Source organism: Peromyscus leucopus, chromosome 6 (assembly GCF_004664715.2).
Source record: "Peromyscus leucopus breed LL Stock chromosome 6, UCI_PerLeu_2.1, whole genome shotgun sequence".
Classification (NCBI taxonomy): Eukaryota; Metazoa; Chordata; class Mammalia; order Rodentia; family Cricetidae; genus Peromyscus; species Peromyscus leucopus.
Genome location: NC_051068.1, coordinates 90,557,376 through 90,673,195, shown reverse-complemented (window position 1 = coordinate 90,673,195; position 115,820 = coordinate 90,557,376). Strand labels below are relative to the sequence as shown.

Below are 115,820 nucleotides of genomic sequence, written 5' to 3'. Positions count from 1 at the left end.
AATGGTCTTAGGAAGCACCAACCATAAATTTATTTCACTGCTACTCCATAACTGTAATTTTGCTACTGAGCAGTGTCTCTGTTCCTCAGACCATCAGAAATATGTATTCTCCTATGGTGGCCACTCACAGGTTGCAAACCTCTGCTCTAGAGGCAAAAAGAGGTAAGGACAGTAAGTCCTCTCAGGAAGACAAGCATTAGCCCATGAAGCTGTCTCCCATGAGTTGTTTTCCAAAGGCCAGCTGTTCTCTGGCAGGAGAGAGCTCCTTCTGCCGGCCTGGAAGATTCTGGGCAACCAAACGGTTTACATTGCTGAGATCATCTCAAAAGATACCCTACTCTGGGTTCAAGGGACTCCTTCATTTCATGGTTCTGGTTTTAGCATGAGTGAGTGACCTGCTAATTAGCCTTGTGTGGTCCTGCCACTTCCAAGCTTGAAGTATGAGTTTTATTTTAAACACAGTCTGCAACACATGATGCTAGGTATGCCTTGGAACCTCTCCGGCTTCCTGGCATTTCCCAATAGTTGGCCAGTCTCGCCTGAATTCTTTTACTTCAAGATTTCTGAGACAATTATCAAGAAGTAGATAACTTTGAATTGCATACAGGTCAGTCCTTGGCAATGCATTTGTCCCGACCAGTCAAATTCAGAGCTGCTACAGATCTAACTGTTCTGGGTTTGCCCCCATCATCCCAATGCAGTGCAGGTGTGGTTCTTGGGAACTGTCACAGCACAGCCCGCCAGGGGCTGTCACCATCTACTTACCACCTTCATTGCCATCTGACCAGTGACTAGACACTCCTCCTGGAACTAGTGATGTCTTGAAGAAATGATCTCAACAGCAGGAAGAAAGACACAGGGGAGAACGGCCATTTGTAGGGCAAGATGGCGCTGCAGGCAGCCAGGCTGGCTCGGACCTTCACTCCAAACCCTGAATTGAATACATCTATGTCTGTCTGAATGGGGGGATGCTGGAAACCCGACCCACAGCTCCGCTCCCTTTTGAGGGTCCCTACTGTCGGGGCTGACTCTCCCACACTTTCGGATTGCACGTCCAATGAAGACACGCCGGCTCCTGCAGCCTTGGAGATGGTTCCGAGTGAGAAAAAAGACACGAGCACAGGACATGTCGTGGAGACCATGGCAGCGCATCAACCTTCTCGGGGCGGTCCGCTGCAATCGTGGCAGAGACACCAACAGCACCCGCCACACTCGCTGTTATCACTCGGGCAAACAACCTTCCTGAACTTGGTCTCTTATCTCGAAAATGAGGCCAGTTTATGTCACATGCCCAGCAGGGTTGTCTGAGGACTCGGTAGGTCAGTCAGTGGACTATATCAAGTGTCCCAGCCATAGTCACTTTTGGCTGAGAAGCCACATCTCTAAGGCTAGCCCCACAACACCCCCTCGTTGTACGCTTTGATGTTTTATAGGTTTATATGCTTACGTTAGAAAAATAAATGTTTATGGAAGGGTAAATAAAACAAGAGGTAGGGCGAGCCAGGTGTGGGGCACAAGCCTTTGGTCACAGCACTCAGGCAAGCAAGGCAGGGGCACCTCAAATTCAAGGCTAACCTGGGCTGCCGTGTGAAACTGTCTTGAGAAATTTTTTTAAAAATCAAATGAATTTTAAAAATAAGAGAGATTAAGGTAATTTTCCCCAAGAGGTATTCAGTTGCTGTCTCATTTAGGGTTTCTATGGCTATGAAGAGACACCATGACCATGGCAACTATTATAAAGGGAAACACCGAAAGTGGGGTCGGCATGCCTTTCAGAGGTTTAGTCCATAATCATCATGGCAGGAGGCATGGTGGACATGGTGCTGCTGAGGGAGCTGAGAGTTCTACTTTTGGATCCACAGGCAGCAGAAGAGAGAGACACTGGGCCTGGCTTGAGCTTCTGAAAACCCCAAAGTCCACCTCCAGTGGCACACTTTCTCCAAGAAGGCCTCACCTACTCCAAAAAGGCCACACCTCCTAAGAGTGCCACTTCCTACGCGTCTATGGGGGCCATTTTCATTCAAACCACCATAGTTGCTGCAGCTCTGATTACTTAAAAACTGTATTTCCCACATTGAATTACTTTGACATTTTTGCTCAAAATCTATTTGCTTTTTAAGTGCTGACCTTCAGACAGATGGAGTCTCTAGCTTCATTCAAGTATATCCATCATGCCACATTTTACCTCTAGTTGCTAATACTATACCTTTGTAGCTGGGCGGTGGTGGCGCACGCCTTTAATCCCAGCACTCAGGAGGCAGAGCCAGGCGGATCTCTGTGAGTTCCAGGCCAGCCTGGGCTACCAAGTGAGTTCCAGGAAAGGCGCAAAGCTACACAGAGAAACCCCGTCTCGAAAAACCAAAAAAAAAAAAAAAATACTACACCTTTGTAATAAGAACACAGATCAAGCAGGGCAGCAGTGGCACACGCCTTTGATCCCAGCGCTCAGGAGGCAGAGCCAGGCAGATCTCTGTCAGTTCAAGGCCAGCCTGGTCTACAGAGCGAGAGGCACCAAAACTACACAGAGAAACCCTGTCTCAAAAAAAAAGAGAAGAAGAAGGAGGAGGAGGAGGAGGAGGAGGAGAAGAAGGAGAAGAAGAAGGAGGAGGAGGAGGAGGAGGAGGAGGAGGAGGAGGAGGAGGAGGAGGAGAGAAGAAGAAGAAGAAGAAGAAGAAGAAGAAGAAGAAGAAGAAGAAGAAGAAGAAGAAGAAGAAGAAGAAGAAGAAGACAGATCAAATAATGGTGGGCCTTCCAAAACAACAAAACTTGTTGGGCTCAATCAATCAAATCTATCTATCTGCCTCTCTGTGTGCATCTCTTTCTCTCTCTCTCCCTCTGTCTCTCTCTCTCTCCCTCTCTCTGCCTCTGTCTCTCCATTCTCCCCCTGCTCCCCACACACCTAGTCTGGGCTGTGATTGACTTTGTATGTTTCCATTGTACATCTGCTGTAATCAGTGTCTTATAGCACACCGTTACTAGGGTCACATGGTTCTTTCAGATAGTCTCAGTTTTTGCATAACATTCTTTTATATCTCAGAACCCATCTAAAAAGCCACAATGTTTTTAGTTAGTATGTGTCCTTGGCCTCCTCTTGGCTGTGACCATTGGTTCAGACTTCAGCTGTTTTAATGACACCGGCAATTCTGAAAATTGCTGGCTAGGTATTTTGTAGGACATGCCTCCATTACGTACTTTCTGATTTTTGTTTTTTTGGGGTTTTTTTTTGGGTTTTTTTTTTTTTGGTTTTTTTTTTTTTTTTTTTTGAGTTTAAGCTGGGGCTGTGGATTTTGGAGAACCTTACAAATATAAAATGAAATTTTCATCACATATCAAGGGCACACGTTCTTTCAACATGATTGACAACTGCTGATGTTCCCTTTGATACGCTGGAATCATCAGAAGAGTGTTGGACTATCATCAAAGCTATTCTCTTCCCCTTTGGGAGGAAGACTGTCTGCTTTGAAGGAGTAGAGTCTGAGTCCTCTCCTGGAGATCTGAGACACTACACAATATTCATTTACAATTCTTCTAGGCAAATTTAGCTGTTTTTATCAATATTTTCGTTAGTTTATTTAAGTTACTATGAACAAATAAATCATTTATCAGCTGAGATATTTTACTGCTCAAATTGTTCAAGTTTTGGCCATTGAAACCTCTTACCATTGTATGTTGTAATCCTCCCGTAGTAGAGACAGCTCTTCTACCAGGACCTTGAAGCTCCGCCCCTACAGATGTAGCAGGTAACTGCCCTTCCTACCTATGACCTTGACGTACCTGCCCCTAAGGCGTGGCTCAGGGCTACCCTTATGACCTAAGATGCATGCAGGCTTTCCCTTCTCTCCCTCCTGGGCATGGATGCGGGACTGACTCAGGTGACTTGAATAGCATTCCAGAACCTGCAACAATTCTGTTCTGTGCAGTGAGTTTTTCTCCCCTAATAAATTCCTTTGCCCTTTAAGAAGATTCCATGGAATGAAAATAAATAAATAAATAAATAAATAAATAAATAAATAAATAAATAAAAAGATTTAAAAAAAAAAAAAAGAAGATTCCATAGATTTCTCACTTTACCCTCCCCCCCACACACACACTTTTTTCTTTTGTGGTGTTGTGGATGGATTCTAGGACCTTCACATACTAGGCAAGCACTCTAGCCTCTGACAGAAGCAATTCCTCAGTTGAGATTCCCACTTCCCTGAAGACCCTAGTGTTGTGCCCAGATCGTAACCCCCAGAGAGACCACCAAGGACGAGCATACCAGAATGCAAAAGCAAGGTTTACTTCTGCTGCTAGTCATGACAGGGAACTCATCTCAAGCCATCTCAAGTGAGGCAGGGAAGAGTTACTCTTTCTTGGGGAAGTTAGTTTTTATAGGCAAAACCCATAAAATTTCTTAGAGGGGAGAGGGTTAGTATGGGTCCGTCCTTGATTGGTCCAGTTTTTCCCAGGCCTGGACTTTATCTTATTCTAGCTTATCTGTTTGCCCTGTCAGGAGTTTTACAACTCATCTCCGGGGTCTGGTCATGTTATCTCCGGAGAGGGGCATCTCGTGGTTAATTAGTTACCATCAGACATCCTGACTCTGTTCTTTTGTTCCTGGGGCTGGCGCCATCATTTCTAGGGACTTGAAACTGGCCTGGGTCTATCTATATTGAGATATCTTTTTCTAAGGCCCCTTTTTTGAGACAATAGAGTGAGGGTCTTGCTGTGCCTAGATCATCCCCAAAGCTGCCACTGGAGACTTTAGGTACAGAAGGCAAAAGTAAGGTGTATTCTAAGTTTACAAGCCTCCAGGGAGGCTCTTCCAAATCTCTCACTCACAGCACTCACAGCAGGGAGGTTGGAAGGAGCGCTCCCCTTTCTTTGTGAGGCTAGTTCTTAAAGGCACAGACCATATAATTTATTTTAACCTGCCTCCCTTTTTAGTCTTTTGGTCGAATAACCTGACTGTGTTTTCCAAAGTCCCTGTAGCAGATACAGCCACCTGGGGAAAAGGGGTCTAAGTTCTTATCTACACTTAGGAATCCTGGTTTAAGCTTCTCTTTGTCTGTAGGGGATAGTGTGGGGGGTTTTACTAAGGTATCACACCTAGTTTGTGTCAGGTTGACCAGAAACTAACCAGCACAGGCAATATTATCAACATTCATGAACTCGTTTGGTGGACCTGTCTTCATTCCTGCTGCATACACACTTAAGAGTATTAAGAGTAATCATATTGGGCATCTTTTCATGGTCTTAGAGAAATCACTATTCAATCTATTTGACCGCTTTTAATTACATTGTCTCCTTACCTACATGTAAGAACTCCTCATGAATATGTGGAATGTGATTTGCAAAAAACATATTCTCCCAATGTATGCGATATATTTACATTCTTTGAGGGATGTTTGTTTTGTTTTGTTTTGTTTTGGTTTGGTTTGGTTTGGTTTGGTTTGGTTTAGTTGGTGGTTGCTTGTTTTAGTTTTTGGTTTTGTTTGTGTAGGTTTTTTATTTGAGACAGGATCTGTGCTAGCTAGTTTTATGTCAACTTGACACAAACTAAAGTCATCATAGAGGAAAGAACCTCAACTAAGAGAACACCTCCAGGGCTGGAGAGATCGCTGGAGGGGGGGGAGGTTTAAGAGCACTGGCTACTCCTCCAAAAGTCCTGAGTTCAATTCCCAGCAACCACATGGTGGCTCATAACCATCTATAATGAGATCTGGTTCCTTCTTCTGGTGTGCAGGCAGAACGCTGTATATATAATAAATAAATAAATCTTTAAAAAAAGAAAACACCTCCATAAAATTAAGCTGTAGGCAAACTTGTAGAGCATTTTCTTAATTAATGATTGATGGGGGAGGGCCCAAGTATCAAGTCTTTCTCTGCACCACCAGCTCCCAAATAATGACATGGAGATTTATTGTTATTATGAAAGCTTGGCCTTAGCTTAGGCTTGTCCCACTAGCTCTTATAACTTAAATTAACCCATTTATTTTAATCTGCATTCTGTTATGTGGTTTATTACCTCCTCTCTCCATACTGCTCATACTGCTTTCTCCGAGTCTGACTGGCAACTCCACCTTTCTTCCTCTCTGAGTCCTCTCTGTCCCCAGAAGTCCCACCTAACCTCTTCCTGCCTAGCTACTGGCCATTCAGCTCTTTATTAAACCAATCACAGGGCTACATCTTCACACAGTGTAAAGGAATATTCCTCAAAAGCCCAACCCATTGTGGGTAATTCAATCCCTGGGCTGGTGGACCTGGGTTTTATTGAAAAGAGCAGTGTGAACTCTTTTTATTAGAGCAAGCCATGAGAAGCAAGCCAGTAAGCAGCACCCCTCCATGGCCTCTGCATCAACTCTGCTTCCAGGTTCCAGCCCTGCTAGTGTCTTGACTTCCTTCAGTGATGGACTGTGATGTGGAAGTGTAAGCCAAATCTTCCCTTCCCTGCTCTTGGTCATGGTATTTCATCACAGCAAGCGTAACCTTAACAAAGACAGGATCATACTATGTAACCAGGCTGATGTAGAATTCAAAGCCATACTCATACTTTAGCCTCCCGAATACTGGAATTCCAGGCATGAACCGCCATGCCTACTGGGTCTTTATAGTGCTGATATTGTCATGTGAAGCAGAAAATTTTTCTATTTCTTTCATCTTTTATGCTATTGATGTTCTATCTAAGAAATTAATGTTTAATTCAAAGCCAGGAAAATTAGTTTTATGTTTTCATCTACGGTCTATGATCAAATTTGAATGAATCTTTCTCTAGTGTGAGGTAAAGGTCTAAAGTCATCCTGCTGCATATAGACATGGCTTTCTAAGCACTCTGTTTGAAAATGTCACATAATCTTTCTTTAGATTACCTTAGTGCCTTTTAAGAATGTTTAGATGCGCTAAAGAGATGGCAGCAGTTAAGAGAACTGGCTGCTATTGCAAAGGACCTGGGTTCAATTCCCAGCGCCCACATGGTGGGTAACAGCTTTCTGTAACTCCAGTTCCAGGGATTCCAATACCATCTTCTGCCCAGTACCAGGTATGTACATGGTACACAGACATACATCAGGAAAAACACCCACCATAAAGTAATTTCTTTAGATGATCATAAATGTGAAACTCGACTTCTGAACTCACATTGTGTTCAGTTAACCAATACCTATCCTCGTACCCAGACCACGCTGCCTGGATTACTATGGTTTCACAGATTCTAATATTGGGAAGTGTGTGTTCTCCCTCACTGTCCTTTTTTCGTAGCATCCTAGGTCCTTTATCTTTGCATAGAAAGTTTAAGGTAAGGGGCTGGAGAGATGGTTCGGTAGTTAAGAGGACCTGAGTTTGATTACCAGTGTCCACAACAGACAGTTCACAACCTGTAACTCCAGTTCCAGGGGGATTCAATGGGTAGGTATCCACATCCACATTCACATACCAACATACTTATACACATATTTAAAGTTTTGGTTTTGTTTGTTTGTTTGTTTTTTGGTTTTTCGAGACAGGGTTTCTCTGTGTGGCTTTGGAGCCTGTCCTGGAACTCACTCTGTAGACCAGGCTGGCCTCGAACTCAGAGAGATCCACCTGCCTCTGCCTCCCAAGTGCTGGGATTAAAGGCATGTGCCACCACTGCCTGACTAAAGTATTTTTAAAAGGAAGTTTAGGGTCAATTTAACCAATTCCTACAAAAAGCGACAGCTGGCAACCTGGCCATGACTGTGTTGACTCTGTGGAGCTATTTGGGAAACATTGCTACTTTTATTGTTTTCTGATCCAAAAACACAGTGTTTACTTCCAGTCCATTAGATCCTCTGATTGCTTCCAGCAGGACTTCCTAGTTTTCCATGTAGTCCTGCATTTCTTTTGTTAAAGGCATTCTTAGTTTTTTGACGCTATTGTGAAGGGAACTGTATTTTTCAGATTTCATGCTCATGACTACCATGGAGAGATGCTGTTGGTTTCCACACAACGGCTGTGTACCCCACCAGCTTTCTGGGGGCCCCAGTTGGTTGGTTCGTGGGTCTCTTAGGTCTGTCTACGTAAGAGTTTGTGGCACCCATGTGCTCTTCCTTCAGCCTCAATTACATGGGACAAAGTGGAGAGGCCAGACGCTCTTTTTCCTGGGCTGTATCACAGGGAGAAGTGTTTGGTCATTCACCTCCAAGTGTGACCTTATCAGAGGGTTCACACCAAGTGCTTCCACGTCAGGAGTCAACCAGAGATTCGCTCAGGCAGGAATAGGGTCTTCCTCCCCCAAACGTTTTTCCGAAGGATCTTCTCAACCTCTCCTTGGGAGCTACTGCTTTCCAAGCCATGAGTCCTCAGGTTTCTAGACCCTGCTAGTTTTCCGCGGGGTCCCTAACACTCGGCAGCACAGTGATTGCCACTATCTTTTTTTTTAATTTTTTATTTTATTTTACAATACCATTCAGTTCTACATATCAGCCATGGGTTCCCCTATCCTCCCCCTCCCACACCCTCCCCTTACTCCCAGCCCACCCCCCATTCCCACCTCCTCCAGGGCAAATCCTCCCCCGAGGACTGCGATCAACCTGGTAGACTCAGTCCAGGCAGGTCCAGTCCCCTCCTCCCAGACTGAGCCAAGCGTCCCTGCATAAGCTCCAGGTTTCAAACAGCCAACTCATGCAATGAGCACAGGACCCGGTACCACTGCCTAGATGCCTCCCAAACAGATCAAGCCAATCAACTGTCTCACCTATTCAGAAGGCCTGATCCAGCTGGGGGCCTCTCAGCCTTTGGTTCATAGTTCATGTGTTTCCATTCATTTGATTGCCACTATCTTGAAGTGATGGAAACCAACCAAGGCCCTGGCTCCAAAACAGAGGGCTTCCCCTCGGAGTGTGCACTCCTTACCAGAACCTTGCTACATCTGCTTCCTCTAGAAACTAACAGCCTCAGTGTTTACACCAGTTGTTTGTCTGTCTGTTTGTGGGGGCTGGGCAGGGGCTTACTCAAAACACTTTTTTTTTTGGAACATCCAAAAGCAGTGCTAATGAACATCAGATATTTAGAATCCATGGTTTGAAGAAATTTATTCTGATCACCATTATCAGGGCCTGAATGAAAAGCTAAAGGTTATTGAGGTCCCCACAGGGAAGCAGTGGAACTCTCTTTATATGTGACACATTTGTCATATGAAAAAGACAAATTTCTTAGTATACTCGTTCGGACCTTCCTCACCCCCAAAACAGAGTTAAAGACCAGTCAGTGTATAATCACATTAACTTCTTTGACAACAACAAAATAAGCGACTGAACTGAAGCTAAGTTTACGGCCAGCATGACCTCCGCATCTTTTTCACCTAATGTTATAAATCCCAGAGCAACACGAAATTTAGCTGCCTTGAAAATGGACAATCCATGACATTCATCTTGTGCCTCTATCAAGCTCCAGTACATTTTATCAGATCAAAAGAAAAGTTCACATCACCTAAGGAGTTACCTCCCACGCCCTGCCCTCACTTAGCCCCTAACAAGCATCAGTACGCTCCCGGTTTCTACTGACTCAGCTGTTCTCAATATTCCATATACACGGAACTACACAGTAGTTAACCTTTGCCTCTGGCTTCTCTCACTCAGCATATTTGGAAGGTTCATTCACAGTATAGCAGCTATCGGTGCCTTATTCCTTTGTATGGCTGAACAATGTCCCATGCGTGTACATTCCATGGTCTGGCGATGGGCATGTGGGCTGTACTACCCATCATTTAATGTGAACAGCACCACAGTGAACATGGTTCTCGGTTTTCATTTGTTTATTCCCATGTCAGTCATGTTTCAGTGCAGAGTTCAGTGCATTAAATACATTCAGAAAGTTGTACGATCATCGCTACCCATTCTCCAGACACCAACTTCCTACTCCTTAAGTAACAACTCCCACCCCCTGGCTATCAACTCTCCACCCGCTGACCTGCATTCTCCCTTGATTCTCTACACATTGGACCCTGCTGGGTCCCACAACAGAATCCACTGTCCTTTGTGTCTGGACTACTTCATGGTGGCACAACGTTTTCAAGATGAGCATCACATATTCTTATAAACACATTTCATATGCAAAACTATTAAAGTTTAACGCTGTAACCAAGCATCAGAGACCTTACCAGCAACATGTCCAAAGCAAGCACCTTAGGCTGGCGTCGTTTTGCCCAGCCCTCACGAAGTTTAGTGAGATCGACTTTTGAAGAGGACGCAGAACACGAACGACCCTACCGTGAGCATGGAACTCAGGAGCAAAAGTGTCTCCTCTGGCCTCCGAGCCCTGGCCCTTTCTAATTTACAGCAGCATCTGCCTCCCGCCCCACCACCCACTGACAAAGATGGTCAGGGCAAGGAGGAAACAGTGTGAGCACCAGGATAAGGAGGCACCTGGGAGACCAAAGAACTTGAGTAAAACATAAATCTGCCGATTCTGGCTAGGGCGGGAAGAGAAGGGCACTGCAGGTGAGTGAGCACGAGGCTGCGGGCACAGGAGAGAGTGTGGCAGGGCTGGACAAGGAAGGAAGGAGGACGTGGGAGCTGTGAGGAGGCTGATCCGGCTTACGGAAAACTTAAAAGAGTCGTTTCTCTGCTTCCATTAATAATGGATTATCTCGAACAAGGCCCTTTGTTCTTTGCTTCCCCTTACTTCACTAGAAGACGCAGATAAATAGACTCGCAGCCAAGAGCCACACAGCCCCCGCGGCTTCCTGGTTGGCATCTGCTCTGTTAAGCGTCCCACAGCCTCCCAGGCTGCAGCCGGAGGGGGAAGGGTGAGGTGTCACCCAACCTCCAGCTCCGAAGCCTGACACAAACTGAGAAGCGCTACCACGAATGCGATTCACATGTTCAACAGCAAGGTACCGGCCACCTGTGTCCTGTTTCATCTCCTCACCCCAGACTCACTTTAGGCATGCTTCCTTGACCAGGATTTCCTAGACTATGTTTTTTTATTGTATGAAAAACATATTGATCCCTCTTTTACAGAACATCCCTGAAGAAAACATGATTTTACTGTTTTTGAGAACATGCCTAACACAGAAAAATCACTGAGCTTAAGCAATTGTTCTTATCAAAAGATATATATATATGTATATATGTATATATACGTGTGTGTGTGTGTGTGTGTGTGTGTGTGTGTGTGTATAAAACTACCAAGAGAGCTGGAGAGATGGCTCACAGGTTAAGAGCACTGACTGTTCTTCCAGAGGACCTGAGTTCAATTCCCAGCAACCACATGGTGGCTCACAACCATCTGTAATGAGATCTGGCGCCCTCTTCTGGTGTGCAGTTATACATGCTGTATACATAATAAATAAATAAATCCTAAGCCGGGCGGTGGTGGCGCACGCCTTTAATCCCAGCACTCGGGAGGCAGAGCCAGGCGGATCTCTGTGAGTTCGAGGCCAGCCTGGGCTACTAAGTGAGTTCCAGGAAAGGCGCAAAGCTACACAGAGAAACCCTGTCTCAAAAAAAAAAAAAAAAAAACTACCAAGATTGTTTGTTTATTACAGAAACTGAAGGGTAAGAAGCAGCGTTTGTCATTTGTGGAGACAGAGTAAGCACAGGGAGCCGGAGGGTCGTAATGTGCTCCTCAGGGAAACAACAGGCACACTAGGATTAAGCGGCACAGATTTCCTTGCACAAGTCACCGGAGGAACAAACCAGAGCAAGCATCCATGTGTAGAAAGGAACATGCCATGCGGAAACTCACCACTGGTTCAAGTGCAGAGAGTAAGTGTCTGACGTGCTCAGTCAGCCGTAAGTGGGACCCCTATGGCACCCTCCTCCCAAGGCACGGGACCATCTCAGAGGAAGAGGCACAAAGACTGTAAGAGCCAGAGGCTGGGGAAGAAGGAGAAGGTGAAAACGGTGTCTTCAGGAGTTGACAGGACCACTCCACTCATGAACTCAGGGCCACTGTGGCTGCCTGCAAAACACCCACACAAGAGCCAGCCAGTCCGCACTCCAGCGTGGAGCGGGAAGAGGTCCATGCGCCCCATCCCTGAGGACCTATGGACAGGCTTCTAGTGGGGGTGAGTCGGTTTTCTTTAAGAGTGTGGCTTGTGATAAATCGACCTTGCTGCCCAGTGGGTAGCCCCCAACCCAGAAGTGTATAGATCGCACAAACTAGAGTAGAATCATATAATACATATATGAAAATGCAGTCTGGAAGTAGGGAAGTCGTGGCAGATCTGGGGGGAGCTGAGGGGAATATGATCAAAATACATTATGTGAAATCCTTGAAGAATTAATAAAAATATGGGTCTCATCACCAGAAATCCAGCAAGTTCACCTATCTGGAAACAGAACCCAGGCAAATTCCACCTTTTCCTGAAAAGAACCTTTTCTTGTCAGGTATTGAACATCGCTTATTAAGAGAGATGTTTTGGCCTTCAGCAGCTCATAATGGAAACCCGAAAGAAAATGTCTTCATGCAGATTTAAATTGTTACTCAGAATGTCTTGTTTCTCCAATGCTAGTACAAGGGCCAGGGTCTCATGAACGCTACTCAAGCCCCGCACTACAGAGCTACATCTCCAGTCCTTTTCCTTTAAAATAAAAACGTTCTCACAGGATAGTGTAAACTGTACCACGGAACCCACTGAACACGAACATAGAAAATTCCTATCTGAACCTTAAGCTACTTGAAAAAAAATAAAAGGAAAATTTCACTTTATTTGTTAGAAATAAAAACATGATGCCGAAGTCATTACTCAGAGATAGAAATAGGGTTCTGGGGCCAAGCAGAAACTATATCATAATCGGGAAGAATATTCAAAGAAATAAAATATATCCCCTCCCAATTCTTTTATTTTTCAAATGTCCAGTTTTGTTTGTTTCCTTTGCCTAAGAAAATTATCTTCATTTGCTACAGGGTTGGAGGAATATAAAAGAAAATATCAAACATTCGGTATAAATAATTTTTTTTAAATTGTCAGAATGTAATAGCACCAGTCACTAATTTAAGTTTATAGCACCTACTACCCCAACCCAAAAAGGAAAAAAAAATTAAGAGCCATAGAGTGTAAGAAAATAGCCCCATTTAAAAAATGAAAAAAATATAAAAAAAAAAAAAAACCTGAAGGTGAACAGATGAGTCCTCTGGTGTTACAGCGCCACCCACTGGCTGTAAGCCCTCATAGCAAACATCGAGATAGAAATGGTAAGTAGAGAGGAAAACATCACCTGTGCTGAGTTACTCGAGCACCAGGGATGTTCCAAAGGAACCCGTCCATGTTATTTTATCCTCACAAGACATGAGAGCACCGGTTGGACATGCTCACAAGGGTGAGTTTTAGCAAATGTGGAATTCATGGCTTTGATCTCTCTCTCCTGTAAGGAAGGACTCATTTTAGAGCTGAAACAAAACAAAATGCCATTTCAGCTCCATGGATGAAAAAAAATAAATAAAGAATATCTCTAAGCAGAAGATGCCTACTGCATTTCACTGCTAACAAAGAAAATGTAATATTCACAATATAATTAAATGTTAACGAAATGTACCAGAAGTAATGCAACACACACGGCAAAGAACATGTCCCAAACTGGGGACTAGGAAACATGTTTTTTTTTTTCTCATAGATTTTCTTTGTTTGGAGTCTGTGTGTATGTGTATGTGTGTGCTCATAAAAACATCAAAATGTAGTAAGATAAAAAAATCTAAGATCTCTAAATAAACTAGTCAACATAAATGTTTCTTTAAAGTTCCCACAGCAGCATTGTCATGAAAATTACAGTCCCTTTAAAACCAGATACAGTGGCACACACCTGTAATCCCACCACCCAGAAGCAGAGGCAGGAAGATAGGTTGGGGGTTATCCTTGGTTACACAGCAGTTGGAGGTCAGCCTGGGCTACACAAAATCTGTCTCATTCCCAAAGATACAATCTCCATTTATCCTTTGCCTGAGGTAATTCTCTTCATTTGTTAATCATTCTAGTTAACTGTTTTAAATATGGCATGGGATGTTGAGAGTCACATCACCTGGAGTACCAATGTTCCTTTTAAGATGCAGTAACACACAAAGGCTTGATTGACATCAATACACAGGCTGTATGGCCTGGCTGAATATAATCTGGATAAACCAGACTTCAGAATTCCGTTAGAAATGCCCATGGGTCTTCCAAATTAAAACACCTTCCTGGCAGTCAGCACAAGCTCCAGGTCTCCTTGTTTTGATAATTATGACCCAGGCCCACAAAAAAACAGTCTTTGCTTGCTCATACTTGGTTGATTGCAGATAAGAATATCATGAGGAAAGTCAGATTCCCACATATGTAAATCACCAACACCGCCTTCTTAAAAACATGGCCCTGAAATAAAAACTGAGATTTAGCAGAAAGCATCATCATTAAGGTTTGTGTCAATCAACAAGAGAGGAGAATCTCACCTCTGCTTCAGCGACAGTTAGTGACTGAAGGATCTGAATTCTATCATCATCCAATATTTCAACTGTCAAGAACAAAGTATGTTTGTAAAAAATGGGGATATGCAAGTAAACTAGTTGTCACAAAAATAAGGTAAAACTTGAGTCCTAACAGTCCCCATTTTCTAGAATGTAGATTTGGCCATTCACGCTACTAAATGTTGCAAACTTTCTGTACCTGGGGGGGATGGGGTATGCGTGCACATATGTGTAAGTGCACGTGTGTGTTTGCACACATGCCGTGTACAAGCACACACAGAGACTCTCTGCCTTATTTCCTCCAATCAAGGTCTCTCACTGGACTTGGAGCTAGGCTGGCAGCCAGTATACCCCGGCCATCCATCCTCCCGTCTCCATTCTCGAGCAGCCCTGGGATCACAGACACACATAATCATGCCCGACTTTTCACGTGGAGATTTGAACTCAGATCCTCGTGCTTGCTCAGCAAGTGCATACCCTGTACCATCTCTCCAGCCCCACCGCAGGACTTTTCAAGCTGGGTACCTTTTCGAGAGAGCCGATAAGCATGGATTTCCAGAAGCACCTCCGTCCCGATGTGCCAGACCACGAAGCCCATCATGGCATAGGTCTTCTGTGGACTGGGGAGATTCAGACCAGGTAAATCCATTCCTAGGAACATGGCTGCCACTACGGAGAAAAGAGGGGAAATAAAATGTACTCAAATATAGTGCCCAGGAAAAGAGTAACTGATGCATTACATTAATTAGAATATATTAAACATTTATGGAAAGAATAATCTTGGGGGCTGAGATAATCTGATCTTCCTTATTGTAAGACTACATAAGACAAGATAGGAAATTATGATCTAAGATTTGCTAAGAAAGCACCCACGAACTAGGGATGCAGCTCAGGGGTAGAGCACTAGCCAGCAGGCCTAAAAAGCCCTGGGTTTCATACCTAATATCAATAACAACCACAAAAATACCTAACCTTGCCAGAAATGTAAGTCTGCAATGAAGAAAAGGGGGAGAAATGAAGAAATGATTGTTGACCTTACAGTCATCCCGCACTTAATCCCACAAGCAATAGAGCGTAAAGCGACAGGTGCCTCCCTCGGAGTCAAACAGATGTGCCTGGTGCAGGCCTCTATACCCAGCTGTTCGGGAGGCTGAGGCAGGCGGACCACCAGCTCAAAGAGTACCTGAGCTACAGATTTAGCTAAAGGCTAGTCTTGACAAACTGGTGAGACCTAGTCTCAAAATAAAAAGTATAAAAGGATGCAGCTCGGTGCTAGTGTTCTCTGAGGCCCTGGAGACTGAGTCCCCAGTACTGAAAAGAAAAACTGTGTCAGATAATTCCAGCTGCCCTCTGGAGGCCAGCTGCCCTGCAAGGACAGACAGTCGGGAGATGGGCTGGAGCCAGAAGGCTTGTACCAGCACACTCCATCCTCCTCGCCCTGGGACCAGCACACTCCATCCACCTCACCCTGGGACCAGCACACTCCATCCTCCTCACCCTGGGACCAGCACACTCCATCCACATCACCATGGGACCAGCACACTCCATCCACCTCACCCTGGGACCAGCACACTCCATCCTCCTCACCCTGGGACCAGCACACTCCATCCACATCACCATGGGACCAGCACACTCCATCCACCTCACCCTGGACCAGCACACTCCATCTCCTCACCCTGGACCAGCACACTCCATCCTCCTCTCCCTGGGACCAGCACACTCCACCCACCTCTCCCTGGGACCAGCACACTCCATCCTCCTCCCTGGGACCAGCACACTCCATCCACCTCACCCTGGGACCAGCACACTCCATCCTCCTCACCCTGGGACCAGCACACTCCATCCCCCCCTCCACCCCCCCCCCCCTGGACCAGCACACTCCATCCCCTCACCCTGGACCAGCACACTCCATCCTCCTCACCCTGGGACCAGCACACTCCATCCTCACCCTGGGACCAGCACACTCCATCCACCTCACCCTGGGACCAGCACACTCCATCCTCCTCACCCTGGGACCAGCACACTCCATCCTCCTCACCCTGGGACCAGCACACTCCATCCACCTCACCCTGGGACCAGCACACTCCATCCCCTCACCCCCACCCCCCCCCCCCTGGACCAGCACACTCCATCCTCCTCACCCTGGGACCAGCACACTCCATCCACCTCGCCCTGGGACCAGCACACTCCATCCTCCTGGCCCTGGGACCAGCACACTCCATCCACCTCACCCTGGGACCAGCACACTCCATCCACCTCTCTCTGGGACCAGCACACTCCATCCTCCTGGCCCTGGGACCAGCACACTCCATCCACCTTGCCCTGGACCAGCACACTCCATCCTCCCAGCCCTGGGACCTCACTTGCCCTCCTTGTGTGTGGTCATTACCATAACCTCATTTGTTTGCAAAGGCAGATGCAGAGGAAATGGAAAAGAAAGGGCTGAGTTTTAAAGTTTTAAAGTCATTTTTTAAAACTTGAAGCTTAAATAATGACTTAAATAGTTACTTGTAGAAATTACTTTCTAGATTTCAATGTTTCAGGCTGATTTCTCCTCAACAACCAATTACTCCAATTACTAATGCATCTAAAATCATTTAAGCCAAATTACAACTTTCAATGTAAACAACCAGCAATTATATATGAGTAAGTGGCATTGCAGGGACTTACCTGCTATTATTCTAGCAGCTGTCCCCACACTCCAGTGAGTCCAGTTAAACACTTGCCTCCTACCAAAAGAAAGAACCAGCCGCTAGTCTTTAAAGTGATGCAATAGCAATTTATCCCCGAGAGAGTAAGAAGCATGCAATTTCCCTATTGCCAGGGAATTGGGTATCTGAAACCCATTTTAAAGTCCTTAGATGTAAACACAATCAATCACTGCATGCTACAAAATGCAAACTGTTTCTACTTTGAAAAGAAATTAGTTGCCCATCTAATGGCACACACATTGAGAGCATTTCTGTGTAAGAGCTGTCCGTACCTCGGGTCATGTAAAGATGGTCTGAAGGTGGCCAGCAGAGGCTGAAGGACAGCTAAGATCATCACCGTACAGCCGAGGTATGGGTGGTAGCCTGCGCGCTGAACAAAAAGCATCATTAATAGTCAGCCTTGCCTGCCAACTGAAATCAAATGTAAAACCAGAAATTGCGGAGGAGCACACAGAAGGTCTGTAAGAGCCAGAGGACCAGGAAGTCGGCTGTGAGATTGTGTGTCCTAGAGAGGACACAGAAACCACCCTCAGCCTGACTAAGACTTGAACACCACCAACAACAAGCATGCTAACACAGAAGGGGGAAATGTCCTGAAGTCCCAGCCCTAGACAGAGAACCACAGGTAACTACTGACTGCTGAGAGAGGGAGAATTAGTCTCTCCCAGGGACGAGTCCCCTAACTGGTTATCCAATGCAAAGTGTCGACTCTAAAGTTATATGTACACAGGCAACACTAAATGGACACAGAAGGTGATATTTATATTTTTATGTTTGTGGTGTGTGTGAAAGAGAGAATAATATCAAAGACAACAAGAAGGCCATCAATTTGAGGAGTGAGGGGGAATGTGAAGAGCTGGAGTAAGGAAACATGGGAAGGGCTAAAGGGAATAAAGGAAGAAAAGGGGACTGGTGTAATTACGATGTCTTAATTAATTTTTTAAAAATTGATAGTATATATACAGCACTTAGCAAGACTGCCCATAGAGCAGAGATGCGAGTTCTACTAGCTTAATGATAATCATAAGAGAAAGCCACTTTAATGGATCCTGTTTCTTAGACATCACACTTGGGATGGAGAGATGGCTCGGGGGTTAAGAGTGCTTGCTGCTCTCTCCCAGAGGACCCAGCTTCAGTCAGCACCCACATCAGGCACCTCACAACCACTCTGCTTGCTCCTGGAGCTGGAGTTACACAGAGCCACACAAACACACATACACATCATTAAAATAACAAAAAATAGCTGTGCTATGATGGCTCATGCCTTTAATCCCAGCACTTGGGAGCACTTAGGTGGATCTCTGAGTTCAAAGCCAGCCCAGTCAACAGAACAAGTTCCAAAACACTCAGGGCTAAACAGAGGAACCCTATCTTAAATAAATAAATAAATAAATGATAGATAGATAGATAGATAGATAGATAGATAGATAGATAGATACATACGTATGTACATAAATAAATAAATTTTAGACATCATACTTCAAATTTTCAACATTCTATAAGGAAAACACACTCACTAAAGGAATGCAAGAAATGAGATATGGCAATCTGTATTCACATCCTCCCTTCATTCCTGATCCCCCCACCAGGTGAAGTCATCAGATAAGTCAAGGAAAAAAGGATGTACACAGAAATGTCTCATTATCCACCTTTGAGAATAAAGTAGCAATCTGCTTTGACATGAAAACAGATTTCCAGGGAGACATCCTGTGGCAGGCACACTTACCCGACTCCAGCCTCCTCTGTACACAAAAGGCAGAACAAAGGCAGTGCAGGTGAGCACAGATGTCGCGAGCATGAGCATCCGATGCACCTGCGAGGGGAGACGGCAAGGGGAGAAGATGACTAGCTTTATAAAAGACACCTGGTGTCACAGCAGGGCAATCATGGGAGATTCACCGAAGGTATACATTCCACTTCCATCCAAACCGTAAAAGTAAAATGTCATAGACCATTAAGCTCAAGAAAACTCCATGCTGCCATCTCATCCTTCAAAAGGGCTCACTAAGGCTTCGCCTACTCCCTACCGCAAGCATGGATCGCTCACACACAAAGCTTGCTCACTTGCCAAGACCTCCGCTTCCTTCCAAAGGTATGTATTAAGCTCTGTCACCATGCAGAGTGGGGGACAGCAAGGAAAGAAAAAAAAAAAAAAAACACTGTATCCTGCGGGGCTTGTCATATAATCAGAAAAGATAAATGAACACTATATGGAACATACAATTCTTTTTGGAAAATCAAGAAAATATTTAGAATGAAAATGGGCACTGTTATGTATTGGGCAACTGGTCTAAGGCAAAATTATTCCAGGAAAAGGTTACCCTATATGATATACAGTATACTAGATAGTGACCCTGTAAGTTTCTGTGAATGTGTGACTGTCACGGACATATACACACATCAATAGCATATGCTTGAGAACAGCAGAAAGACAGATAAGATGGCTCAGTGGATAAAGGCACTTGGTGCACAAGGCTGATGATGTTGAGTTCAGTTCCTGGTAGGCTCTGTCTCTTCACAGCAGCAGGAACGGATATCGCATACACACTTTGTAAAGAGAGAATCAACTCCACAAAATTCTCCTCTGACCTCCACACATTCTCACTATGGTACACACTCCCCCATGTGCGGAGGGACCCAAAACAGCTTGACCACACAGCAGCCTTGACAGGCTTAGGGGCCAGGGATCCACCCAGGGATGAGGAAGTACCTAACATCCCAAACATTCCAACCATTAGATAAGATGGCCAGATGTCCTTGAGTCTAGCACACACCTATTTTTGTTATACAGATAACCCTAGACAATTGTCAGCCAGTCAGGCTCCCGAACCCTGGAAATCCCTCATCCCAACCTCTGCTATGATAAAAACTCTGCCTGGCCTGAGCTCAGGGCCCTCTGCTCTCACCGCTGCATTGGACAGACAGAGAGACCAAGCTCGAGCTTGAAAAGAATAAAGCTTAACCTGATATGCAAACTTGCTCAGTTGGAAAGGACTGACTTGACTGAGTCTACAGGTATCGCAGTCTCAGACTTGTCTGAGAAGTGGAAGGAGGTACTTAAAAGAAAAAAAAAATGAAATAAATGAAAAAAAAAAAATAAAAAAAAAAAAAAAAGAATAAAGGTTCTTTGCTTTTACATGCGGGATTCGGTCTCCGTGTTGGTCTTTTGGGGGTTCCCGTGATCTGAGCATAACACATGCACACATCATCAACAGTCACATGACTGTGTAGTGGCCCGCCCACACACATACATACATACATACATACATACATACATACATAAATACATAAATAAATGTTAAAGAACAGAAGCAATAGAAGGCTTGGCCTGATAAAGGACACAGTCTTCCAGCTAGAAGATCCACAGAGCAGGTTCGAGAAGGAGAAAGACAACGTGAGCAGGCATGAGAGATAAAGAGTCACAGGCAAAGACAGACAGAATCGACGCACAGCAAACAAGAGACTCACTGAGTGACTGGAGAAATGACTCCGCACTGGCTGCTCTTGCAGAGGACCCAGGTTCAGTTCCCAGCACCCACATGTGGCTCACAACTATCCATAACTCCAGTTCTAAGGGATCTGAATGCCCTCTAATGGCCTCTTCAGGCACCAGGCATGCATGTGATGCAGACTCACATGCAATCAAAATGACCATACAGATTAAAAAAATAATAAAACAATAATTTTTAGGAAGTGTCTTTTTTTTTTTTTTTTTCAAGACAAGGTTTCTCTGTGTAGCTTTGCGCCTTTCCTGGAACTCACTCTGTAGCCCAGGCTGGCCTCGAATTCACAGAGATCCGCCTGCCTCTGCCTCCCGAGTGCTGGGATTAAAGGCGTGCACCACCACGGCCCAGGCTGGAAAAGAGCACCGTTTGAGCACTTCCGGTTTCTCTTCCCACACATAGTCAGACGACCTTGACTGTTAAATAGGGAGATCCCAGCTCTCACGGCTCACCAAGCAGAGGACAGACATGCAGTGAGCACCGCCATTTCTCTCTTCTGTTTGCCAGCCCCCCATACCTCAAAGTGACTTAGTGCCGTGAATGAACCTCTCTCAGCTTCTTCCACTACAAGCCTAGGGGTCAGGAAGGGTCATTTGACCCTGACACGTTCTCCAATTCAGGCCGCCTCGTCACCAAGACAGACTTTGTAAGGGATCTTGCATTGTCTCTCGGCTGCTTAGGAAACTGGGGGGGGGGGGGGGGGGATGGATCTAAGACCTGCAATAGCTGTAATTGAGAAAAGGAAAGGAAAAGGAAAGCACACGTGGGCCAGAGAGATGGCTGAGCGGGTAAATGGACCTGCTGGGAAGCCTGCTGACATGAGTGAGTGATGCCAGAACTCACATGGTAGAAGAAAACTGACTCCCAAAAGGTGTCTTCTGACTTCACACACACACACACACACACACACACACACACACACACACACACACACACTGAGAATTATGTAAAATCAAAAGCACACCAACTTCATGCTGCAGTGTTTGAACAAGATGGAAATTAATGGCTTTAAGCCTTTTCTGTCACCTACCTGAAACCAAGCTGCTTCACCGAGGAAGAAAGCTTTGGACCACACAGATCTGAAGAACCGGGCAACCAGCACTCCTATGCTAACTGTGGTCATCCATGCCACAAACATTAAGGCACCTGCAGGAGGGAGAGATGTAGTGATTCAGACCACAGAGTAAGTTAGCTCCTTCATCAATGGCCAAACCCAGTGCTCAGAAAATAGAAACAACCAGCAAACTACATTAAAGTAGTTCATATTTCTATATGATCTCCCTCCCCGCCACACACACACACACACACACACACACACACACACACACACACACTATATCATAGTTCTTATTATACCACCACTGTTGCTGCTAACAGCCAGCAAGGCCATACCCTAGCAGGTACGAGGCACCCCAAGTGCTTTACATGTATTAGTCGAAGTGGCCTTTGCCATTGTTTATGTGTATTTATATTGTCCCAGTTGGCTGAATGGGGAAACAAAGGCACAGAGCACTCCAACAGCTTGACCACGGGCAGTGGGTTCTTAACCATCTTTCTCTAACAGCCTGTCTGCAGCTCTCTTCGCCCATAATCTTACTCCAAACAACACATGAAAGGTAAGAAGACGTGTGACTTCCGAGTCTCGTTCCTGCCCCCCTGGAGGTGCAGCAGGAGCACAGTCCAGCGGAACACAGGCAAGTGGCATTCAAGGTGAGCTGTGGTGATAATCATGGAACGCCATCGCCACAAAGAACTCTGGAGAACGTCCGGGGAATGTGGTGAGAAAATCCCGAGAGGCTAACGTGAGGTCACCGTCAGTTTGCACTGTGTTCCTGCTTTTGAGTCCTAGCTTTTCAACGTAAGCCAGCGCGCTTTGCAAGTAGAATCAACTTCCATTGGTAGACCCAAAGCATAGAAGAGCCCCTCACCCAAGCAACTATTCTCCCACTTGGGTGACATTCCTCATCCAAACAGTCAAAACCTGAGCACTGCACTGAGTACTTCCTGTGCTGAAATACTAACACAAGAGTGAAACTACATTTGTGAAACCAAACTACTGTTACAACTAAACAACCAAAACCACACACCGCTTTTGAATTAGGATTTATTTTAATAAAAAATAAATCAAGGACTCAAAAGCATTAACTTCATTCATCCAGTAATACTCAACCCAGATGAATTTAAAATTCCCACTGCTGATTTTAATGTGTCTCCTGTGTTCATACCACTGAATTAGATTTCCTTCCCCCCCCCTTTTTTTTTTCAGAGCTGAGGACCGAACCCAGGGCCTTGTGCTTGCTAGGCAAGCGCTCTAACCACTGAGCTAAATCCCCAGCCCCTTCCTTTCCCCTTTTAATAAAAACTGACAAACATTCAGAGAGACAATCTACTTGAAAATGTTAATGTTGAAAGAAAGATAAAAGAAACATGAACATTTGCTGGGCGACGCCTGCCACCGAGTCTGATCCAGCCAGCGCCCGCTCGCTGATTAGTGCATCCCACAAATCGTGATGATGATGCTCTGTTAACTCACCATGAGCCTTTAAAAGGGGTGACGAGTGGGACCCCCCTACGTTCTTGGGCGTGCCTGTCACATCGTATTTTTCGTACGTTATCAAAGGTTGCTGAGAGTGCCTAAAAATTCGGCCTGAGAGGTGGACACAGAATAGAAAGAAAACATCTTACAATAATGAAACATTATGGGCTAGGAAGACTTGACATCCCCATGTAGAAGCAACACAAAGATACATTCGAGAGCCAGTGCCTTTCCTGAAAATCAAGGAAAGAGTTCAACCAACAACAAGATGAATCGAAACAAGGACTGGGAATGGAAGGGTTAAAGTGAAAAGAACCAGTGTGTGCAATTAACAGGTTAACAATGTCAAAATGATGGTGGATGACAAGTCACTGGAGATAGCCACTGTACTTCTCCAGCACTGACAGATGTACTGGAAAGCTCTCAGCCTTCAACCAAGCCTGCGTTCTAAAACCCCGGGATATGCTAACAGAAGACCAGGCGTAGACAGCTAAGAAAAGCATTTTGATGATACAGAATTTGCCAGATGCTCAGTTCCGACTGGGTGGAAGTAACAAATCAGAGTCTCGTATACCAGCGACATAAAGAAACTGAGGGCGGATCTCTGTGAGTTCGAGGCCAGCCTGGGCTACCAAGTGAGTTCCAGGAAAAGGCGCAAAGCTACACAGAGAAACCCTGTCTCGAAAAACCAAAAAAAAAAAAAAAAAAAAAACTGAGGGAAGGGCTGAGAGTTGGCCTGGTGTTTAAGAGCGCTTGCTCTTGCAGAGGACCTGGGAACCTGAGGCCAAAACCTAACCCTCTTCTAACCTCTAAGGCTACCAGGCACACACAAGAAAAACACCCTAACACGCAAAATAACAAAAAAAGAAATCTAAAACAACTTTTCTGTAAAACTGAGAAAACATTATTATCTTTTTTCTATTTTTTCCCTTTCTTTCATTCTTTGGGGTTTTGTTGTTTTGTTTTGTTTTTTGAGATAGGGTCTCACTATGTAGACCAGGCTATCCTTGAACTCATAGAGATCCACCTGCCCCTGCCCTGCCGATGCCATTTCCTCCTTAGTGCTGGGATTAAAGGCGTGCACCACCATGTCTGCCCTTATTTGTGTCTTTTATTACTATTTGTTGTACATGAAATCAAATCAGGAAAATATGGGACTATTCCAAGTGTGTGTGTGTGTGTGTGTGTGTGTGTGTGTGTGTGTGTGTGTGCTCACTCTACTCTACAGGTAACATAACTTTTTAAACCCGGACATTTGATTGATATACCTAGTAACTCTGCATTGGAGAAAATCTATTTTCCCTTTCCCAGCAGTTATCAATTGCAAATAGCTTTGTGGTTAGAACCAGGACTCCAAGTCTACCTCCCCTTCTCCTTGACAGGATTTTGTTTGGTTTGAACCTGTGCAGGCCTGTGCACGTTGTCACAGTCTCTGTGAGTTCACTCATCATCAGCCCTGTTGTGGCTGGAAGATGCTGTTTCCTTGAAGTCATCCACCTCCTCTGGCTCCTACAATCTCTCTGCCTCCTCTTCTGCACAATGAACCAAAAATATAGGCACAAGAATATTCACTGCAACATTTTTATATTGTTTAAAGAGAAAATGTAAACTAAATGTCCATCACTAGAATAGAATAAATTATAGAACATACTAACATATTTTTAGAAAAATATATGAGAGCAAAAATAGTTAAGAAACTTAATAGATATATAAACATTTGTTAAAAACAAATGCCAGCTATCAGGCACCAGACTATAACCAGACTATATCACAGTAATTTCAAAAGGCAGTGGGGGTGGGGAGGGGAGGCGAATGTCTCAGCGGGTCATAGAACTTGCACACACACAAATAATAATAATTGAATTAACTAAATTAAGTTTTAAAAATTTATGAAAGATACAGGTTATATTATCTGTATAACAAAATGAAAAAATAAAAAGAGGGAAGATCATCCAGCTAGATATTTATAACACTATTTTTTATTTTTTAATAATTTATTTAATTTTATTTGGTTTTTTTTTTAATATGCATTGGTGTGAAGGTGTCAGATTCCCCTGGAGCTAGTTATAGATAGTTGTGAGCTGCTATGTGGGTGCTTGGAATTGAACCCTGGTCTTCTGGAAGAGCAGTCAGTGCTCTTAGCAGCTGAGCCATGTCTCCAGCCTCAACACTATTTTTTTTAAGCTATTAGTTTAAACAGGAAATCAAAACTAAAATCACAAGTCTTCTTAGAGATGCTAACAATGAAGATACTTCAAAACACCTGGATGCAATCACAGTAAAGACAAAGGATTGAAGTGATCATTTAATTTGTGGTTTAGTTAAAACAACAAAATGTAACCGTGCTAGTTAGTTTTTATCAACTTGGTATAAACTGGAGTCACCTAAGAAGGAAGAATCTCAGTTGAGGAACTGCCACCATCTGATTGGCCCTTGGATACATCTATGGGTCATTTTCTTGATTAATGGTTGATGTGGTAGGGCCCAGAGCACTGTGGATGGTACCATCCCTAGGCAAGGAGTCCTGGGATACATAAGCAGCTGAGCAAGGCAGAGGAAGCGAGCCAGTAAGCAGTGTTCCCCCATGGTCTTTGCTTCGGTTCCTGCCTCCAGCTCCCACCTCGGTTCCTCTTGATGATGGACAGGAACCCGCCAAACAGAACCCTCCATCCCCGCAAGCTGCTTTTGGTCAGAGCATCAGAGAAGCAAACTAAATCAGTAATCTAGCAAACCAGAAAGGAAATGTCAGTAGAATCAATTAAGTGTTTGGTAACTCAGAGCACGGAAGTGTCACAGACAATGGTAGAAGTAAACAAGATGGCCAAGCTGCTGATACAGAAGATACTGGTGATGAAAAGGAAGATGAGGCTGCACACGGCGGCGCACGCTTTGAATTCCAGCCCTCGGTAGACAGAAGAGTGGCTCCCTATGAGTTCAAGGCCAGACTGAGCTACAGAAAGTGTCATGAAGGCCAGTCAGGGCTACATAGTGAGCTGTCTCAAAACAAAACAAACATTCAGATTCCTAAAGTATACTGGGATCCCAGGGCACCCATTTTACTTAGGAAATGACGCAGCAGCGCAAGCAGACACAAGCCCCTTCTAGCGGGAATCACTGCCAGGGCTGGTACTCCACCTCCTGGAGAGGCTCATGTCTAAGGAGACCAGATCCAGATTGGATAGACTGTCCAGTATAGATTGGAGCTGGTATTTCTTGCAACAATCCAAAAGGCACTGTTCCTAGGAAAGTGCAGCCAAGCCCAAAGACACACATAACTTCTTGCAAGGAGCTCACAGTTCTGGTGCAATTCATTGTACAAAGCAGGTACCTTGTAACCTGGCTGACATTCTCTGCATGAAAGTAAAGCCAGAAACTTAACTCAAAATCAAGAGAATCCCTTCCATACCTTAAAATGAGCGATTGTAGTGGTATCTGCATGGGAGAGGGGAGAGGAAGAGAGAAAAAGGACGATGTGCAAAGACAGATTTAACCCAAGTGCTTACCGTCATGGGCAGCACCTTCTGCTAGGAAGATGTAGTAGCTTTCGTTTAACGCGAATCTGTTCCTAACCCCAGGCAGGGTGATGTTTCTTCTGAATGAACACTGTATGACGCCATCCGCCAGCCTCCAGGCCATATCCTTGAGCGTCCCCTACAAACACAGGAGCTTCTCAACACTTTCCAAAGATTTGCTAAAAAAAAAGACACGCTCAAAACCCTGCCCTGCTCCGTTTCCTCTCTCTAAAGTTGGAGGAGCTTGTTTTATCTATAGTGTCCTTCCTTATCAAAGAACACCAAGATTTTTATTATTATTATTCCAGTTTGTCTTTATGCCACTTGGCAAACATTATGTTTTCACTCTGAGCCAGATCTTCACAGTTCCTCTACCCAGCTGAGAAAATCTAACTGACGTGCTAACCCCAATCGGCCATCCGCACACCAACAGAAAACCTGAGGAACACCCTGGAGGCCAGCATGCAACACATAGCTAGGCAGGAGTCCCAGGCTTCTGAGCAAGCCGACCGACCCCACAGGAAAGCTAGGCACAGTGGCAGTGGCGTCACGAAGGGAAGCCACTGCCCAGTCACACTTCATTCACTGTGACATTAAGGAAGAGCCTACTGCTCCTTTATAGCACATTAGCTTGTCATCTGTCCTACAGAAAAAGTAATCGTTCACATTGGCACAGATGCCAACATGGGGCAAGCGAGGTAACCACCTGGGCATCGGTGTTAACATGTGTTCCTCCTTCCTACTAGCCAAGAAACACTAAAAGAGGGTTGGCTGTTTATCTGTTCGATTGACTGTTTTTGAGAGTGGGTGTAGATACCAAGTAGATACCAAGTAGAAAGGGGCATGTGCAAGAATAGTTGGGTCACAGTACTTAAGGACTCCTTACATTTTTAAGAAGTATTGGTCTTTTCCCTTGAACTTCACCATATGTTTGACAAAGCTCAAATTTATAATATTTCACATTTTAATATTCTTTGCCTACAACAAATAGGTGGAATTCTGTCCCTCTCCCCCGTCTCAACATCCCATAGGCTTGCCCACTGGGGAATGTGACCACAAGCTCTCTATTTGAGTAGGACAAGTCAAACCAGAGGTAACCACAGTTCTGGGGGTCAGAGTTGGGCCACAGGCTGAGAGTCTACATCCAGCCCCAAGTTTGGGGGGAAAATATTTTAGGGATGGGAGGAAGCAGAAACAAAAACAAAAACAAATCCCCAAACCTCACATCTCATTTCCCTAAACCAAACACTCTTGTTGGCCAAGTTACATAACACTCGCGTCCCTGCATTATGGTCTGTAGTTGACTCCAAGCGGTGACTCTGGCTTCTGCTGACTCTTCTGTGATTGGCGTGGCTGCATGGTCACCATTCAATGGCAAATGTCAGGACAATGGTTAGGTGTGGGGACAGTCCCTCGGGGAGCTGTTCCTCCTGTCTGCTGCTGGAATATGGACCTTAAACTACCACCCCCCTCGGGATTTACTTATTTTCCTATACGCGTATGAGTGTTTGACCTGCATATATGTATGCATATGCTTGGTGCCCACAGACGTCACGAGAGGACACTGGATCCGCTAGAACTAGGGTTCCAGAAGGTTGTGAACCACCACATGAGTGCTGGGAACATAATCAGGGTCCCCTGCAAGAGCAACAAGTGCTCCTAACATTTGAGCCGTCTCTGCAGTCCCAATCTTGAACTTTTTATTTTCCTCTTTCCTTCTTTTTCTCTTTTCTTTTTTTCTTCTGTTTTGGTTTTTCAAGACAGGATTTCTCTATATAACAGTTCTGGCTGTCCTGGAACTCACTCTGTAGACCAGGCTGGCCTCGAACTCACAGAGATTTACCTGCCTCCCGAGTGCTGAGATTAAAGGTATGGGCCCCCACAGGGGGTTCTGATCTTGAACTTCTGATCCTGGTGCTCCACTCACCTAGTGCCAGCATCACAGCCCTGCGCCTCCACACCCCACTTATGCCATGCTGGGGACTGATCCCCAGCACACCCTTCCCCAGGTCTCATCTTAAAATCCTGTCCTATAAGCTTTCTGATCATGTCAAGAAGCCATAAAATACCTTTCCATAAGATGTAACGAAAAGTAATTAAGTGATGTGAGCAATAATTGATCACTTCCTAGCAGAGAATTTTGTCCTGTGCTTTCTAAGTACAGAATGTTTCTTGGCGATCATTCTAAGAACTCTGCAGTCGGATCTTTGCCTGGGTGAGAGGCTAACTACAGGACTGGCTACATACACAGCCACATCAGTGGTAGACACTTAGCAGGAAGGTGGACCAACCACGTGCATTGCCAGCATGTTCACACTCACCCTGGAGTCCATCACAGGAGAACTCCGCCCTGTCAAATAGGAAGGCTGTATGTACACTGTCGGTCTTCACGAATGCACAAGTAAGCATCGTCGTCACCCTGGAAAACAAGCGCATTATTTTAAGGCACCCCTAATCAAGTAGCATTTGATACTTTCAAAACATACTTGACTCAGCAGTAAATGACCTATGTAGGCTAGAGAAGCAGCTGTTTATTTATGAGTTAAAAAAAAACAATGTTTTAGCTATGTGTGGTGGTGCACACCTTTAACCCCAGCACTCAGGAGACAGAGGCAAGCAGATCTTTGTGAGCTTGAGGCCTGTTGGCACAGCTACATAGTAAGACTCTGTTTCAAAAATAAATAAATATCTGGGAGTGGGGACGCAAACCTTTAATCCCAGCCCTGGGGAGGCCAATCTCTGAGATCTAAGCCAGCCTACTTTACATGTCAAGTTCCAGGCCAGTCAGGGCTACACAGTGTCTCAAAGATTAATTAAGAATAAAAGGGTGGGGCTGGAGAGATGGCTCAGAGGTTAACATTCGCTGTTCTTCCAGAGATCCTGAGTTCAATTCCCAACAACCATATGATGGCTCACAGCCATCAATAATGAGATCTGGTGCCCTCTCCTGGCGAGCAGGCACACATGTAGACGGAATGTTGTATACCTAATAAATAAATAAATCTCTTATTAAAAAAAGAATAAAAGGGCACTAAAATCCCTAAAGTAACAGATCAAAATAGACACGTTGGAGGTAGTATACAACAGTAGAGCACTTGCCCAGCATGTGAAGGCCCGGAATTGCTCTGTTTAAAAGACATACAGCATGCTTTCCTACTCCTATACCCACAAACGGATGCCACTGTTAGCACTTCAGTGCATACGGATTCCAACATTGGCATCTGTCTGCTTCTTCCTTCTCAGAGGAGAAAATATGTTCTGCTGCCTGCGTATCACTTCACTGTGAGCACTGTATGAGAGACTGACTTTCAAATAAATACACGTCATACACATTCATGACTGTGAATATGCGGCATTATATATATATATATATATATATATATATATATATATATATATATATAATTGCTGCATATTGTACATATTCACTGGATTTAACGTGGAATTTTGAGATAAAAACATCAGAGCTGAGGTAGGAACTTCCTATCAGTACAATTCTTCCTGATCCTTTAGTCTCCAATATTCCTTAACTCTGAAAGTTAAGTTATTCCTCTTTCGATGGGCTCTGAGAAGTCAGGCTGTGACTTCAGAGTACATTGAAGCAATGATGCAAATGTCTGTCTGTCTGAAGTCACTGTCCGTATCCCACTAAGCTGACGGGCCCCTTTAGCTACTAACTTCTTCTTTATTCTTTATTGTTATTGCATATATGTGTTGTATGCACAATGTGCTCTGTATATGTACATATATACATACATATATGTTTTCAGGGCTGACCATCTGATACTGGATAACCAATTGGTTTGCTCTACCCTGGGGAAGACTCTTTCCCTCACTCTCAGCTCTCCGTAGTTGCCTGTAATTCTTTTTCTAGGGCTGAGGCCTAGTGAGCTTCCCCCTTCCACGTTAGCATGCCTATTAGTGCTGTCCTTGTTCAGGTTATATGCAGGCAGCCATGTAGTGAGACTTTGTGGGGATAGCTTCCAACATTTCTAAGAGACAAAATCTCCCAGCAAAACTTCCTGGTCCTCCAGCTCCCAGGACCTTTCCATGCCCTCTCTGCACTGATCTCTGAGCCTTAGGGGCAGAAGTTGGGTTGCAGATGCCCTAACTGGACTGGTATGTAACAACAAACAAAAAGAAGCCATAAATTTGAAGAACAGGGGGTGGGGAGTTACATGGGAAGGTTTGGAGGGAGGAGAGGAAAGGGGAAAATGGAAATGATGTAATTATAAAGATAAAAATATACATTTTATATATATAGAGAGAGACACCAGCCGCTGCCAGAAGAGACAACAAAAATTTAAAAATCTTTAAATATATAGAGAGACACCAGCCGCTACCAGAAGAAGCAAGTAAGTGTGCATACAAATAATAATAATAATAATAATACAGTCCAAGTGTTGACTTAGAAGCAAACGGTTTAGAACTCCAGTACTAACGATAACAGAGAGGCATCCTGACTATCGGAGAAGACGGAACAGGTGAGAGCGGGAGCAGAGAACACCGTCTTCACCTCCCAAATGAAGGGAAGAGAAGACGCCACTCTTCAGAGTTACAGAAGCACACACTACCGGAAATAAAGAGGGGAGACCACAGACAGGAAGACCAGGGAGAGGGACAAGCCACACCAGAGACGGTGACAATGCGGTGAAGAGAAGTAAAGCACAGTGCAGGAGACAGGGTCAAAGGTCCGTGGGACAGTTGGTAAGACAGATCAGTAGATAAAGGCACTCACTGCCAACCCTGATGACCTAAGTTTGATCGCCAGAACCTACGTGTTGGACTGGCACCTACAGTGTGGAAGAAATTCCCACACACTGTCCTCTGACCCCCACATCTGTGCCTGCACAGGGACACATACACAAAGTAAGAAAGTGTATAATCAAGTTTTTAAAAAGTACATTGGAGGGCAGATGTGGGTCACTCAGCAGTACTGAGTACTTGCCTATCCTGAAAACTCACCTCAAAAATCAATCCGCAGAAAGATACAGTATCTGCTAACATACTAGCATTCAAACCTTAACTTCTACACACACACCCAAGGGGATGTCAGTGGACAGCATGTAAGAGTCATTTGTCTCCTGCCGTTATGAACTCAGGTAACCAAACTTGGTAGCAAGCACCTTTACCCACTGAACCACATCACCAGCCCATTGTGCCAAAATTCTTATATTTTTGGTTGTGAGCCTAGCCTTTAATGGCTGAGCCATCTCTCCAGCCCTGTGACAAAAATCTTAATGCTGTGGGACGTCTTTCTGTATGCTGTGAATATGTGTTGCTATGATTGGTTAATAAATAAAGCTGTTTTGGCCTATGGCAAAGCAGTTTATAGGCAGGCAGGAAATCCAAGACAGAGACAAGAAAGGAAAGGCAGAGGAGAGAGAGACCAGCCGCTGCCAGAAGAAGCAAGATGTGAAAGAACTGGTAAAGCCAGGGAACACGTGGCAAAACATAGGTTAATAGAAATGAGCTAATTTAAGATATAAGAGCTAGCTAGCAAGAGGCCTGCCATAGACCACACAGTTTATAAATAATATTGAGCCTCTAAATGATTATTTTATAAGTGGCTGTGGGACCTCGGGGCCAGGCTGGACCGGAGAAAACCTTCTGGCTACATTTTAATATAAATCTACCATGTAAATGGCAGAACACTAAAGGCAGGCAGTGGTGGCACACACCTTTAATCCCAACACTCAACACTCGAGAAGCAGAAGCAGGATGATCTCTGTGAGTTTGAGGCCAGTCTGGTCTACAAAACGAGTTCCCAGGACAGCCAGGGCTGTTACACAGAGAAACCCTGTTTAAAAAAAAAAAAAAAAAAAAATAGAAGAATTCTCCACAAAGCTACTGGCCTGAAAAAAAAAGAAAAGAAAAAAAAATCAAGAAAAAAAAAAGTAGAATAACTGCTAAAGCAAAGGAGATCAAGACACATAAATGCATTGAAAGATAATTGCTCACTCTTGGATAAGAAATTTCTTTAAAAAAAAAAAAAAACAGGTACAAGGGAACATTATTGGGATGACTGGGAAAATGGAATATAAACTATGCAGTGCACAAAATGATAGTCTCATTATCAAATTTTCTCAATGTGATAAAATTGTGGTAATTGCAAGGGAACATTCTTGTTCTTAGGAGAGATGTGCCAAAATCTTTAAGATGAAATGCTGTCATATCTACTTCCTCTCCAAGAGTTTAAGAGGGGAAACTGTATTTATATACACCACACGAGTCAACTGAGACAGAGTGATGGACCTGAACATAGAAGAAGAAAGGTAAAAGGGCAAACCTAGGTGAACGATTAATGACATTCACTGGCCTATTCTTCCGGCATTTCTGCCTTAAAGTTTATAAAAAGGACAGTGAGGCTGGAAATGTAGCTCTGTGTAATGTGCACTGAAGCCCCGAGTTCGATTCCCAACACCAAAAGAGAAACAACATGGACAGAGAAGCTTGAGACAGGAGGAAGAAGGAATTATGAATGAAAGGGAATCAAAGCCACGATCAAAGCCAAAATTCTTCCAAAAACCAGGGAAGATGATGATAGCCATAAAAAAGATGTCCTATGATTTACCTCACACTGTACCTGACAAGGAGCCATTACACAATAATACTAAGTGACAATTGTTGGCCACCACGAATAAGGAAAACAGGAGAAAAAAATTATCATAAATTCAGTGTTACAGTGTTGATCTGTGTTATCCAAAAACAATCATTGGCATGAGACCAGCCAACAATGAAATCTACAATCCAGGGCCCAAGTAAGGTCAGAGCTGAGAATAACCTAGAGTTTGGTCACTGAAAGATTATGTATGCAGCACATATAATACAGCAAGATACATATTCTGTCTTCATCCCCAGCTCCTGGTATAGAACTCCTATAACCTCTGGGCTCTCTAAAAGTTTTCTTTTGGGGAATAGGGGTGTAAATGAGTTGACTGATGACTGGCAGCCCCTGATACCCACATGATTAAAAGATTCAGACCCTAATCTCACCCCTAATATACCAAGAGAGTAGAAGGTATTGAAGGTTAAGTAGGTCATCGATGGTCAAAGACTCAATGGATCATGCCTATGTGATGAAGTATGTACAAACCCCAGAAGGACAGGGTTTGGAGAACTTCCAGATAGCTGAACTTGAGGTTCCTGAAAGGAGCTGGAGAGATGGCTCAGCAGTTAAGAGCACTGGCTGCTCTTCTGAGAGACCTGGGTTTGAAAGATGGTGTGCCCAGGGAGGCCACGGAAGCTCCTGCCACTTCCCACACACTCACCTTGCCATGTGCACCTCTCTTTTGGTATCCTTTGACATATTGTTTATAATAAACAGAAAAGAGTGCTTCCCTGAATTTGTTGAATAGCCCAGCCCCAGGATGGGGTATTGGGAATACTGGTTTGTCATCCCTAGAGTCAAAAGCACAGGTAAGAACAGTAAGGGGCTGGGCAGTCCTGGGGACTGAGTCCTCAACCCAGGGGGTCTGACACTATCTGCAGAATGAATGCCTGCTGCAAAACCAATTGTTTGCTTGGTGTGTGGTAAGATACCCCACACTTAGGAGGATCACAGAAGCAACTTGTGAGTATATAGTTGGAGAAATTGACTGTTTTCTACTTAAGAGAGGAATGGGGAGAGAAGCTAGTAATGTGTTTTCTTGTTAAACTTTATATAATGAAAATCACAGAGGAGACTAAAATGCAAAAATAAGCAAGCCAGTATTAGCAAAAATTTGGAAAATTATACTTTTCAATTTCAGTGATGAAAGCAATTGCTGTCAATTTATGAGACTTTTTTTTTAGGTAGACATTAGGTTGTTATCCAATCAGCATTTAAAATATCAAACATCTTCAGTATCTCAACTTATATGATATAGTCAAAAATAACAGAACCCTGAATGTGGTGTCACATGCCTTTAATCCCAGTAATCAAGAGGCAGTGGCAGGCAGATCTATGGGAGTTTGAAGCCAGCCAGTCTATAGCATTCCAGGCTAGCCAAGGCTACATAGTGAGACCCTGTCTCAAAAAAAAAAAATGTTCATAAAAATACACTAAAGTTTTGAAAATAACAACCTTAAATAGATATAACCACTTTTAAAGTATATTCTGAGGACGATCCATTTCCACCAATTTAGGCAACCAGGTGTACAACTGATTTTAATCATTAAGCAGGCTTCTCTCTGTAAACCAACTGCACCTGCATAATTAAGTCTTTTTATAAACACTTTTGATGAGCACTATAAGAGAAATAGGTAAGATTTCTAAGTGGGATAAAAATATCTCAAATTAGAGATAAATGCTTTTGTGCCATCTTGCCTACAATTTAAAAGAACGAACCTGCCTGTGGAAAGTCCGCCATCACACTCAACAAGACCCTTCCCTCTTTCCCATTCACTGTGGCCAGTAGGAGGAAATGCGCTATTACATTACAGCATGAATTTGAGCTATACAGTTATAGAAATAAGTTGTTTTTACTATTCAATGACAAATAAATATGATGTAATATGTCATGTATAATAATGCATAACTGACACATGTAAGTGACTGCAGTGTCCCAGCGATCCACCTCAAGGAAATTATGTGTTTATCCAACAAGGCCTTTTAATTCTATCTGGAGTCCTCTTCAGAATTTGCTTCACAACCCATTCCATCCCATTCGAATAACAAGCATTACCACGGCCTTTCCTTATTGCTTTAGAGTCACATTTGACTCTGATCTCAACCTCATTATTCATCTCAGGCACCAAATTTGATTCATTTTTGCTAGTACTGAGAACACCCAAAAGAATTAGCTGCAGGTCTGACGGTAATTACAGAGAGAAAGCAGGGGAAATATTTTGCACAATTGCAGCATTATGTTCCATAAAAATGGATAAAGCTTCCCATAAAAGTAACTCTGAAGAGAAAAGGTTGAAATTTTCTTCCTTCTGAAAGTGCATGAGGTAACGCATTGCCTTGTCACTATGGTTCTGTGTTTGGGGATGGGGCTTCACATCCCCATGCTGCTGGCCTTGAACTCCTGGTTATCCTGCCTTAATCTCCTGAATGCCAGGATCAAAGGCCTGTGCCAACAACTTGGGTGGCGTGCATTTTAGAATTAATCTTGGTTCTTCTTTCACAGCCATGCCAGAGTTCTGTTTTCCTTGGTTTTGTTTTGTTATTTTGAACTATGGTTCCCTCAAAAGGGGGGGATGTCAAGTTTAGACCCTGACATGAAGGAAAGTCTCCAAAGACTGTCTTTCCTAATGAGTGAGTCACATTGGTGGCCATCCACTCTGCTCACTGCCAATCCTCCACCAAGAGGACTTACGCGAAGGGTCCTCTTTCCTCTCCCTAGGGAAACAGGACACTTCTGCAGCAATCTGTTTTTCCCCAACAGCTCAAGTCTGCCACCTATGGAATCCCTAAATCCATCCAGCAGCCCCCCTCCCAGAAGAGAAAGAATCAGGAAAAATACGCTGCCTTCCACACATCAGACAAAAGAGCAGCCAGAAAACATGGCCTGCACACACACTGCCCTCATTGGTGGGAAACTTGCTATGACTTTAAGACAGGGACACCACCAGTAGGGGGCGCTGGCTTCAGTTCTGGTGCCTGAGTGAACAATAGTCCAAAGGGCACGACAAACAGGACATTTTATGTAGACATTTCTTTTGCCTGTGATTCCTGTTTTTTCACAAAGAGACAAGAACATAGGATGGCAAAAGGTCTTCCCAGCTGACCTGCTCTTAGAAATTACTGCCCAACTATGGAGATCACGGAGCAGCCACTGAAATTCAGATCAGTTCTTAGTATTTCCTTTCCTATTCTACCCTCAGATCTGGAAGACACAGCTGACGTACTGCTGGTGTTAGTCTCTTGCTGTCGTCCCAAATGCAAACAACAGATACAAACCATCCACCGGTCACGAGAAAATGCAAAGGACAGGTAGCCTTCACTGGGACCACTCATTTCAACCACCACCGACTGGTCATCTCTGGTGAAGGACAAGAAGACGCAGGAGGGCTCGTTCTCTGGGTCACAGTTCGAAGGACTCCTGACACAGAACTTCGTGTTCCCACACTCGGAGGCGCTGAACTAGAGAAATGACAAGAAGGGGAAGGTCCTAATTATGAAACGAGCAGTTCACCGCCCAGGACTGGACAGCCATTACCTTCAAGGACGGGCTGCAACAAGAAAACCTTCAAAAAAGGGAACAGAGGACACATCACAAATTAGAAATGATCAGAGCATTCTTCAGCTTCTGTGGATTTTTAAATGTAGTTAGTTTTAATTGCAATTTGGAAAAGCACACTAGTCGGCCTGTAGTGGTAGAGGAGTGGTTATGTTCATTTACTATATAAAATACTTCACACCATCCAAGACCAGGAGGAGCAAGGTTCCCTGCAAATTTGAGACGTTTCTTAGGAAAACGTCTACACTGGCAATCTTGTCTAAGCAGGTACCTTCTAATTTTCAAAGGTAGTATTTTCAAAAGCAGGCAAGTCAAACATGGGCAAGTCTTTATGTATCGATCTTGGGAACAGCTTTTAAAATTTACAGTCAAAGCTTGCAGTTAAGTGATACAGGACAAGATGGGATGCTTGTAAATACCACCACTGCAAATAACTGTAGGAGTAACTCTACTGTGTCAGGAGGCACAGCCAATGTTCTACACTACTGAACCCAGCACCTCCAGTGTGGTACCTAAGGGCCCCTCACCCCACCCCAACCTCATCTTAGGCTTAATAGAGCCACTAGGAGCTTGGAAATGTGACTGTGGTCTGTGAGCTCCACTTTGGTCTATTCCACTTGTCAAAGAACCTATTCTCTAAGAGTCTCTTTACTTTTGGCAATCCAAAAGAGACTCTGAGGTCTCTTCTAACCCTAGAAATACCAGGGCTCTGAATGAATCTCCCTATAATTACAGATTATCACCTTGGCACAGAGGCATGGTAAAATTTCAAAGAATAGGCCCCTTTTATTGACTACATGAAAGGCAATATTTTTTATTAGGAAGCTGCTGTACAAAACTTCATTTACTTAAAGCAGCTTTTAAATAAGTATTAAGAGTGAAGTGGGAGCTAATACAGATAATAACCTCTTCAGTAACTTTTCAGTCAAACAAAAGTGCAGCATTCATTACAATGTGATCAAAGACAACATCCATAGAAGTGTTTAAAACTGTGGAAGAGCAGGATGCCAAATAAGACCACTATTATGTAGATGAAATGTTTTTTTTTTATTTAGTCATTTTTAGTTTTATTTGTATATATGTCTGTGTAAATGTATTGTAGGGGTTCAAGGAAGCCAGAAAAGGGCATCAGATCTTCTGCAACTGGAGTTACAGGCAGCTGTGATCCGCCTGGTGTGGGATTTGGAACTAAACTCGGGTTCTCTAGAAGAGCAACAAGTGCTCTTGGCTGCTGAGCCACCTCTCCAAGCCCTTATTTAGGGAAAGAAGACATACCTATACAGACAAAAAGCAAAGAGAACAGGACCTAGAGCAGTGTTTCTCAGCCTGTGAGTTGCGCCCCCAAAGACCGTGGGGAAATTGCAAATAGTTACATGACAATTCATAACAGTAGAAAATTACAGCTACAAAGTAGCAACAAAAATAATGTAATGGTTGGGGGGGGGTAGGTCACCACAACATGAGGAACCGTATTAAAGGGTTGCAGCATTAGGGAGGTTGAAAACCTCCGCCCTAGACTTCACCTCATATCTGTGCGGCACAAGGCACAGGTAAAAGCATGTATTCATTATTTTGATGGCCGTTCTTGGCCATAAAGAGCTGCACGAGATTGTTTCTCCCCCTTGAAGCTGACACAGGAATAATTTCCTCCAAAGACCCACACAAGGCAGGCAAGTCAACACTTAAGCACAAGCATGTTCTTGTAACTATGGCGACACATTCTGTGTGTGCACGTCTGCAAGAAGCAGTCTAATTCACCCAAATGTCCTCCAGTGAAAACCTTCCTGATGTTTCTAGTATGATTACCCTTTCCAAATTTTTTTTTCAGTCATCATTCTTTTGAATCAGACAGCCTAAATGGAATTGCAGATGACACGATTTGCGAGCGAATGTTCTTTTCTGTGACTCAGCACACTGAACTGTCTGGTCCTGTTCAGGGATGGGGGGACATAGAGAGCAGAACCTCATGTGGCCTCAAACTTCCTATGTCGTTTGTGTCATTTGTTTGTTTGCTGGGGGCAAGGGAGTTGACATAGTCTTACTAGATGGTTCAGACTGACCTAGAACTCACCACGTAATCCAGCCTGGCCTCAAATTTTCAACGATCCTCCTAACTGCTGGGATCCTGGGCAGTTGCCATCATACCTCAGAGTCCCCCAACACTCTAATTTTAGTAAGATAATGTCTATATTATACTACCACTTCAAGCCTCTCCTCCAAATCTTGTCTAAATGTAACTGAAACTTCCTCTCTGTTTAATATTCTGCAGGAAAGGAGAATGGAAAAAAAGGAAGGAGACGTGAAGAAGGGGGGAAGTTTTCTTGGCTTCCTTTTCAAGTGAGTACACACTCACAGTTAGCAAAACTAACTGTGAGTGTTGCGGCTATGCTTTGAAAGGAGAAACTTTTATGCCCTTTATTCAAACCTGTAAATCAACGAAGACTTCCTTCAGACTTCTACAGAGACCCCCGAAACTCCCTCGCACAGCGCAGTCCAGCTAGTGCAACCCAGAGGATCAGCTGCCAGGCACGCTCCTCTTGGTTGCATTGGGTGAAGGCACAGAAACGTTACTCACTGGCTTGGTTAAGTGGGCGACAGAAGGGGATGTTGTCAACGGCTGGGCTGTGGCTTCAGGCGTGGTAAAGGGAGGAGCATTTGGTTGTGAAATGACATGACTGGGAATCTTCACCCAGTAGATCTTATACTTCTCAACAACTGTGGCTCTGAAATAGAGTACCCATGGGATTAGACAAAATGCCAGCAGTGGCCCATTGTAAGCAAATCAAAACTTTAAGTGAGGCCAGGCGGCGGTGGCAGTGGCAGACGCCTTTAATCCCAGCACTCACTCGGGAGGCAGAGCCAGGCAGATCTCTGTGAGTTCGAGGCCAGCCTGGTCTACAGAGCGAGATCCAGGACAGGCACCAAAACTACACAGAGAAACCCTGTCTCAAAGAAAAAAAAAAAAAAAAAAAAACTTTAAGTGAAATATGTGTGAGGAGAGGTGAGTGAAGAACACGCATGTGTGGAACACAGTTCTTATGACTGTCCTCCACCCATTACTAGGCGAGCTTTATTGCTCTCTCTCTCCCTGCCTCCCTTTTATCTCATTGGTTGTATGTTCTTTTCTTAACAACAGCCACAAACGCTGGGTTGTACAACTCAACTACATAGGCTTCCGCTCCCTGACAAGAACACACTCCTAGTCGGTTCACCGTGCATGCGTCACACTCCTCCAAAGGGCATGTATGTGTAAGAGGCAGCCACCGACGGAAGCTCCATAGAGACCGCCTAAAGCTAAGTGTCACGGAGGTCCACCTTAGCAGCTAACACACAGGTGAAAAGCAGTGCTCCCCTGTGCTGGGGGCCTGTGGACAAAGTTAAGCAGAAAAGAAACACGTCCAGAGAAGACTCTCTCCTACAAGATAGACATACGTCTGCAACACCACTCGGGAATCATTACCCGGCTTTATGGCACTCCATTCTGCCTTGTGCCGCTGATAGGAAAAAAAACCCTATCCTAATTCTGGTTTCACAGTTCCAAGAGGCATGCAGCAGATTTGTTTCCTGATAAGCTATCTACAAGTTGTAGCGCTGCCAAAGAAGTCACCCTACTTTCAGCCCTGTCTTACTTATACTCTCACACTAAAACTGGAAGTATTACTCTACACACCACATGCTCAAGTACTAATTGATGGCTCTTGTGAGTCCTAAAGTAGTGTAATACTTCACTCACTCAACCATGTCCAGTAAGTGCCCCTTAAGTACCAAGTCCTGCCAGGCTTGGGGGTACATGCCTGTTATCCAAGCACATGGGAGGAAAAAGCAGGAAGAGGCCAAAAAAAAAGAAAGAAAGAAAGAAAGAAAGAAAGAAAGAAAGAAAGAAAGAAAGAAAGAAAGAAAGAAAGAAAGAAAGAAAGAAAGAGCAAAGTCCTGGGCTATGTTGGGCTATGTGCTAAAAGTTTGCTGTTATAGGAAAGGGGGGAAAAAAGCCAGGTCTATTTGGAAGTCAGAAGCAGGAGGATTGCTACAAGTTCAAGGCCAGCCTCGTCTACATAGGGAGTTCCTGGTCATCTGATGCTGCATCACAAGACGCTGTCTCAAACAACAGCAAAGGAAAGAAGCAAGATAACCTTCCGTCAGCACACTGTAACTGCTAAAGCTCTCCTACACAGATGAGGAGCCAATGACAAATCGGTACATGTCGAGATGATCTCCATCTCAACGGCAGTGGTTACAAAGGTGTGCGTTCAGCCGGGCGGTGGTGGCGCACGCCTTTAATCCCAGCACTCGGGAGACAGAGGCAGCCGGATCTCTGTGAGTTCCAGGAAAAGGCGCAAAGCTACACAGAGAAACCCTGTCTCGGAAAAAAAAAAAAAAAACAAACAAAGGTGTGCGCTCTCATACTCACAGAAATCGTATGTGATTTGGGGCACTGCTTGGAGCGTTCCAGTATACTTTAATTTCTGTCTTCTTGGATGAGCTTGTATGACTCACAGCGAAACCCTGAGAAAAAGTGGAAAGGCACAACCATCCCATCAATGGACTGCTCAGCACGGTCAGAATGCAATCATTTGCAAAATAAGTGATCACTCTATGCTCGGAGCATTTGGATGAAGACTGTTCTACATAGAGCAAGATCAGGTCCTCAGTAAATTCATACCCACTGGATGACAATGTATTATCAGTCACATTTATCAATTCTGTGATAAAGTAAAGTTATCAGAAACTTAAATACTGAAGGAAGCCATGAATATTGGATGTGTTAATGTTATTTAAAGGTTGTTCATTGCCTTATTTTACATTTTAAATTTGTATTCTTCCCATTAATAGATGTGAATAAAACACAGAAGATTCCTTTAAAAAAAAAAAAAAAACACCAGTCTCACACCTCCACACATGTATCTATCCTATTTCAGCAGTTCCTACTTTTGAACGGTCCTGTGTCCCACTTTCTTTCACCTGCCAAACTCCTACACATTCTTCAAAGCCTAACTTAAAATTCACATGCTCTGATTTGTGACTTCCTCTGCTACAATTCCCTGACTCTGTATGCACTCCAACCTGAGTTTTCATACTATCCTACTGCTGTGTCTGTCCTAAGTGGTATGCCACACCCTTGTGCCAGCTACCCTGTGGCCATGGGCTCTCAACTCTGTGTAAGAGTTTGAGGTCTTCAAGAAAAAGGAGTAAGTTGTATTTGTTACCACATCCCTTGTACTCGGCAAAGCTCCTGACACAGTGTTTATTGACTGAATGAGTGAATGAATGAACATCAAACCTTACACCCCTGTCCCATTCTACAGCTGTGTCTTCAATGCTGAAATCATTTAAAAATCAGTACACTAGGACCAGTAAGACAGCTCAGCAGATAAAGGCACTTGGGATCCAATGACTCAAGTCTGACACTTGAGTTTGATTAGCTGAGCACATGTAGAGATGGAAGGAGGGAACTGACTCCTCTAGGTTGTCTTCTGACCTCCATACATGTATGATGGCATGCCCCCTGCTGTTCCTCCTATACACACACACACACACACACACACACACACACACACACACACATAAAATTGTCTTTAGATTTTTGTTGTTTGTTTGTTTGTTTGTTTGGCTGTCTTGGGACTAGCCCTGTAGACCAGGCTGGCCTCAAACTCATAGATCCATCTGCCCCTGTCTCCCAAGTGCTGGGATTAAAGGCATGTAATTGTCCTACATTGTAGTCAATATTTGCCAATGTAATATAACCATCACCAAGTATAAAGTCTTCAAGCTATTACCCTCACATTCCTAGATGCTGCTAGGTAAACCAGTGGTCAGGTTTGATAACTGTAAATCTGTCCAAATGCCTGCTACACATGGTGATTGTTGGGCCACCCTCGAGTTTAAAACAGCCCAAAGGAACCAATAGAAACCAACTTCAAACCACTTACAAACCTGTACATCTTCACAAGTAAGAAGCTGCGACACTTCACTGTCAATCAGTGTGAAGGAGCCAAGAGGAGGACCACTCAAATCCTCGGCATCACGAGCTTCTAAGAGAAAGCCTCGAAATGGCGGCCCGGATACAGTAACTGAGCAACAGATAAAAAGAGAGGGTAGGGTAAAAGATTTAGTAATATGCTAGGAAAAAAGCATTTAGAAGAAGCTCATTTAGTTAGAATTGGGTGTATCTCTGCAAAACACAAAGGATGGAAATCATACTGCAGAAGAATGTCTAAAGTATGTCGTGTAGAGCACAAATGCCATGTTTTGGGAGGCTTTTTGTTTGTTTGTTTGTTTATTTGTTTGTTTTGGGTAGGCTGGTTGTTTATTCTGTAGAACTAGGTATTGAACCTAGGACCTTGCACATACTAGGCAACCACTCCATCACAGAACTACATCCTCAATCCTCTTTTAGTTTTTATTTGGAAACAGAGTTTCAGTAAGTTACCCAAGCTAGCCTTGAATTCGTTCTGTAGCACAGGCTGGCCTTGAACTTGCAAACATCTTGCATCAGCCTACTGAGTATCTAGGATTATAGACCAGTGCCTTTAGGCCTAGCATCATAAGATATTAATAGCAGTTCCACAAGAGGGTAAAGCATGGATGATGACTAGGTAATAGTCTACAGGAAAAATTAATTTAGAAAATTCTAGGCGAAAAGAACATGTTTTTTATTACAAATCTGACTGTCATTAGTACTCTATTGTGCAGAGTAAAATTCTAAGAGATATCTAAAGCACACAGGATATTCCAAATTTATTTCTTCATGCATCCTTTTTGTTAAGAACTTCTTTTAACAAGCTGGGCAGTGAGGGTGCTTGGCTTTAATCCCAGCACTCAGGAGGCAAGGGTAGGTGGATCTGTGAGATCAAAGCAAGTTCCAGGGCAGCCAGGGCAGTTACAAGGAAAAACCTTGTCTCAAAAATAACAAAAATAAATAAATAAAACAAACAAACAAACAAAAATCCTATTAACTGTAGTGGGTAGCCATTCCAACTTGGTTCTGAAAGTTCCAACCCCCATTGAGACTCTGGCAACTGTCACGCCTACGAGGTGGGGCGAGGGGAGGCGCCTGGGGACCCGAGAGCTGGATGGGCCAGCGCTCGCTCTGGGCGCTCTCTCGTGCCGGGACGCTGACCAGTGCAGATTGACTGTGTAGAGCTCCGGAGAACACCGTTGGACTGCATTACACCTTCCCCAGACCCTGCGACCTACCCATTACTTAATTTGTGAGTTTCGCCATTAAATAAATATCCTTTTAACTACGTGGAGTGGCCAAAATAATTTCTCCAATATCTGGCGCTCACGTGGGGCAAACTCCAAAGGCCTGGGCGGCTCCCGCCGTCTCCTCCCTAGCTGGCGGGTACCTAAACCCGCCTGCAAAGTTCCATATAACCAGGGAACACCTACACGGTTCCATTCCCGAAAAAGGGAGCAACTAGTCCTATCTCAATTCCCTAGCTTAGCCCCAGACCAGTGAAAGAGGCAGGAGAGTGATACAAACTTGAAGTTAATTTTGTTATACTGTATATATATATATATATATTTCTATTCTTGTTTGAGATATTATGTTTATGTAACTCATTTAAAATTGTAATGGATAATTAAAAATAGATTAATAATTAGTCATCTATGATAATCATATTTGTAGCCATGTTAGTTAAGTCTTCTAGGTATACATAGATATATTTCAGATAGATAGGTAATCTTCAAACACTTCATAGACCTAGAGAATATGGCATTTAAATAACTTAGAATTCTGTTGACGTGAGACACAATTGCTCCTGGCTGCACCAATTGATCCCGAGAGAATGTTGGGCTTCTAAGACATTTCCATTTGGAAGTTTGTCTTTTGGCACAAAATGGCCTACTGGGCAAAGAACTGCCCTTGCCTTGATGGCTGACAGTACAAATGCAATGCTGTCCTTTCTGGACAAGTGGGACACAAGGAAAGCGACCACTGTACTCTGCCAAGACAGGGTAAGATGGTCTCTTAAAATTCCTGCTTCTAAAAATGGTCTGTCAGATACTCTAGGCCTGTAGCCAATTTGAATGCACCAACAATGCTGAGAAACATTAGGTGACTGTCCAGGCTGCCAGCTGTCTTGGTCTACTCTTGCAAGATTCCCGAAAGTTGCTTTCATCCATCTACCATTTCTCAGGTACCATTATGTTCCTTCTCAGGTCTTTGATGTGGTTGAAGACTAGATAGTCGTAATTTCCTCAGTTATGATAAAAGATAAGTTAACTATAAAACCTTAAACTCACAAATATAAGATAGATAAGACATCTTCTTTAATATTGTAACTATAATTCTTGCTCGGTAATTGTTTTGTTATATGTAATTTTACCATGTTAAAGTTAAAACCTTCCTTTTTAAAAAAAGAAGAAAGGGAAGTGCTGTGGATATCACTCTATATAAATAAAACACTGATGGCTAATGACCAGGCAGGAAGTATAGGCGGGACAAAGAGAGAGGAGAATTGGGAAAACAGGAAGAAAGAGAAGAGAGACTGCAGCCACCGCCAGGAGAAGAGCATGTAGAGACGCCGGTAAGCCACCAGCCACGTGGCAAGGTATAGATTTATAGAAATGGGTTAATTTAAGATAAAAGAGCAGTTAGTAAGAAGCCTGCCATGGCCATACAGTTTATAAGTGATATAAGCGTCTGAGTGATTATTTTATAAGTGGATTGTGGGACTGCGGGGCTTGGGGAACCTGGAGAGAAGCCCTCCAGCTACAATTAACATTATATATTTCTATAATACATAATTGCAAAATGCAGGAATTTCAAATGCTATGACAGACATACTTTTTGTTTTGTTTTTCTGAGACAGAGTCTTGCTATATAGTCCAAGCTGCCTCAAACCCTGATTCTTCCTCAGCCTCCAGAGTGCCAGGATTAAGGCACATACCACCACACCTGGGTACAGATAAACCTTAACACTCCAGCCTACATTTTGCTGGAGGAATTGGGGACCCATAAGAGACTGAACTACTTCTTAAAGTGGGGAGAAGTAAAACAATATAAAATATTTTTTCCTGTACACAATTAATGTAATGTTAATATAATAAAACAAACATATTCCTTGGTACCCTAAAAAAAAACTTATTTTAGACCTTGATCTTAACAAGGAATAGATGCCACTTACATAATAAGACATCTATGGTAAACAAAAAATGGAAGTAGATAATGCCATGATAACTCAAGTGAATAGGGTAAAACGAAATGGTTTCGTTCCAGTCATAGTAAAAACTCGACAAGTAGAAAAAGAGTCAAACTCAAAATGCAAATCATCATACCCAGCACTAGTACCTTGAATCTGGTCTCCGGGTTTGAACTTCATCTGACTCACTGTGATTTGGTGAACAGGCTCAGACTGTGGGCTGTGGCCATGTTGGGGGGTCATCCCACCGCAGGACATTGTGACTTTTCCGTTGGGGTAACTAGCCACGGAACAAATGAGCAACGCAAACACAAGGGCCCTCACGGGAAACTCGGGGGCCGCCATCTCCAAATGAAGAACACGTCACCTGTGGATATAATCAGACTACAATATGACTCCTTTGAACACGGGGCAGGAGCCAGGCAGTGGTGGCACACGCCTTTAATCCCAGCACTTAGGAGGCAGAGGCAAGTGGATTTCTGTGACTTCGAGGCCAGCCTGTAATAAAAAGAGTATGGAATGTGATCGAAATTTCAGTTTTATCGAACGCCAACTGTGAGACTTCAAAAGATTCCATTACCCTATCTGGAAAAAAAAAATGAGTTCTTTTATTTTAACAAGATGAAAATACAACCTCAAAGTCCAAGTGAGCGATTTTATCAATATGATAGAGCCAGGTGTGGTGCCAGCACTCAGGAAGCAGAGGTGGGAGGATCTCTAAGAGATTGACACCAGCCAGGTCTACATAGGAAATTCCAGACCAGCCACAACTAGGGAGACCTGTCTCTAAAGGGGAAAAAAAAAAAAGTTAAGATGAAAAAACAGCAAGCTGGTCCAATAAAAACAAAAGGTTTCCCTCCACCTTACCCTAAGAAGCTTAAAGGAACATCTCTTCTGGACTTTTGTCTTTGTTTTTCGAGACAGGGTTCCTCTGTGTAGCCCCAGCTATCCTGGAACTGGCTCTGTAGACCAGGCTGACCTCAAACTCACAAAGATCCTCCTGCCTCTGTTCCTCAGTGCTGGGATTAAAGGTGTGTGCCACTACCACCTTGATCTCTTCTGGATTTAACAGTCATCACCTGAATAAATTCCTGGGGCGACTTCTCCCAACTTCCTATTGAAGTAGCTACAACGGCAAGTGTGTCATTAATTGTAATACGGAAAACAGACAAGCAGTGTCCAGAAACTCCTGGGAATCCCAGACCTTTCTGAATGAAGAAATGACTGTCAGCTAAATGCCACACCTCATCTTGGCTTCCTCTTCCCAGCTGTGTGTTAGAAAGTCAGTTACTCTGTACCAGTGCCATCCTCTTCAAGCCCAGATCCACAGTACTCCACCGGGCAGGGTCATGCGACATGACACCATGTGAGGTTAACGCTGTGCACAGGCTGCAGATGGAAAAGCTCAGAAGCAGCCCATTCTCCACAGAAATGGAATTTTCCATATCACATGTCCAGTCAGAAACCAGTGTCTGTTCTGGGGGATACACACTGTATCTCAGGGGCTACCAGGCAGACGGCATAGGGTCCAAGAGTCCTGTGCACTCCTGTCTTTTGTCAAACATCAGTTATATAGAACTCTTCTCTGTAAAAATGATAAATGGAACCAAGGAACCAATCATGAGCTTCAGGAAAAGTATGGGAAGCATAATACTTCTAGGCACACTTAGAAAAAAAAGTGTGACTATGGTGATATTTTGTTTGTGCTCTAACAAATAAAGCTTACCTGGAGACCAGAGGACAGAGCTAGCCACTAGTTAACCATAGAGACCAGGCCGTGGTGGCACACACCTTTAATCCTAGCACTTGGGAGGAGGAAGCGGGAAGATCAGGAGTTCAAGGCTACCCTAGGCTACACAAAATTGATCCAGTCTAATGAAATTGATCCAGTCTAAAAGAGAAACAGAGCCAGGCGGTGGAGGCATACACCTTTAATCCCAGCACTAGGGAGGTGGAGACAGGAAGTGATATGGCTGAGCAGAGAGAGAGGAATATAAGGTGGGAGGAGAAAGGAGCTTGGCCCCTTTTGGCTGAGGAGTTGGCGAGATAAGAGTGTGGCTGTGGCTTGCTCCTTTGTCCCTCTGATCTTTCAGCATTTACCCCAATATCTGCCCCAGGTTTTTATTACTAAGACCAATTAGGATCCCTGCTACATGTGACTTCGAACATGGCTGATGACTAGAAGAAGCAGAATACTAACAAATGTAACTGTTACTTAAGCAGAGCAGTTGGAGATTTTTCAAGTAAATCCTGGCTTCGAAGGCAGTTTGTTAGGAGCAAACCTGTTACTATAATTTTAAGGGGAAAACCCCAGCTCCAGGCACCCTAACAGGCTAGGCTCAGCCACCCATCCCAACACTCCCATTGAAGAGATACGTAGTAGCAAACAGCAGAGACAAGGGACTCAATCATTTCTTCCACGGGAAGAAAGACAAGAGAGGGGTCCAGTGATCTGAAGAATTGGGGCACTAAGAGGTGCAAGAGTGGTCGGCGGGTCGTAATGTCAGTGCTGGTCCAATGACATTATTGCTGTCACTGCTGGAGAGGAACAATCTGCTTCCCCTAAGATGACTGCCCGTACTCCAGGGTACAGCTTCACCATCGGATTATTGCTGGCTCCCTCTGCCAGCACCTGCATTCACATGCACGTACACAGAAACACACGCATAATTAAAAATAAAAATGAGTCTTTTTTAAACATGGATAAACATGGTTGCCATCATGCCGTCACGCTTCAATTATCAGCAATTTACACTAACTTCTTCCAGACACTGCAGGGGTTAACAGCTCGGATTCTGCCAAACTTCTGCTTAAACCGTCTAAAGTATTTCAGAAACTGTCTCTCCTTCATTCTAGTAACTTCACTTTCCCGGAGAACTTCCACACCAAGGAATAAATTGACTTCGATAGCTGAATCTCAAATGATAGGGAAATCAGAAACTGGGTCAAGTATTTCCACTTGCCCAGATTTTTAAAAAAGTTCCAGACTTCATTTTCACAGCAGGATGACTTTTTTAAAATTAACAATTGGAGTTATGACATTTTTCAGGGAAGGTTCTGAAAACCCAAGGGTGTAAATGGCCCAGTGAATGCCAATCTGAGATCTGTGAGATCTAACCATTAGAAAAGATTTTGGAAAACCACGGTAGAACTTGAGTAAATGCAGGCTGAGAAAACCATGGGGGGGGGGGGGGCGCTGGAGGGCGTAGCTCGCATGCCACAGTCTATTCCTGCTTCTCTCCCTACCCACTCATCATCAGCAAGAGGTTTTTTCCCATATTCCTTCCTCATCTGGATTAAAGATGCGAAGCAAGTATCTCAATCTATCGGGCTTTTGTCTGCAGCATTCCATACGGCTATCACAACCATCCTCTTCTCAAAACAAAATCGGGTGTTAGTGAAATAGTACAAAGGCAAAACCCACTCATCCATAATGTCCTGGGGTAACTGTTTATCCGATGTCAGTCCCACCCCAGCCATCACCGTCCACGTTGTGTGTGCATGGACTCTAATCCTTATAAGAAACATGCAGGGGCTTATTACTGGGACACATGAAACTCAGGGGGCTTATAAAATAAAACACCGGCAGACAAGGTGACACTCGGAAGGCAGAGGAAGGTGGGTTTCTGTGAGTTCAAGGCGAACTTGGTCTACACAGTGAGTGGTAAGTTCCAGAACAGCCAGGGCTTTTTTAAGAACCTGAGATAACCTGACTCAAAAAAAAAAAAAAAAAAAAAAAATTGCCTAGGATGACACAGGAACAAACTGGATTCATTAGAATAACTTACAGGTATGGGATAAAACAATACTAGAAATATTAAAAATTTCTAAAAAACCAGAGCATGGTGGCACAAGCCCTTAATCCAAAAGCTTGGAGGCAGAGACAAGTGGATAGCCAAGAGTTTGAAGCCGCCTGGTCTTAGTACTCATTCTTCACAAGATCCCAGAAGGCTGTGGGGGACAGGATTGTCCCAAATGTCTACAGTAAGGCACTAATTAGGACACCAAAGTCATGGGTGGTGAGAAAACGGTCTGTCATACCTTCTGAGGTCAAATCCTTAGGTAGATAAGGCATATGAAGGAAAAGGATTTCAGTTGAGTGTGGTCTGAATAAGAACCACAAAAAAAAAATCACAGAAAGAAAGGAAAAGGTGAAAATGGACTTGAGACGAGTGAAGGACAATCTAATGGTCAAATGTCACAGACAGTCATCGTAAACACATTTGAGGCTGCATATGAAGCTCAGTTGATAAGAGTGCTTGCCTGGGGACTGGGCAGTGGTGACACACGCCTTTAATCCCAGCTCTAGGGAGGCAGAGGCAGGCGGATCTCTGTGAGTTTGAGGCCAGCCTGGTCTACAGAGTGAGTTCCAGGAAAGGCGCAAAGCTACACAGAGAAACCCTGTCTCGAAAAACCAAAAAAGAAAAAAGAAAAGAGTGCTTGCCTATCTTATAGGAAGCCCTGGGGCTCCATCCACATCACTGCATAAAACCAGGTATGATAATGCACACCTGTAATCCCAGCACTCGGGATACAGAGGCAGGCGGACCAGAAGCTCTAGGCTATCTCCAGCTACATTATAAAGGCAGGTTCTACCTCCTACTTCCACAGCAAGTACTTTACCTGCTGAGCCAGCTCCCCACCTCATCTATCCCTGGGACTGTCAACGTTGGCCCCCCATCTTCCCATTTCTCACCCCAGTTCCTCACTGGCTCATCACTCCCACGCCCTTCGGGATGTTTCATAATCTTTCCACTGTCTTAAGCCCACGTCTACAATCCTGTGACTCAAATGTCTCTTTGAATGCCGCTATGTCAACTTGCTGAATGAGATGCCCGCCTTTTCCTCTGGGCTGGTTCTCGTGTCTGGTTGCCCTCGCCTGTCCACGTATTTCCAATCAGAAAGACTCGAAACCAGAACTTCTCAGAATGTGATGCCATTCATTCACACCCAGTCTTCTACCCGCACCGTGCAGAGTCCACCACAACTGCCCGGCCCCGTCCATCTTCCTTCTGCCATCTGCTTCCTGCCTCTGTGGCAGCTGTCTGCTGTTTGCCTCTGAAGCCCTTCTCATTTGTCCCTGGCAATGAAGCCCTCTCATTTCTACACTCTCTCCATCTGTATTAGTCAGTGTGTGTGTGTGTGTGTGTGTGTGTGTGTGTGTGTGTGTGTGTGTAAATATATGTGTGTGTGTGTGTGTGTAAATATATATATATATATATATATATATATATTATATATATATATATATATATGGAATGTATTGGAAAGACTTACAAGCTGCAGTCCAACTAACCCGACTAGCCAGCTGTGAATGGGAAGTCTAGTATTTGCTCAGTTCCACCAGGCTGAGTGGCTCAGCTGGTCTTCTGTGTAAGCTGGAATCCTGAAGAAGTAGGCTCCAGTGCCAGTGAAGGGCCGGATGTGAGGGCAAGGCAAGGGTGAGCAGGCAAAGGACAAGAGCTTCCTTCTTCCATTGTCCTGACATAGGCTCCCAGCAGAAGGTGTGGCCCAGAACAAAGGTGTGCCTTCCCGCCTCAAGATCTGAATCAAAGGTCTGTGTCATCCCGCCTCAAGATCCAGATCAAAAGCCTGTGTCTCCCAGCCTCAAGATCCAGATCACAGGTGTTCCCTCCATTTCTGGATTGTAGTTCATTCCAGATATAGCCAAGCTGACAACCAAGAAAAGCCATTACGCCACCCTAATCTTACCTTACCCCACCAGATGGTTTTCTAAAGAATAATTTCCATCAATCTCCTCTTTCCCCATTCATCACCTACTCAGAAATTACCAGCTAAGGGTGCCAGTAATAGCCATATCATGTTTCATACTTTTTATCCTAATTCAAATTTTGAGGATATTTTTCTCTATACTATACTGATGACGTAACATCCTCTAGAGCTAGATAATAAGGGTCACTCTTCTTATTCTTCTATTCATGTTCTGCATCCTAATTGGGACCTCTTGTTTTCTCATCAATCTCCTGCCTATATATATAAAAAAATCTATACATACATGTACATAGGGCCTGGGAGATGACTCAGCTGGCACAGACTCATGTCACCAAGCCTGATGACCTGAGCTGAATCCTCCGGGACCGATGTGGTGGAAAAAAAATAAAAAGAAGTTTTTTAAAAATGTTTATATAAAACTGGCATGGTGGTGCATGCCTTTAATCCCAGTACTTGGGAGACAGGGGCAGGAGGATCTATGTAAGTTCGAGGCCAGCCTGGCTACAGAGTGAGTTCCAGGACAGCGAGGGCTATACACAGAAACCCTGTCTCAAAAAACCAAAGGAAGAAAAAGGTATATATACATGTATATCATACAGATATAGATAAAACTTTCCACACACTCTGCTTACATACACAGACGTGTGTGTGTGTGTGTGTGTGTGTGTGTGTGTGTGTGTGTGTGTGCTATTGTTTCATATGAAATGCAAATGACTCCTGCCTGGCCTTTAGTCCCAGCACTCAAGAGGCAGAGGCAGGCAGATCTCCTGAGTTCAAGTCTAGCCTGTTCTAGAGTTCCTGGACAGCCAGGGCTACACAGAGAAACCCTGTCTCAAAAACAAAACACATACACACAAAAAAAGGGGGGAAACCATGTTAATGCCACTTTGAGAAACAAAAACAAAGCAAACTGCAAAATGCTACGTAGTGTACTAACATGTACATTGCTTAAAAGGAAAAAGAAGGAGAAAAGCGCTTTGCCATGCTTCTAACGGTTTTCAACGGTGGAAATTCTCCTTAGAATGCACAGAATGGGAAGTAGAGAGCACTTCCTCTCTTTAATGCTCTTTCTCAGATATAGACAGACAGAAAGAAATAGACATAAACACACATACACTCACATCTACGTAAATAAATATATGTAATAAATATATGTGTGTATATATTTTATACATATATCTTATATATATACACATACACATATCTTTTTTCTTTTCAAAGTCTAAAACAGCACTATTTTATTATTTTAGGTAAGTATTGCTCGTATTTGTCATTAAAAGTTTACTTATGTTAATATGTTCTACTTAATTTTTAAATTTCAGTCTGACTTTTTTTTTTTTCTTGAGACAGGGTCTCACTCTGTAATCTACACTGGCCTAGAACTTACCATGTAGCCTAGACTGGCCTCAAACTCAAGGCAATCCTCCTGCCTCAGCCTTCCAGGTGTTAGGATTACAGGGGAACGCCACCATACCCAGTTCCAGTTTGAATTTCTAATAGGACAAATACCAACACAACCCACATAAACAAAAGCTCCTTGACAGCGTCAATAATCTTCAGTGAGAACAGAGAAGGTCAGCCAGAAGTCGTTGCGAACGTAGTCCAGGTTGTAAACTGAGGAGAAACAGTCCATCTCTAGCCCAAAGCCATACTTCTTTACTGAGAATTTCATGCATGCATATACTGCTTTGATCAAATCTCATCTACTCCTGTTTCCCCCACTATTTCCCTCCAATTTGATGTGCTGGTTTTAAACACACTGAGTCACTTAGTGCTGCCTGTAAGAGTACGGTGTGGGACCACCTACAGAAGCATGAGTAGATGTATTCGGGGACCACATCCCTGAAGAAAACTGACTCTCCCTTCCCTAGCACCCATCAGTTGCCAGGAGACTCTGAACTAGGGGTGGGACTTCATAAACCCCTCCCCAACCATGCTAGGATGTGGCCCAGCTTGATCTTAAATACTATTATTCTGTTAAGTGGATATAGCAATAAATTGCCCCTTAAGTTTACCTATAGATTATTGCATCTCTTAACCCTCATCAGAGAAGCTTCTATTTGCTGTAGGTGGTGATCAACACAGAGACCCACAACTGGCCCATCTTCAAAGAAGAAGACTGTAGAGGCTCAGCACTAAATGGGATATCTATATCTCAACACTTCCCCCCAAAGATTTGGGGATCCGGAATATTACAAAGATTGTAAGAGCCAGAAGTAGTGGACTGTTCTCATCAAAATAGTATTTGCCGGACATGACAGAACCTTTGTACACATAACTCACAGGGGCTGTGACGGCATGCACAACACAAACTTTTGTTTTATTTTGTTTTGTTTTGTTTTGCTTTGTTTTGTTTTATAGACAGCATTTCTCTGTGTAGCCTTGGCTGTCCTGCAGCTCACTCTGTAGACCAGGCTGGCCTCAAATTCAGAGATCTTCTGCCTCCCCAGTGCTGGGATTAAATGCATGTACCACCACTGCCTGGGGAAACATTTGTTTTTAAACACCTGAATCAGCTGTGAATATTTAGAGAGCAGGAAAACTCATAAAGAAATCTGTACCTCTGGGTTCTCTGGGAAATCAAGCCGTCAGGTAACACTAAACCCACTTTCTCACAAGGCCGGTGCTAAAGAGCTGCCCTTCTGGGCCAAGCAGAGGGGCTCTGCTCCCCTAAAAGAGCCACAAGCATTACCTGCCCAGGCTCCATGGCCTCTATATAACAGAGCCTCCCTGTCTCACCTTACATTAGGATTCACCCAACATTTAATACAATTTTATCCCTTACTAAATTCTCTGCAGTTTTGACCATTTATAGTTTAAAAAAAAAAAAACTACTGCAAAAGCTGGGTGGTAGTGGCACATGCCTTATTCCCAGGAGACAGGCAAGCAGATCTCTGAGTTCAAGGCCAGTCTGGTCTACAGAGTAAGTTCCAGAACACCCAGGACAAAAAAAAAAAAAAAAAAAAAAAATAAAAACCCTACTACAAAGTGTGAATTATATAATTATATACTAACTATTCAGAAATGCATTAAATTTATGGTACACCCCTTCAGTCCCATCACTCAGGAGGCAACTCAGTTCTTCGAGTTCCAGGACATCCAGGGCTACATAGAGAGACCTCTCAAAAAAAGTTAAAGGAAGGAAGAAAGAAGGAAGGAAGGAAAGAAGGAAGGAAGGAAGGAAGGAAGGAAGGAAGGAAGGAAGAAGGAAGGAAGGAAGGAAGGAAGGAGAAGAAGGAAGAGAAGGAAGAAGAAGAGAAGAGAAGAAGGAGAAGGAAGAAGAAGAAAGAAAGAAAGAAAGAAAGAAAGAAAGAAAGAAAGAAAGAAAGAAAGAAAGAAAGAAAGAAAGAAAGAAAGAAGAAGAAAGAAAGACATTAAATTGATCATACAGTAGTTAGATTTATTTCCTATTTTCAAACAAATCTATCTACCGTCACTTTTACTTTTTTGTTCTGTTTTAAAACATCTGCCACATTTTGCAGTGTCCATTTAAAATGTCCTCAACCACTGTGCCCTATGACACAACACACCTTGAAATCCGTTTAAACTGGCCCGTTCATTTTTAATCGCATTTTTATTGGGGGAGAGGAGGTACACGCTATGGTATGCACGTAAAGGTCAAAGGACAGCGTGCAGCGGGTTTTCGCCTTCCACAATGTAGTTTCTGGGGGTTGAACTCCCGACACCAGCTTCCCTGAACCATCTCCTCTGCCCTGACCTGACCCATTTACCCAAGGTCATCTGGCAGGGACCACCGTTGTGACCCAGGGCAAATTATTTATTCTCCTTCTCATTTCGACAGCATCAGTAATACAAAGACTCTGTGAGAATTAAATAAAACATCTAACCAGGCATGGCGGCACTCACTTTCAGTCATAGTATTCAGAAGGCAGGGGCCATGGATCTCTGTGAGTTTGCGGCCAGCCTGGGCTACAGAAAGTTCCAGGTCAGCCTGGGCTACTTAGGGAGAGGTCTCCATTGAAAAGAGTCTTCTTTCCTTGGAATCTTGTCTCACTGTGCCAACCTGACGCTCTTCTCTTAGAAATATTACCATAAAACTTGTAACACAATTGGTGGCCTGCGGGTAGCCACAAAAAAGATATGCCTCAATGCTTTTGTAAATTGAATTTCAGCAGAGTCCAACATTCCATAAACAGAGAAGTATGACACTAAATGTAGAGCAAAAAGGATACATTAGCCTGCTAAATGCCCATTAAAACTAGGCTGAACAAAACCTGCCTCTACAAATTCCAGCTCTATCAACAATAATCCAACAGATAAATCCCACCTCTGCATTAGCAAAGTATAACAGACTCGCTCTACTTTTTTTCTTCTCTTACTTAATTCAGGAAAGGAAGAATGTAGCTGAACTGAAAGTTTAAAGTTTAGCTGTGTTAAGAAAAATTCCAGATACCACATTTACTAAGTTGAAAATTTCCCTTTGACTTTAGGCATCATGACAAAAATGGGGGAAAGAAAAAAAAAAAAAACGAGGCGACCGGGACACACACACAGACGCACACGCACACACGCGCGCGCGCGCACACACACACACACACACACACACACACACACACACACAGCACGTAACCTTCACATGGGCAATTAAGACATTAAGTTTCAATGTAAAAGCCAAGTTGCCGTGGTTTAATTTCTCTTATGGCGCGCAAATAAAGTCAGTACTCTGCAGGCCCCCCTGCTTATCTGTCCTTGCAACTACCCCTTTCTCGGGATTGGGGTTCGTCGCTCAGAGTCACAAGGCGTAGGAACCTAAATCCTAAGGGCGATCAGGAGAACCCTGCTGGCGAGCGCAGCCCCCGTCGCGCCTCCTGACTGCCCCTGCCGGCGCAGGTGCCAATGCTCGCCGCTGTTGCCCAGCTGACTTCGATTTTTATAAGCTTTGCCAAGAGTCTTGACACCGAAAACTAAACAGAGCGGGACTCTTACCTTGAGCAGAGGCTGCCTGAGCGACTTCCGCCTTGGCTCCTGCGGGCACCGCGGAGCCCCAACTGGGCGGAGCCAGTTTACTGAGTAACCCACTGGGAAGGCTGGTGACCCAGGCTGCGCAACCTGATTTCCAAGCACTGGACGGCTTGGAAAAGGGTTCTGTCTCTAAAAAAGAAAAAGAAAAGAAAAATGATCTTTAGGTTTATACTCACTAATAATTGTTGCACTGGAGAAATTTCACTTGTTTGTTTGTTTGTTTGTTTTCTTCTTACCTGTTGCCTATAACACTTAAGACAAAAGGCACCTGCTTGTGTCTAAGCGAGGTAGCCAATTTCAGAAAAAAATAGGGTACCCGTTGCGCTGGGATATCATTTTTGCAGTGGGAGTAGTATAAACCATGCGGTATCAGAGACATGCTAAAAGGTGTGTGTGTGGTGTGTGTGTGTGTGTGTGTGTGTGTGTGTGTGTGTGTGTGAATGATTGGTTGAATATGGAATTCAAATTTACCGTGAGAATTTACAGTTAGCCCTGGGCTTCTCTGTGTAGCCCTGGCTGTCCTGGAACTCTCTCTGTAGACCAGGCTGACCTCAAACTCACAGAAATCCGCCTGCCTCTGCCTCTGGGATTAAAGATCTGTCACCACTCTCCCACCCCATTCCCACACCTTTTTTTAAAAAACTCTAGCAGCACTCCACAAACTGTTCAGTCACCTATAAAAAATTGTGAAGGAGTAGGAGTGCACGAATTTTAAGATGTGACAGAACTCCTTCCCTTTGTAAAGTGCTACCTGAAATGCATGGGATTTGTTTCGTTCCATTTTCTCTTAAGCCTTTACTCTGTGTCTTGCATTATATTGCAGAAGAAAATGTTCAGGGCTAAGGAAAAGAACTGTATTTGAAAATGTCAACCACGCCTCTTTCGAACCTTGGCTAACTGGTGCCGACTGGGGGGAAAGATCATGAGGCATGCTTTGACCTGTGGATACCCATTGCTCAACACCAGTACATCTTCTAAATCCATCTGAAGAGAGAAGAGATAGGAAAGAACACCCACCTCTGAACTGTCTAGCAAGAACTAGTAACAATTAGCCAACACTCCACCCCCTATCCCACCCCCACCCCCACCCTCACTCCAGCCACCGCCCCAAGGAGATTAAAGAGAGGCTTTAAGTTAAAGAGAGTCCAGATCTTGTTTTCCAACCTAAGGCAGCAGCTCGGGACACTAAAACTTTTCAACTAAGTCAGCTGATGTTCAGTTCAAAGCCACAGGCTTGGGGTCCAACTCATGCCCCAACAAGCCACATTCGGCCACCCTTCCTCCATAAGCCAATTTAAAAAGCTGAACTAATAATGAAGAGCAAAAGGCAAGATTTATTTAATGTACTTGACTACATAGGAAAGAGGAACAAGGCGGTCTGCTCACACACACACACACACACACACACACACACACACACACACACACACACGTGTCTGTCTTCCCTGTTGGACAAAAGGATAGGGTTCAAATAGAAAGAAAGCAGTTAGGTCAAAGTGTGGTTCCCGACCCACCACTGTCTCTCAGCTCCAGATCTCTCTGACAAGGTCATCTGTAAAGTTCCTAATCTCTCTCTGGAGACAAATTCCTCCTCTGAAGACACCCAGAGCTCCAACTGTCTCAGCTCCCTTCAGGATATTCCTGGAGAGATTCTAATTTCAGCAGTTTGATCTCCAAAGGGAGGAGCACAAATGTCCTTAGGTTTATTCATCCAGGCAGAGAGACTGGTTGCTGCAAGGCAGTGGCTTAGCTAGCTACAGCTGTAATTAGACCTGCCTTGTTCACTTTGCATGCCAGCAATATGCTAAAAGTCTATAAAACAAATAATACTTTCATTAACTTACTGCACTCTTACGTAGCAAAGCACTTTATGGAAGTTGTTGCAGGAACTGAGTGAAGAGGGTAGCCCTTTCCAAAGATGCCCTTCCCAGGCCTATCACTTCCCTCCAAGTCCACATCTAGATTGCTCTTATCGCCCACTCCCAGCTGTTCCCCTCAAGAGTCTGTTCCTTCTTCAGCTTCTTATCAGTTGTTTCAAAAGAGGCCAAGTTCATTTCAAATGTCCAGTGGAGCCTGAAATTCGAGACCCTGGAAGTACTCTACTAGAGTCCCTCACAGGCTCCAAATCAGCACTTCCTAATCCACCGTCAGGGGCCCTCTATAACTCTTAGCCTGCCTTACATCCCTCGACTACCGAGACAAAGGACCCCAAGAAATTAGTTCTCCCAGGAAACTCCTCAAGGGAAAGGAAAAGGCTGGAGTGGTGGGGACAGCCAGAAAAGAAACATGTCTCCGGAGATATTTACTTGTCCTTGTCCCCTTACAGGACAGAATGGAAGAAAACCACGCCTTGGCCACGCTGCTTAGTTATGCGAATCTCTTGACTTCAGTGTAAACTCTCCCTTTGTAAGAAATATCAAATAGGAGTCGTTTTTTTATCAAACGCTAACAACTTTTACTTAGGACCATGATAAAATCTTCTTATTTCTCCCACCTTGTAAGACTTTTATGTAGATATTGTAATCCTTTCCACCCAGTAAAACCTTTGTTTACACAAAACCCACTGCTCTATGTGGCCTGGAGAAGTGACTTTTTCTCCTTGGAGCAGTGATTCCCCCCCCCCCTTTCCCTTTACTCCCTCATTTCCTGTGTGCCAATTGTTTTCAAACCAGTCAATTGAATAAGATTCAATTGTGAGTTCAGACCTCAGACAATGGGGAAAATACGCAGCCACCACCTGAGTTAGAATAAAAACTAAACACAAATAAAAAAACAAACTTTCTGTCTAGGTGTGTTCCTTCCGAAGATCAAAGAGAAAAGTCTGCCTTGTCCAGACACTTCAGTTGGAATGGTGGTCTGTTTCTTTGCAACCCTGAACTAATTTATAAAACCCTCCTGCCAGGACCCCAAAGATGCCCTTGGAGAGATCCCTGGGTCTCTCTGCTCCTCTTCCCAGCATTGCCACATTGAATAAATCTTTCTACTGTTCACTATTAAATTGGCTCTTCTAATTGACATGTTGAAGGTGAATGGGCAAATCTGGCTTTGCGTGAGGCAGAGCCTGTGACCCTAAATCTGGTAACAACCTCAAAGACACATTTGCTTATTGGGCGACATCCGTCAGTACTTTTGTAGAGAAAAATGAAAACAGGCCACTAAAATGGCTCAGTTGGTAAAAGGCAGCCAAGCCTGATGACCTGAGTTTAATCCAAGGACCCGAATGTTCAGTTGGAACCTCCAGCTTGCCCCTGCATGAACCAGATAGCTCCATTCCTGTCTCTCCAAACCCCACCCACTCAGAAAATCTCTGAACAAAGGGAAGACACCAAAATCCCCAGTTCCGAACTCTTGGCGACAATGGCCCCAGCTCCTCCCCTGAAGGTGCCAGGCGCCCACCTAAATAAAGCATTCAGTTTTTGACCATGCTTGGGCATTAACCCAACTTGTGGAGGACACTTCATCACCCCCTCGCCTACAAGCTATATAAAAAGCTCCCTGCTTTAGTTCGAGCCTGTGACTTCTCCAGCCTCGATCTCTGGGACTAGAGAACCCGCCCAGGAGTTGCTTTGCTCAAATAAACCTGTTCTTATACTTTTTCAACTCGGCTTGATCTGGCTGACTGCATTGGCTGAGAAACCTATTATTGGGGTACAGAAAATCTATTAGTCCTGAGAAGAGGAAATAGAAACTACTCAGGTGAGCAGCATGTGACAAGGCTGTCCTTGGAATGCCAGAAGAGAGTTCTGGTTCCTGGCTTCCTGTCACCTCTCACCCTTGCTTGGAAGCCAATCCTGAGGTGGGACTAGAACTGAGAGGAGGCATCAGTGTTTCTGCCACAAGGCCTTAGCAAAGGCCCCAGGCTGGCCCTTGGATGGCGCCCCATCCCGAGGAGACCTTTCCGCACTCTGTCTTCAGCTCCCACCTGAGAATCTATAATAAACATCTCACGTAAACTCGCCCTCTGTGCTGGTGAACTTCACCCCTTCATTCCAGAGACAATTACCTAGAAGCCACCGGCTCTCAGCTGCAACAGCCATCAAGTTTTCTGGGACCTTGGCCCTCAAAGGAAGTTGATCGAAGGGTGGAGAAAGGCTCTGTCAAACTTAAATGCACTCCAAAATTTTCCATATTACAAGCTAACAATATCTGTTGTTCGGTTGGGTTTTTTTTTTTTTTTTTTTGCATGATAACAATACTTTATTGTTGATTGCATGACTTTTTCCAAAAATAAAAATGTAGTGGAAAGAATATTGGCCAGGGACAAAAATTGCAACATCTAGTTCACAGAACTTAAACTGGCTTTGTTCTCAATTCCAGAATCAGGCAAACTTTTTTCATTAATCCTAGCAGAGGCAGGTGAATCTCTATGAGTTCTGGGCCAGCCTGGTCTACATAGTGAGTGTCAGGATAGCTAGAGCTATATAGACAATGTCTCAAAAAACCATTATCATCATCATCATCATCAATTAATGCAAAAGGCAGAGGAAGGCTAGATGTGTAGCCAAGTGGGAGAACCCATACTTGGCATGTGCTAGGGTCAGTGCCCAGCACCAAAATGATTAAAAAGACACAGAAATAAAGTGAAAAGGGCATGAGATCATCTTTGGCAAATCACCTGTCCTCCATGTTTTGTTGTTGTTGTTGTTGTTGTTTGGTTGGGCTTTTTTGTTTTGTTTGTTTAGAGTTTTCTTTTGTTTGAGACAGGGTCTTACTATGCAGCTCTGGCTGTCCCAGAGCACTCTAGTAGCCCAGGCTGGCCGAAAACTCACAGAGATCCACCTACCTCCACCTCTCTAGTGCTAGGATTAAAGGCCTGCACCACTACCTGGCTTCTCTTCATGTTTCTCTTAACTGGAGGATAAAACTGGGGCCTGCAACCAGAACTGTGTCTCTGAAGTCCTCAGTGTTCTTGGGACTTTACTGTTGCTGGTGTTCATTTGTTTGGGTTGGGTCTCGATGTTGTTGTTTCTTGTTCTTTTTGTTGTTTGATTAGTTGCAGGTCTGTGGTTTAGGTGGTGTTCTTGATTTTGATTTTGATTTTTTTCTTTCAAATACCAAATTTTGAATTCAGATTTCTGGCACATAAAAAGAGATAGATAACAAGTAAGAAAAACAGAAAAACTCATGCAATATAGAAAATTATGATGATGTGGAAAGGAAAAAACCTCCCCCAAACCTGGAGTCTGGTTGAAGTGTCTCATCAGCTGAGAGGCACCGTTAATAACACTTGCAGTGAAGCCTGACTACTATAACAGCAAATCGGGATTGTCAGCTTGACTACATCTGGAACCAACAAAAACCCAAGGACCTGGGCAAAAGCCTATGAGGGATTTTCTTGGTTGGATAATTTGAGGTGGGGAAGATCCTCTTCAGGATTCCAACAAAGACAGAAGTGTAAGATGAATTGCTAAATGATCTTATTAATAAAAACCAGCCGGGCGGTGATGGCGCACGCCTTTAATCCCAGCACTTGGGAGGCAGAGCCAGGCGGATCTCTGTGAGTTCGAGGCCAGCTTGGACTACCAAATGAGTTCCAGGAAAGGCACAAAGCTACACAGAGAAACCCTGTCTTGAAAAACCAAAATAAATAAATAAATAAAAATAAAAGTAAAAACCAGGAGCCAGATTTTAGTGTGAAAACTGAGAGATCAGAGAAATAGGACAAGCCACAGACAACCTCACCTCACTGACTCCTCAGTCTCCAAAGAGACCTATTTCATGTGTACCCACACCTATATGCCTTTCTGTTCTGCCATCTCATTTTCTCTCTCTGCCCAGCTACATTTCCTCTTCCTATCCAGCTCTGTCACTTCCTGTCTGTCTGTACAGATCTCCAGACCTTTATGGTTAGTGCTGGGATTAAAGGTATGTACCACCGCGTCTGGCTCTGTTCCCAGTGTGGCCTTGGACTCACGGAGATCCAGACAGATCTCTGCTTCCCGAGTGATATGATTAAAGGTGTGTGCTACCATTGCCTGACCTCTATGTTTACTATAGTAGCTGACTTTTTCCTCTGATCCTCAGATAAACTTTATTAGGGTGCACAATATACTGGGGACACAATACGACACCACACAGAAGACCAGCAGCTCCCTAGGAATCCTTCATGACTTCAGCACCAGATTGGAACTGTTGAGATATCTAGTCTAGGAGACTGAACAACTACCAGATTTTTGGCCTTTCCCTTGGGAGACAGCATCAATGAACTACCCAGACCACAGCCTGTAAGCCACTCTAATGAAATATATATGTGTGTGTGTGTGTGTGTGTGTGTGTGTGTGTGTGTGTGTGTAGAGAGAGAGAGTTATAGCTATAGTTATTTATATATATATGAGGTAGAGAGACAGAAAGAGTCATTTTATCAATACTGTTCCTTTAGAGAACACTGACTAATATATCTATGATATTCAAAAAGCACAGGAGAAAGGGAAGGATTGCTATAACCTTCAGAGGCACACCCCAGAGACCCTCCTTCTCCAGCTATTACAATTCCTACCACCTCTCAAAACAATGCCACTACATGAGTTACAGGCAGACCATTACAGGCTCTTAATACAATCAGAAGTACTTAGAAGAGAGAGGCAGAGGAAGGTGACATGCAAAAAGAGGCTATATGACCAGATGTAGAGAAGGACCACAACCCAGGCTTGTCAGCAGCCATGAGAAACTGGAACAGAAAAAGAAGAGGTGGAATGTGGCTCAGTAAAACCTTGACATTGGCCCAAGGATCCTGATTCTGGACTTCTGGTCTCCAACATGTGGGAATTTAATTTCTGTTGGGTCACCAGTATATTCACAGTCATTTGCTGAGGAAGTTTCTTCCCTTGTTTATCAGCTGGTAGTGCCCATGCCCAGCAAACTCACACTCAGTGGTAGTGATGCCCATGCTTTACCTCCTTCATGTAGTATAGCTAAGGGTTTTTCACCTACAAGTCACATCTAATTTTTATTAATGGATAATAAAAGTCTTTAATGAATAATTGAAAGAAGTGACTTAAGGGAATGGTTAAACACCGTTCATTGCAGTATTATTCACACTAGATAAGGAAGCAACAAAGGCCCATCAACAGGTAGGTATATAGAATGTTGTGTGTCCTGACAATAGAAGAATATTAAGAATATTAGTTAGCCATTTGTTTTCCTTTTTTCTTTTCCATTTCCTTTTTCAGTTTCTTCTTCTCCTCCTCCTTCTTCTTCCTCTTCCTCTTCTTTCTTCTTCATTTTTGTCTGTCTTTGTATTTGTTATTTGTAAGACAGGATCTTACCATTTGCTCCTGGCTGACCTGGCTCCTGTTATGTAGATAAGGACAGCCTGAACCTTTCATTAGTCTTCCTGCCTCTGACTCCTGAGTGCTGGGATTACAGAAGTACACCACCACATCCATCTTACTCTGCCAAAGGAGGAAGCTATAGCATGTGCCACACAGTGACTAACCGTAAGGACATTGTGCTAAGTAAAATAACCTAGTCTTCCAAGTTGGGAAAATCCCTAATATACCCATGGAATTTTCCTAATAACTGAAACTAAAAATTGTTCCTTCATGAATCCAGGCATATGCCTATAATACACTCAAGACACTGAGGAAGAGAGAATATCAATATGAGGCCTTCCTGGGCTATTCAGCAAGACCCTGTAACAAATAAATAGACAAAAATGACTTCTCTGCCAAGCAAAAGATCGTGCTTTCTGAAATCAGTCCCATTTGGGTTGAAATCCAAGCTTTGCTGATTAATAACTAGCTATCAGTCCATCCATTAACCTCCTAATCTGTTTGTGTAAGAAAAAATGTATGCATAAGTAGGGTGGTTATGAATATTATTTCATGATGTAATATTTCATCTCACTGGAACCCCTGTGGTCTTGAAAACTGGCTTCCGACACTATGTTTAATAACTACCATTAGAGTGACAATAAACACATATGTAAGCTGCCATATCCATAGCCAGGCAATCACTAAATACTCTTCATTCTATTCCTGAACTCAAACATAGCTTCAGAACACTTCTCAGCACATGACCCCAGGGAGTCAACACCAATGGATGGAAGTTTACACTCACCAGAAGCAACCCCTGCAGCAGGGACTATATCATTACTTTTACGTCTCATTTCTAGGAACAAAACAAAACGCAGACACTAAACACAGGTCTTCCTTTAATTAAGTAGTAGGAAGACAGGCAGCCTCTTGTTTTCCTCCCCGAGCCCATTCACTTTGAATTTCAGTTCATTTGAAGGCTGGTATTATCGAGCATAATGAAAGCACAGTAGACATTTTTCAACCTCTTTAATTGTGCAGTTTTCTCTTTTGCCATTTTAATTTAGTGGCAGACAATGCGAACATTCTGTAACGAAATGCTACAGGCATGGTACTGCTGACCAAAGTGCAATATTAAAGTTGAGTCAGCTTCACCAAGAAGATAATAAAATCTCGGTTGATTATCTATAGACATGACACAAAGCAAAAAATCTTGGTGATTATAGTCTGTGGCCTCTTCTATTTCCTATGAATTAGAGTTACACTGGGCTAAAATTTCTGTCCTATTATTAATAAATCTGCTAAAGCAAATGTAAAAAAGAAACCAAAAAATTAATAAAGTAAAATGGAATTTAAATCTAATCAGGATTAATCTCATTTTTTTTTTACTTACCAAATTATAACAATACAAGAATGGTATGATTTACTACAGAACTTTGTTTAGTGGTTCTTGAACTATGTGAAAAAGGTCATTTATTTATGAGATGACTCATCTCATTTTGAGGGTCCTTAATATATAGATGTAAAGTAGTCTCCAATACTGGAAAAAGACTACACACACGTTTACAGTAAGAGCAAGAAGTAATAGGTTTATCAGTTGAGCAGTGTCATTTGTTTTAAGCCAAAACATTACATAATCAAGGCAACATTTATAACTAAAGCTCTGGCAGCACATTTAGCCATTTCTGTAATAATCTTTTTCCCCTCAATTAAGTAAACCTTCAAAGTTATAGAATTTTAAATGTGACTAATGGTAAGCACAGAGGTAAGACAAGCTCTCAATTCCCAGGAACCCCCCCGCCCCCACCCCATTCAGTGTGATAGACAGTAATGTATTAATCAGTGTAAATGGTTGCTTCTTTGTTATAGAAACTTCCATATAAAGGTGTGGAAGCCAAGAAAGAAAGTCCTAGTGCTTGTGTTAGTCTTCCCCTGAGAAGGAAAAATAAGGAATTTCCCAGTGGTTAGGAAGAAAGGCGTCCTAGACAGAAAGCGTGGGACGGGGGAGGCCTTGTGTCTCACTGATATATAGAACGGACAGTGATTCCTGCTCCTCAACCCCAGAAGAGAAAGCAATTGTTCTTCTACCCTCTGTGTCCTAGACTTGAATACAAAGCAAAAGGCCTTTCCCCAAAAGGGTCTAACTGCATAACACTTAACTGCAGATATAAATGTGGGACCCTCACAGGGCACAGTATCAAACCAAGGAGTTCAGATCTATGCTGCCTGTATCAAAGCACCCAGTCAGGAAATGCGGGCTAAAGCAAGAAACCAAATAAGAAAGTTCAAGAGCAGCAGGAGTGAGGTATTAACGACTGGGTTAGAAGTGATGATGTGGATAACTTGGGGAACAGAACAAGAACTAAGTCAAGGCAGGAACCTGGAGCTGGGAACAGAGGCAGAAGCCATGGGGAGCTGCTTACTGACTTGCTTCCTTTGGCTTGCTCAGCCTGCTTCTTATACAACTCAGGACCACCTCCCCGGGGCTGCAGGGCTCACAGTGGGATAGGCCCTCCCACATCAAACATCAATCAATCGGGAAAATGCTCCCAAAGACTTGCCCATGGCCAACCTAATGGAGGCATTTTCTCAATTCAAGTTCCCTTTTCCTGGATTACCCTGGTTTATGTCAAGTGTGCCAGAATCTTACAGGCTATTTACAATACAACACTATTAAACAAGAACATATACTTTCTTGTTTATCCCCAGGATCTCATATTAATGTCAATATCACAATTTAAAAAAAAAAATACTCTTAACTGTTAAAAATCCCACAGTCTTTAAAATTCAAATACTCTGAAAAGTTTAGCCTCTTTAAAATATCCAAAGTCTCTTCAAAAGTTCAAGGTCTCTCAGTGTGGGCCCTTATAAAATTAAAACAAGTTTAATTCTTTCTTATTCCAAGAGGGAAGAGTCAGGGCAACAAAATCTAACAATGTAAAAAGTTCAGTTTGGGACATCTGGGATTCACTTGCAATCTCCTGGCTCCAACGGGCCTGGGCAGCTCCACTTCTCTGGCTCTGCCCTCCACAGCACACCCAGCATGTCTCCTATGCTCAGGCCAGCTCCTCTCCACAGCTGCTATTGTCTTTCTGGTCATCCCACAGTCCTGGCATCTCCAATACTCCAGTGCCACCACTGTACCTGGGCTTTGCCTTTACCCATAGCCTCTTCCGGGCTCCCTTCAGGTGCTGTGATGATACCACGTGGTGCCAAGCCTCAGCTTCTCTACATGAACCTTTCAATCCTGGCGCTCCCACTGAAATACAGGTTGCGATGCCACCTGTTCTGTCCACAGCTGGAAGGACTGGAAGAAACCAATGTCAAGACCATTGCTCCCAAGCTTGATCTTGCAGAGGCGCCAAATGGAATTAGCTCTCAGAGTAGAATCACGCAAATAGTGGAGTAGAAGAATATGAGAAAAAAGGGCTAGAGAGAGAAAGAGCTCCAGTATCCTCATGTGAGGCACTGACTGAATACTAACTACGTGAAATGCTCACACCGTCTGGGCTACGTGAGTGTGCCTCAACAGTGGCTAGAATTCAGATTGTGTTCATTTTCAAATCTGATGATACCTGCAACACTTCCAGACATTGCAGGACATCCATGGGCTTGCCTGCCTGTTGTCTCAGAGACTAAAACCCATCGAAGTGTCCATTTGTTGCCTTAGCAGCAAAGCCACATACATTCTTGTACTCTTAATTTGAATAATCAAAATCCCTGTGAATCGTTTGCACCCATCCACTGCCCCTTTCCAGCTTCCGGCTTTGAGATGCGGTTGATTCAACTATGCTGACTTTCATATAAAAGGAATTATTGAGGACTATGGGGGTCCAGCCCCTCGATAGTCCACTCCCAGGGTCCGGAAAGAATCTACAACCAGCTGACAATTAATCTTTGATGAAAAGAAATGACTCTATGTACACGAAACTCCTTAGTCCATATACTTTATTATTCTGTGACAGCTATCAGCTTATATTCTGCTCTCATATTTAGGTCATCTTTAGCCTGATTTCTCTCTACACTTGTCTGTGATCCCCTCTAGGTTCTATCTTAATTCCTTCATCTAGTTCTGTCCCTTCTAGGTTCTCATCCACTTTGTTCCTTCCCATATATATCATCTCCTCTCTCCTCTTCTCGTTCTACTTCATCTTGTTCTTCCCCATCTGGCTCTTTCTCATCTTCCATCTCGTTCCTCTAGTACTCTCCTGTAGCCCTTCAATCTACTTCTTCCCCATCTCAGTTTGTTCCTCTCAAGTTCTTACCCATCTAGTTCTTCCATTCTCTTCTCTCTTCTCCTCTTGTGCCCTGGAAGTCCCGGTATATAAAAGGGAGGGTCCGAGCTAAATTGTGTAAAGCTATTAACGTCCACCTCTCCTAGGCGGTGTCCCCTTGTGGAATTTACCATAAGTCAGGAGACTTGCATGTGGGCTGTTACCATTGTTAGTCCACCTGGGACTAACAATGGGCGCCCACCTGGGTGCTGTTTCCTGTAGTCCTTGAAAGTGGCCAAGGGAGATAGATAATCTGATTCCAGAGAAAGCCTTTCCTGAGGCTGTTCTCCAAATACCTGGAATGTGTATGTCCAGAGAGTGATCAGTCTACACTGTTAGTCCTTCTTAGGGGAAAGTCAATTGGAAAAACTATGAAGGCACACATGATTTTCATAACAGAAAACAGCTGATATATAACAAGCCAAGTAACACCAAAAACTCCTTGGGATTTGGCTTCCTCTGGAGGAATTCCCTGATCCCTCCAGGTAGTGACTTTGCCATAACCAGCTGAGTTCTTATGATATATTCCTGCGGCCCACAGCAAGGAATCGTCAGCCGGGCTCATAAGTCCATCCTTTCTCTCTCCATCTAGTCATTACTTGGCTTTTCTGATCTCCCTCACACTTTAGTCGCTATGACACTCTTTATTTTTCCTTTTTCATTTTATTTATCACGTTCTATACTATCTTCAAGAAGGAAGTAAGTCTTCTGCCAGAGGTAACCAACCTTGCTCGGGCAGGGTGGGGTGTAAAAACCTGGCCAGTAAAGGAAGTACAAAGATTTTGTAAATGCCTAGATTTGACTCTCTCTAACCTAAATACCGCACTCCGTTCCTCACTCACATAATGCACATAAAAATTGTGGAGCACACACAGTTTCACATCACATCAGTCAGTCAGATAAACTAGAGCTCACCAGGGTCAGATCCCTGGACGCCCTTCCTCTGGCCCTGTGAAGTTATTTAAATCTACATCTAGTTAGTTGCAAATGAATGGGCATCCCCTGCAGTCATTTGAGGGCAGTTTTTATAGCTGTCTTTTCTTCGCGATCATTTAGCTGTTCTCTTTTCCTCTTCTCTCTATCTTTAGGCAAACTAACTGCTTGCCTAAATGTATTGCCTAAACATTCCTCAAGTGTATAAGCTCACCAAGAATTCCACCTATGTCCACTCTGCTCCCCCTTCTTGGAATGACCTGTTCCTTCCCAGCTCCCACACTGAATACTGCTGGATCCATGAGTCAGAGTCCCCTTCCGAAGTCATCTCCCTGGCCCTGTGAGATGGCTCAGAGGGCAAAGACATTAGCTACCAGGCCTCGCAACCTAAATTTGATTCTTGAGACCCACGTGGGAGAAGGAGAGACCAACTCCTAAAAGTTGTCCTCATCTCTACCTGTGTTTTATGATACACATAACAAATAAGTAAAAATTTAAAATGTCATTTACTCTTTGTTTGGTATGCCTGCATGTTATTCTCTAAAACTTAGAAACCTTTTTATTTTCCTTCATTTTCTTTTATATTGATGACAATGTCAGTGTACAGTAAGCTTTAACTATTTGTTGTAACAAATATTTAATAAATGTGGAAATGAAAAGATATATGTTAAAGAAATTCCACATGTCTTGCTCTTAATCAGTAGCAAAAAATAAAAATATATAAATACTTATTGCCTAATAAGTAAATGATAAAACTAAATATCCCTTACCAAATATACATACACACACATATGCCTTAATAGACACAAAGATAAGTAGACAGACAGACAGATGGGTGCAGAAACATCGTGCTTGATTCATACAAGCCTTGTATTTCCCACTACCACCTCCCTAGTCCCCAAGTTTGGAAGCATGATGAAGAAGAGCCCTTGAGAAAGGAAAAAAGAAAGCCAAAGAGCGGTGAGTGATGTCCCAGTTGTTAGACCAGCCAGTCAGACGGGGATGGAACACTCCCAGTAGAACTCACAGAAGCAACACGAGACTATGACACAGCGGCCACGTCAACACACGTGACTCACAGAACAAGGAGGTGGAAGGGTTCCTTAGCCTGACAATTACAGCCTGATATTCTACCCCACACCCATGCCCACGGGCTTTATCTTAGACTCCCACTGGTCTCGTTTTACTCTTCCTTGGCAAATCTGCTTTGACTTCTAACATGCCAGGTTTCGTACTCTATGTTCCTGTTCTGATCCTGACCCAATCTTGCCTCTCCTCTCGTCACTCACCCTTGTTCCAGTCTCTTACCTCCCATCAGCCAATAGCAGAGCTGAGGACTGGCCTCACCAGTTATCCAGGCTTTGGAAATTTGTGCCGTGACTGAATGCTGGGCTGTCTGTCATCTCTGAACCAAAGAGACATTCCTTTAAGACATTAATGTAAACGAACAACAAATATCTGGGTCCTTCCTGTGTGTATCCTGTAATCTGACTTCATGCCAGCTCCTTTACCTCTGTGCCTTGGCGTCCCCCTTCAGTAAAGACTTCTAACAAAGCGAGGCCACAATGCATAGTTATGTGGAAATTTTAGGTGAGCCTTTGTTCTCACTTGAAGGAATCACTATGGGCCAGGAAGTTGTTCAACTAACACTCTTGGTCACCTTTACTGTTTTATAGTATTGTCGAGAGATTTGGCAGCTTTTATGATTATTATTAAAATCTTCATAATTTAAAAGAGAAAATATCTTTATGATGACACTCTAGAGGAGAGCACAAGGTAAATTTTTGATGTGAATTACTGACAACTTTACCTGTCTAACAGCAAAGAAAGCAACATCACCAGAGCTCGCTCTCTCTCTTCATTCTGCACTTCTTAGTTACTTTTCTGTCGCTGTTACAAAGCACCGTGGACAAGGTAGCTCATAGAAAGCAGCGTTTATTTGGGCTCACGGTTCGAGAGGGAGAAAAGTTCATCACCACACCAGGGAGGCATGGCAGCAAGCAGGCAAGGGGGAGGCAGATGCTGACAGCTCACATCTTCAAACTGTAAGCATGAAGCAGAGAGGATGCGTTGGGAATGATGCAAGGCTTTAAAACCTCAAAGCCCACCTCCAGTGACACACTTCCTCCAGCGAGGCCACGCATTCTAAACCTGCTCAAACAGGGCCACCAGCTGGAGACCAAGTACCCGAATGCCTAGCTACCATGGGTGGCATATCATTCAAACCACCATACTGACCAACAGGGAAACGTGATGAAGCCAGAGAAACTCGGAAACAATGCTTCTCTTTAGACCGTGTTACAGTGTTTTTATTTTTATTTACCCGTTTTTCTTTTAAGTTTATTCAACACAAAACAATTGTCTCCACCTTCCCTGAGGGTGGCTGACCAAGTCCAGGACCAAAGCTGCCTCTGAACTAGAATTCCATTGCTGAGTCAGCCCCAGTCTCAATGTCCTTGTCAGCACCCTGGGGCGCAGTGCTCCTTCCGTGGGTGTCTCGGTCCACCTCCCCTCTTGTAAATTCTTGCAGGTCACTCACCCTTTGGACCTTTGAGCAGTCTCAGCAGCTGATTGATGTACAGGGCGGCAGACGTGCGATCTCAGGAGGTAGGGGGACATAATCACTGAGATACTGGGTTCCCTCCAGTAGAAATGTTTCCAGGCAGACTGCTCCTTCAGGTATCCTTGAGATGTGAGAGACTGTGTGGCCTTCATCACATAAAGACAAGACACATTCTTGTCTGCCAGGTCGTATTGTCTGGGCATATGGACACTAATCTTGACCACCAGCACTATCTCCTTAAAAAGGAATTCATAGATGGCAATCCTGTTAGATACTGCTGGTTTTTGTTTTTCTCTTATTCATTTTGAAGTAGTCTCACCAGGAGCTCTGGCTTGTCAGTAACCTGATACACAGACAGGCTGGCCTTGAACTTGCTGTGGTCCTCTTACCTCTGCCTCTCAAGTGGTAGAATTGTATATGTTCACCACCACGAACAACTCAAAGATCCATTAAAAATAAAAATAGCGCCGGGCGGTGGTGGCGCAGGCCTTTAATCCCAGCACTCGGGAGGCAGAGGCAGGCGGATCTCTGTGAGTTCGAGGCCAGCCTGGACTACCAAGTGAGTCCCAGGAAAGGTGCAAAGCTACACAGAGAAACCCTGTCTTGAAAAAAACCAAAAAAAAAAATAATAATAATAAAAAAATAAAAAAATAAAAATAAATAAAAATAAAAATAGCGTCTCATTTTGTGGTTCTGACTGGTCTGGAACTCACTGTGGGAAGCTGATCTATCTCTACTGACCTCCTGAGTGCCGGATTAAAAGAATGTACCACCAAAATCAGCCAAAGACACTTTTCTTAGTCAGACATACTTTCACTCTATTTTGAAGGATACATTCCAAAAACTTTGGTACTGTTGTTCTCAAAATGTTAATGCAACCAGTCAAGAATGAAGCTACTGCCACAACTTTTGAGCCAAATTTGAAGCAAGCTTTATTAAGTACTGTCCAGGATGATGGACACTGGCCAGGTCCATACCTGGGATTCCCAGAGGATAACTGTGAATTACGTTAGTCAGGTGCTTATAAAGGCAAACCCCACAAAGCTACATACCCCCTGCCTTCATCCAATAAGGGGTAAGCGTACATGCTAATATACCTCCTGCCTATGTATCTCCTGCCTAAAGTATGCACTCTTAGACACAGAGGCGTCCCTCTAGCCCCTGAAGTGTGCATCTTGTGCACACAATCCAGCCTTTGCCCCATTATCTAAGGCAGCGGCTCTCGGCCTTCCTAATGCTGCAACCCTTTAATACAGTCCTCATGTTGAGGTGACCCCCAAGCATAAATTATTCCACTACTACTTCATAACTGTAATTTTGCTAGTGTTATGAATCATAATGCAAACACCTGATATGCAAACCCCAAGGAGGTCTCCATGCACAGGTTGAGAACCACTGCCCTAAGCCACTTCTATAAATGTCCTCTTTATTCACTGTTCTCCACATACCTAAAGCCCCAGCCCTGGGAGCGCGGAGGGCAGAGTCAGGCGGATCCCTGGAGTTCACTGGCCAGTCTAGTCAATCAGTGGGGTTCCTGCTCAGTGAGAGATCCTGTCTCAATAACCAAGTTAGAGAACAATAGAGAAAGGCGTCAATTTTGACCCCTGGTCTTCACCTGAGTGTGCACACACACACAAACACACACACGCACACACACACACACACACATATACACACAGACAAATATATACACTTTTTTTTAGCAATTTGATGGCTAGATGTACAGCTCAGGCTTGCACACAATGTGTGAGACCCTAGACTCAGTTTCCAGTACCAACAAAAAAAAAAGGAGTTATTTTGTTTTTATTAATCTAGTGATTCTGCTCATTTTTCGTGTTGGGTTACTATGTAATTCTATGTAGATACAATTTTATGTAGAGTAAAAATTTTCCCCTTTGGTGCCCAGCTCTGAGTTTTGGCAAATGCATGCAGTCCTGTAGCCACCACAATCAAGGCACAGATGACTTCTGCCACCCTAAAAGGATTCTTTTTCTTTCTTAGGAGTCAGTTCACTCCCCACCTCAGGCAATAAAAAGCCACCTGTGCTAGTTTGCCAGGGCTGGCACGCCAAAGTTCCACAGGCTAGGCAGCTTATACGGCCAAAACATGTGATGTCATAGTTCTGGGATCTGGAAATCCAAAATCAAGAAGGGAGCAAAGTCAGTTCCTTCTGTGGGCTCAGAGAAAAAGACCTATTCCTGGCCTGGGAACTTGACTTAGAGATGTCTTATTATTGTGAGTTTTTGTTTTATCTTCTTTCTGTATGTGTCACTGTGTCCAGATTTCTGCTCTTACCAAAATAAAACATACAGGCTGAGCATGGTGGCACACACCTTTAATCCCAGTTTGAGGCTAGCCTGGTCCACATTTGGAGTTCCAGGACAGCTGGAACTACATTATGAGACCCTGTCTTGTAAACAAACAAAAAGTGATTGTTCTGGATTCCTCTGGGTTCCAGTACTGGGCTTCAAGCCCAGAATAGAAAAAAAAGTATGTTCTCTAGCTTCTTTAGTTCTAAAAAGAAAGGAAGGAAGGAAGGAAGGAAGGAAGGAAGGAAGGAAGGAAGGAAGGAAGGAAGGAAGGAAGAGAAGGAAGGAAGGAAGGAAGGAAGGAAGGAAGGAAGGAAGGAAAAGAAAACAGGGTCTTTCTATGTATCTCTGGCTGTCCTGGAACTCCATATGTGGATCAGGCTGACCTTTAACTCAAAGTGAATTATAGAAAGAAATCCAAGGAAGTCTGCTTAAGGGTTATAAGGAATTTATTAGCACATAAATTGGAAAAGACAACTCACTAAACAGAGTAGGCAAATCATCGCAGGTTCCTGGAAAGTTGAGGTCCTGTCCCACACTGCTCTTGCTACCTGAGTCAGTCCACACCATCCAAGCCCACGAGGGAGAGAAGGGAACTAGCTGATGTGCCTGACAGGTCTTAAGGGTAGCCCCAAGGCCATGCCCCAGGGGCTGGTACTTCAAGGTCATAGGTAGAAAGGTATTCTCTACATCTCCCACTTTTGTCTAAATAAGCAAGTTCTAACCTAATTCAAAAGTATATACAATAGGAATGATTATCAAGTATTGTCCAGGAGAAGGGAAAGGTAATAACATAAACAAAATAGAAATACAACCAACAAGAATAACATCAAACAAGGGACATATACTAAATATACAAAAATGTCCAGACAACAAGTAAAGGCATGTTACAGAGATTACTTCCAAACGGAGTGTCTTTGAAGCCCAACATTCCCACAGGAGTAGATCAATGCTGCCAGAAGCAATCATGTCTCATGTCAACAGAATTCTAATTTATCAAAACATTTAAATGCCATATTTTCTATGAAGTATTTGAAGATTACGTATCCATCTGACAGATGTTTCTGCAAATCTGGAAACCCTAACTAATATAACTATAGATATGACAAGCATGGGTAACTATTAATCTGTAGTTTTATCTACCTAAATAGCCTAGAGACTAAGGAGTCACATTATCAAGATAAACAGTCTGTAAGCAAATGTACAGTATAAGGACAATGATCTCAAATTTGTGACAGTATACAAAATATATTAATCAGAGATAAAGATGTATAGTGCAATGTGACAACAATATCCTTAATATATGTCAATATACAAAATATCCTAAACAGAGGTAGAACATACATACAGTATGACAAACATAATTTTACATTTGTATCAATATACAAAATATTTCAAATAGGAGTGGGAATATATGTACAATATGACAATTATACTTTTGAGTTTGTATCAATATGCAAATTATTTTAAATAGAAATAGGAAAATAGTTTACATTTGTATCAATATACAAGAATCCACATCAGTGCAAATTATCTAAGTTTGCTAAATTAATTTACCAGTAGATATAATAATCTACTTTAATATCCTATCCTATTCCCCTTTTTTCTTTTCCAAAAGAAAATCTTAAGTCTAAATTTTATTGTTCCACCCCCAACCCTATTACAATCTATCCATAATCCTGAGAAAATAAAACCTTTTAGAGAGGTCAGATATAGCGAGAAATCCAAGGGAGTCTGCTTAAGGGGTATAAGGAATTTATTAGGACATAAATTGAAAAAGACAACTCACTAAACAGAATAGGTGAATCATCACAGGGTCCTGGAAGGCTGAGGTCCTGTCCCACGCTGCTGCCTGAGTCAGTCTGCACCATCCAAGCCCAGGAAGGAGAGAAGAGGGCTCTTACCTGTCAGGTCTTAAGGGTAGCCCCAAGGCCACGCCCCAGGGGCTGGTACTAAAAGGTCATAGGTAGAACAGGTACCCACTACAGACAATGGCCAGTTTCTGCCTCCAGAGTGCTATGACTAAAAGGGTGTACCACCATGCCTGGCTTCTTTGGTTCTTTTGATGGTGATTCTCATTCTTTCTCACTCTCTCTCTCTGTCTCTGTCTCTCTCTGTCTCTATCTCTCTCTGTCTCTCTGTCTCTCTTTCTCTGTCTCTGTCTCCCTTTGGTTCTTTTGATGGTGATTCTCATTCTTTCTCACTCTCTCTCTCTGTCTCTGTCTCTCTCTGTCTCTATCTCTCTCTGTCTCTCTGTCTCTCTTTCTCTGTCTCTGTCTCCCTCTCTCTCTTTTGTCTTTTGAGACAGGGTTTCTCTGTGTAGCTATGGCTGTCCTGGAATTTGCTCTGTAGTTGAGGATGGCCTTGAACTCACAGAGACCCACCATGCTGGGATTAAGGCGTGCACAACCAACGCTGGGCTCCACTTCTCTTAATGTTATGCTTTCCCTGATATTTTGTGTGTGTGTGTGTGTGTGTGTGTGTACACATATATATATATATATATATATATATAAAATGCCTTTGGACATTTTTTTAAGTTCCTGCTACACCCTCTAACTATTCCCTTCTATATGATCTGATCACTAACCTTGGTCCCTCACTGGTTATTTCTGTGAATGAAGAAACACACATCCCACCCAATTACCCAGACAACAGTCAGTTGCTTCTATGAAGAGTTTAGAATCTGTTCAGTTTTTCATTGTTTTCTGATTTTCTGCTATATATTGGATCAATTTAGAATGTGTTCCTTGAACAGTTCTTTCTGAAGATTTTAGTTGCCTGTCTTCATTTTGTAGCTGCATTGTGACATTTATCATAGCCTGCTTCTTATTGTCTTTACTTACGAATTCAATAGTTTCCTACATTTTTGTGAGTTTACAGAGTTTTGTTTTTGTATTTTTCTGCTTTGTGAATTCTCTGTTTCCTCAGGAATCATTGCTTCATTTTCTCTTGGTTTCCTTCTATATGCTAGAAGCTTCCTGTAACCGTGGAAAGATTAAGGAGCCTGTTGCAACTTAAGAATGAGGCCATGGAAAGTCTAACAGGGCATATTGTGAAAGAACAGTTTGTCATTAACCCAGCCTTACCTTGAGTAGATAACTGTCTTTAAAGAAACAGCCAAGCCCTCCTGCTAGCTCCCAAATACCAAAACGTCAATCAATTTTTTTCACAAGAGCAGCGGGAGAACTTTAACATTCCTGATGGCACAAAATAGAGAAATTTTAAGTGCAGCCACTAGGGCAGACTGAAAGATGCGAACAAAAGGTGGGTGATCCCCTAACAGAACCCCAAGCTGCAGACTAGTCCTGGACATAACAGTCATATAGAGGATGTTCTCATTGGCAGCGCAAGCCTAGAGTTACCCATGCTGGGATTTGCGGGCCACCAGCAGGATCCTCAGACAGGTGAGGAGAGAGCCAAGGTCCCAGATCAGTCCCAAGGAGCACAAGCTACAGTTTCTTCCTGGTTTATCATTATGTTCTGTTGTGCCCTGCACCCCAACAGTGCCTGTTTTATAAATGTAATTCGGTAGCCTCCCATAGACCAAATTCTAAAGACACAAATGTGATGTCATGGAAACCAGGAAGAAGCATCTGTGGCATACATAGATCTTTCCATTTTCCTAGAACTCACTACTTTTCCTTCGGCAGCAGAATCTCTTTCCTGTTTCCAGCTGAGCAGATGTTCACTTCTTCCCCTCTCCAGTTTCAATCCAACAGCTCCTCCCCTTAAACTCACACACCTTAGGTCTTCCGGTGGCTGCATTTTGTCCCCTGGCTCCCACAATTTTGTCTTAATATGTGTGTCTTGATGTTCTAAAGATCTACCCAAGTCCTACCTTGTGTAGCCCCACTTTGCTGTAAACTAAAAGACACTGGGGTGCTCAGTGTCATGAGTGGTAGGATCTTGGTTTGTGCTACTTATCCAATATGCCATGGGTGTGTGTGTATTCTATGAATATTCCTGCCATGCCTTGTTGGTCCGGTTTGCACATCTGGGCTTTAGCTCAAGTGTTCCTCCCTTATATCCCGCAGACATAGTAAACATCTGCCGTGAGAGCTTTGAAACTTGTTCTAAGCTCTATATCTGGAATGGAAATTGTCTCCCAGATCTTCAGTTTTTTATTTTATTTTATTTTTGGTTTTTCGAGACAGGGTTTCTCTGTGTAGCTTTGCGCCTTTCCTGGAACTCGCTTTGGAGATCAGGCTGGCTTTGAACTCACATATAACCTCTTGCCTCTGCCTCCCGAGTGCTGGGATTAAAGGCATGCGCCACCACTGCCTGGCGAGACCATATCTTAAAAAACAAACAGGCCGGGACGATGGCGGCGGGCGGAAGCAGAGGCGGCGGCACATGCCTTTAATCCCAGCACTCGGGAGGCAGAGCCAGGCAGATCTCAGTGAGTTCAAGGCCAACCTGGTCTACAGAGCAAGATCCAGGACAGGCGCCAAAACTACACAGAGAAACCCTGTCTCGAAAAACCAAAAATAAAAATAAAAAAATAAGAATAAAATTAAATTCTAAAAACCGAAGAGCTTGGTGAGGATCCCTTATAAACTCTAGAATCAATTAAAAGATGTATTTGGTATAAAAATAAATTTTTAGCACTTATTTAGTGTGCATACACATGGGCACACGCACGTCTCAGTGCACATGCAATGGATGGTCAGAGGACAAGGTGCTGGCATTAGCTCCTTTCACCACGTGGGCCTCAGGTCTTAGGTCATTTCCTTCACCCGCAGGGTCGTCTGCCAGCCCCAGCAGATGGTTTTGACTAATCCATAATTAACTAATCATTCTAGGTTACTTTCCTTACATTTATCAGCATGATCTGTCAGAAGCATGCCATTGAAAAACCAACTACCTCCCCAGTGGCATACATTAAGTTTGGGAGCAGTTTTTTTGTTTTGTTTTGTTTTGTTTTGTTTTGTTTTGTCTTGTCTTAACAGCTCCCGGTTGTATCTGAGATTGAGCAGATTGTCTATGACACTGCTGTCCCCAGCTTTGCCTCTCAGCACCACTCCGATGTTACCCAGGTGCCCCATTAGAACATAAGAACAAAGCATCTTTTTATTTGTTTATTTTTTCTTTGGTGGTGCTGGGACTTGAACTCTGGGCCTCTCACATACTGGACAAACATTCTACTCCTAATCGACCTCCCCAGCCTGAAGCATCTTTTAAAAATGAAGAATGCGGTTTGCTGTCAGTCATGGTAAGGTCAGCTGCAAGGATGTAGCACATTTGGCAAGCTGCTGAGGTGTCTGATGCGGTCTCAACCTCAACTCAAGTCTAGTCAACTGCTGGGTTAGATTTCAGCCTGTCTAAACTTAGCTGATAAATTACATATACAGTCCCCCACCCACACACACAAGGAGCTGGGATACCTCCTGACAGAGGATTTGCCCTAAAGGAGCCAGCCCAGAAAGCCGATTTGGTGCCAGAATCTTGATGGGAGGCCAAGAACAATTCTAAACCAAGTGGTTATTTGTTGATCATATTTAATTTAAAAACATTCTGTGCTGGTTAGTTTTTAGAGAACTTGACACAAGGTCGGGTCATCTGGGAAGAGGGAACTTCAGCTGGGGAATTGCCTCAACCAGACTGTCCTGTGCACATATCTGTAGGTCATTTTCTTGATTAATAATTGATGTGGGAGGACCCAGATCGCTGTGGGCAGTGTCACTCATGGGGGGTGGTCCTGCAATGTATAAGAAAGCAGGACGACGGGGCTTGAGAGATGGCTCAGAGGTTAAGAGCAGTAGCTGCTCTTCCAGAGGGCCTGAGTTCAATTCCTAGCAACCACAAGGTGGCGCACAGCCATCTGTAGTTAGATCTGACCTGCCTGCATACATGCAGGTAGAATACTTGTATACATAATAAATAAATCTTTTAAAAAAAAAGCACACTGAGCTGGGTGGCAATGGCACACATCTTTAATCCCAGCATTCGCGAGACAGAACCAGGCAGATCTCTGTGAGTCTGAGGCCAGCCTCGTCCACAGAGCAAGATCCAGGACAGGCACCAAAACTACAAAACCAAAGGAAGGAAGGAGGGAGGGAGGGAGGCAGGGAGGGAGGGAGGGAGGAGGGAAGGAAGAAGGCAGGAGGGAGGGAGGGAGGAGGCAGGGAAGGAAGGAAGGGAAGGAAGGAAGGAAGGAAGGAAGGAAGGAAGGAAGGAAGGAAGGAAGGAAGGAAGGAAGGGAAGGAAGGAGAAATCAATCAGGCTGAGTAAGCCATGAGGAGCAACACATACTAAGTTGCGTGATGCAGTCCTGTAGACAAAAAGGTAATAGGTAAAACCAAAGATCTGTGTTCTGGTTCTCTGTTATGGGTAAAGGTCCTCATCCACCTACTGGTAGAAAATAGCAACTGTTACTTCCTTTATAGAATCTGGACACTCCCTCGAGAGGCTGAAATCCAGATATTATCCAGGACTTGGGTCTCAACTGGAGAATGATCTGCTTCCAAGTTCACATGGTTGATAGCGAAACCTGACTGCCCGTGTCCTGCTGCCCTGATGGCTCCGTCCCTTACAGGCTGATAGCAGTCACCACCCTCAGCTCCTTGTCACTCCGCTTCCCCAAGCATGGCTACTTAGTCACATATGAAAGCCCAGAAAGAGACTGAGACAGCCTGGTAGTAATGTGGACATTATAAACACCACATGATACAATCAGAAATGACAACCCATCCTCTCTGCCCTGTTCTACTAATGACAAGTCACAGGTGCCGTCTACATTCAAAGTAAAGAGAAAGGGGGATTACACAAGCCATAAATATTAGAGGTCAAGGATGACAGGCGTGTTATCTGGGGGTTTCTCTGCCTCCAGCTGGAGGAGGGGCCCCGACATGGAAGCATGGATTTAGTCCTGCCTCAGGACAGCGCACCATGACGGGGAAAGGGTATTTAATAGCGGCAACTTGTGCGCCCGAGAGTACAGAGAGCCTAGGTTGATTTAGGGGACAAACTGAGGCCAGCTCGCGCTAAAAAACAAGCTTTAAATTCTCTGTACTTCATCTATTCCTTCTTTGGGCGTAGGACCCGCCTTATAACGAAAACCCAAGTTTTAAGTTAACAAATGTACATGACCACATGGTGGCAGCAGACACCAGGAGATTGTGTTTCGAACTTTTTCCTCTGCGTGAGAACAAGTTTATTTCCTTTTATGGCAACTCGCGGTTTCCTCTGTCTGATCCTTGAATGGGGGAAAAAGGGTGTTTCTCCTCCTCCGTTCCCAAAGCACTGTTCCTAATCTAGTACCACAAAGAGCAAGTCCTCCACAACTCCTAGAGCGACAGCGAAGGTCCTGGGGGAGGAGCGATGAGAGCCCCTGAAACAGGAACTTCAATACTAGAAGATGGCGGAGTAGCAACGCGGTGCTGTTCGTGTTCAGGCTGCCGGCTGACTTCGAGACCAGACTCCGCAGCTCCGGTGACCTCCGAGAAAAGAGTGCGTTTGTGCAGTTGCCCAAGATGCCGAACATCAAAATCTTCAGCGGGAGCTCCCACCAGGACTTATCCCAGAAAGTTGCCGACCGCCTGGGCCTGGAGCTAGGCAAGGTGGTGACTAAGAAGTTCAGCAACCAGGAGACCTGCGTGGAAATTGGAGAGAGTGTACGTGGAGAAGATGTCTACATTGTTCAGAGTGGGTGTGGTGAGATAAATGACAATCTAATGGAGCTTTTGATCATGATTAATGCTTGCAAGATTGCTTCAGCCAGCCGGGTGACTGCAGTCATCCCATGCTTCCCTTATGCCCGCCAGGATAAGAAGGATAAGAGCCGGGCTCCCATCTCAGCTAAACTTGTTGCAAATATGCTCTCTGTGGCAGGAGCAGATCATATTATCACCATGGATCTACATGCATCTCAAATCCAGGGCTTCTTTGATATCCCAGTGGACAATTTATATGCAGAGCCCGCTGTCTTAAAGTGGATAAAGGAGAATATATCTGAATGGAGAAATTGTACCATTGTCTCACCTGACGCTGGTGGAGCCAAGAGAGTCACCTCCATTGCAGACCGATTGAATGTGGATTTTGCCTTGATTCACAAGGAACGGAAGAAGGCCAATGAAGTGGACCGCATGGTGCTAGTCGGAGATGTGAAGGGCCGGGTGGCCATCCTGGTGGATGACATGGCTGATACTTGTGGTACCATCTGCCATGCTGCTGACAAGCTTCTCTCCGCTGGAGCTACCAGAGTTTATGCCATCTTGACGCATGGAATCTTTTCTGGCCCAGCCATTTCCCGTATCAACAACGCATGTTTTGAAGCAGTAGTAGTCACCAACACCATACCCCAGGAGGATAAGATGAAACACTGCTCCAAAATACAGGTGATTGATATCTCCATGATCCTTGCAGAAGCTATCAGGAGAACCCACAATGGAGAGTCTGTCTCCTACCTGTTCAGCCATGTTCCTTTGTAATAGAATAAATTCTGAAGCATTTTGAAAATAAAACCACGCCCACCCCTCGTTTTTTTTTCTCGGTATTTGGTGAGTTCAGCAGAAGGCCCAGCTTGCTCCAGTGTAGCTTTTACATCCCACATTAGGTACGTTAGAATTTAGCCTAAATTGGAAAAAGAGAGACTGCGATTAACTGCTAGGATGTCCTACTTGCATTGCTTCCTCCTGGCTTTCTTGTTATTTTGTGAGCCTTGCAGCTTTAATTAGAGCTCAGCTGCTGAACGATGTATAGACTGTTGAAAATATTCCACAAGGTCCTTAGGATGTGATAAGATGTTATGCCCAGATTAGGACCCCCAAAGAGACCACCAGGAGACCAGATATGTCCAGAATGCAATAGCAAGGTTTACTTCTTGGCGCAATACGAGCTAGCAAGGAACCCTCGTCCGCAGTGCCCGGCGCAGCGAGGCAGGGAGGAGAGTCCCTCTTTCTTGGGGAGATTAGCTTTTGAAGGCAAAACCACAGAATTCTTCAGAGAGGAGGGGGTTAGTACGGGTCCACCCTTGATTGGTCCAGTTTTCCTGAGTTTGGACTTTTATCTTATTTTTTGCTCTGTCAGGAGTTTAACAGCCCATCTCCAAAATTTGGTCATGTTATCTCAGGGGAGGGGGGCGTCTCGTGGTTAGCTACCACCAGACAGTCTGGTATTGTACTTTTAAAACTTATGACTTTACCCTGTCTGGGAATGGGGAACTGACTTGGTTCTGGCTATTTTAAGATGTCCCTTTCCTCAGCTCTCCGGGCCTTAGGGGGAACTGGGGTGGGGGTCTCTCATTCCCTCCTTCTCTTGGCCCTAGAGGGGCTCAATCATGGGCCCCTAACTTGTTCTAGTTCATGAGATTCCCATGTCCTCACTTCGGGGTCTGCATATGACTCGTACTCGGTGGTCCTGACTTGAGTATAACCCCGTTGCACCATGAGTTGTATGGTGCCTAGTCTTGGTCTCATATACTGTAGTAGTAGCTTTAACTTCAAGGGATCAGTAGGATGCTTGGACACTCTCCAGGTTCCGGCTGGATGTTCCTCAGCTGCAGGAACCACAGGTCGGGCGTGGGTGTGGTGGATCCAAGTGGAGATGCCGTCCACCTTGAGAGCCGTTGGGGTGGTCAAGATGACGAGGTAGGGTCCTTTCCACCACGGCTCCAGGGACTTGTGTTGATGCCTCTGGATCAGGACCCAGTCTCCAGGCTCGAAACTGTGAGGCTCAGTGGGGGAGGAGGATGAGTACAGGGCCCGCAGTTGAGGCCAAATGTCTTTCTGCACTCAGGTCAGGGGTTTTAGGCTCTCAAGAAGGTCTACCTCTTCTGGTGGCAGAATCAACTCTGTCTGGAGGCTAGGCACAAGGGGTGGAGGCAGACCATACATTATTTCAAAGGGTGTCATCCCCAGCTGATAAGGGGAGCTCCTTACACGGAACAAGGCAAAGGGGAGAAGAGTCATCCAGTCACCGCCAGTCTCTAGGGCTAATTTGGTTAGGGTCTCTTTTAGGGTCCGATTTATTTATTTTTTCTTTTAGCACATACCCTAGGTAAGTTACCTGTTTCTTGTAGATCTGGGCCTTTTTAGCTGAGGCCCAATAGCCCAATGTCCCCAGTGTCCTTAGAAGATCTTCAGTTTCGCTAAGGCATTCCTCCTCTGACCTGTGGCTATTAGTATATCATCTACGTATGGTAGAAGAGAGACATGGGGGTGCTAGGAGCGGTACTCACCCAGATCCTCATGGAGAGCCTCATCACATATGGTGGGTGAGTTCTTGAATCCTTGTGGCAGTCTCGTCCAAGTCAGTTGCCCACTTATTTCAATGTCTGGGTCATACCACTCAACGGCGAAATAACCTTGGCTGTTTGGTGCAAGTGGGAGACTAAAGAAGGCATCTTTTAAATATAGGACAGTATACCATTCTTTATGTGTAGGGAGCATACTTAGTAAAGTATAGGGATTGGGCACAGTGGGGTGAATGTCCATTACCCTTTTGTTAACTTCTCGAAGGTCTTGGACAGGGCGGTAGTCATTCGTCTGTGGCTTTTTAACCGGTAGGAGCGGTGTGTTCCATGCAGACTGAATGGGCCGCAAGACTCCCTCTTGTAGGAGTCGTCTCACATGGGGGGTGATTCCCTTTTTGGCTTCCAGGGTCATGGCGTACTGGCGGACCTTCACTGGGTCTGCATTGGTCTTAAGTTCCACATAGACTGAGGGGTCTATGTTTGGCCAACCCCATTCCCCCTGTCTCGGCCCACGCAGTGGGGAATTGTTGGAGCCAGATCTGCATGTCTGCACATTTGATGGAGGACCGCTCTTGTTCATCGAGGTGGTATTCTTCCTCCAAAGGCATTGTCAAAAACACTCCAATAGCCCTCCCATCAGGGTGTTTGACTTGAGCACCCTTATCAGTGAAATGGATCTGTGCCTTCATTTTTTTTTTTTTTTTTTGTTTTTTTTTTTTTTTTTTTTTTTTTTCTGAATCATTGTAGCCACTGCCTCGACTCCAGAATCCGCCGCCCCCCATCTGTGCCCCCCCCCCCCCCTTCATTTTAGCCAACAGATGGCACCCCAGAAGAGGGTATGGGCACTCAGGAATGACTAGGAATGAGTGGGTTACCCGTCCCACTCCCAAGTCCACTGTTCTTCGGGTAGTCCGTTGATAAGGTTTAGTGCCCATTGCTCCCTGTACCCAGGTTTGTTTTCTTGACAGGGGTCCTCCGGATGTCAAGAGGACTGAACTTTCCACACCTGTGTCCACCATGAAGTGGACAGGTTTCCCCTCCACTCTTAGAGCTACCCTAGGCTCGGGGAGGGGGGCCGAGCCCCATCCTCCCTAGTCGCTGTCTTCCTCCAGGCCAGCAAGGATGGAAGTTGGCTTCCTTCCTAGTCCCACTGACATTTTTCTCTTGCTCCTATTTTTAGGGCATTCCCTAGCCCAGTGTCCCTCTTCCTTACAGTATGCACACTGGTTCTTTCCTAGCTTAGGCTGGGACCTTTTCCCCTTCTCATAGCTTCCTGTTTCTGCAGCCAGGAGCACTCTCTCCATCTGTGTCTGTTGCTGTTCCAGTATCTTGGTCAGGCTCTTCTCTTGCCTCTTATCTCTCTGTCCTCTCTCTCTCTCCCTCCCTCCCTCTCCTCCCCCCCACTGCCACTAAGTCCCTCAGATTCCTCTCCCCTAGTCTTTCTAGCGACTGTAGCTTTTTCCTAAGATCTGGTGCTGCCTGGTTCACATAGGCTAGAATAACTGCTTGTTGGGCTTCCTCAGACTCTGGGTTGTACGGGGACTACTGCTTGAAAGCCCCCATCAACCTCTCTAAATATGCAGCTGGACTTTCTCCATCCCGCTGCCTTACATCATAAATTTTTGCCATATTAGTAGGCTTGCGTGCAGCAGCCTTGAGACCTGCCAACAGAGCCTGGCAGTAAACACGGAGACTCTCCTTACCTTCCGCCGTATTATAGTCCCAGTTAGGGCGAGTGGATGGAAAAGCAGCCGCTGCCAAGGCAGGATCCACTAGGGAGGTACCTGTGGGTCCTGGAACTAGCTTCCGAGCATTCTCCAGAATCCAGTTTCTCTCCTCCGTGGTGAAGAGGACTCCCAATAGTTGATTTACATCATCCTATGTGGGCTGGTGAGTGAATAAAACTGTCTCCAAAAGGTTAGTTAAGTCTTGGGGGTCCCAAGAGAATGGCACATTTTGAGCCTTCCAGTTATACAGGTCACTAGTGGCGAAGGGCCAATAGTGAAAGGGTTGGTTCCCTGCCTCGTCCGGGGCCCAGCAGGCCTAAGGGGAAGGGCCACTGTGGTGTCTGGCTGGGGGGTTCCTCCCCTCCTACTGCGGGTGGATTGTGCCGCCCTCCCCCCCTCAGCTCTCGACGGCTGAGGCTCCTGGGCTTCCTCCGTAGGCGCTGTAGGATGGACCTGGGGAGGGGAGAATAGGGAGGTGGAAAGAGTTCTGCTTCAGGGGTCCCCCCTGAAACACAGCCGTGGGCCTCCTCTCCATTTCTTGGCCCGCTTGGGAGCTCTTGGGCCTGGTGGCCAGGACCTGAGTGCCTGGAACCTGTTGTGGAGGTAAGAAGGGTTTAACCCAGGGAAGGGGTCCCCCCTCCCTGTCTATCAGGCCCCTCCAGGTAACAATATAGGGGACTTGGTCAGGGTGGCCAGAGCAGGGCCGGGAAACAATTTCCTCCACTCGGTGGATGGTCGCTGCATCCAAGGTTCCGCCTGCCGGCCACCCGACGTTGAATGTGGGCCATTCAGCTGAACAAAAAGTAGCCCATCTTCGCCTCTTGACAATCACGTTGTTGTTGCTGGCAGTCTCTTGAACATCCTGCCAGTGAGCAAGAGTTAAGTCTAGGGGTGAAGACAGAGTATTCCCCATAGTAGAGTGAGAAAATCGAAGATAAAAAAAAAAAAAGAGAGAACAGCAAAACCACAACCACAACCACAAAAAGACTTTAACAATTTTCCGGGACAAAGTACGAATTGGCACTTCCTATCACAGAATAATAAAGTGTATGAACTAAGGAGTTTCGTGTACATAGATTCATTTCTTCCCACTAAAGATTAATTATCAGCTGGTTGTAGATTCTTCCCGGACCCTGGGAGGGGACTATCGAGGGGCTGGACCCCCATAGTCCCCGATACCTGGCGCCACGAACAGACTTAACTGTTTAGGTACTCAGGGTACTGATAGGAAGTAAGTTTTGAAGCATATCCAGGGAGAGAGGTATCACTTCACAGAGGGTTGCCCAGTTAGAGGCTCAACTCTTCGAGAGGTACGATTTTGGGAGACCTCTGGAGCATCAGCTACAATCAGTCCTCACCGAAGGATGCTGCAGATCCCAGGGACACCGACCCCCCCCCCGTTTGGAGCGGTGAGTAGCTATGAACCCCCCCCCCCCAAATAGTCAGAATGAGTCTGAAGAGAAACAGCTTCTGATAGAAGTTACAGGACACAGGCTTAAGACAAAAGGCACTTCAGTCAGCTCCAGTCAGTTTACAAGCTTAAATAAGGAAACAACAGACTATCTTAATCCCATAAGGCCTCCTAAAAAATGTATGGAAAGATTTAGGAGACCCCTAAAAGCTGCCAACCTTATGAAATTAATTTACCATCAGACTGTGATAAGCGTCAGAGATTTTAACCCCTCCCTTTTTAGGAGAAACCTGCCGTTACTTCATTCAGGGTCTTACAAGGAGGTAACACAATATTAGCACACCACAAGACCTCCTGAGAGCTTAAACTAGAGCTATGAAGTTCACTATGTTCTCCATACTAGCAGCAGCGTCCTGCTACAAACAGCCTTTCTTGCTAAAATTAATTGAAATCCAAAGGCGAACTTGAGCTGTGAACTTCTAATTGCTAACCAGAAGCTCGATCCAGCAGCCTTCATTTAAATAACTGTGCAAGTCTCACAGCCTGAGCTGGTTTAAAAACTAATGGCAACTTCTAACTCCCCTAAAAAAAAGTGTTCTTTTCTCTCTTTCCTCTTTCTGGGTTGGCTTTTAAGTTCTTGGTAATTTACAAAAATCTTGGCCAAGTACAAGAACTTTAGTTAACCCATTTCAAAAAACAGGTTCTGGTTAGGGGACGCCCTACTACGACTGTATGGATTCATCAGACCCGGAAGACGTCTGGGGCTGGAATCCTAAACATCTGCCTTCTTCCCTCTGAACCTAACTATCTGCTATCTGCATCTCAGCTCACTTGGGCTTGTGAGTCATCTCCACCCTTCTCCTCACCTTGCCATTCCCGGTGGCTAGCTGGCTTGATACAGACTGGACAAACAGGCTGCAGCTGCTACAAAAAAAAAAAAAAAAAAAAAAAAAAAAAAAAAAAAAAAAAATTCCTCCTCCTTTATTTTAGTTTGGGCCTGTAAATTTACTGTGCTTATTTCATTTCATGATACACCTTAAAGGATTTATATTTTTGAATAAGAGTTCCTGTTTCTATATTAAAATAACTTCAGTACAAACTTAATATTTTTAAGGCTAAACTGACAGGTATAAAACCAAAGTTCTAAGCTTATAAGGGCAACTAACTTATAAATTGTTAAGAATAAGTTTAAGGGCTGGAGAGATGGCTCAGTGGCTAAGAGCACTGGCTGCTCTTCCAGAGTCTGAGTTCAATTCCAGCAACCACATGTGCTTACAACATCGTAATGAGATCTGGTGCCCTTCTGGTGTGCAGTCATATATGCTGTATACGTAATAAATAAATAAATCTTTAAAAAAAAAAAAAAAAAAAAAAAGAATAAGTTTAATTAAAGATAATTAAGAAATAAAACTTATTGATTGGCCGACCTAAACTGTAAACTGTTAAGGATAAGTTGTACTTAAGCTATAAGCTATTAGAGATAATTATTAGGACACAAATTGAGGGTTAATCTCTTATAAATGATCAAATTCTCTAATGTATGCAAAATCATATTTATAAACATGCTATGTATGCTAAATTTCATATAATCAATTTATTACTTAGCCCCCTAGCATTTAAAATGTTTAAGCCTTGGACAAAACTGCCATACCCCTTATTGCCAGGGTTTTTTCCAAACTATGCTTTGAGATAATTTAAATTATATTTCCATTTATCAGGTTTAAAGATAATTTGCCTTACTATCCAATTTCAAGTAAAAGATAACTCACCTAACATATTTCAAAATGACATAGATGCTTTTTGATGTAAAGTTTTTATAAAGGGATATAAAGGTTTAGATATAGAAAATGTTTAGGAAAGTTAAAAAATAACTTATGATATATGAATTGCCAGTTATTAGGATAGATCAATGTAACACATAAACATCTAGATGTTATTAATGATACATGAATCTCAGTAATAACCTAGAGATACTGAGGATGTATGCCTAAATTAGATCTATGGATAAAGTTTTTATTGAGGTCTGAGATATATAAGCTTAAGGAATGGACTTATATGCCTTAACACAAGAGTCTGGACCTCCCCAGAAGGGACACTGGGGCTAAATATAGGCTCTAATTCCTCTGCTATACAAGGTAAAAAAAATTGTCCCAGTAAAGGTTGATCCTGACTTTACTAAAGAAATTAAGATTATTGTACAACTCTCTACAAAACAATTCAGATTCATGCAGGGCAGCGCCTAAGGGAGCTGCTGGTGTGGATTCCAGCAATATGGCCTTCTGGGTTCAGGAAATTAAATATTCCAAACCAACTAAACACTTAAAATACAGGGGGAAAAATAATTGGCTTGCTAGACATAAGCACAGTTGTTTCTTATATTTCAGGAAAAGATTTGCCAAGTACTTAAGATGACTATTACTCCTTCATCTCTTATAGGCCTAGGTCAACCTAATATTATTGCTAGCAACTCAAAAATATTAATATGGTCAGATAAAATTATGACATATTCTGCCCATATGTCATCTACCATACCTAACACACTATGGGAAAGAGACATACTGTAACAAATGAGATGTACCATTAATCTCTGCTATGAACTAATATCATCTCAAATGCTTTAGATGGGTTTTAAACTTAAAGGAACTTGAGTAAACAAGCTCAAGACATAATTGGGCCCCTTATTCCAGAAATCATACATGACAGACATAGCCTAAGGTATCAAAATTTATCCTAGGGGCCACTGTCCACTGTTAACTCCGTTACTTGTAAATCTGATGCTCCTATCTGGGTTAAGTAATGACCTTTAAATGCTGAGAGAATTGTAATTGCTACCTGTCTGGTAGAGGAAAAACTTAAATATTGGGCATATAAAGCCCCCCACCAGCCTTTAAATCACCCCAATATCTTTTTATTTAGGAATATCAGGATTATAGACTGTTACAAGACCTTAAGAAATTAAATATAATTTATTAAAGCCAAGGGGAACCTCACAGCCTGGCTTCCCATCTCCCACGGCCATCCCCAGAAACCAAAAAATAATTGTCATAGGTGTACAAGATTGCTTCTTTACCATACCTACTCACCCTAAAGATTGTCAGCATTTCAAATACTTTTAGCTTGCCTACTCACCCTGCCATGATGGTGGCCAAAGCCGATATACAAAACAGGACATGTAAGTTCTGTTTATCCAGGACTCATTCTTTGAACAGAGTTCCTTATTTTATCCATACAGATTAACTTTCAGAACTAACTGTCAGTTATAGCTTCCTCACAGTCCCCCAACCTAATAATTGTATGTGTGTGTGTGTGTGTGTGTGTATCTTACAATAATTTTATTGCACAGATGATATATTTATGTCAAACTATGAAACTTATGAGTCTATAGAATGACAAATAACTCTACAGGATATTCGGGCACCTTTTCTTATGTCTGTCCAACAATTACAAATTCTTTCCCTATGGAAGCTCACCATGAGGCTTACATACTTATGATTTATGGTTATGAAATAAGAAGTAATACACCATTTATTTTACTGCTTTTCAATTTTAGGAATGCCTAGAACTCATATATAGACAACAGCCTTACATACACTTCAAGAACTCTTAAGAGTTGATGCTTAATTTTTCATATCTCCCACTACAGGCATTCCTTATTACCTCCAGGCCAAGCCACAAAGTTACACCTAAGCCTCTATGATCTTCTCACTGGTATTTGAAAAGGTCCTGATGTTTTCATACTATCAGGAGGAGGATATGCTTACATGTCTTCACAGGACATTGACCTGCCTTCATGAATCCTGGATTGCCTGGTCACACCATATACTAGCCCACTGAGGGACAAAGGCGCTCTAAAGCTGCCAGACTGAATGTTATTTACCTCTAGATTCTTAAATATTGAGTGTTAAATATAAATAAATTGATACAATTCCAGATCCTTTTGATGAACTGTTCATCAATGTTATAAAACTTATAGAAATATGATTAGAAATAATAATTCTCTTCTAAAAGTATTTTATTAACTTTTGTCAAAAGATAATGAGACTTGAGAGATATATAAATGACACATTTCAGATTTCATTCTCTGGCTATCCTGATCCTGTTGAGACTCCAAGGATTCATATTTTTGTCTGACAAAATTTACCACTGTTATATTGCTAACATATCTAAGCTTTTGTCCATTAAGAAGGTTCTTACAAGCTTCAGGAGATCAAAATTTGCCAACGCTCACAAACCAAGAAGGACTGGGAGGAATGCAACCTAACTACAGTTCTTATCCCCCACTTACAAAGTTTCTTTTTCTCCTCTGGGTGGGGGAGGAGCCTTCCCTCTCCCTGGCCTGGTATCCCCTTCTCTTATCTGCTAACCAGGCATTTAATATCCCATAGGTACACCTAAGAGAAAAAGTTTCCTCTTTAAAACTCCTCATCTTTAAAACTCTTTGGCTGCATGTTCTACCATTAATACACATATTTGTTTCCAGCAGAAATTCTAACCATTTAAAGAGTTACAGGTTGTCATCCTCTGGACCATGGACATGCTGTCTAGCTGCAGCAGGTCTGCACCCCACCCTCCAGCCCACACCGATGTGCTGTCCAGCCCAGCCCTGCGTCACGCCCTCCAGCCCACAAGACAGAAAATTCTGCTACACTGCCTGTCTCACAGAGCCTGAGACAGCCTGCGCTTCCTGGGTTTCCACTGCATTCCAGGCCTCAAGCTTCGCCCCCATATCCGCAGGAAGTAACCATGAGAAATTTCTACAGCCCCCTTTGTCACGTACCCTGTTTTCTGAACTGAACTCTCCAGCCCAGAGGCTGGATTGCCCTTAAAAAAATGCTCTATTATTAATTGTATATAAGTTCTGCCCATGATCCTGAAATGTATGTACTATCAGATATTCTCCTAATGTACTTATGACAATTGTTCTGTATGTAAGTCTTGCTATGTATACCCTGACACAGGTTATTACTGTTTTCTCATAACTAGTGGTTTAATATTACATTAATTACAAATTTAAACTAGGTAAGCTTCATCTGCAGCACTGGTCCCACAGGTGCTCATGACTTACTCAGGTAACTCTTTAACTATGCCTCCTTAAAAGACAGGTTAACCAAATTAATACCACTAACCAAAGATTAATAGTTACAGTTAATGTTCTAAACTAACCATTTCTTTTTGATAAGTCACAATCATAGTATTCAGACACTTTTTGACCATATCATGCCATACTAGCTAAGGATAGATTTTTATGTTATTCCTCTGCTCCCTTTTTGAGACAGAGATATTCTAACTATATACAGGTATGCCAATTAGATGGTTAAACTAATCCTCAGCCTGCCATCTATATAGAGTATTGATTATAAATATATATCATAGGTACAGTATTGATTAAACATCAATGTTAATCATTACTTATCATTTTTCAGAAATCTCCAAACTTAAGTTTATCTACATATTCACTGTCCTACAAAAAAAATTTTTTTAACTAAACGAAAAAAGGGGAACTGCTGCGGGCCGCAGGAATATCATAAGAACTCAGCTGGTTATGGTAAAGTCACTACCTGGAGGGATCATGGAATTCCTCCAGAGGAAGTCAAATCCCAAGGAGTTTTTGGTGTTACTTGGCTTGTTGTATATCAGCTGTCTTCTGTTATGAAAATCATGTGTGCCTTCATAGTTTTTCCAATTGACTTTTCCCTAAGAAGGACTAACAGTGTAGACTGATCACTCTCTGGACATACACATTCCAGGTATTTGGAGAACAGCCTCAGGAAAGGCTTTCTCTGGAATCAGATTATCTATCTCCCTTGGCCACTTTCAAGGACTACAGGAAACAGCACCCAGGTGGGCGCCCATTGTTAGTCCCAGGTGGACTAACAATGGTAACAGCCCACATGCAAGTCTCCTGACTTCCGGTAAATTCCACAAGGGGACACCACCTAGGAGAGGTAGACGTTAATAGCTTTACACAATTTAGCTCGGACCCTCCCTTTTTTTTTTTTTTTTTTTTTTTTTTTTTTTTTCGAGACAGGGTTTCTCTGTGTAGCTTTGCGCCTTTCCTGGAACTCACTTGGTAGCCCAGGCTGGCCTCGAACTCACAGAGATCCGCCTGGCTCTGCCTCCCGAGTGCTGGGATTAAAGGCGTGCGCCACCACTGCCCGGCTTGGACCCTCCCTTTTATATACTGGGACTTCCAGGGCACAAGAGGAGAAGAGAAAAAAGAATGGAAGAACTAGATGGGTAAGAACTTGAGAGGAACAAACTGAGATGGGGAAGAAGTAGATTGAAGGGCTACAGGAGAGAACTAGAGGAACGAGATGGAAGATGAGAAAAAGCCAGATGGGGAAGAACAAGATGAAGTAGAACGAGAAGAGGAGAGAGGAGACGGGAGGGGAGATGATATGGGAAGGAACAAAGTGGATGAGAACCTAGAAGGGGCAGAACTAGATAAAGAAATTAAGATAGAACCTAGAGGGGATCACAGACAAGTGTAGAGAGAAATCAGGCTAAAGATGACCTAAATATGAGAGCAGAATATAAGCTTGTAGCTGACACAGAATAATAAAGTATATGGACTAAGGAGTTTCGTGTACATAGATTCATTTCTTTTCATCAAAGATTAATTATCAGCTGGTTGTAGATTCTTCCTGGACCCTGGGAGGGGACTATCGAGGGGCTGGACCCCCATAGTCCCCGATACCTGTGGTGGAGGGAGATGCCCAAAAACAGTCCTAACGGGTCGTTTAATGGTCAGGAGAGGCTCCTGATCACTTCCCGGAAGAGGCTGCTGAAACCAAACAGTCACCTCTGAGGTGGCCTCAAATGGCTCGGGACCAGAGGGTCCCTTGCCCAAATTGGGGAAGGAGGCGTCCCTCTTTCCCTCCAGGATCACTGTCTAGACACGTCTGTCCCAGTGAGAGCCTGCAAATACAAATCAGCCGACCGTCGACTGTACGAAACAAAAATAACAAGACAGAGACACAAACAGAAGAGAGCGCTCTTACCGGTAGAAGTCAAGGAACCTCTGGACCTTGGGGTTCCTGGTGGGGTCTCCGGGGGATCCCGGACGGGCCCCTAAAGATGTTATGCCCATATTAGGACCCCCAAAGAGACCACCAGGAGACCAGATATGTCCAGAATGCAATAGCAAGGTTTACTTCTTGGCGCAATACGAGCTAGCAAGGAACCCTCGTCCAGTGCCCAGCGCAGCGAGGCAGGGAGGAGAGTTCCTCTTTCTTGGGGAGATTAGCTTTTGAAGGCAAAAACCACAGAATTCTTCAGAGAGGAGGGGGTTAGTACGGGTCAACCCTTGATTGGTCCAGTTTTCCTGAGTTTGGACTTTTATCTTATTTTTTGCTCTGTCAGGAGTTTTACAGCCCATCTCCAAAATTTGGTCATGTTATCTCAGGGGAGGGGGGCGTCTCGTGGTTAGCTACCACCAGACAGTCTGATTTTGTACTTTTAAAACTGACTTCACCCTGTCTGGGAATGGGGAACTGACTTGGTTCTGGCTATTTTAAGATGTCCCTTTCCTCAGCTCTCCGGGCCTTAGGGGGAACTGGGGTGGGGGTCTCATGACAAGTTGATACTCTATTGCATGTGAATGCTTTGGGGGTTTTATTCATTCAGAATAACTAGCAACCAAGTCAGCCCACATGTGATACATTTTCAGAGGTTTGTGCTACACTACAGCAAGGACCCTGAACATCCTTAAACATAGTCCCAGTAATTGAGCACCCTGTTAGGCAGGGGCAGGTAGCTCAATGCAGTAATTAACTCTTTTGGGAGGAAGAAGCCTGATCCATTGCCATCTATTTAACTCGATAGCTTGAATTCTCTACACCTGTGTTTTCCATTTGGCTTTACTGTCAGCTGTCTTGACTTTTTCCTGGCCAAATATCTTGGACTGAGTGATCATTGTACCATTATCTTCTGTGAGACAGATTTGCTTCTTGCTATGTATGTAAGCACTAACAGTCACATTAGATAATCTGCTGTAGCGCAATCTTCCTTAGCCTATTGCCACTGTGGTGATAGGTTTTAGGTGGTATCATAGTGCCTTTTGACTAATTTAAGTATTTAATTTTCATCTTCCTTGGATCCGTTTGGTCTCTCAGTTGAACAGATTTCTGCTAAACAATTTGGTGTTATAGTCTCTTGTAGAAAAAACTTAATAAAATGTTAATGTATGCAAAAAAAGACTTCAATACTACAATACTAACTAACAGCCCCAGACATCTAAGTCACAACTGTATCATGGTTGGTGTGGTGTACAGCCAGTCTCATTCAGAGTTGGTCCAGAATTGGTACCCTTATACAAGAAGCTCCAGATACTTCCCCACTTCCACCATGTGAAGATTCAGTGAGAAAGACATCGTCTGTGAAGCAGGAAATCAACCCTCATTAGACATCGAATCTTCAGGAACCTAGACGGTGGACTTGCCAGGCCTCAGAACTGTAAGGTAGATGGTATATGGCATTTTGTTATAATGGTGTGAACAGACAAGGGGAACTATAGTGATACATTTTTATGAAAGCATTTCTTGCATTAAAAATAAAAGTTATTTTCCGGATCTTGCCAACAAAGTTAATAAGATGCCTTGAGATCATTCAAGACTACATGCTTAACCTGCTGTCCTACTGAATACTGGACCTATTTAAGTTTAACCTGCTTTTGAGAGAACGAAGTAACCCCTTTGGGTTGTGCATGCAATCAGCTTCAACAACTTAGGTTAACTGATAGCTTTAATCTATTTTTAGAGTTTTATTTATTTTCATTTTACATGCATGAATATTTTGCCTGCATGTGTGTATGTGCACCACATGTCTGGTGCCCATGTAGACCCACCCAGAGTGCCAGATCCCATGGATCTGGAGTGACAGATGGTTGTTAACTGTCATATGAGTGCTGGGAATTGAACCCAGGTCCTCTGCACAAAGAAAGCACTCTGAACTGCTGAGGCAGCTCTCTAGCCCTCCATAGCTTTAATCTTACGTTATGTACCCTTCCATGTCCCTGATCCAAAATCATGGATGTATGGATATATGTATGTATGTATTGTGGTAACCACTTGCCAGAAACAGCAAATAAGTTGAAAGCAACCTTAAAACAAATATCCACCATAAGTTTTGCAAACAGCATGGAGAAAGCTTGACAATCTTTGCAGTGCTGAGCGCTCTTGGGTGCGTTGGATCAGTAAAGTGACCTCTTCCCTTGTGAAACTCTGTCAAAGACGTCTGCAAGGAAGCCTCAACCCTTTCTCAGGCCATGTGCTCTGTATTGTCCAGTAAATGCAGAGCAAACTCCTCTGTGAGGGACAAACAACGGACTACAGACCTGTGACTACAAACCACAGACAGATTGAAGATCAGGGAGAGAAGCGAAGAATTTAAATTTGCGCTTGCCCTTGGCCAGCCAGATGCATCCAAGAGAAAGTGACTTGTTTTCATTCCCTAATGTGACACAGATGCAGTTGTGTGCCCTGAGGTTATCTTTACTGCATTCGCTGGTGAAGGAAATGAGTGGAGGCAGGAGTGTGTGAAGGAGCCTGCCACCCAAGTTCTGTAAATGTGAAATTGGAGGTGACCAGACTCTTAGGATCATTTTGGACACAGAGCCCCAGAGCTTGGCAACTAGTCAGATTAGAGTTGGCAAGGAGGACAGAAACACAGTATTTGATCAAATGTCCCTTCAGCTGTCTGTGGGACCAGTTCCTAAAGCCTTCAGACTTCATCAGGTTGATTATAACTGTAATAATTATATTAAATTATAGTAAATTGAGGGCTGAAAATACTTGGAGTTTTGTTTATTTATTTAATTATTACTTTCGTGCCTGGCTGGCCTTGAACTTACTGTGCTTCTCAAGGGTCTCTTGCTTCTATCTCCCACATATTAGGATTATAAGCATGTGCCATCACACATGGTTCATGTAGTACTTGGGGGCTAAACCCAGGGCTTTTTACCTTCCAGGAAAGCATTCTACCAACTTATTGCCAGTACTGGCCCCCAAATATCTTTCTAGGCTGCTCCACAGAGGTCAGAGGGACCTCATCTGGTTGGTGCCTTGAGTTAAATTTTCTTCAGAAATTTCTAGATCCAAAATATGTATTTTTATTTTTGGTCCAAACTCCAAAGGGGCACATGGCAACTCTTCTCCAAATTCTATTGTCATGCTGCCTCGGCATCTCCGAGAGGATATACTGGTTCTGAAGCTCAGCCAGCAACCATCTCAAAAACAGCACGCCTCTCTCCTGCTCACAGGCTTAGCAGTTTCTCCTATTGGGTCTCCTAGAGCAAGCACACCTTTGACTGCAGGGATACACACAGAGAGAGAGAGTTCAGCACTCTTCCCAAGCAAATTAGACTCCCCAGTGACTTAGTTTTGACAGAACCCTGGACTCCTCTAGGCTTCCCTCAAACACTGGCAAGCAGGTATGAGGCCTACTCAATATTTCTCTTTAGAATATAGAAAACTAAATTCTTCTGGACTTTGTACATAATTATGGAAGAGTAGGAAAAAAAAACTCATAGCCATCCTATGATACCTGGAATCCTGTTATACTGAATTTACCCAAGTAATCAACCACGTGTGTCCCCTTGACCTTTGTAGGGGGCAGTGTAGAAAACAGTTCATCTTCAGCAGCAGAAAGAGACTCTAAGAGAAAGGTGTCTCTTTACACAGAAAGTGCTGGAATTGTTTAAGGGTAAGTTTGCTGAACACATATTTGGGGAGGAGGGTTTGAGCAGATTATATTTTAAAAACTCACTGTCTAGACCTTTCAAACAGAACGGGATATCATCTGGGGACAGCAAGGGTATCCAGGCCACTCAGTCCCCACCTCAGACTGGTTCTAGCTTTACCTGGCTCACCCAGTACCTTGCCATTACTTCGTTTTACTCCTGTTAGTGTTGTTATTTGGACCACTCTGTGATTCGGAATGAGAGGAAGCCACAATCTTGTTTTGTTTTTCTTTTTGAGACAGGATCTCACTGCAGCTCTGGCTCTCCTGAAACTCACTGTGTAGTTTAGGCTGGCCTCGAACTCACAGAGTCGCCCCCTTCCCCTGCCTCCCGAGTGCTGGGGTTCAAGGTGTGCGCCACCATGCCCAGTTTCAGTCTTGAGCTTCCGTTGTTCTGCAAAGTCAATCGAGTAAGATCAGCGCCACCTCACCTCGGAAGAACATGTGAGGATTTGTTATTCTCTTCACAAAGGCAGCCTGTCTTCTTCGTAAAGCTGGAGGAAGAGGAATTTTGCTAAGGCAACTTGAGACCTAGGGAGAAACTAGTACCCTGCCTGGCATGTCCAACCTATGGCCTATGAGCTATTGTGACTGACAATAGGTAGCTGTGACCTTCTTTTTTGTTTTTTTGTGGGTTTTTTTTTTTTTTTTTTTTTTTTTTTTTTTTTTTTTTTTTTTTTTTTTTGATTTTTCGAGACAGGGTTTCTCTGTGTAGCTTTGCGCCTTTTTCCTGGAACTCACTTGGTAGTCCAGGCTGGCCTCGAACTCAACAGAGCTCCACCTGGCTCTGCCTCCCAAGTGCTGGAATTAAAGGCATGTGCCACCACTGCCCGGCTTCAGTTTCTTTTATAACTCAGTTACAAGGTTATCAAACATGAACTTTGTAGTGTCAAAAGGTCGGTGGACATGCTTGCTTCTCTTTTCTTCTCAGATCTGGAGATAGGGTACTCAGATGGGTTGTGGTTCATCACATTAAGAGTCTTCAGGTTTCTTAGATACAGTCATCACAGAAGCATGAAGAAGAGACCAATTCCTGGCACTGAGCCAAGACAAACCCTGCAGTGGTAAGGCAGTATTTAAAGGCGTCTGGCCCAATCTGGCCCACCTGGGTGCAAATATGCCCTCAGGAGAAGTCAGGGCTGTGGCGGCTTGGTTACTGGAATTCTACTGTAGGGGTTAGGAGTTAGCAACAGAAAGTCGATGGACTAACAGACTGCAGAATCTAAACAGAGGCTGCCCTCCTGGAGAGATTCGGCAGATTTTCACTCTAGGAAAAGTGGCCGAGGGAAGAAATGAGATACGCAATGGGGTTGACGCTGGGCTCAGCTTCAGCAGACCCCTTTCAACAAGAGTAACACCAAGGGAATGAGAGTCTGTATGCTGGGGTGCAACTGCTGCTGGTATGCCAGCTGCCTTGGAAGACATAAGACAAGACTTACCTCACAAATAGACTATAAACAAGGAAGAGAAAAAGAGGCAGACACACACTGGGGGGGGGATACATACATACATATATAATATACATATACATACATAGTCACATAGATACACAGATACGTAGATTTAAATAGATACATAGATAGATATGGTAGTATACTTGCGCCTTGAGTGAAAACTTTTAAACAAAACAAGCTCAGTCAATCACCCACACCCTCACTTGCTCAGAAGTGCTAACTGTAAAAGACACAGGATTCCTGGGCAAGTATAAGGAGGTTTTTGGGGAAATGGCAGACTTACTGCCAATGTAAGCTTGTAGATCTCAGGGCTGAGTGCTGTGGAACATTAACAGCAGCTATTTTTATCCAGGCTTTAAGAGCATTCAACTGGAGTATGTTCTTAAAACTTTAATTTTTGGTGCTGGGGGCTGAGTCTAGGACCTTGCACACGTCTCTCTCTCTCTCTCTCTCTCTCTCTCTCTCTCTCTGTGTGTGTGTGTGTGTGTGTGTGTGTGTGTGTGTGTGTACACGTGTCTGTCTGTCTCTGTGTCTCTCTGTGTATGTGTGTGTGTGTGTTTGTGTGTGTATGTACGTGTATCTGGCTGGCTGGCTGGCTCTCTCTCTCTCTAATATTAGGGTTTAAAAAGAAGGTTTCACAACTAAAAATAACAGAGTTAACATGGTGTTCTTCCACACGCACAGGCGGCCTCTGTCCACCTAATACAGCTGTCTGTTGAAATCTGCCAACAGCATGGTTAAAAATAGACGACTGGTCTCCTCCCCAGTCAGGGTGTGTGTGGCCTGACTGATTTCTACAGTGTTCCATATTTATTCGTCATATTGGTTATCTCCAAGTAACCTTGCTTGTGTTCCTGTAAGAGAAATTTGAAAAGGTATATGTCCTTCACATTGTCTTCAGGTTGGCCACTTAACATTTTTTATGTTTAGATGATTGAAGTTTATTTGCCCATGGGGCACTATTACATTATAACAATGAGTCAGGATTTAGATATTCCTGTTTTCCAGTCGTATCTTCAGGACCAAAAATAAACCTTTGTTCTTACAATGGGAGACTAGCATGAAAGTGCTGCTGGAAATAGCCCCCCATTCCCATCAAAACTAAATTTTTAATGAGCTACTTAAATAACAAAGTACTTAGGTACAATGTAAATTTTAATAAAAACAATGAACTGGAAACCACCTGGTTACAAAAATGTTTATTACACTACCATTCCGATAACTCATTTCCAGACTTTCTTAAAAAAAAAAATACACAAGAAAGGTTTTATCTAGCCTTACCAAATTTTTATTAATTTAATTGCTTTTCTTTCTTTCTCTCTCTCTCTCTTTCTTTTTTATTTGTTTGTTTGCTTGTTTTGTTTGTGTTTTTGAGACAGAGTTTCTCTGTGTAACCACCTTGACTGTCCTGGAACTCAATCTGGACCAGGCTGGCCTCGAACTCACAGAGATCCACCTGCCTCTGCCTCTGCCTCCCGGGTGCTCCGATTAAAGCCCCTGCACTACCACCACCCAACAATTTAATTGTTTTTCACTGACTTGGAAACACTTTGTTGCCTCAATAAAATCAGATGAAACTAATATCAAAATAATACTAAATCAGAAATTGTGCGTTCAAAATATTTTTCTTGTTATTTTGGATGAACTACAAATTTGGAACTAATTATATTCTTTGGACAAAACGAAGTGCTTTTAAAACGGTCTCATGGGCCAACTGTGGTCGTACATGCCTATAGTCTCAGCATTTGGGAGGCAGACAGAGGCAGGAGGATTAGAAATGGAAGGCCAGCCCGGCCGGGCTCTATAAAAATACAAAGACAAACAAGGGCTGGAGAACTGGCTGTCCAGAGTCTCGATTTCATTTCCCGGCGGCGTCCACATCAGGCAGCTCACACTACAACTCGAGCTTCAGGAGACCCTACAAACTCAAAAACAACAAAAGAAAAACTCCACAAACAAAGTGTCTGGAACAAGAAAAAAAAAAATCACAAGATCTTCTATTTTCCTGGGAAAGGTATCCAGAGGGCAGGGCTCTCTGATGGATACTCGCTCGCCATTGCTTTCTGACAGAGCAAGTGTGACAACAATCTTAACGGCTTGAATCTCTGGCTGGATTTTTGCGCTAGTTAGTTAGAGGAGGTGGCTGGAAGTCAATCGGTTACCTAGAGATGGGAGACAACACAGACCATTGTAGTTCCTGTAAGACGGAAATGGCGTCATCAGCCTCCCAGGAAGCTGAGCTCAGCAGAAGTTTCTCCCACTGGTTGCCTGGTTCCCACTGGTTCTTGGTTCCAGATGGTCCGTTGGTTCAGACAGCCAAGAATTAGCCACTGGATAGAGAGGGCATTGCATGTGTCCTTCCGTGAATGGTAGTGTTGTGGGACTCTTTCTGAAATCAGCACCCGACACCAAGGAGAGCAGAAGAGGGGAGATGTCGCCAGTGGAAGTCAGATCGCTCCTGAAGAGCCTTAGCGGCTAGTCCACTTTGCATTTTTATTTTATTCTCAAAACCAGGTGGGATAGGCAAACAAGGCTTTACAGAGGCTCACACAGCGGTCAGCAGGTTGTTAAGGACAACGATCCATTGTTTTGGCTTGTTTTCCAGGTCATCCTGTTCCAGGCAGCAAGTCATGCTTGGCAAATAGGCAGCACAGCAATGTCTCAAGTAAGCTACGAAGTAAATCAATAAATCGGTATCTAATAATTGGTCTCTTCAACCTTATTCTACTTCAGCATGCCAACTATCTTGTTCTAAGTGCATTTCAGCCTGTTTCTCTCGCTATTGCCTCACCCATCCTGTGTGGTCTGCAGAGAAAATGAAGAAACAGAGAGATGGTTTCAGAATGGAGGAGTCTTAGGAAACAGGCCATGATGTTGTTGGTGCTTATCACACGAAGTGACTTAAGTTTAATTCATAGAGCGTATTTCTGAAGGAGATTTTAGTTGTATAAGCAAAAACAATGCATGCAGAAATACCTGAATTCCAGGATGGCGATATGTTCCATCACGGTTTCTTTTTTTAAACCCCGTGTGTAACAAAGATGATAAAAGTCGAGGGAAAAAAGTTAAAGTAAAAGAAGAGAACCGGCCCCATAACATCACCCTCTGTCCCCCACAGGTACAGAATGCTGTGCATCCCGACAGGTTAAAAAGGATAATAGATGAAAAATTTAAAATAATAAAGCAAAGTGACAAGTGTTTCCTAGAAAGATTTTCTTTTCCTTGCCAAGTGCAGTCTCTAATCCCAACACTTTGAAGGCTGAGACAAACGATTGCAAGTTCAAGACCAGTCTGAGCTAAGGAGGGATTTTTCAGACCAGCCTGGGCTCAAGTCCTTGTCTCAAGACACAGACAACACATAAAAGGAAGGAGGGAAGGAAGAGTTTTTCCTTAAATGGTTTGCAGAATAAAATAGCAAAGCCCGAGGCTGAAACACAAAAACATAGCCACTGCTGGACGGACATTTCTAAGGTTCAGAATTTCTATGTCGTGGCACATCAAACAGCACAAAGTGAGCTTCACAGTGACGGCCACAAACTAGCTATTATCCTCAAGTAAAAAGTGCTGTGAACCTACCCCAAACCACAATGTTGAAATTAGGGGCGTCACACTTTTTCTGATGGAATTCAGCGGCAGGCAGAAACTGGACATACAGGTACCATAGAGGGAGATGCGCTGGGGGAGAAAGAGGCCTCAGGACTGTCAGAGAGCAAATGTCTCCCCTGGAAGCTAAAGTCATGCTTTATTCCCACAAACAAAACATTTTTGGACAATGGTTGTGAGTTAGCCAGAAGGCAAATTGTTGAAGAGGGGGAGGAGGAGGATTTCCATTCCAAGGCCAGCCCGGAATGCACTTTTATTTAGTGCCGGGTGTGTCGATTCATAGTTGTAATTCCAGCAGTTGGGAGGCTGCTACAGGAGGATGGCTGCAAGTTTGGCAATGTAGCCTACATAGTGATTTCCAGGCCAACCTGGGACATAGAGTGAGACCCTGTCTCCAAAAACACAGTAAAACAAAAATCACTGAAGGGAAATGTGGGAAATGTGAGGGATTTAAAAGAAAGAGGCATATTACTCTAGCAAAATAAGAGAGGGACAGCTTAAGGTACACAACGTGACAAGTTTTAGAATTCTTAAAAAATTTGTAAGACAGTCAGCAGATGTCAGCCAAGTAGAAAGTTGAGTTCCCTAAATATGAAAATAGGGGGAGGGCAAGGTGCCTCAGCAGGTAAGTACTTGCCGCCAAGCCTGGCAAATGGAATTGAGTACCTGAGACATGTATGAAAGAAAAGAACAGACATGTGCAAATTGCCCTCTGACCTCCACACATGTGCTGTGGCACATGAACACCCACACCTACACACAAGTAAGTAAATAAATAAATGCAATTTTAAAAAATGGAGGTGTAAGGAGACATAGGTTGACTGCATAAAAGCATGCCTAGTGCCACTCATGTGTGAGCGTGTTATCATATGAAGATGTTAAGATAGATTTTTTGACTCAGCGAGTGTAGCATCAGGCCTGGGATTCTGCATTCTTTTTTTTTTTAATGTACATTGGTTTTTCACCTGCATGTATATCTGTGTGAGGGTGTTGGGTCTACTGGAACAGGGATTATAGACAGCCATGTGGGTGCTGGGGATTGAATCCAGGTCCTCTGGAAGAAAAGCCAGTGCTCTTAACCACTGAGCCATCTCTACAGCCCTGGGATTCTGCATTCTTAGCAAGCTTCCAAGTGGTGCCAGTGCTGCTGGGCCCAGGATAACACTTTGAGTAGCAAAGACCTGATAACCCCCAACTTACTGCAGCATCCTGGGAACCCGAACAGAAACTCTCTGCTTTCAACTATGAACTGTGTCGACTGTACCGAGGTGAGGAAGTGGGGGAAATAAAGCTTTACTTGTCAGTTATTAAACTGTTACTTTTCCATAATGACCATTAACATAACTCTGCCAGGAGAATGTCTGTGGGACTTCTGATATAGCCCCAGTGTGTGCTCACCTGATGACATGCCATGAAAAATACATGGGGGATTATCATAAAATTCAGTGGCACATGTTTTACACATGCTTAACACGGAAATTCCATAGCGGTGAATCTGTGGGCTTACATGAGCAGAACTACTAAAGTCTCAGATAAAGCACAGGTTGTGTAAATTGAACCATGTACCCAGGTGCCAAAAGAGTGTTTCTTGCTCTCTGCCCACTTGTGCTCTGGCCATCAAGGAAGACTGGAGTCATTTGATCAGCATACTAAGCCCTGCCAAGAGCCTGGGATACATTAAGGAATCTAGAACAAGCTGGTTCCCCCCCATCATCATGCATCATGCTTGGGTTACATTCACTGACCTATTACGTTGCAAGTCTTCTCCCCAGACTCCACGCTTGTGTTCTCACCATGATTCCCTGTCTTGTAAACTGGGCAACTACTTCAGTCCTAATTTGTGTTCCAATTCTGCAGCTAAGTTTGCGGAGTAGCAAAGAACCCTTGACAACTGACTCCTGAGCCCCCGGGAGTAAAGCCAGCCCTGTAGCCCCTCCCAACCTCTTCACCCTAAATGCTATTGGTATCTGCTACCCGTGGTCTAATGCCAAGCCTCACAACCAAGATGATAGCATTTGTCTACGTGATGAAACTTAGGGCTAGAATCACCATGCCAGATGGAATTCTTGCCTGTGTGGGCCAGTCTTGGTAGGATTCATACTGTCTCTGACACTATGCTGGTTTTGTCCACAAAAAAAAAAAAAAAAAAAATTAGTCACATAGCCCAATCATTAACCCCAGGTCTATGTTATTTCCATGATTCCTTTGTGACCATGCCAGAAGTTTAAGAACTCTGATTTCTAGTTGCCCTCTACTATTGACTAGCCACTTTGGATTCTAGGCCTCACTTTTCTGCCTTGTAACATGGAGTTGAGAAATGTCTTTTGTACAAGATTGTAGTGATAATTAAACCATAAACCCCACTATGCTTGGAAAATCTCTAAAGTACTGTCCAAGTATCAAATATTATCACTAAGATCACGGGTTTAACTTAGCAGATGAATAAATTACTTTAAATAGCAACATCTCCCAGCCAAGAGAAATGAAATAACTCTTCATACCCCATTAGATCTTTTAAACCCTAAGACCTAGGGGAACTACTTGAGATCTAATAAGGACACCAAATAAAATGCAAAGAATTTGTAGGTCTAGAGCGAGCTGGCTCAGTGGCTAAGAGCATATCCTTGTCTTCCAGAGGTCCCAAGTTCAGTTCCCAGAACTCACATCAGGTGGCTCACAGCTGCCTGCAACCCCAGCTTCAGGGAACTGGATGCCTCCTTCCAGCACCCATGGGCAACTGCACTCATGTGCAAATCTGCACGCACATATACTTATAATTACAAATAAAACTAATCTTTCTAAAAGCTGTGACCAACTTGCATATGCTTAAATCCTCTCATTGGCACCAGTACTACTGAACCACACATTTCCTTGCCAGAAATCGAATTCAGTACTGTCAGCACTTAGACTTTTCCTGTGTTTCATTTGATAAGCAAACTAGATTGTTATGTAAGGTCATTCAATTCACTGAGGAAACATCTAGGAAATACACATTAATTAAACTGTCAAGGAAATTGACCACCCAGAGATGATATAATCTGCAGCAAAATTAACATATGAGAAGACAGTTTACTTGTAGGAAATTTAGAAAACGCATATAAAAATTATAAACTGCCCCCACAATGCTCATAAGCTAAATATTTAATATTTTTCACAGATGCCAAGAAAGTCCATTTTGATCTAAGTTCACAGTAACTCAAATGAAGACATGAACACAAGATACCCAGGAGGCTAGGACTAAGAAACTTTGGTTCTATTTGTTTCCATTTTTGAGAAACATGTCACTAGTCAGGGTGGAGTGGAACTCATCGTGTAGCTCAGGGTGGCCCCAAATCAAAATCCTCCTGCCTCAGCCTTCTAGGCCCTGGAATTACAAGTATATGCCACCACCCCAGTCTCTCACATTATTGTTTTAACAGTAGTGAGCAAAGTCCCTATTGTAATGAGAGAGAGAATGGTTCTGAAAAGCATCCTGAAGCTTCCCACACAGCCTGTTCCACAGTGGAGGACCCGCTCCTCACCGGAGGGTTATGTGATAGATGCAGTGTCCACACTACACTGAGGGTCAGCGCTTCCATCCAAGGCTCCAGGACTTCTGTAAATTCTACAGGAAAGGGTGGCTTGCTGGAAGTCTCATGCCAGAAGGCTTTCCCATGCCTCCTTGTCTTGACGAGTGGAGATATGCCAGAATTTTCTTTCACTTTCTACATAGTGAATTCCAGGCCAGCTGGGGCTACATAGTTCTGGGTTAGACCATTGCTGAGAAAGCTAGGCAGCAGGGAGAGTTTTCTGGCCAGTTCAATTGTGACTTTTCTGTGTCCTGCAACTGAAGTGTATGATGTCTTCAGCAATAGGGTGTTACTGTTTTAGTTAGGGTGGGCAACCAAGAGCAGTGGTAATAGCCTTTGTTGAAATTTCATTTTTACAATGTCAAAGAATTAAAAGCCTGATAAATCAGAGATAGACCAATATGGATTCCAGGAAATATAATAACTAAATGTGGCATGATTAACAAAATACGCCCAAAGTCTAAATTTTGAACTGGATCAGAATGTAATGTATATTTCATACATTCGCATTTCAAAATACCATGCTTACCAAATTAAAACACACACACACACACACACACACACACACACAAATGTAACTTCATTGTGTTTGAAACTCTACCATCTTTCCAATAAAACACTTAAAAAAGAAAAGAAAACATTTCTAGTATTTTTTTTTCCATGTAACCAGTGAGCAGTAATATGCCTGGACAGGTCATGTAACCCAGGTTTGTGGAATAAACTATTCCAAGGCCTGATTAACCCAACTTCATGTTTTGCTGATTTTCTATTCTGTTGTGTTCAGCATCTACCACCCGTTTGCTACTGTGTAAGCAGGAAAGTGACTCTCATAGTCACAGTAAATTGAGAAGAGGGCTTTTTTTAAACCACCAGCAGTTAAAATAGATTGGCCTTTGTGGTCACACCACTGACCTTTCCTGAGTTTACTTGACAGGCAGTGAAAACCCCTGACAAGTGCTCTGGTGAGGTAGTGTATTCTGGCCATCGAATCACACAGCAGGCATATGGCTAATAAATTACACTTCATCTAATTTTACCTTCATATACTATAGTATGCGCTGATCTATATAAAACCAACACCTACTTTGAGAAGCTAATCAAAATACCTTTAGTTCTAACTCTGGCTTTACGTTCTATTTCCCACCTACTTGCTGTTTATCGACCTGGCTGTTCAGATTTGAATAATTCAGAAGTCTCTATTGCTTTGAAAGGAGTAAGCAATCAATAATGACACGGTGAAAAGAAAAAGGACCATCCTCTTTGGTAATCAATTCTAAATCTTTCAACACTCTGAAACCAAATGATGTAACTGCTTACTTTTGCATTATTCATAGAAACCAATTCATATTTACGTTTCCCAGTAAGTTAACTGTAAAACCTAGTGAGTTTGAGGCATGCACTCTCTTGGGATGAAGAGAGGGGCGGAAAGGCCAGAGTGTGTGTGCGCTGCTGCTGTTTGAGTCCCTCCTAAGAGGTTAAGTACTTACTACACAGTAGCCTGTCCTGAGAAAGGTGCTGCTTGGGCTGGAAAGATGGCTTAGGGATTAAGAGCGCTGACTCTTCTTCTAGAGGACCCGAGTTCAATTCCCAGAATTCACGTGGCAGCTCACACATGTCTGTAACTCCAGTTTCAGGGGACCTCAACACCCGTGGCAAAAACACAAATGCACATAAAAATAAAATTAAAATATATTAAAAAAAAAAAAAAAAAGCAAGTTGCGGCTTTGGAACACTCAGTAAATGCTTAAGGTTAGCGTCATGCTGGCCGTAACTTTACCAGGGGCTTAACAGAGGAAAAGTAGGAGTTAATGTTTTTGAGTAGAGTTTCAGGTCTTTGGCTCTGCACTTGATAGAGTGCAATATTAAGCCAAACAGTGGAGGTGATGGGTCCAAAAGAAAGGGTCCCAAATGGTTAAGGAGATAAGCCACAGAGGTCAGCCACCGGGAGGACCAGATTTCACCTCCCACACACCATTTAGGAAGCTGTCTCCATGCTTTTCTGATGGTGTTGTGATTAAAACACCCCCACAAAAACACCTCAGGGGAGCAAAGAGTTGATTCTAGTTCCCATCACAGTCGTCACACCTGGGAAATGGAGGCTGCAGGAACTGGAATCAGCTAGTCACAGCCAGTCAAGAGCAGACAAAGAGAAGGAAGGAATGCATGTGTGCATTCAGCTCACTCTCTCCTTTTTTATACAGCCCAGGACCCAAACCGAAGAAATGGTGCCTCCCATTGAGGCTGGGTCTACCTCCACCCATTAGTATAATCACAACACAACACATACCCTGACATCCCCACAGGTCAACCTACTTCAGACAATTTCTCATTGATATTGCTTTCCCGGTGATTATAGGTTTTGTCAAATTGACAGTTTAAAACCAACCATCCCGACCTACCACGGCCCCACTGAGCTGATTCCGGCACAGGCATATGAAATGGAGAAGACCTAGATGCACAGAGAGCTCTATGGTGAAACCAGGGTATCAGAGAAGGCCGAGGCACACAGTGGGCGGTCAACTTCATACTCTGCTGAAGCCAAGAGAGAATAATGAGGAAGTTATCAGCAGCAGACATCAGAAGCTTGTGCCAACTGTGTGGCCAGAAGCAGTGCTGCACAGACATCTTCCTGCACGAAGTCCAGCACATTCATGTGTGTATGAGACTCTTCCGTGTGTGCCAGGCACCTTTCTGTGTGTATGTGGGGGGAGGGGAGGCATAGAAAGAGAGGAGCAATTATTTCAAAGAGGCAGAGATAAAGCGATCATTTAAGTATGATGAGAATTAGCTTCAAAGCAGATAATGCTCAAATGGCTTTTGTTTTCTGATCTGTAGTTGGGAAAAATAAAGGCAATCAGAAATTCTTGTATGTGTTCATGTGAGTGCACACATATGCATACGGATACCAGCAGTCACCTCGGATGTCATTCCTTGGGAGCTTTCTGGGTTTTTTGTTTTGTTTTGTTTTTTATTTTTTGTTTTTGTTTTTGGAGGTGGGGTGGTCTCCTTATGTAGCCTAGCTTGCCTGGAACTCACTATGTAGATCAGGCTGGCCTTGAACTCACCCAGATCTGCCTGCCACCATGCCACTTTTTTTTTTTTTTTTTTTTTTTTTTTTTTTTTTTTTTTTTTTTTTTTTGCCTGCTCCCAGATCTGCCTGCCCCATGCTAGCTGGAATCATCTATTTTATGTTTTAAGGCAGAGACTTTCAGTGGGACCTGGGACTCACTGATTAAGCTTGGCTAGCTGGCCAGCAAGCCCTAGGGATCTTCTTATTTCTGTCTCCTTGACACTGGAATTCTAAGCCTACACCACTGTGGTCTTCATGAGTATGTGGCAAGCTGTCTTCCAAACCTTAAGAGATGTTTTTAAGGATAAAATATACATCTCAAAGCTGCAGAGATGGCCCAGTAGTAAGAGGGCTGACTGTACAAGCCGGAAGACCTGAGTTCCGGTCCCCAGCACCCTCTTTAGAAATGAGATGAGGTCAGTCATATGCTTGTAATCCCAGTGCTGTAGGTGGTAGAGACAGGGGATTTCAGGACTTGCCGGCTGCCAGCCTAGCTCCAGTTTTAGTGAGAAACCCTGTCACCAGGGACTAAGTTAGATAGTGATAGAATAGAACACCGTGTGCACACACATCCAAACACAATCATTATAAAAATATACTACTGTGGAGATGGTCAGCGTTGAGATGACTGCTTTAGAGTCTGATTCAATTAGCAACATGTGTTCAAACATTAATGAATCTGTTCTTTGCTGCAGTCATACATCTGAATAAAAATAAAAAAAAAAAAAAAAAAAAAAATATATATATATATACTACTGTGGTCGCTTGAATAAGAATGGCTTCCATAGGCTCATATATTTGAATACTTGTTCCTCAGGGAGTGGCATTACCTGAGAGAGATTGTGTGGTCCTGTTGGAGTGGTGTGGCCTTGTGCCACTAGGGGACTTTGAGGGTTTCAGAAACCCAAGTCAGGCTCTCTCTTCCTGCTGCCTATGGATCCAGATGTAGAGCTCTCCACTACTTCTCCAGCATCATGTCTGCCTACATGCTGCCATGCTTCCTGCCATGATGACAATGGACTAAACCTCTGAAACTGTAAGCCAGCCCCAAATAAATGTTTTCCTTTATGAGAGTTTTGCCACGGTCATGGTATCTCTTCACAGCAATAGAGCACTGACCAAGACAAACACACACACACACACACACACACACACACACACACACACACACACACAATAGAATATTAACTTATACCTAAGCAGTGTAAATAGTGTATAATTTTGCCATCCAGACAATCCCTGTGTCAAGGCCTTTTGCAGAAATGGATACCGTTAAACAGACAGGCTACACAGAACATAGCAAAGGAGCTAGAAGAACACAAAACCTACCCATGGAAGGGAGAGGACAAGGCAGACAGACTTCCTGAAGGGGACATCCTGAGATGTCTGTCACAGAAAAGCCAGAATGTCTCTAGAATCGAGAAAACAAGCTCACTTTGACACAGCTATATATAAAGTCAAAGCATCCTGCCTCAGTTTATGAAGTATACTAACAGGTCACAGGGATCATGTCAGTGTCCTCACACAAAGGGTTTACTGAACTAGAATCACCAGGAACGCAGCTGAAGTCACACTGTTCCCTTGTTCACTAGGTGGCCTTAAGCAAGTTACTTAACCTTAGGGACTTCGTTTCCTCATCTTTCTTTCGATCAAGATGACAACAATGTGTGTTTGGGGGTTTAGTTCATTCATACAGTGGGCTTTGAAGAGGACCTGGTACCCCCTTCGTGCTTATTAAATAGTAACTGTCACTACTAGCTACAGGACACATGTTATTTTTCAAAACGTTTCATGTATTTTGTTTTTGCAGACCTTGGAAGGGCACTAATAGTTTAGGAACTAGGTAGGGCTCAAAGAGGTCATGTGACTTTCCCAGTATCTGAGGAAGCTGCTCTTTCCCAACTTTGCTTTGCAGAGGGAACTTCCGTAAACATCATCCAAGCTCCTCTTTGCTCTTTAATCCACTCTTCCCGGAAGGCAGAGTGGCTCCTCTGGATGGTTTTTTTTTTGGAGGCAAACGATGACCCGGCTCCCTTCTGTGCCGCCCTCTGGGAATGAGCATGCTTTGAGCATGACTCCACCAGCCAGGCTGTGCCTGGGCAGGAAGTCGGCCCAGCTCTGGTAGTTTCAGCAAGCCCTTTTGACTGACAGATCTGAAGCTGCCTCCCCCACCAGGACGTGGCTGAATTAATGCCTGTTTAGTTTCAGTGTCAAACACGGATCCGAAACTAAATAATGCTTCTTCCTTTTTCCATCTTTTCTTTCCTTTTAACAAAGAGATTCCCTAGTGGTCTTCCATTCTATTGTTGCAACGTGTATCTTTTGGTAACAAAGTTTAAAACATAGAGCAAGCTGACGTATATTATTAGTTGCGGGAGGAAGTCCATTCTTTCTGTCCTGGACAAAACCCAGTCTCATGGCTGCCTAAAGACCATGTACGTCTACCTTTAAAGACCATGTATGTCTGTCTTAGAGGTTCTGGTGAGCTACAAACAGAGATGTCACGGCTTTTTAAGAAATTCTCTTTCAGAAGAATTTGTTCTTTTATCTTTCTTCACTCTGCTGCATGAGCTTGGCTATGATAGCCCCAGCCCCAGCAGACTTCTGCACAATTAAAATGAGGTTGACTCAGTAAATAGGAGGGCTATGAGGTGGGAGTCTGAGTTCTGGATATTACAGAGGTGCTCCGCCAGCACTGATCTCCTTACCTCTACCGCTACGTAAGACAGGAATAAACTGATCTCTTATTTAAACTACTGCTATTTTTTTTTAATCTGAAATACAATATATCTGAAATAACCCTTACAAATATAGACAACCAGCTTCAACACCCCCCCCCAATCCTTTCTTCTCAACCAAAACTACCAACTTTAAGTCCTGCATTAATAGAAACTGCGGAGTCCACGGTTTTAACAGAAAGTTAAAGCTGCTTGAAAGGGTAAAACTGCTTGGTTTTAAATTGAGGAACGCTTAAAAGATCTTTCATAGGGGAGAAAAAAGAAAACCACACCACTAAATTCTGGTGTTTGCAAGTATCCCATAGAGTCTTGAGCCAATTTGTTATATCAGTGCTTGGGGATTTTTAAATGATTTTTCTTTTTGTTCTCTTTTCTTAGACTTTTTAAAATTTTATTTTTTATTGTTTAGGTGTGTGTGTTTGCCTCCATGTATATGTGTGTATTGTGTGGCATGGCTGGTACCCACTGAGGCCAGAAGAGGGTGTCAGATGTCTTGGAACTGGAGTTACTGACAGTAGTCAGGCTCCATGTGGCCGCTGGGAATGGAGCCCAAATCCTCTGGGAGAACAGCTAGTGCTCTTAAGCACTGCATCATTCCCCAGCCCCTCTGTATGTTTTTTTAGACATATTTATTGCTGACTGATCTTTATTTTGTTCTTAGGCTCTGCCCTTCCTGATTTCAATGGTTTAGGATCAAACACTGAGACGACATTTACCCTAATGCCCCCTCATCTCAGAGTGAGCGTCTTTTTGAACCCCTTGGTACCTGCTGTCCCTCGGAGCATTTTCATCCGGTTTGTGTGACAGCAGCATCCACCCAGCCGGGACAGCGAAACACCACTCTCCCCCCCAAAGCTACCATTAATTAAAAACTTACCATACAGTTAAATGACACTCCAAAACCAACTTCACTTCTTTATTTTTGTTTTCTTGAGTCAGAGTTTCACCTTGCTGCCCTGAATTTACTATGTAGCCTGCCCAGGCTGGCCTGGAACTCACGGCTCAATCCTCGTACCTCAGCCTGCCCGTCTGTTGACAGGAGTCATCAAGCTTGACTTCATTTGCATTCTGAATTGCATCTGATTTTACATCTGATCTTGAAAACGAAGTGTTCTCTCCATTTTATAGGTTAATCACTAATTCGGAGGCATTAAAAACCAGTCCAAGGGTTGTTTGTCTCCAAAGTCCATTATCTTTCAACTGTGCACTCTCCATTTTGAAAATCACCTCTCAGCATAATATGCAGGTCCTCCAGTTTCTTAGACAGCAATACCACTTCCTTTTCCTGGATTCCCCCTTTCTCTTTATTGGCTGTAGCTGGGTATTGCAAAAAAAAAAAAAATAAAAAATAAAGCAGAATAAATCATCCATTTAAGAAAAAAAAATGAGTATCAAAATTAAAAAAGTTTTATTTTTAAAAAATGACATATATTGATTAAAAAAGAAAAAACATTGAAAATTATATAAAACAAATAAGGCAGGCCATGCATTTTCAGATATAGATAGTCATAGAATTAGAACCTAATCATACCTAATGCCCTCATCTTAGTAAGGATTTCTATTGCTGTGAGGAAGCACCATGACCAAAACAACTCGGGGAGGAAAGAGTTTATTTGGCTTACACTTCCATATCAATGTTCCTCACTGAAGGAATTCAGGACAGGAAGTCAAACAGGGCAGGAACCTGGATGCAGGAGCTGATGCAGAGTGGAGCCATGGAGGGGTGCTGCTTACTGGTTTACTCCTTATGGCTTGCTCAGCCTGCTTTCTTACAGAACCCACGACCAACTGTCTAGGGATGGCATCCACTATGGGCTGGGCCCTCCCATGTCGGTCACTAATTACAAAATCACCCTACAGACCTGCCTAAAGCCAGATATTACTGAGGCAGTGTATCAAGCTTTCTTGTCAGACTATCTTTGGATCACCAGCTGGCAAATAAGGACCCAGAGACTTATTATTAATTATGAAAGCTTGGCCTTAGCTTAGGACTTTTCCCAACTAGCTCTTATAACTTAATTAACCCATTTTGGTGGTTTGTTGTTGTTTTTTCTTTCTTTCTTTCTTTTTTTTTTTTTCTTTCTTTTCTTTTCTTTTTTTTTTTTTTCCGAGACAGGGTTTTTTCTCTGTGTAAGCTTTGTCACCTTTTCCCGGAACTTACTCTTTAGCCCAGGCTGGCCTCGAACTCATAGAGATCCGCCTGCCTCTGCCTCTCTCATGCTGGGATTAAAGGCCTGTGCAACCACCTCCCGGCAACTCATATTTTTTAAATCTATGTTCTGCCATGTGGCTCAGTTACCTCTTCTTAGTATAGCACATCTGACTTGCTCTGAGTCTGCTGGTGGAATTCCACACATAGATTCTTTCTCCTTTTCCTCTCTGTCCCCAGAAATCCTGCCTAGCTATTGGACATTCAGCTCCTTAGTAAACCAACCACAGTGTACAAATATTCCACAATAAGGCATTTTCTCAATCGAAGCTCTCTCCTTTCAAGTGACTAGAGTTTGTGTTAAGTTGACATAAAACTAGCCAGCACAGTCCCCTAAAACTGTTTCATCTCAAGAAATGTATGCACAGACCTGGACGGAGCCTCTTCTGACCACTGACGTCCCTCCCTCCCCAAACATCACTGTTGAGGAAATACCAGTATCCTCGCAAAGTAGCTGAGGTTATCTACTAGGAGGTCCTCAAGGACTTTCTCCTGACAGCTATAATATGACACTGTTATATATATATATAAATCCTACAAGCATAGGACACCACAAATGTGACTAATGTTTGCTGGCATGCACATGTTGCTATGGTACTGTGGACTACAATCTTTGGCATCCCAAGAACTTCACGGATAGCACATTCCTGTGACTTCTCTCCTTAAAAAAAAAAAAAAAAAAAAAAAAAAACTATGTTGTGTGACTTGTAAAACTACCCTTTGAGGCATATCCTACCACATCAGCTGTCATTTAGCGTTCTCTTCATTTCACAATATGAAACCTCCAAAGCTGAGCTGATTTCACAAATCTTGAAAATTTCTAGCATTTTCATCAGAATAACTCACTTCTAAAAAAAAAAAATTACGTCCTCAATATACTTTACTTCTTTTGTTTATTTGAGATTTGGGCACTACTGTGAGAGTTTTGCTGGACGCAGGACAACGGGAAAGGCTAGTTTGGGCGGCCTGGAGAACACCAGTCAACGGAGGAGGGGCAGGGGCAGCATAATGAGCTGACCATAGGACAGTCTGATGAAATCGTACCAGAGGAAAAGCCAGAGAATGTGGGTATGATCCTTATTTCAGATGGGAAGATTGGAGATCAG

General features: G+C 43.6%; 3 protein-coding genes, 1 long non-coding RNA gene and 1 pseudogene across 4 annotated transcripts; 1 reads left to right on the top strand and 4 right to left on the bottom strand.

The window, feature by feature from the left end:
* Positions 1 to 12,630: 12,630 nt before the first annotated feature.
* On the bottom strand, positions 12,631 to 46,298 carry Frrs1 (ferric chelate reductase 1). Its single transcript, XM_028890173.2, is given in 16 exon segments — positions 12,631 to 14,287; positions 14,365 to 14,426; positions 14,905 to 15,048; positions 17,050 to 17,108; positions 17,363 to 17,460; positions 18,817 to 18,903; positions 21,624 to 21,739; positions 23,127 to 23,240; positions 26,633 to 26,780; positions 28,963 to 29,024; positions 29,027 to 29,060; positions 36,528 to 36,710; positions 39,383 to 39,530; positions 41,216 to 41,310; positions 42,739 to 42,875; positions 46,103 to 46,298. Coding segments are annotated over 16 exon segments (1,776 nt in total). The 3' UTR covers positions 12,631 to 14,194.
* Positions 46,299 to 56,456: 10,158 nt separating this feature from the next.
* Positions 56,457 to 72,779, bottom strand: LOC114707422 (annotated as a pseudogene).
* Positions 72,780 to 81,327: 8,548 nt separating this feature from the next.
* LOC114707432 (ribose-phosphate pyrophosphokinase 1-like) lies at positions 81,328 to 82,466 on the top strand. The gene has a single exon (XM_037207041.1). It carries the CDS (start codon positions 81,477 to 81,479, stop codon positions 82,431 to 82,433), a length of 957 nt encoding a protein of 318 aa, XP_037062936.1. The 5' UTR covers positions 81,328 to 81,476; the 3' UTR covers positions 82,434 to 82,466.
* A 331-nt stretch (positions 82,467 to 82,797) lies between these two features.
* On the bottom strand, positions 82,798 to 84,882 carry LOC119088214. The gene is made up of 2 exons (XR_005091834.1): positions 84,010 to 84,882; positions 82,798 to 83,667 (listed from the first exon to the last, which is right to left on the bottom strand). It is a non-coding gene; the product is annotated as an uncharacterized LOC119088214 (long non-coding RNA).
* A 120-nt stretch (positions 84,883 to 85,002) lies between these two features.
* On the bottom strand, positions 85,003 to 94,520 carry LOC119088213. The gene is made up of 3 exons (XM_037207042.1): positions 94,336 to 94,520; positions 88,201 to 88,258; positions 85,003 to 86,785 (listed from the first exon to the last, which is right to left on the bottom strand). The coding sequence occupies exons 1-3, from the start codon at positions 94,422 to 94,424 to the stop codon at positions 86,321 to 86,323; spliced, it is 612 nt and encodes a 203-aa protein (XP_037062937.1). The 5' UTR covers positions 94,425 to 94,520; the 3' UTR covers positions 85,003 to 86,320.
* Between the last annotated feature and the right edge of the window lie 21,300 nt (positions 94,521 to 115,820).

What these genes read in the sequence shown, in the direction of transcription:
- LOC114707432 (XM_037207041.1), top strand. Translation starts at nt 81,477, where the DNA reads ATGCCGAACATCAAAATCTTCAGCGGGAGCTCCCACCAGGACTTATCC.
- LOC119088213 (XM_037207042.1), bottom strand. Translation starts at nt 94,424, where the DNA reads ATGGGCATAACATCTTTAGGGGCCCGTCCGGGATCCCCCGGAGACCCC. An exon ending in AGGTTCCTTGACTTCTACCG is followed by an intron (nt 88,259 to 94,335) that starts GTAAGAGCGCTC and finishes TTTTTTTTGTAG; the next exon opens with CAGCTGCAGCCTGTTTGTCC. An exon ending in TAGCCACCGGGAATGGCAAG is followed by an intron (nt 86,786 to 88,200) that starts GTGAGGAGAAGG and finishes GCTCACTGGCAG; the next exon opens with GATGTTCAAGAGACTGCCAG.